Below are 144,179 nucleotides of genomic sequence, written 5' to 3' on the forward strand. Positions count from 1 at the left end.
CAGTAACAGCAGCATGAATACCTAAAAATGAGGTGTTAACCTGATCAAGTTACAAAGAGGACTACTTGTGTGCCAAACAGCATAAGCAGCAAGTGATAGACAGAGTGAAGCAATCCGGGAAACAACAGAACAGATCTAAGATCTGCAGTCCAGCCACATCCAGTTGTGAATGAAGTCAGAGCACAGCTGGAGTTCTGAGGACAGTTCTTTTCAAGATATTAACCAACAAGAATGTCAGACACATGGTGGGGAATCCCAGTCTCATGGAGTGCACATCCTGTTCCATGTGGGAAAACCAGGACACTTCTTGTGTCAGCAACAACCACAAGAACACGGAGGTCAGCAACACTTGTGTGACCACGGCCAATATACTGCACTCAGTTCTGTTCCCCACATTCCAGGGTGATGTGTTCTCACCAGAGAGGATTGATCAGAATGTTTCTCCAATTGGAGAGTTTCTGCTCTGAGAAAGGCTGGATAGGGTGGGGATGATTTCCAAGGAGGATGAGCTGAGATTTTATTGACATGATTAGATGCTGAAGAATCCAGATCGAGTGGATAGGAAGGAGCTATCCATTAACAGATGGATAGACCATAAGACATAGGAGTGGAAGTAAGGCCATTCGGCCCATCGAGTCCACTCCACCATTCAATCATGGCTGATGGGCATTTCAACTCCACTTACCCGCATTCTCCCCGTAGCCCTTAATTCCTTGTGACATCAAGAATTTATCAATCTCTGCCTTGAAGACATTTAGCGTCCCAGCCTCCACTGCACTCCGCGGTAATGAATTCCACAGGACCACCACTCTCTGGCTGAAGAAATGTCTCCGTATTTCTGTTCTGAATTTACCCCCTCTAATTCTAAGGCTGTGTCCACGGGTCCTAGTCTCCTCGCCTAACGGAAACAGTTTCCTAGCGTCCACCCTTTCCAAGCCATGTAGTATCTTGTAAGTTTCTATTAGATCTCCCCTTAATCTTCTATACTCCAATGAATACAATCTCAGGATCCTCAGCCGTTCCTCATATGTTAGACCTACTATTCCAGGGACTATCCGTGTGAATCTCCGCTGGACACGCTCCAGTGCTAGTATGTCCTTCCTGAGGTGTGGGGACCAAAACTGGACACAGTACTCCAAATGGGGCCTCACCAGAGCTTTATAAAGTCTCACTAGCACATCAGTGCTTTCATATTCTAACCCTCTTGAGATAAATCTTCGAGGAGAAAGTGAGGTCTGCAGATGCTGGAGATCAGAGCTGAAAATGTCTTGCTGGAAAAGCGCAGCAGGTCAGGCAGCATCCAAGGAACAGGAGAATCGACGTTTCGGGCATAAGCCCTTCTTCAGGAGAAGAAGCTCCTGAAGAAGGGCTTATGCCCGAAACGTCCATTCTCCTGTTCCTTGGATGCTGCCTGACCTGCTGCGCTTTTCCAGCAACACATTTTCAGCTCTTGAGATAAATGACAACATTGCATTCGCTTTCTTACTCACGGACTCAACCTGCATGTTTACCTTTAGAGAATCCTCGACTAGCACTCCCAGATCCCTTTGTACTTTGGCTTTATGAATTTTCTCACCGTTTAGAAAGTAGTCCATGCTTGTATTCTTTTTTCCAAAGTGCAAGACCTCGCATTTGCTCACATTGAATTCCATCAGCCATTTCCTGGACCACTCTCCCAAACTGTCTAGATCCTTCTGCAGCCTCCCCACTTCCTCAGTACTACCTGCCTGTCCACCTAACTTCGTATCATCGGCAAACTTTGCTAGAATGTCCCCAGTCACTTCATCCAGATCATTAATATATAACGTGAACAGCTGCGGCCCCAACACTGAACCCTGCGGGACACCGCTTGTCACCGGCTGCCATTCCGAAGAAGAACCTTTTATCCCAACTCGCTACCTTCTGCCAGACAGCCAATCCTCAATCCATACCAGTAGCTCACCTCGAACACCATGGACCCTCACCTTACTCAGCAGCCTCCCGTGTGGCACCTTATCAAAGGATTTTTGGAAGTTTAGATAGTGCACATCCTCTGGGTTTCCCTGGTCTAACCTACTTGTCACCTCTTCAAAGAATTCTAACAGGTTTGTCAGGCACGACCTCCCCTTACTAAATCCATGTTGACTTGTTCTAATCTGACCCTGCTCTTCCAAGAATTTAGAAACCTCATCCTTAATGATGGATTCTAGAATTTTACCAACAACTGAGGTTAGGCTAATTGGCCTATAAATTTCCATCTTTTGTCTTGATCCTTTCTTGAACAAAGAGGTTACAACAGCGATCTTCCAATCATCCGGGACTTTCCCTTACTCCAGTGACTTTTGAAAGATCTCAACCAATACCTCTGCTATTTCCTTAGCCACTTCCCTTAGAACTCTAGGGTGTAGCCCATCAGGGCCAGAAGAATTATCAATTTTAAGACCTTTTAGCTTTTCTAGCACTTTCACTTTTGTAATGGCAACCATACTCATCTCAGCCCCCTGACTCCCTTTAATATTTGGGATATTATTGTGAAGACTGACACAAAGTACTTATTAAGTTCTCCAGCTATTTCCTTATCTCCCATCACTAGGCTTCCAGCATCAGTTTGAAGTGGCCCAATGTCTACTCTTGCCTGTCGTTTGTTTCTTATGTATTGAAAGAAACTATTACTATCATTTCTAATATTACTGGCTAGCCTACCTTCATATTTGATCATCTCCTTCCTTATTTCTCTCTTTGTTATCCTCTGTTTGTTTTTGTAGCCTTCCCAATCTTCTGATTTCCCAGGGCTCTTGGCAACTTTATAGGATCTCTCTTTTTCTTTGATACATTTCCTGACTTCCTTTGTCAGCCATGGCTGTCTAATCCCTCCCCGGATAATCTTTCTTGGGGATGAACCTCTGTACAGTGTCCTCAATTATACCCACAAACTCCTGCCATTTTAGCTCTACTGTCTTCCCTGCTAGACTCTGCTTCCAGTCTATTTTCGTCAGTTCCTCTTTCATGCCCTCATAATTAATTTATTTAACTGTAACACCATTACATCTGATTTTGCCTTCTCTCTTTCAAACTGCATACTGAACTCTACCATATTATGATCGCTGCTTCCTAAGTGTTCCCTTACTTTACGATTTTTTATTAAGACTGGTTCATTACATAGCACTAGGTCCAGAATAGCCTGCTCCCTTGTGGCACCATGACAAGCTGTTCCAAAAAGCCATCCTGTAAGCATTCCATGAATTTCCTTTCTTTGGATCCACTGGCAACATTATTTACCCAGTCCACCTGCATATTGAAGTCTCCCATGATCACCGTGACCTTGCCTTTCTGACATGCCTTCTCTATTTCCCAGTACATGTTGCGCCCCTTGTCCTGACCACTGTTAGGAGGTCTGCACACAACTCCAATTATGTTTTTTTTGCCTTTGTGGTTCCTCAATTCCACCCACACAGACTCCACATCATCCGACCCTATGTCATTCAGTGCCATAGATTTAATTTTGTTCTTAACTAACAAGGCCACCCCGCTCCCTCTGCCCACCTCCCTGTCTTTTCGATAAGTTGTAAATCCTTGGATGTTTAACTGCCAGTCCTGAACCCCCTGCAACCACGTCTCTGTGATGCCTACCACATCATAATCATTCACGATGATCTGTGCCGTTAGTTCATCTCCTTTGTTACGAATGCTACAAGCATTCAGGTAAAGTGCCTTAATGCTAACTTTCTTATCATGAGAGATATTGGAAGTCATAAGACGTCCTAAGTTATCCTTCCTTTTTGCTGTATTCCTAGTCTGCCTCAAGCTTAAATCCACCTGCACACACGCTATCCTGCTGCTTATCTTTCCATTTAACTCCATACTCCCTGTCGCTTTAACTTTCCGGTTGCTTTCACTTTCCCTAACCCCCCCAACTCAGAAGTTTAAAGTCCTACTGACCACCCTATTTATCCTCTTCGCTAGAACATTGGTACCAGATCGGTTCAGGTGGAGACCATCCCAATGGTACAGATTATGACGGAGGATGTGCTGACCATATTGAAAAATCATGAGGATAGATAAGTCTCCTCGGCCAGAAAGGATTTAACTAAGATTGTTATGGGAAACGAGGGAAGGGATGACTGTGTTTTGGCGAAAATCTTTGTATCCTCACTGTCCACTGGAGTCATACCAGATGATTGGAGAGTGGCAAACATTATTCCCTTATTCAAGAAAGGCAATCAAGATAATCCTAGGAATCATTGATGAGTCAGTCTTACGTCAGTTGTGGGCAAATTATTGGAGAGGATTCAGAGAGACATGATTTATGATTATTTGGAAAAGCATAGATTGATTAGAGATAGTCAGCATGGCTTTGTGAGCGACAGGTTATGCCTCACAAACCTTACTGAATTATATGAGGATGTGACAAACACATTGGTGAGGACAGAGTAGTGGATGTGGTGTATATGGATTTTAGCAATGTGTTTGATAAGGTTCCCCATGGTAGGCTTATTCAGAAAGTAATGAGGCATGGGATACAGGATTATCCTGATATAATTCAATGTTGAGACATTTGTGTCAGAGACTGCAAGGGGGAAGTGGGAGAGAAATATTTTTTTAAAAAGCAGAAAGGAAAGGAACTGGTGAGCAGAGGAGCTCCAAATAGCTTCTCACCCTGCCAACATCGTATTGGGTGAGCTGGAACGCAGACTAGTCGAGCAAAGGCCTGACAAAGTTACTGTGGTGAAACGGTTAAAAATTATGTCCCAATACATGTGTGAATCTAACCGGAATGGAGGTGTTGCTTAGTCCCGTGTGAATCTTATTACACACCTCCCCGTGTGAATCTTCTTATCTGTATGTAACCAGAATGGAATGTGTTTTTTAGCCTTGCTCTGCTGTTCACATGAATGTTTATATCTGGAAAAGAGTATATCAGCTGGAAAAGTCTCCAGTTCGGTGAGTCTGCTCCGGGGTTGCGTTTAACTGCCGAGCGTGGGTTGTTGGCAACCGCTCTACGAGAACTGACGGCTCCCAGTTCCGGTAACATGTAGAGTGAGTATAAGCCAGACCCGTTGTATGAGACCTGGTTGTGGCGACGCTGCGGGGAATAAAATGCCCATATTCTAGCAGACTCGCCTCTTGGTCGTTTGTTCTGTGTCAGACTACTCTCCTACGAACCTGACCTTGAGAATTTTTTAAAACATTTGGCGTAGTCGAGCAGGGTCAATCGCAATTGAGGAGAGATTTTGATACAGAACAATGTTTTGGAAAAAGACTAAGAAACCAGAAGAACAAACTGTGGAGGTCCCGACCGTCCCGGGATGGCATGGATGTGGGCATGTACGTGGCAGTTTGTTTGAGAGAGGATCCCAGTCCTGCCGAAGAACCCCTTGCCTGGGGTACAGCGGAGGATGTGGGCATGTCCAAAAAGCTGAAGCGGAGTTAACAGAATTGAATGGGATTGAACTGAACTGAACTGAGTGGAACTGAAGTGAATCAAATTGAACGGAACAAAATGGAACTGAGCTAAATTGAATTGAAATGGACGGAACTGAATTGAACACAATTGAATTGAACTGAACAGACCTGAACTGAGCTGAATTGAACTACACTGAATTGACTGAACTGAAATTAACTGAAACGAATTGAACTGAATTAAGCATAATGTAACACATGTATTGGGCCAAGCAGTGGAATGTGGTGTAAAATTATGTCCCAATACATGTGTGAATCATAATGTAACACATGTATTGGGCCAAGCAGTGGAATGTGGTGAAACGGTTAAAAATTATGTCCCAATACATGTGTGAATCTAACCGGAATGGAGGTGTTGCTTAGTCCCGTGTGAATCTTATTACACACCTCCCCGTGTGAATCTTCTTATCTGTATGTAACCAGAATGGAATGTGTTTTTTAGCCTTGCTCTGCTGTTCACATGAATGTTTATATCTGGAAAAGAGTATATCAGCTGGAAAAGTCTCCAGTTCGGTGAGTCTGCTCCGGGGTTGCGTTTAACTGCCGAGCGTGGGTTGTTGGCAACCGCTCTACGAGAACTGATGGCTCCCAGTTCCGGTAACATGTAGAGTGAGTATAAGCCAGACCCGTTGTATGAGACCTGGTTGTGGCGACGCTGCGGGGAATAAAATGCCCATATTCTAGCAGACTCGCCTCTTGGTCGTTTGTTCTGTGTCAGACTACTCTCCTACGAACCTGACCTTGAGAATTTTTTAAAACAGTTACACGGATAGAATCATAGCTTACAATGTCCTAGACATCATTGTCACTATCCCTGTATGTCCTGTCCCACCGGCAGGACATGGGTGCAACTGAAATGCTGGAACATGCAGGGTTATGGACTAAGGTCTGCAGAATGGGATCATTGTGATTTATTTGACATTTCTCCAGAATATTAAACTCCAGTCTAATTTGAAAATTTATCAACATCATCAGACTTGAACTCCAAATGTCAGAAAAAAAATATCAGAGACTTACAGAGCAGGTGAAGGTCACTTGGCCCATCCTGTATGTGTTGCTTATAATATAACTACCTAGTCATTACAACGTTCCGTACTCACCGATGAGAGCAACTATTTCAGACTGTGTACTCTGCCCTCTATGTTGTTATAATCTATTTTGCCAATGTATTTCTTTGACAGGGGCTCACTTTGTTTCCTGGTTTCTTTCCCAGCCCTAAATCCATTCCCCGTGGCCTTGAGGGACTACCATTTCTGCTATTTAATCTCTCCTGCCTTCCCCCGTGTGACAGACTGTCTTTTTGTCCTTGCCTCACCCCCACCTTGCTCACATCCTGTTACATTTCTGATGGTTCCCAGGCCTCTGTGACTTCACTGCACCCCCTAGGTCAGTGGCACGAATTTTGAATTCTCTTCCTCCAGAAATAATTGGAAATCTTTCTGTCTGCAGTTTCCCCCAGATTTTATTTTGAAAATCAGAGCATTTGTGTCAGAGTCAAGTACTTGTGTGCTTTCATCCACAATTCCGAGCATTTGGATGTATTCTGTGACCTGTCCACAGATGTGCAGCTTCACTGGATTGACCATGTTAGTATGGCCTGTAGTGTGCAGGTTCGGCGGGTTGGGTTAGCCATGATAAATGTGGGGTTATGGGGGTAGGGTGGGAGAGCAGGTTATTGCAGACTCGATGGGCCAAATAGCCTCCTTCTGCACCTACGGGATTCTGTGATTCTAACTAGTTGTGATTGTCGTCACGTTTTCCTCATGCCATGGTCATTCAGCTCAGGTACATATGCTGCCTTGGTGTTTCTGTGGGTACTCACTCGCTCCTTTCCTTCTGTTTTATAACAATTTCACACTGTATTTGAGGGCGAGAATGAATTTGTAAATACAAATACTCCAACCGAAACCCGGGCAAGTCAGGACCTGTTTCTGCTGCTGATGTCGCTCACAGGGAACAGGAAAATAAAGGTTCGGTCATACATCTTACAAGGTTACAATCAGCAGGAATGGCTAAACAGCTTAAAACTCTTTTCTCAAGAGGAAGCTGAGAGACAACCTGGTACAAGCAGGAAGCTTTATGTCGGGTTTTCAGAGAGTTCAGGTTGAAATAATTGATTTGGAAGCATGTTTCATTGCCCCAGGACATCAAAGGTGCTATCTAAATGTGCATATTTATTTCTGTCTCTCTGTCTGAGTTAACAATCAGATGGACAGGTCAATGTCTGAGTGTTTTCCCAAATCCCTGAATGAATGTCTCCCCCCACAAACTCAGGTGCCTCACCACTCACTGGGTCATGGAGAAACTCTGCCGTTACAATGAGAACTATCTTTGCTGTCACCTCTCCTCGTGCTTCCGCCTAATCCCCACTTCCCTTCATTAAATCCCAGCTGCCTCTAGTCCACCCACATGGGCATGCTGAAGAGCATGACAGGAGAATGGATTGAAACCGAGAGTTCAATAGCCAGAATGAAAGAGGAAGAAGGAAATAAATGGGGATTTTGAATCCCAGGGGATACAGACTCCAGGATTAGTCCTTGTGGGCATTCCTGCAGTAACACGAGACAGCATTCCATGATGAGAGTTAAACCCGGGTGGCAGGAGAGGGAGCCACTGAACATGGGCAGGTTTAGTTCAAACACAGGAGGTTTGTTCAGTCAGCAACAGTGTGTTAGACATGGAGGTGAAGTGAACAGTGAGGAGAAATGTTGCCACAAGCTGCAGATGGACAACTTTCATTGGAACAGGAGACGACCATTCAGCCCTTCAACCCTGCTCTGCCATTCAATAGATCGTGGCTGATTTGTGGCCGAACTTGCAATTTTCAAAACTCTCCAAACTCATCAATAAACTCCTCTGCAACAGACAAGATCAATATTCAAAAACGAAACATCTGAAAATGCTGGGAAATCAGGAACAAAAACAGAAATTGCTGGAAAAAGTCAGCAGATCTGGCAGCATCTGTGGAGAGTGAACCTTTGGGTCCAGTGATCGGTCAGGTGACCACCTGCAGCTGACCATTCTGCCTTTTCTGTAACACTCTCTGGAACAGGTTCTGGTGCGAGGGGAATGAGACTGTCAATAATTGAGAAAATAGGAGGACGTGCTCAATCAGAATAAAACACATTTTGGTCTTTCACTTTTAATTCAACTATTATTGTTCAATATTATTATTATTATTCAACTACTGCAAAGATTATTCATCATCATTTCAGAAATAAGATAATAGGCCAGAAATCAACTCTTCATGTCATTGGGTCTGGGAAACTGTTAATTCTGACCTGGTCCAGCCTACGTGTGAATCCAGACCCTGAGTAATGGGGTTGACTCTGAATGATCTCTTGGGCAGTTAGAATGGATGACAAATGCTGCCCCGGCAAGTGATGCCGTGATCCCATGAACAAACAAAACAGATCCAATCGCTGTGGATCGTTGTGAACTCGCCGGTGTTATTGGAAGAGGACGAATGGGAAGGTTTATGGGGTAAAGGGAGAAGATTGGCATTCGGTGAGGTGATCCTTTGGAGAGCTGATGAGTCAATCAGCCTCTTTTTGCAAAGTAACAATTCAGTGAATATTTCATTCTGAGCCATCTAAGGAAATATCAGGGCAGGATTTGTAAAGAGGTCAGATTGAATGAGTGTCTCGGTGAACACAAGTGAGACACAGGTACAGAGGGGTTTTGGGATGGATTAAATTAAATTTTATACATTTGCATAGTCATCAACTTTACAGCAGTTAAAAATGGGAGTGATCAAGAGTGTGGAATTAGAGCAGCAAATAAATCTTAAACATTTATGCAGCTAAAGGGAATGCTGGGTAAAGATACCGTAGTTAGTGCTTATTTTATTCCAGGCACACCAGCCTAGGAGCACATCCTTCCTGTATGTGTCCTCTCGAGCTCTTGAAGACTTTTGTTCATTTGAAGTGTTTCATGTTTAGATACTCCAGAGAAGACAGCTTCAAGCTCCTCAATCTCTCCTGCCAGGGCAATGCTGCTGTTAGAATTCAATTCACTGGTGCATGTTACTGGCTGCTTCATGGACTGGAACTGACAATTGAGACTGAAAGGTTACTGTATAAAATATCTTCAATGGTATTGCCAGACGTGAGTGGTTTTAGGAAAATGACCTTGACTACCGGGCATTGAGTGTCAGAGCACTTCCTGTTGTGGGGCATCCTGGTTAGATTCAATCTATTGATAACTATTAGAACTGACTTGCACTGGCTCCGTCAAAGTGGTCAGAGAATTATGGCTGTCATCGAAGCAGGTAACAAACTTCCCATGGGTTAAAAATCGTAAATGATAGAGTAGGTACGAGGTCTGATGGCACTGTTGGAGTATTGATGTTGTTGTTAATCACATTAACTCGGCTGGAGTTGACTGAATTTATATTGCATCTTTCTGAATCTCAGGATGCCTCTCTGGGCAATAAGTCTCCAATAAACAGCAATGTGACAACACACAGGGATCATCTGTTTTGATTTAAATTGGAGTCCAGCCTTGGTCAACAGCCTGTGTGGAGTTTGCACATTCCCCTATGATTGCGTGGGCCCCCTCCAGGTGCTCTGGTTTCCTCCCACAGTTCAAATATTTGTGGGTTAGGTGGATCAGTTGTGCGAAATTGTCCACAGTTCCAGGATTGTGCAGAATAGGTGGATCAGCCATGGGAAATGCAGTGTTACAAGGATGGAGTGCTCCAGGTGGGATGCTCTTTGGATAGTTGGTGGGGTTTGATGGGCCAATTCTCTCATGCCACACTGTTGGGATTCTATTCTATGATTGAGGATAAAGCAGGGTGTCCTTGGAGAAGGAGCATGTGGTATGTATCAATGCTCTCGATGCCTTTAGATAGAGGTGGGCATCGCAGGGGATACAGTGCTTTATCTCCACTGCTGCCCCCTCACCCCTAACTCTACTTTGATTTGGTCCCTTCCCACTCTGTCATTTGTAATGGTTTGCTTTGCCTGTAATGGGCTTTGTTTGTAAATATTCAATTGGTTACACGGGTGATTTACTGCTGGTGATTATATATTAACAAAACCCAAAATGGCGTAATGATGAATGTGGGAATGTTGCTCAGCTTCTCCTACCCAGAAGTGAGATAACACTTCTGGGTAGGAGAAATGGGGGGAAAAAGTACACTTCACAGGTCACAGAAGGAGAACTGAAAAGCAGTTAAATCAAACCAATGGTTCAGACAGGGAGGGAATATTTCCCTGGAGTTTGAGTAACTGGAAAGTGATGGTGTCCAGGAATAGACAGGATTTTGTTTTACAGGGCGTTTGAAATTTTTAAAAACTGTTATATTCAGATAGTTTCATTTCTTTTCTTTTAGTTTTATTTATTGTGGAATAAGTAGTTACAATACTTTAAAACTAAATTCACAAACCTTGTGTTAAAGACAAATGTTAAATAAAATCCATCAAACCGTCCCTCACTGAAAACTGATGTGGAGGTGCAATCTCCTGGAGAATCCCTGCCCTGCCGACTTCTTCCTACCCGGGCTCCATGACTATATACATACCTGGGAGATAGCAGCAGGAGGCCATTCGGCCTTTCAATCCTGCTCCACTATTCAAGGGGTAACAGCTGACCATCCAGCTCAGTCTCCTGTTCCTGCTGTGTTCCAATCCCCTTTCATGACTTTACCTCAAAGAACTATATCTAAGTCCTCCTTTGGTTTCACTGCCTTTTGTTCCAGTGGCGTTGCTGTGTTACTGTGTGGGTGTAGGCAGGGTTAATGTGATGGTGCTGCCTCCTGGAGGATGCACTCAGCGTCCCTCTTCATCCTGCATTAACATCAATTGGGTTTCAGCAACTCGAGATAGAAACCGTTTCCAGGATATGGGCATCACTGGCTCAGCCAGCATTTATTCCCCATCTCTCGTTACCCTTGAGAAGATGGTAGTGAGCTGCTGTCTTGTACCATTCACAGTCCATTTGGTGCAGAGAGACTGACAATGCTGGGAGGGAGAGTGTTGCAGGATTTTGGCCGAGTGATTCTCCATCTTTGGTTCTTCAAACACTGGGTAACTTAATCACGATCGGCACATGATTTTGAGATTTCAGTCCGCAAATCTTCACCATCTAGCACCCTGTATAAAGGAATATGTACAGATTAGAAATTCAGAACAGACAATTCTCGTTTCTCTGGAAAATCTTTTTCCCCTTTCTTCCCCCAAAACTGTAACCCTCCAGCCCACTTACTCTCTCCCATCATTCTGACTCTGCTACCCCCAATGTACACCCTCCACATTCTCATGAATGTTACTGATAAAAAGATCCATGCCACCACTTCCCGTCCCTGGTTAGACTCTGCACCCTTTCTGGGTTCACTTCATTTCCCTTCAGTTGCTGCAAGTCAATAATGTAACAGCAGAATGAAACAAAAGGAAACAGACAGGGAGGTGGCAGATCCTGGACAGAAGAGGAACCTTCAGTCTGGGAGAATGGGTCAGATCCTTCTTTGTTTCCCATTAGTCAATTCCCAGTGTTATGACAAGTTGCGAATGGAACTTGGTCCCATGTGGGCATAGTGACACTTTGACCCCCCCTAACAGATCAATACTACAAGCAGATGCGTCCCTTCTCCAGCCAATCACAGTGTGAAATGCTTTCCGCTAGCTACCCCAAAGAACATGCTCCAAAACCCTCCCACATTCTGTACATGTATAGTGCTGGGTTTTCCCACACACGTGTGGTCCCTGCCTCAGGGATTGTGGGAGTTGTAGTCCCCATGAAGCCCCTGGAGACCTGTCCCTGGAAAGTGAAATAAAGTGTGGGCTGGAGGGTGTTGTGTATAGGATATCTATTCAGACACACAGGACATGTGGGCTGTCACTGGGATTTACTGAGACATCCGCTTAGACACCCCGATTTCTGACGTAAGGAATATACATTTAGCCAATTTCAGGGTGGGGAGGTTAATAATGGGCAGCAGATTTTAAGCAGAGGTGGCTCAGTGGCTAGCACTGCTGCCTCTCAGCGTCAGGGATCCGGGTTTGATTCCAGCGTTAGGCAACTGTGTGGAGTTTACACATTCTCCCCATGTCTGCATGGTTTTGTTCGGTGCTCCAGTTTCCTCCCACAGTCCAAAGATGTGCAGGTTAGGTGGATTGGTTATGCCAAATTGCCCACAGGGTCCATGCATGAGCCAGTTAGGTAATTAGCAACAGGAAATGCAGGGTTACAGGGAATGGGAAGGTCTGAATGAGATGCTCATTATAGGGTTGGTGTGGAATCGATGGATGAATACCCTGTTTCTGCATTATAGACACTCTATTCTATTCTCATGAAGAAGAATGTACCTATCTCAATGTGTTCTGAATCTGTGGAATTTCCTACTCAAAATGCAGTGGATGCCAGGACAATGAACAAATTTAATGAAGAGATACAGATGTTTAATTTGCAATGAGTTGAAGGGTGAGAGACAGCAGGTGGGAAAATCCAGCTGAGACCGAGGTGAGCTCAGTCATCATGGTATTAAATGGTGGAGCTGGTTCGAAGGGCTACATTGCCTCTCCTGTGCCCAGTGATTATCTTCTTACGGTAATAACTGGAAAGCTGAATCCAAAAATCACCAACTTCACCAAAGGAGATTTCTGGAAAATGCAGGATAGTTAGGTGGATTAGCGTTCCAAACTTAGATAGTGAGGAAGCGTGCAGGAGATAATGATTTTGCAGTTTTAAACTGAGGGGAGACAGTGATTTATGGTTCTAGAATGTGTAGGACATTCACAATGTCCAGAATACTCTGTTGTGAATATCTATCTTATATTTTATTACAAAGCCAAGGTCTCTGACAAGGAAGCCCAAAACACCCAGGAAACATTGCCTCCCATCCAATCTGATAAAAAGACTTGTGATAAGTCTGGTTGAATTTAGAACACAGATGGAAAGCAGGAAGATTAAATCCAATCCCAAGATACTGTGCTTAAACAAAGGAGACTACAATAGGATGAGGCAGGAGTTGGCTAATGCAGACTGGAAGCAAAGACTTTACTGTGGGACAGTTGACAGTGGAGGAATATCAAAGCAATTTTTCAAATTTCTCAGCAAAAGTATATATCAGTGAAAAGGAAGGACTGTAGGAAAAGGAGCAATCTGCCATGGGTTGCTAAGGAAATAAAGTAGTCTATCAAATTCAAATAGAAGGCATACAAATTGGCAAAGACCAAGGAGAAATACGGAGATTGGTAAAACTTCAAAGATCAACAGAAAGCATGATGGAATTGGGGATAAAAAGTGATGAGTAGCTATCCCCAGGGACAGAATAGCAGTTTACCCTGCTAGAGGGAAACCTATTGTTTGGGGAACATATGGCCTCTGTAATTGTTGAAGCACTTAACTGTTACCATAGGGACAATCCTGATCAAGTTAAAAATCACAGCACACCCCAAAAGCTTGTACTGCCAAATAAACCTGTTGGACTATAACCTGGTGTTGTGTGGTTTTTAACTTTGTCCACCCCACCCCAACCCCGGCTCCTCCACATCAGAATCCCGATAGAAAGCCCCACTGAAACTGAAGCGCCCTGTCAGATACTTGAGGGAGCCACGGGGGTGTGGGGGGAGGGGTGTGTGGTTTAACCACAAAATGCTGAACTGAACTAGACTTTTGAACTGCTGTTGCCATGGAGATAACATTGAGAGACTGTCTGTATTCAAAGTCACAAACCACAAAAGGTAGAAGAATGGGAGCATACACCAGACAGGCGGGGAGTTACCTGATGCTGCCTGGAGGTGTTTTGCATGTACACTATCCAGGTAACTGCCATGTCTCATTAATAAAGACTCAAAGAAGACCTCTCAGAGTTCTGTGCCTAGTTATTCTTCTCCAGCAGGGTTCAGGAATATGAGGACACAGCAGTCAGTCTTCACAGTGGTGGATACGAAGAACATGCCAGTAATTGATAAGGAGACTGAGGAAGGTGAGGACCAAGAAACAATCATTATCACGAAAGTGTTAGAGCTGGGCAAGTTAATGGAGCTAAATGTACACAAGTCTCATTGCCCTGATGGAATGCATCCCAGGATACCAACAGACTTAGTGGGAGAAATAGCAAATGCACTTCGAGTTGTAGAATCCTACAGCAGAGACAGGCGCTTTGGCCCAAACTGGCCCATACTGACCAGAATGCCCATCCACGCTAACCCCATTTCCCTGCACTGGGCCCATCTGCTTCTGACCCTTTGCTATCCATGTATTTGTCCAAATGCCTTTTACATGTTGTTAATGTACCCACCTCAACCACTTTCACTGGCAGCTCATTCCATATACATACCACCCTCTGTATAAAACATTTACCCCTCAGCTTCCCTTTTATTCTTTCTCCTCTAATCATAAACTGATGCCCTCCAGTCCTTAGTTCCCTGAGAAAAAGACTGAGTGCATTCACCTTACCCATGCCTCTCATGATCTTATACATTTCTGTGAAATATTCCCCCCACGGTTTCCACTGCTCTAAACAAAAAGGTCCTCACTTGTCCAACCTCTCTCTGTAACTCAGACCCCCGAGACCTGGCATCATCCTTGTAAATTTCTTCTGCACCTTTCCAGTTTAATAACTGAAACCTACACTGCACTCATCACATTTCCCGCGTTTCCCCACGGTGCTGGAACCGACGTGACAACGCCAATGGATTACAATCCATGATCGATAATTCACTCCATTACAACAATCCCATTTTCATAGCTTTGTCCATGATGCAGGAATCCCTTTGTCTTTCTGGTTTCATGGTAAATTGCCCTCATACAAAACCAATCTGTGGCTTAACTGTTCCTGGGAAATGTGCCATGATATTTTAGACTTTCAAAAACAAATGAAATCTCTCTCTACAGTCCCCGCTAACATGGACTTTGCTGTCTCAGTACTTTTTTCCAGTCACACTGACATTTGAAATATTCGCCCACAGACAGAATGCACACCTTTCCATCCGGATGGAAAGGCCAATGGTATTCAGATCGGCACGGATCCAGTAACATGAAGTTCAATTTGAATTTCTCAACTACAAATCCCCCCTTTCAGTACTCTACAACAGAGAAAACAAAGTGCTGGAGATCCTCAGCAGGTCCGTCAGCATCTGAAATGGTGACAGATGCAGGAAACATTGCAGCCTTGAAGAAGTGTTTAGATGATCACACCAGGCATGTGTGTTTGATGACCAATATGGAGAAGATGGAAGCATTGTATTCAACAGTTTTATACCAGAGATTCTGACCCCATTTTATTCTGTATTTCTCCGAGATTCCCTCTTCTCAGAAGCAGACAGGAGTGGGAAGCAGTGGAGAATGTAAATGATGTGTGACCTTCCTAGTGAGAGGATTCGAGTACAGGAGCAGGGATCCCTTTCTGGAAGGGTCTTGGTGAGACCACGCCTGGAGTACTGTGTGTACCTTTGTTCCCCTTTCCCAAGGAGAGCTATCCTGGTTATTGAGAGAGAGTAAATGTGAGTCATCAGCCTGATTCCTGGGATGTGAAGATAGTTAAGGGCTGCAGATCCTGGAAGTCAGGGTCTATACAATGTGGATCTGAAAAAGCGCAGCAGGTCAGGCAGCATCAGAGGAGCAGAAAGGTTGATGATTTAGTCAGGACCCTTTGTCAGTCCCAATGAATAGTCCTGACCAGAAACATCAACTTTCCAACCCCATCGTATTCATGCTGATTATGAAGCTCCTATTTATTGTAGTCCCACGTCCTGGCACTCAGCGTGTAACTGATATTGTAGTGCTTGGTGTGACTTCTTCAAGGCTGCAATGTTTCCTGCATCTGTCACCATTTCAGATGCTGCCAGACCTGCTGAGGATCTCCAGCACGTTTTGGTTTTATTACAGATTTCCACCATTTTGCTGAAACACGTGGAGACAGAGAAATATACAGCTCCATATTTTGTTGACTCTGATTCCTGGGATGTCAGGACTGATGGATGAACAGGGACTCAATCTTTGTTTAATCCTCCTTTCCTTTGGCTTTCTGAGCTGATGGCTACATCACTCATATTCTACCTCCCATTCCCTGACCTGAATCTGACCCATCTAAGCCTACACTTTAATTCCCATCCCCCTGTCAGACTAGTTACAACCTCACCAATGGGACTGGCAATAGCCCCCACCAGGAGATTTCTCCCAGCTCTGCCCAGGTGTAACCGCTCAGGCTGGTACAGGTCCCACCCAGAAACAGTCCCAGTGCCTGAAGAATCTAAGGCCTTCTTTGGTACACCATTTCCCCAGCCACATATCCAGCTGATCTGCCCTCTTATTCATGCTCTCACTAGCACATAGCACTGGGTGCAAGTCTCGCGTTATTGCATTTCAGGAGCTACATTTTAATGCATCCCTGATCTCCCTATATCCAGCTTTCAGGCCTTCATCCCTTTGTTTAGCAATGTCATTGGTATCTATGTGTTCCACAACCACTGACTTTACCCTCCAGCTCCAGAATGTCCTGCAGCCGCTCCATGATATCGCAGATCCTAGCTCCAGGAGGTAACGTACCATCCTGGATTCATGTCTGTGGCCACAGCAGTGCCCGCCCTAACCCTGACCATTGAATCCTCTGTCACTATAGCCGTGTTTCCTCTCTTTCCTCCCGCTCTGTGCAGCAGAGCTCTCTGTGGTGTCATGAACCTGGCTGTTGCTGATTTCCCGAGAAGCCACCCCACCCATTCCCACTCTTACAGAATCCCAAGCAGTATACAGTATCTGTTTGAGAAGGGGAACGATGACTGGGAATTCCTGCACTTCCTTCCTGAGCCTTTTACTTGATCTGATGGTCATCCATTCCCTTTCTTCCTGTGTAACTCTCGCCTGCAGTGTGACGGACTCACTAAACGTGCTGTCCATAACATTCTCAGTGTCGCAGATGCTCCACAGTGAGTCTACTCACAACTCCAACTCTGAAAAGCAGTTTCCCAGTAACTGCAGATGGGAACCCTTCCTGCACACATAGCCGTCAGGGACACTGGAAGCTGTCCTTATTTCCCACATTGTACAAGAGGACCATACCACGGCTCTGAGGTGCCCTGTCACAACATCTCTCTATATTCATCTAGTTACTCCCATTAAGAGAATTTAAATGAGTTAGCAACCTTCCTTCACTTTAAACATGTCTATTATAATAAAAAAAATTTACTTAAGCTGATATTTCATACTTTAAAAACTTAAATACTCCGCAGGTATCACTGACAAATTGGCTATTCCCATTGGGACTGTGAACTTCTGAAAGGCCTGAAGCTGAAACTCAGTTTTAGTTCACCTTCTCCATGTCTCACCTCACTATTTACACCCAACTCTAAAACACTCTCATTGAGTCAAACAGCAGTCTTAGTGCAGCCCTGCCATTTTCATTGTCTGCTCACACCTACACTTCCCTCAGCCTCCTGTACTGTTCCAATGCACCTCAATGGGAGCTCAGGACCAGTATTGCATCTTTCAATTCAGCCCTTTGTAACCCCAGAGTTAAAATGGACTTCAGCAGTTTCTGAATGAATAGACAGTTGTCAGAATCTGGAATGTTCCACCTGAAATGGTGCTGGAATTTGAGTCCACAAGGAATTTCAATGAGAAATTTGCAGAGAATTGGAAGTAGGGAGTTTACAGATTAACATTATAAAGTGGATGATTGTGACTAAATCTGACAGATCCTGCAAAAAGATGAGGTGTAATTTGGATAAATCTGTGCTCTCTCTCAGGCCAATATCTCCTTCCACAGCTGCAGGGCCAAGAGTTAAACACATACCCCAAGGGTGATCCAACCATGGACTTGAACATCTTTCTGCTTTTGGCTTGACAAAAATATTGAAGATAATTTCCCACAGACAGAACAGACAAACCTTTCTCGTTCCACAGTTTAATGCCAATGATCTTCAGATCCTGATGACTCCGCTAACTATAGAAACTTGTTTTTTGACATCCCAGTCTCAATTATTCTCAATTAATATCCTATAAAATGAATTCACAAAACAAAGCTCATAGTCAGTGCAAGATGAGTAGTGAAGGCAAACACTTCTCTTGGTATATGTTTGATGTGTAAATGCTCCGCTTCAAATCACCCCGCCCCCACCCAGGAAGAGTACACGTGCATGCTCCTTGTGGTACCTTACCCCAAGTAAAGATGGCAGCCATAACCCAGGTCCTCTCACTGCCTGAAGCCCAAGCCATCTTCCCCTTTGCTGCAAATGTGGGACCAAGAGTTTCTAATTCAGACTAACGACCTGCACAGAGTGTAACTAAACCCTCCCAGTCTACACTGATACATTTCATCCGGTTTCTGCTGCCACTTTCCCCTTTCCGCCTCCTGCACACACCAAGGGTCATCATGGGTCCAGGGACCCTTCCTCAGAACCGATGACAGCTGGGAAAATTAGAATCCCTTCAGGAAACAGGCCCTTCGGCACAACAATTCCACACCCACTCTCCGAAGTTAATCCCACCCAGACCCATTCCCCTATCCTATTACTCTCCATTTGCCCAGACTAATGCACATCCCAGAACACTACGGGAAATTTAGCTGGGCTAATTCACTTGACCTACACATCTTTGGACTGCAGGAGATAGGGGTTAAAGAGTAACTAATAGGTGGAGACAGAGCCCAAAGAGAGACAGGAACATTTGGAAAGACAAAGGAGTGGGAAGTTGGAAAGCTGTTAATGGAGGAGACAGGAACCTTCTAGCATCTCAGTGGCGGTGGTGGAAATGGTGTCTGATGATCTACACTGTGCTGCAAAAAAGACCCTGAGCTTCCAGTTGCCTGCTCTTTAACACACAAGACTGTTCCCTGTCCAACATCTCTGTCTCATGTTACTGCGGTGTTCCAGTGAAGCTTGATGCAAGCTGGAAGAACACTTCAGAACATACCAAATGGCTTCCTATTTCAAGGACTGCAATTTCCCCTCACACGTGGTCAACAATGCCCTCCAGTGTCTCTCCTCTACTTCCCACACCACTGCCCTTGAACCCACCCCTCTAAATGCAACAAAGATGGAATCCCACCATCCTCACCTTCCACCCAGATACAACGCATCATCCTCTGCTATTTGCACCATCAGATCCAACCACCTGAGACATATTTCCCTCCCCACCCCTTTCAGCATTCCACAGAGACCATACCCTCAGTGACTTCCACGTTAGATCACGCTCCCCACCAACCCATCCTCCACTCCAGGCACCTTCGCTTGTCAATGCAAGAGGTGGAAAACCTGTGCCCACACCTTCCTCTCACCTCCATCCAAGGCACCACAGGATCCTCCCATATCCAAACATAGATTTCCCTGCCCACCCAAACACCTCACCGATTGTGTCCTTTGCTCTCAGGACGCCAAATTGTGGAATATTTCAGGGAACATTTCTGGGACACATGCACCAACCAACCCCATCGCCCTGTGGCCGACCACTTCAGCTATCCGCCCCCCACCCCCACCATCACGCTGCCAAGGACATGCAAGTCCTCCACCACAAAATCCGAGCCACCCGACACCTGGAGGAAGAACACCTTGGGAACTTTCAACCACACAGCATCAAGGTTTCCTTATCTCCCCTCCCCCACCTTATCTCAGATTCAACCCTCCAACTCTGCACAACCCTTTTGAACAGTCCCACCTGTCCATCTTCCTTTCCAATTATCCATTCCACCCTCTCACCACTACCCCCATCTACAACTACCTATTGCCTCCCTAGCTCCCTTCCCCCAACCCCGAACACCCCTCCCTATTTATCTCTCAGCCGTATTCCACCACCCACATTTCTGATGAAGTGCTGACATGCCCAATACATCGATTCTCCTGCTCCTTGGATGCTGCCTGACCTGCTGTGCTTTTCCAGCGCCACACTTTAACATAAGCTGGAATAACAACACCTCATCTCCCACTCGGGGACCCTGCAATCCTCTGGCTTTAACATCAAATTCAATAATTTTAGGTCCTGAACTCTCCCACGTCCTAGTGTCTTTGCCCCCTACCCCACATACCAGGCCTTGTTATTACGTAGCCTTCCAATTATGTAGCCTTCCATTACACATTACCTATGGTTAGCTACTAACAGTCCCCATAAACAGCTATTCACCCTCCCCCTCAGATCGTTATCCACTCCTTTGTCCAACTGCACTTATCTCTCTCTTGGGACTCTATCCCCACCTATCATTTACTCCTTAACCCCTACCTTCTGCTTAAAACCGACATTTTTTTCTCAGTAACATCAATTCCTGAGGAAGCGTCACTGGATCGAAAATGCGAACCGATTTCTCTTCACAGATGCTGCCAGATCTGCTGAGCTTTTCCAGTACCTTCTGGTTGTTGTGTGTGATTTACAGCATCCGCAGTTCTTTTGGTTCTAATTTACCCGGAGTATCTAATTCAGGTCCAGCAGACTGAAAGTGTTTATCAACCTTCCCAGTCCACACTAACTCCATCTCTCTCCCAGTCTCTGCTGTCTCTCCCGCTCCCTTCACACTCACTGAGTCTTCCCTCACAGTGACACTGCGCCTGCAAAGCTGATGATCATGTGTTGGCCTGCTGAACCCACCCTTCATTCACTCCCATTGGCTGGAGGATCATACCAACTCTCCTATTGGTCTGAAGCTGTGTCAATCAGCCAGGCCCCATGGTGACCTGAGTGGTGGGATCCTCCCAGGTGCATCAAAGGCTGAGGGGTGACCTCAGAGGTTTATAAAATCATGAGGGGTATGGGTAGGATAAATAGACAAGGTCGTTTCCCTGGGGTGGGGGAGTCCAGAATGAGAGGGCATGGGTTTAAAATGAGAGGGGAAGAATTTAAAATGAATTTGAGGGGCAATTTCTTTTCCCACCGAGGTTGGTGCGTATATGGAATCTTCTGTCAGGAAGTGAAGGATGTTGGTACAATTATACCATTTGGCATCAGGATGGGTATATGAATAGGAAGGGTGCAGAGATATATGTGCCAAGTGTTGGAAAATGGGTCTAGATTTGGTTGGGATATCTGGTCAGCATGGACCAGTTTAACCAAAGGGTTTATTTTCATGCTGTACATCTCTATAGCTCTGCCCTGTGATGAGCTTCATCATTCACAGTGAATGGGTCAGTATCACAGAGCACAGGGGCTGGGGGATATTCCGCCCATTGGGGCTGTACTCTCTCCCACTGGAGATGTTGCCAGTCAGTCCCAACTTACCTCCCATTTGGACATAGCCCTCCAAATCCTTCCTTAAAAATGTTAAATTTCAAATTTGTTTTGACAATAACTACTGAATCTGCATCCAGCTGTCTTTCAAACTGTCCCAGATGCTCAGAACTTAGTGAGTGAAATAATCTTCACATTTTTCTTTGCATTATTTGCCAGTTACCTGAAAATAGTTACTAAAAATTGTGACGTTAAAAATTTCTCACTCTGTCTCTCTGTAAATGAAATACCCTGGAAACAAATCAACTCCTAGACGAAATCACTGCTTAACCTTATCAGCTCCAAGGAGAATTGTTTGACCTTCTGCTAACGCTCCATAAAAGAGAAACCTATCTTAATTTTAATTTATTAGTGCCATAGAGATGTACAGCACAGAAACAGACCCTTCAGTCCAACTTGTCCATGCCGACCAGATATCCTAAATGAATCTCGTCCCGTATGCCAGCACTTGGCCCATAGCCTTCTAAACCTTTCCCAATCACATATCCAATGAGATGCCTTTTAAATGTTGTAACTGTACCAGCCTCCACACTTTCTCTGGCAGCTTATTCCATACACACACCACGTTCAGCTTGAAACTTTGCACCTAATAATCCTTTTCAATCTTTTCCCTCACGCCTGTGCTTTCTAGTTTTGGACTCACCTAAACAGGAATAAGACCCTGGCTGTTTATCCTATCCATGCCCCGAACGATTTTATCAACCTCTATGGTCACCTCTCAGCATCCGAATCTCCAGTGAAAACAGTCTCAGTCTATTCAGCCTCTCCCTATAGCTCAATCCCTCAACCCTGGCAACATCTTAGCATCTTTTCTGAATCCTTTCAAGTTTCACAATATCATTCCAATAGCAGGGAGACCAGGACTGAAAGCAGAATTCCAGAAGTGGCTGAATGAATGTCCTGTACAGCCGCAAAATGTCGTCACAACTCCTGTACTCAATGCACAGACCAATAAAGGCAAGTACACCAAACACTTTCTCCACTACCCTGTCTATCTATGATTCCACTTTCAAGGAACAATGAAACTGCACTCCAAGGTGTCTTTGTTCAGCAACACTCCCCAGGACAGTCCCATTAAGTGTATACGTCCCACCCTAATTTGCTTTTCCAAAATGCAGAAACTCACATATATTGAAATTAAACTTCATCTGCCACTCCTCAGCCCATTTGATCGGAGTCTCATTGTACTCTCAGGTAACTTTGCTGTCCATTGCACCTCCAATTTTGGTGTCTATTGTAAACTTACTCACCATAGCTCCTCTATTCACATAGAAATCATTTATATAATTGGCAAAAAGCAGTGGACACAGCACCCAGCCTGACAGCATATTGCTCATCACAGGCTTCCAGTCCAAAAAGCACCCTCCACTATGACACTGACTGCTCAGCAAGGTTAGAGCTCATGGAATACAGGGAGAACTAACCATTTGGATACAGAACTGGCTCAAAGGCAGAAGACAGAGGGTGGTGATGGAGGGTTGCTTTTCAGACTGGAGGCCTGTGACTAGTGGAGTGTTACAATGATCACTGCTGGATCCACTACCTTTCGTCATTTATATCAATGACTTGGATGTGAACATAGGAGGTATAGTTAGTGAGATGACACCAAAACTGGAGGTGTAGTGGACAGTGAAAAAGATTACCTCAGAGTACAATGGGATCTTGATCAGATGGGTGAATGAGCTGAGGAGTGGCATTTTGGGAAAGCAAATCTTAGCAGGACTTATACACTTAATGGTAAGGTCCTGAGGAGTGTTACTGAACAAAGAAACCTTGGAGTGCAGGTAGATAGGATAGTGAAAGCGGCATGTGGTATGCTTTCCTTTATCGGACAAAGCATTGAGTACAGGAGTTATGAGATCATGTTGCAGTTGTATAGGACATTGGTTAGGCCACTTTTGGAACGCTGCGTACAAATGTGATCTCCCTCCTATTGGAAGGGTGTTGTGACACTTGAAAGGGTTCAGAAAAGATTTACAAGAACGTTGCCAGGGTTGGAGGATTTGAGCTAGGCTGGGGGTTGAATAGAGGTTGAATAGACTGGGGCTGTTTTCCCTGCAGCGTCAGAGACTGAGAGGTGATCTTATCTATGTATATAAAAACATGAGGTGTATGGATAGGATAAATAGACAAAGTATTTTCCCTGTCGTGGAAGATCCCAGCACTAGAGGGCATAGGTTTATGGTACGAGGGGAAAGACTTTAAAGAGACTTGAGAGACAACGTTTTCACACAGAGATTGAGATGTTTTTGATGCAGAGATAGTGGGGTGGTACGTGTATGGAATGAGCTGCCAGAGGAAGTGTTGGAGGCCATTACGATTGCAACATTTAAAAGGCATCTTCATGTGTATATGAATACGAAGGATATGGGCCGGGTGCTGACAGGTGGGACTAGATTGCATTGGGATATCTGATCAGCATGTACTGGTTGGACCGACGGGTCTCTGTTTCTGTGCTGTCCATCTATGACTATTTGACCTTCCAGCCAATTCCGTATCGAAACAGCTAGTTCTGCCAGAATTCTATGGCGTTGAACCTGCTAACCAGTGTGTTATGTGAAACCTTGTGTCTTTCTCAAGTCCAAGTTAATGATTTCAGTGCACAAAGCCATGCTGACTCTCCCTAATCATTTCTTGCTTTTCCAATGACATGTAAATCCTGTCCCTGAGAATCCCTTCCAACAACTTCTCTTCCACTGACTTCAGGCTCACTGGTCTATAGTTCCCTGGCTTTTCCTTACCACCTTTCTCAAATAATGGCAGTCTTCCAGCACCTCACCTGTGGTGATCGATGATACAAATATTGCAGTGAGGGGCCCAGCAAAAGCTTCCCTAATTACCCACAAAGCTCTGGGATACACCTGATCAGATTCCAGGGATTTATCCACCTTTATGCATTATAAGACATCCAGTACCTCCTCCTCTGTAATATGTACACTTGCCAAGTTATCACTATCTATTTCTCCAACTTCTCTAACATCCATATCCCCTTTCAGTAAAAACTGACATGAAATACTTACAGAATCTCTCCCACCTCCTGCTGTTCCATAGACAGTCTTGTTGATCTTTAAGGGTCGCTATTCTCTGCCTAGTTATTCTTTTGTCTTTAGTGTATTTGTAGAATCTCTTTGGATTCTCCTTAAACCTATTTCCCAAAGCTATCTCATGTCCCCTTTTTTGCCTCCTGGTTTCCCGCGAGTATATTCCTACTGCCCTTATAGTCCTCTAGGGATTCACACAGTGGTCTGTACCTGCCATATCCTTCCTTCATTTTCTTGACCAGAGCCTCAATTTCGCAGGTCATGCAGCATTCTCGATGCCTCCCAGCCTTGGCCTTAACAGGAATATACTGTCTGTGTACTCTCATTGTCACAGGCCTATGGAGGCAATGGCAGATGAGGACAGAGAAACAATCATTTATCAGTAAAGAGGTAGTGTTGGGAAAGCTAACAACTCATCCTTATCTCAATAATTCCTCTCTAGCCTCAGAACTATCACTATCTCTGCATCAAAAACATCTCAATCTCTGCAACATCCTCCAATCTCTAATCTCCTCCAGTCTCAACACCCTCTCTATCTTTAATCATGTCCGCCCTCACAAATCTCTGTGATGTGCCTTTCTTTAATTCCAGCCTTCAGGATAACCCATTTTTACTTCAGATTCCTGCACCCAGAGCTCCACAATGTCCCGCTTAACCTCTGTCACATTTTCCTCCAAAAAACATTAATCAATCACGTATCATCTATTCTAATATCACCTTCTCTGACCTGGTTTTTATTGTGGCTTGTCATATTCCTATATTATGCGTCTGTGGTCTACATGACAGAAAACGGTTTTGTGGTCCATTGGGTTTCTGCTGTAAAGAAATCTCCCAGCTAACTATTTTAATCCCATTTTCCAACACAGAGCCCATAGACCTGTCAGCCTTGGCCTTGCAAGTGTGTTCCTAAATAGATTGTAAATGCCATCGAGATTTCTGTCTCTCACTCTCTTCCAGACAGTGAGGTTTAGTGCAACTGTTGCTCTATGCTATCACCCACAGGGTTCAGAGCAGCTGGGTCTGTGCGAACCAGGATGGATCAAGGAATGGGGGATTTTAGTTGCAGAATTTGTGGGGCTTTTTTAACATTAATTGTTCACGTGCAATGTGTGTTGCTAATACATATCAAGAATAACCATCCACAATTAATGGACTCTCCTTTTCAACCTCTCCCCTTGCTTGCGCTGTGGTAATATTCAGGTTAACCACTACCAGACATCTCTCTCTAATGAGAGAGCAGTCCTATGTCGGATGGACAATACTGACTTGATCTTTTACACAGTGATGCCACTGTACCTCGAGGGTGGGGAGAGGGAATGCTGAAGGTGGTGGATGGGAAACCACTCAGGTACAGTGCTTTATCCTGAGGATGTTCACTTTCTTTAATATTATTGGGAGGGGGGGTGCACTGATGCAGGCAAGTGGAGAATGTTCCAACACAATCTGATGTGTACATTATAGAAAGCAAACAGACATTGGGGAATCAGCAGTTTGGAAAAACTGAGATTGTCCTCCTTGTAGCAAAGGAAATTCGGGGAGCTGTGACAGAGCGGTTTACAAAAGTTACACGTTATAATAATAAACCTTACACCCATCAGCTCATTATACAAGGATTACAGGACACATGTTGACGATTTGGGAAGATCTATTGAGAGGATGGTTTGATTCAAAGGAGAACTTTTCTGCAGCAAATGGGATTGATCTGGAACACAATATTCTCACACAATATGAATATCCAGGTCCTGATGAATGGAGTAATTCTGTCAGAGTTTGGTGTTACAATGACTGAGATTACCATCTGAATATCTGCCTGTAATACAAGTTTATAAAATCCGTCACTGTCAGTTCGAGTTTGAAACTCATACAATCCCCTCCTCCTGGCCCAGGATGACTGTACACATTACCCCTGGTGGAGGTTAGCAGGCACTTCAAGGGCAAATCTATGTGGGTTTCTATGAGTTTCCACCTTGGGACTTCATGTGACTGAACATAGGACAGAATGTCCCAAGATTCAGTGAGATATGGAGAGCAGGATTTGCTTCCTTTTCTTTCCTTCCGTTCTGCCGCTGTGCCTCCTCAATAAGACATGGGGTGTGAAAGGCTCATGCAGCTTGATGGGCAAGTTGTCTCCATTCTGACCAATGGGCAGCAAGCTCCTCCCAGTCATGAAACAGAGTATCCCTGAAAGATAGCAACTGCGCATGCTTCCCACTGCCCAGTGCTCACAGTACATGTTTCGAATAATGAGGGGGGAAATCTCAGAGAAAAGGCATAACAGGAAAGTTCCAAAAGGATTATAAACATCTTACAGAGAGATAGTCACAGGAAACGTGGGCAACAAGTTAGCAAATAGAGTATAACTTGGGATAAACTGTAGAAAGCTGCACCACAAAGGGACTGGGGGAAAATGAGCAGGAAACACAGAAAGCTAGCACACAATTACAACATTGGATCAGGAAGGGGAATGGAATGCTGTCCCTTATTTCAAAGAGTTTGCCAAATAAGAGTTTGGAGTATATACCTTAGGACAACTAAACAAATGGCGAGTGAGACCACATCTGGAGTAACATGAACAGATTTGGTCGCTTTAGTTAATAAAATAGAGCAGTTTATTGGAGGCATTTCAGAGAAGATCCATTGGGATGATCACTGTTTTGAAGGGACTATCCTGTAAGCAAAGGCTGAATAAGTTGGGAATCTACTCACTGGACTTTGGAAGAATGAGAGGTGATCTCTTTGAAAAATACAGGATTCTGTCGAGGTTTGACAGGGTAAATATGGAGAGGATGTGTCCCATTACGGGTGAGTCTTGAACCAGATTGTGGGTCAGTCGCGGAATCAAGGGTTCTGTTTCAGATTTGTCAAGTTAAAGGCAACACCGACACAGGTTAGGGTTTCAGTCGCAATGGAGCTGGGGTGAGAAGGAGACAAGCAACGTTTTAGAGATTGGAATTCGTGGTGTTTGTGACTGTGTAGATGTCTGATCAGAAGGTCACCTTGGGGTCAGATATGAAAGCAATATTGTGAAGAATGTAGTTCTGCCTCAGACACTTCCCAGTGAGAGGGAGGGACACAGCAGTAAGGGAAATGAATTTGGAATAGCAACTGAAGGCAATGGGTTTAACAATTACAGTGTTTCATTGGAGTGAATTGCAGCTAATCGATGCGTGGTAAGCAGTTTGATAACTGAGTAATAGTGGAGTAATGGAGACGGATGATGGGGAGGGAGAGCTGGACATTGTCAGTGTACATGTGAAACCTAACACAGTGCTTTTGGGCGATGTTACCTCCTGGCAGTATGTAGGTCAGAAACAGGACGGACCAAGGATAGATCCTGGAGGGACACCAAATACAATGAATTCAGAAAGGAAAGCGAGAGTGGAGATGGAGCAGGATTTTCCAATGATGGTGAGGTCAAATATGAGGTTTTAGCAAAATGGGAGAGAAGGACATAACGAGAAAAGACAGACAGACAGATCATGGGACAATATCTGTGAATTGCAAGGGTGGGGAGGGCGGTGACAAGCAGGAGGATGAGACAGAGATTTGGAATGTCCATGATTTAGCTACACTAGGGTAAATGTTCAAGATGACCTCGAATAAAGCTTGACAAGAGACTCTAGGAAATGCAAGTTTAGGACTAAAATGAGGAGCACCCTTGTGAGGCAGTTTGGCCCGATGGGCTAGTGGAGAGGGAGCGAAGAAGCAGAGGCAGCTGATCGGATTGTGTCAATGTTATTGACAGAGAAACTCCATGTGCTCCTCACTCTTGTTGTTGGAGGGGAGGATGAAGGAGGCAGGATAATGGACATTTATTTATTTCCAAAACAATAAACACAACCTGTGATAGTGATTCTAAAAATAAGTGGACAAACCTGTCGTATTTATCATTTATCAAGAATATTAAAATATATAACTGAAGTTCAGGTTTGAATCCCAAATTGGTTGAGGGTGGCTCTGAAGTCAAGAAAAAAATAACTGGAATGAAGAATCTACTGTTTGCCATGGAACCATTGGGGATGTTTTTCTGCCATTGACAATGTCCTTGAGGGAAAGAAACCCGACAGTGGCCCATCAAATCACTCATTGTATTAATCACTACACAGTCTCAACAAAGGAATGAAACTGGATGGACCACATTACATCTACCAATGAACTAGCAAATACAACCACACAATCAGCCCTCTTGACCCTGCAACTTCCTCACTGTGGGCCAACAGCAGCAGAACTGTACTTCAGTCCAATCGGAAATCTCATGGCCTGATATCCCCCACTCAACCATTAACATCAAGCCAGGGGAATCAACCCTGGTTCAATGGTGAATGTCGGAGGGCATGCCAGCAGTACCAGGCATACCTAAAAATGAGGTGCCAACCTGGTGCAGCTACCAAACCTGCATGCCAAACAGCACAAGCAACACCAAATAGAACTAAGTGATCCCATAACCAATGGATTAGATCAGAGTTCTGCAGTTGTGCCACACCTAGTCAAGAATAGTGATGGACAATTAAACAACTCACTGGAGGAAGTATCACAGATATCCCCAGCCTTACTGATGGAGGGACGTCACACACATTCATGCAACAGATAAGAGGACAGCATTAGCAGCGAGTTTCAGCCAGCAGTGCCAAGTGGATGAGCCTATTCCATTGGTCCCTGACATCACAGATATGAATCGACTTGGTTGAAAACTCATTTCAAATCAGATCAAGAAACGGATAAATAGTATAAAGGCTAGGGGCCCTGCCAATATTCTGGCAATAATACTGTTGGCTGTGCTCCAGAACCTGCTGCCCACCAAGGCAAGTACTGCTCCAGCACTGGCACCTACCGACTTTGTGGAACATTGCTCAGGGATGTTCCAACACAAAAACACAGGGCAGATCCAACTCAACCAATTCCCCTCCATCAGTCGACACTCGCTCAGCAGTGAAGTGATGGAAGGTGTCATCAACAGTGCTGTCACGCAGCTGCTCAGCAGTAACCTGCTCAGCGATGCCCAGTTTGGGTTCTGCCAGGGCCACTCAGCTTCTGAGCTTGTTACAGACTTGATTCACAAACTGACAAACAGCTGAATGAGGGGAGGATGACAGGCCAGACCCCCTCCAAGACCACTATTTCAACTTCAGTGATATCACCTGACCTCACCACAGTCTCAGCTCATTTGCTGAAACTCTCATTCATTCCTTTTGTTAAATCTAGATTTCATTATCTAAACCCACTCCTGGCCAGCATCCCACATTCACCCTCCTGATAATCTCAAGAATATTGAAAACTCTACTGCCGAAGTGCTCACTTGTACCAAAACTTGCTGATCAATCAAAAGACTCCCATTTATAAGCAACAACAATTTACTTTTGCACCATTGTTTTTATTCCTGGCTGTAAGCATTCCTATCTCCCTGCACCACACACCCTTTCATATCTCAATAACTCATTTTAGTTCAGACTCTCAATGATGTGTTTATTTTTGAGTTCACCTGTGTGACTGTTTCTATAGACTCCAAGGGAACATGGTCTGGAATCCCCACTCTAACCCTCTAAGATCTACTTTCTTCCTTTAAGGCATTCTTGAAAAACTGCGTATTTGGCGATGGTTTTGGTCACTGGACACAATATTCTCCATCTGTAGCCTTATGTCAAAAGTTCTCAATAATATTTTTGTGAAATTAAAACCATGATGATTTGTACAGATATCTTCTGCTCTTCGATATCGCTGAGTGAATAATCTGTAATGTCTCTTACCCAACCACGTTGTGGGAGCACCTTCACCATACAAACTGCAGCTGTACGAGGAAGTCAAACATCACCCTCTCCACAGGCAACAAGGCTTTGGTATTGATCACTGGTTTCTGTGGAAGGAGAAATACACAGTTGATGTTTCAGGGAGTGCAATATGAATTACAGGGAATGAAAATGGTGCAGAATTTGACTGTCAGAAATTGAAGGAAAATGCACTCGCTTATTGGAAAAAAGAATTCTTGACTGTCAAAGATATTGTGGAAAAAATAACCTGATAATGGAACAGCATATGGTCAGGAGCCGGGCAGCAGTGGACAATTCATTTACGTTCCTGAAGAAGGGCTTATGCCCGAAACGTCGATTCTCCTGCTCCTCGGATGCTGCCTGGCCTGCTGTGTTTTTCCAGCACTACACATTTCAATTCATTTACAAAACAGCTGTGAAAGTAATAGTAAAATACTATACAGAGCAAAAATACACCCATGAGAGACTGACGAAGCTCGATAACGAACAAGTGGACATCAGAGAACCCAGAGGTGAACCAGAGCAGAGTTCACTTTTATAATCCCACAGTCAAAGATGTCTAGCACAGAAACAGACTTCTTCGGTCCAACCTATGCCAACCAGATATCCTAACCTAATCTATCTAAATTAAATCCTATCTGACACTCCTCAGCCCATTGGCCCATCTGATCAATATCCCATTGTATTCTGAGATTGTCCACAATACCAACTGTTGCCTGGAGCTTGCGCACTGCTTCGTGGCTTTTGCTGCTGTTTCTCAGTTACAAGAGTGAGGGACAAGGTTAAATATCACACAACCACCTGATGGAGGACCAGCTTCCAAATAAACCTGTTGGACTATAACCTGGTGTTCTGTGAATTTTAATTTTGTCCATCCTAATCCAACACCAGCACCTCCAAGTCACGAGTGATGGAGGAATGCATAACATAAGAACAAAAGATCTTGGAAAAGGAGAAGGCCGTCCTGCCCTTCGAGCCGGCTCTACCATTCGATAAGATCATGGCTGATCATTTTGTGGATGCAGAACCATTTACCCATGTTCTCATCGTATTCCTTAATTAATTATTTCTTTTTTAAAAAAACTAACTTAGCTTTAAAAATGTTCATTGAACGAGCATCAACTACTTCCCTGGGAAATGCACTCCATCGAGGTCAAGACGTTCCTTCTCAATTCACTCCTAAATTTGCTGCCTCTAATCTTGTGGTGATGCCCTCTTGTCCTAGATTCACCTGCCAGTGGAAACATCCTCTCTACTTCTATTTTATCCATTCTATTCATTATTTTATATCTTTCCATTCTTCTGAATTCCAATGAATATAATCCCAATCTACTCCGTCTCTGTTAAGCCAAACCCCTCACCTCTGGAATCAACCTCCTCTGCACCGCCCTCTAGTGCCAGTACATCCTTGAGCACGTAAGGAGATCAAAACTGCCTGCAGTACTCCAGGTGTGGCCTCACCAGCACCCACTATAGCTAGAACATAACCTCTGCTTTTAAACACAATCTCTTCAGCAATGAAGGACAAAATTCCATTTGCCTTCTGAACTGATTGTTATACCTGGTGACCAACCCTCCTGCAGAAGGATGTTCAGGTGCCTCGGCATAGCAAATAACGCAACTTTTTAAAAAATCAAGTAATAATCTTTTTATTAATGTTACTCCAACCAAAGAGAATGACTTTACATTTATGAACGCAATATTCCACTTGCCAAACCATTGCCCACTCACTCAATGTATCTATGTTCTTCTGCAAAGTTTCCCAGTCCTCCGCACACTTTGTCCTGCTTAGTGTCATATGCAAACTTTGACACCCTACATGTGGTCCCCAATTTCAAATCATCTGTATCAATTCTAAATAATTGCAGTCCCAACACTGATCCTAGAGGCACACTACTAGTTACTGATTGCCAGCCAGAATAAGGCTTATTTATCCCCACTCTTTGCTTCCTGTTAATCAATCAATCTTCTATCCATGCTAATACTCTATCCCATGCACCCTTATATAATGCAACAGCCACTTGCATGGCACCTTTTTGAAGGCCTTTTGGAAATCCAGGTACACCGCATCCACTGGATCCCCGTTGTCCACCTTGCTCGAAATGTCTTCATAGAATTGGGCGGCACGGTGGCACAGTGGTTAGCACTGCTGCCTCGCAGCGCCATAGACCCGGGTTCAATTCCCACCTCAGGCGACTGACTGTGTGGAGTTTGCACGTTCTCCCCGTGTCTGCATGGGTTTCCTCCGGGTGCTCCGGTTTCCTCCCACGGTCCAAAGATGTGCAAGTCAGGTGAATTGGCCATGCTAAATTGCCCGTAGTGTTAGGTAAGGGATAAATGTAGGGGTAGGGGTATGGGTGGGTTGCGCTTCGGCGGGTCGGTGTGGACTTGTTGGGCCAAAGGGCCTGTTTCCACACTGTAAAGTAATCTAATTCCAAACGATTTGTCAAGCATGACCTGCCCTTCCTGAATCCATGCTCTGTCTGCCCAATAGGACAATTTCTATCGAGATTCCCTGCTATTTCTTCCTTGATAATAGACCCAAGCATCTTTCCAACTACAGAGAATAAACTAACTGGTGTAGAATTCCCTATCTTTTGTCCACCGCCTTTTCTTACAGTCCTTCCTTTTCACTGGAATATGCCTTTGCTGAGCACTTCCTAAAATGTCTTTGAAAATCTTTCACTGCTCATCAACTGTCCCACCATAAAATCTTTGTTTTCAGTCTACTTTATCCAGGTTCTCCCTCATTCTATTTTAGTTCAAGCACAGGACCAAGGTATTAGCTTTTATCTTCACACTGTCCATATGTATTCTAACTTCAACCATACAGTGATCACTTCTTCCAAGAGGATCCCTAACTCTGAGGTCATTAATTATTCCTGTCTCATTGCACAGGGGCCAGATCTTGGATAGCTTGCCCCTTCTCAGTTCCATTTCAAACTGTTCAAAAAAACTATCACAGATACACTTAATGAACTCCTCAAGGCTACACTGACTGAGCTCGTTCGACCAATCTACATGTAGATTAAAATCACCCATGGTAATAGACATACCATTTTTACAGGCATTAGTTATTTCTTTGTTTATTGCCCATCCCAAAGCAATGTTATTATTTGGCCTACACACTGAGCCTATCAGTGACTTTCTTATTATAATTTTGGATGCATCATTCCTGTTTCTCCTAATGTACAGCAATAACAACAACTACTTGTATTGTATGGAATCGTTCACAATGGCAAATCTGCTAAGGTGCTTCATGAATGGTCAAAACGTTGATTAAGGAGAATGATTTAAAAAAATCTTAAAGGGGGATAGAGAAGGTTAGGGAGGCTATTCCACAGACTTCTGCCCTTGACAGCTCCAATTGTGGAGTGATGCAGGTGGGGTGGGTTGAAAAGGGAACGTGCAAAGGGGAAATGGAGGAGCGCAGGCAGTGCATAAGGTCTTAAGGATAGAGGAGGTTCCAGACTGAGTCTGTCTATCATAGACAGTATGGCTGCCTCATGGAATTTGAAGCACCGCAATGGGCCCATGCATGTCATGTTAGTCAAGGATAGTATAACGGTGGCTGAGAGAATATTTGATGAAGACTTGTATACTGAAGTAGTGTGGGCTGAGGTTAGAAACAAGAGAGGGGAGGTCACGCTGCTTGGATTTTTTAATAGGCTGCCACAGAGTTCCAGGAAGGGGGAAAAGAGGATGTGCAAAGTTACTCTGGGTAGGAGTAAAAGTAACATGGTGGTCATTGTGGGGGACTTTAACTTCCCCAACATTGACTGGAAATGCTATAACTCTAGTACGTTGGATGGATCAGTTTTTGTCCAATGTGTACAGGAGGGTTTCCTGACACAGTATGTCGAAGGGCCGACAAGAGGGGAGGCCACATTGGATCTGGTGCTTGGTCATGAACCGGACTAGGTGTTTGATTTAGTTGTAGGTGAGCACTTTGGAGAGATTGATCATAATTCAGTTATGTTTAGTTTAGCGACGGAAAGGAGTAGGTACATGCCACAGGTGAAGACTTATCAATGGGGCAATGGCAATTATAATGCGATTCAGCAAGAATTAGGATGCATAGGATGGGTTAGCGAAATGCAGTAGATGCAGACAATGGAAATGTGGAGCTGGTTTAAGGGACAGATATTGCGTGTCCTTGATAGGTATGTCCCTGTCAGGCAGGGAGGAAGTGATAAGGTAAGGGAACCGTGGTTTGCCACAGAAATTGCATCTCTTGTTAAGAAGTAGGAGGCTTATGTGTTGATGAGACAAATGGTACAGATGAGGCGATGGAGACTTGCAGATCAGCTAGGAATGATTTAAAGAGAGTTAAGAAGAGCAAATGGAGGACACGAGCAGTCTTTAGCGAATAGAATAAAGGAGAACCCTAAAGCTTTTTATAGGTATGTGAGGAATAAAGGATAGGGTAGGAATAGGGCCAATCAAAGACAGGAGTGGGAAGTTGAGTGTGGACACTGTGGAAATCGGAGAGGTGCTAAACAAACATTTCTCATTGGTTTTCACTCAGGAAAATTAGAATATTGTAGACAATAATGAGGTAGAAGATGTTAGACTAGAAAGGATCGAGGTTAGTTATGAACAGGTGCTATCAATTCTAGAAGGATTAAAAGTAGACAAGTCCCCTGGGCTGGATGGGATTTATCCGTAGATTGTCTGGGAAGCTTGGGAGAAGATAGCAAAGACTTCGACTTTGATATTGAGTTGTCATTGCCTACAAGTTCAGTACCAGAGGACTGGATGATTCCAAATGTGATGCCCTTGATCAAGAAGGACAGTAGGGATGACCCAGGTAATTATATACCAGTGAGCCTTACTTCTGTTGTAGGAAAGGTTTTGGAAAGGATTATAAGAGACACTATTTGTAATCATCTGGAAAACAACAATATGATTTCAGATCGTCAATATGGTTTCGTCAAGGGCAGGTCGTGTCTCACAAACCTCATTGAGTTTTTTGAGACGGTGACCAAGCATATAGATGAGGGTAGGGCAGTTGACGTGGTATACATGGACTTCAGTAAAGCCTTTGATACCATGGTAGGCTGTTAGAGAAAATGCAGCAACATGGAATTGAGTGTGATTTAGCTGTTTGGATTAGAAACTGGCTTTCTGAAAGAAGGCAGCGAGTGGTGGATGATGGAAAATAATCAGCCACCAGTGCGGTTATTAGTGGTGTGCCACAAGGATCTGTTTTGGGATCACTGCTGCTTGTCATTTTTATAAAAGTCTTAGATGCAGGCATAGGTGGATGGATTAGTAAATTTGCAGACAACACGAAAGTCAGTGGAGTTGTGGACAGTGTGGCCGAATGTTACAGGTTGCAGGGGGACTTGGATAAACTGCAGAATTGGGCTGAATGGTGGCAAATAGAGTTCAATGCAGCTAAATGTAAGGTGATGCACTTTGTGAAGTATAACAGGAAGGCAGAGTACTGGGTCAATGGAAAGATTCTTGGTAGTGTAGATGTGCAGAAGGATGTTGGAGGCCATGTACATAGATGCCTGAAAGTTGTCACCCAGGTGTACAGTACTGTTAAGGCGGCATACAGTGTGTTAGGTTTCATTCGTAGATGGATTGAGTTCTGGAGCCGCAATATCATGCTGCAACTATACAAACCACTGGTGCGGCTATATTTGGAATATTGTGAGCAGTTCTGGTGCCCATATTTCTGGAAGGATGTGGAAGCATGGGAAAAGGCGCAGAGGATATTTACTAGGATGTTGTGTGGTCTGGAGGGAAGGTCTTATGAGGAAAGGTTGAGAGACTTGAACGTGTTCTCATTGGCAAGAAGAAGGCTAAGAGAGGATTTGATAGAAACATACAAGATGATCAGAGGCTTAGATAGGGTAGACAGTGAAAGTCTTTTTCCTAGGACGATGATGTTAGTGTGTATGAGGGGGCATATCTACAAATTGAGGGGTGATAGATTTAAGACAGATGTCAGAGGCAGGTTCTTTACTCAGAATGGTTAGGGCATGGAATCCACTACCTACTAATGTAGTTAACTCAGCCACATTAGTGAGATTTAAACAATCCTTTAGATAAGCACAGGGTGATTTCAGGATAGTGTAGGGGGACGAGCTGAGAATAGTTCACAGGTTGACACAACAGCAAGGATCGAAGGGACTGTTCTGCGCTGTATTGTTCTCTGACTATTGTGCTACAAGAGATTTTTACTCTCTTAAACAGGGCGATGGATCTTGTATTGTGGGCTTACAAAGTGTCACTGATCTCTACCAAAGATGTACGAGGTAGAGAATGCTGCCTGACCTGCTGCGCTTTTCCAGCAACACATTTTTCAGCTCTGATCTCCAGCATCTGCAGTCCTCACTTTCTCCATGTACAAGGTAGAGTCAAGGCAATAATAAGAGGCTGCAACAGGAGGGGGACAGGTAGCTCCATATAAAACCCGACTCCTTCTCAACTGTTTTCACCACAAAAACCCAGCGCCTTCCAGAAAAGCAACTCTATATCCCACCACAACACTTTGCCCCACAATCGTGGTATCTGGCTGTGCACTAAGAGGAGTGCAACAGTCTGTACTGGGACCACGCTTGGTAAAGAGTCAAATCATCTGAGCATTGAGAGCCCCACCACATTGCATGCATTTTCTCTTGTTTTCACTCTGTTCCTGACTTCCCTTGGTTTTCCTAATGAACCTGCTAAAAATTGTTATTACACATATCTGCACAAGCTGTGAATTGAACCCAGGCCTCTCGGTCCAAGATTCGGGATATTTTCACCGCGTCACAAAACATCGACTCGAACTCCCTTTGTCCCTTGCCTGCGAAGTCACGCCTGAATCAACTCTGCAATTGGGAGGAAGGGGCGGAACAGGAGGACCGAGTAGCGGCCAGTCCTCTAACCAGAGTGAAAGAGGAGAGGGGCCAAAGCATTCTCGGGAGTGAACGCTTCAAGATTGGTCAGAGAGCAAATTGTTTTGCAGGATTGATCATTCTCACTCCATAGTGGAGCATTAAACCTCTCTCATAAATCAATGTGAGATTTTAAAGAATACTGTAGTTGAAATGTAAATCTGATAACGTACATATTTCCAATCGATTTACACTACTCGAGTAAGAAACTTCTTTTCAAACTCCCAGAACGATTGGTAATTTACATACCTGGCCGGTATGGTTGATTTGGACCGGACAATTTGCATGTTAGACATCTCTATAACTATAACTCGACAAAGCAATTGTTAATGACTAATAGTTTACCCATCAGTCTGTGCAGATATGAATATTCTCTATAAACTCACTGATAACCTCAGACACACGCGCAGTTTGGTTTCTATGCAGAACATGCGCAGTACCACATTGTCAGGACACAGAGACATGGAGCTGCTTTCTCCGGCAGCGGCTGCGATCGGCTTCAGAGAGCGGCGCTCAGAGCCGGTGTGTAGGAGCCTCGCTGGGAGAAAGGAGTGGAGAGAATTCACAAGTCCCGGATACAGGTTAAAAATAACTCGGAAAGACCCTCCAGGCCCGTGTAAGGAGGCGGCGGTCTCTGATCAGGGAAGCGGCTCAGGGTCACGGCCGCCATTTGTTTGAGGGAAGAGGGAGAGCGGGCCTGAGGGCCGCCATCTTGAGAAGGTCAAGGTGCAGGAGGGCGGGGCTCTCGGGGTCTGTAGAACAATCAGAGGAAAGGGAAGACCCATTGTTACTGATTAATCCCACGGACACAGCGTCACTGGGCGGTCCCGCAGGAATATCCTCTCTCAGTCCTGCTGGGATGGTTCACCCAGTCAGAACCAGCAGCTTTCCTCCTCTCTCAGCTCCCCTTCTGTCCTTCCTGCAGCATCTGTCCCCTGGGACATTGAGCTGCCTGTCCTGTCCCTCCCTCAGCTGTTGTTTCTGTAATACCTATGATATCCCAGTCCCACCTTAGATTACTTCACTAAAGACAGGAATGCACCCGATGGATTTTTCTTAACATCAGCAATAGTTTAATACTCACTTACAGGTTTTTAATTACATCGTTTTTGAACCACTTAATACACATTCAATCATTTGCAATGGCTGGATTTAAACCTGTGTCCAGAAAACATTTGCTGAGTTTCTGGATAAATTGTCTCACAGTAATGCCACTAGGCCATCACTTCGCCTGCTCACAGGTTGCGCATCCTAGTGCAACCTGAATCAAAACCCTTTCTTCCTGCACAATTATTTGATCCTGAACTTTGGTGATATCACTCAGTATCTCTCCATGTGGGATCCCTCACTGTGTGCATCTAATTGCTGCCTCTGTCAGCGTCTCTCACTCTTGCAGCTACTCCAGATCCTGAGCCAACAGAATTCTCCACTCCAGAGAGATGAGGCAGCACAGGTGAGGAATGGAGACTGGAATTTTCCAGATCTCTGTGGGCTCACTGCCATTCTACATGTGTAACCCTCACAACATCAGTCTAATTTCCCATTCTGCTTATTTATGTGTCTTCTACAGGTACTCAGGGAGTTCCTGACTCAATAGACTTGCCAACTGCTGGTTGGGAAGATGATTGGTCAGCCAGAGAGACAAAGGTCGGGAGCCTTTAATAAATCCTGCTGCTAGGTAAGATCACTCACAGTGCACAGAGCAGAGAGCTCCAAACATCAGCTAACAAGACATGACATAGACATAGTGCTGAAGGGGGAGCATAGTACAGGCACACCCCAGGCTCAGTCACCATCCCTACTTTAAGTTTTGTTGTACTGAGACAGCATCGGGAGTTCCTAGTTTTCAATCCAGATGTGTGCTTTCTTGGTGAGCACCAGGACAACAGAGGGGAATGCAGGCCTCACATGAGAGAGTGGTAATGCTGCCTGGGATCTTTCTGTTCTTCATTCCCTCTCCAACACAGTATCTATGGGTCCTCTTGTGGACCCAGTGTCTTCAATCATTCTAACTCCTATAACAGTTCCTATCTCTGTCATCCCCTCCCCTCTTACCAATTAATTGACATATTTGAAACCTCCAGTCCAGACCATCCATATCGCTGTAACTTGCTTCAGTCTCGACAACATGCCTTGTCTCAATAGTCTCCTCCTCCAATAACTGGAGACATCGGGTCTGTTTCTGTGCTGCATGCTCTTTGTTTTAGATTTCCTAAATGGAATGAGTTGCATTTGCCTGTGTTTGGCCCATACCCCTTCCAATCTTCTCCTCTCCATGTACCTGCCCAAGTATCTTTTCCATATTGTAATTGTACTTGTTTTTAACCATTTCCTCTGGCAGTCCATTCTGTCTATGCACATCCTCTGTGGAAAATGTTGCCCCTCAGCTCCCTCTTTAAATCCTTGCTCTCTCACATCATGTTTATGCCTCTAGCTTTGGACTCACCTACCCTTGGCTTTTCACCTTACTTAGGCCCTACATGGTTTCATAAACCTTTATAAGGCTACCCCGTGGCCTCCTCTGCCCAGGAGAAATATTGACGACAATGTTACAAATATCTCCAACTCATGTACTCAATGCTCTGACCAATGAAGACAAGTGTGCCAAATGCTGCTTTCCTCACCCTGTCCCCCTGTGATTCCATTCCAAAACAGTGTAACTGCACCCCTTGGTCTCTCTCTGTTCGACAACACTGTCCAGGGCCCGACCATTACCTGTGTTACTCCTCCCTGGTTTGTCTTAACTAAATCCAACACCTGAATTAAATTCCATCTTTAATTCCTTGGCCCACTGGCCCAGTTGATTAACATCCCCTTCGATAACTATATTCCCTGCCTACTCTTCCACTAATTTTGGTATCCACAAACATACTAACAGTGACTCCTATATTTTTACCCAGATCCTCTGTATAAATGATGCACATCAGTGGCCCCAGCACCAATCCTTACAGCACACTGCTGGTCAGAGGCCTCCAGTCTGAACAACAACCCTCTACCTCCTCCTATCAAACCCATTGTGTATCCAGTTGGCTCGCTCTCCCTGATCCCATGTGATCTAACCTTACTAACCAGTGTACCCTGCTCAACCCTGTCAAAGGCCTTGCTGAAGCCAGAAACAACGTCTATTGCTCTGCTTCCATCTATTTTCTTGGTCACATCTTCATCAAACTCAGACAAGTTTGTGAGACATGTATTCCCGCGCACAAAGCCACTCTAACTTTCTGTAATCAGTTCTTGTCTTTCCAAATGCATATAAATCCTACGTCTCAGAATGATCTCCAACACCTTACCCATCCTTGATTTCGCTCTCCTCAGTCTGCAGTTCCTTGGCTTCCCCTTGTAGTCTTTCTTAAATAAGGCCACAACATTATTTTCATAGTCAGACAGTCATACAGCATGGAAACTAACTGTTCGGTTGATGCCTGACCATAATCTTAAACAAACCTCATCCCTCCTGCCTGTTCCTGGATCACATCCCTTCAAACCTTTCCTATTCCTGTACTAATATTTCAAGCATTGTAATTGTACACACATTTACCCCTTCCTTGGGAATTTCATTCCACACACAAAACACACTCTGTAACAGTTTGCTCCTTATGTTTTCTGATTTTAAATCTCTCCCTTCTAACCTTAAGAAATGTAGTCCCTCATTCTAAAATGACCTGCTGTTGGGAAAACACAAGTCACGTTAACTCTATCTATACCCCTCATTATTTTATAATTTCTATACGCTCACCTCTCAACCTCCAGGCTCAAGTGAAAAATGTCCCAGACTGTACAACCTTCCTTCATAACTGAAACCTTCTATACCCATCACCATCCCGGTAAATGTGATCCGAACCCTCTCCAGCTTAATATCCTTCCTATAACTGGGCAGAGTATTCCAGAACAGGCCTTACCAATGTCCTGTACAATCTACACATGATTTCCCAAACTCTTAAACTCGAATGACTGAACAATGAAAGCAAGTACCATTTATAACCATCCTGTCTCTCCTTGTGGCAAACTTCAAAGAACTACGTACCTGAACCCCAAGGCGTACAACACTACTGAAGACCCTACCATTAATTGTGAAAGCTCGACCCTTGTTTGTTGTAACCTAAATGCATTACCTCGCATTTCCCCGAATTGAACTCCATCTGCAGTTTTTCAGCCATTCACTCATTTCATCAAGATCCCTTTGAAATCTCAGAAAACCTCCATCACTGCCCAAAATGCCACAAATATCACTGCTCAGGCCTCTACAATTTCTTCCCCAGCTTCCCACAATGTTCTGAGATACACTTGATCAGATCCTCGGGATTTATTTACCTCTATGTTTTAAAACTTCCAACACCGCCTCTTCTATAATGAGGACTCATTTCAAGACATGGAGTCATCGAGATGTACAGCACGGAAACTGACCCTTTGGTCCAACTCCTCCAGGACGTTTTTCATCCCATTTGCCAGAACTTTGCCAATATCCCTCTAAAATCCTGCTATTTATGTACACATCCAGATGCCTGCTAAATATATTTCTGTCAGCCTCCACCATTTCTTCTGGAAGTTTATATCATACATATTCCTCTGCAGGAAACAGCTGTCCCTTTGGTCCCTTCTAAATCTTTTCCTCTCACCTTAAAGCTATGTCTTGTAGGTTTGGACTCACCCCCCACCCCCCCCACGACCGGAGAAAGTCCTTATCTATTGACCCTATCCATGCTCATCATGATTTTAAGAAACCTTTATAAGATAACTCCTCAGCGTCCCATGTTAAAGTGAAAATAATCCCAGTCTATTCAGCTTTTCTCTGTAGCGCAAACACTCCAACCCTGGCAACATCCTTATTCATTTCTTCTGAACCTTTTCAAGTTCCACAACATCCTTCCGATGGCATTGAAACCAGAATTGCACACAATATTCCAATAGTGTTCTGGCCAAACAATGTTTAGGTCCCTGAGCGCCCCAGGCCTTATCCACAGTAAGCTCCAAAGTGAAATATTTGTTTAGGATCTTGTAGTTTCACACATCGTTGGATTTGTTGATCATTAAGAATACTGGTTTTGTCCCTAGCTCCTCTTTTGTTCTTAATACACTTTTATTTCATGTCCCCTTTCTGCATTCTTGATTTCCATCCAAAGAGTATTCCTACAGCCCCTATGCTCCTCAGGGATTCCCTTGATCCAGCTGGCTATACCTGACATGTGCCCCCTTTTCCTTGACCAGAGTCTCAGTCGACAGCCAGTGTTTCTGAAAGCTGTCAGCATTGAGCTGCACACAAACAGGAACATGCTGGTGCTGAACGGTCCTTTTATCTCACATTTAAAATATTCCCAATTGTCAGAATTCGCTTTACCTGAAAATAGACTCTCTAATCAACTTTTTAAAAAGTTCATGTCTAATACTATCAAGATTTGTCTTGCCACATTTTATAACTTTAACTTTTGGACCAGGCCTGTCTTTCAGCAAAGCTATTTTCAAACTAATAGAATTGTGGTCACTTTGCCAAAGTGCTCCCGCACTAACACCTCAGTCCTATTCCCTACCTTGTTTCCCAAGGGGAGGTCAGGTTTCACTCCTTTCTCCAGTTGGGCCTTTACATATTGACTGAGACCTTGTCAAAGGCCTTACCGAACGCCATGATAACCACATCGTCTGCACTGCGCTCATAAATATTTTTTGATAACTTTTCAAAAAAACTCAATTGAATTCATCAGGCAGGATTTTCCTTTACAAAATCTGTCCTGAATCTATTCCTTCCTTTTCAATGTTGATACATCTTGTCCCTGAGAATTGTTCCCAATTTTTACCCAATATCCCTGTGGCCAGCAAAGTATTAAAGAGATCCAAAAGGGCCCCAGCAATCTCCTCCCTTACCTCCCACTGCAGCCTGCAATTCATTTCATTGGGCACTGGGGATTTCTCCCCCTTTATGCCTGTGAAAGCATTTAATACCTCTTTATTGATCTTAACATGTTCTCGAGTCTCACCATCCCGACTGAAATCCCCGGCTACAGTGTCTTTCTCCTGTGTGAATACAGATGGGAAGCATACATTGAAGACCTCCGCTACTTCCTCTGGCTCCATGAGCAGATCGTCCCTTTGGTTTCCAACAGGCCGCACTCTTTAGCTGGGAATCTTCTTACTCTGACTCTCATCATAAAATATCTTGTAGCTTTTCCTTACTAGTGTCTACCAAGGAGGTTTCATGGCCTATTGAGTGCCCCTCATTTTTAAGGACCCCCTTGCACTCTCTATAGTTGTTGAAGGGCTTCACCTGGTTTTATTGCACTGTATTTTCTTTACCAAGCTCCCAATATCACTTGATCAGTATTCGCTGAACTTGGTGCCTTTGTCATTCACTGTTCATGGTACACGCTGGCCCTGAATTCTCACTGTATTACTTGAAAATACTCCCTCTTTCCAATTGTAGGCTCGACTGCAAATAGTTCCTCTGAGTCTATATTTTTCAAATCCTGTCTAATGCTAGTAATAAAGATCAGTGATAGTGATAATGAAATGATAAGTAGCATTCCCCAAACTTCTGCATGATCCTTAGCTCTTTCCATCATGACTTCAAAACGTACAGAATTATGGTCATTATCCCCAAACACTACCTTATCCTTATCTCTGTCAAAATTTCCAGTACTACAGCCCACCCTGTCTGTTTAATATCCTCCAGCCCTTAGCAATCGCCCCATCTGTGTACCTTCCTCAAGCCTTTCCATCATATGATATCACTGCAAACTTCTCCAGTCCCCACAGCACTCCTCCATCCTATCCTACAGCACCTCACTCCCATGAACCTTCTACCATCTCTATAAACCTCCTTATCTGTATAAACCTCTCCAGCTCCCACACCCATTACTGCCCATGCTCCCTTTGTGTAAATTATGAAGCCACGTGACCGTTCCCCAGATCTGTAACCTTGGCCAATCTCTGCAATCTTATCTATCTCTGTGACCTCCTTCCATCACTACTAGCCTTCTTAACTCTGTAACCTCCTGCAGTCACTAAAATCATCCGTGAATGTGTACCATCCTATTGAAGACTGTCACCTCTTCCAGTCCCAACAACTCTCTCTACCTGTAACCTTGGCCAGTCTGAAGAGTCCTTACTAACTCTGCAACCCTCAGTATTGATAACTTCATCCAGTCTCGATAACTGAGAAGAGAGGAATGAGAAGGCTCCAAACCTCTGTTAACAAGACATGACATCGATACAGATCTGGAGGGGGAATACAGTATAGGCCCACCCCACGCACAATCCCCACCCCTACTTTTAAGTTCTGTTGTACTAAAACTTGCTACACCCCAACACTGCACCTATGCCATGTCTTGTGGACCGGTGTCTTCAATAGTTTTTAACTCCGATAACAGTTCATATCTCTGTAACCTCCTCCTATCCCAATAGTCACTTCACGTATTTGAAACGTACTGCATTCCAGATTACTATCCCTATCGCTGTAACTTGCTTCAGTGTCTACAACATGCCTTATCTCGGTTGTCTCCAGTTATTGGAGGAGGAGACTGAGTGATGCAGCACAAAAATAGTTCCTTCGATCCAACTAGTCCATATTGACCAGAGTCCCTGACCGAGTCGCGATTTCCTGCATTTGACCCAAATCCCTTCAAACCTTCTCCTCTCCATGTTTCTGCCCAAATCTTTTTTACATGTTGTTATTGTACTTTTCTCTACCACCTCACCATCCTCTGTGTGAAAAATGTTCTCCTCCAATCCCTTTTAAGTCTTTCCCCTCTCGCCTTATATTTATTCCCTCCAGAACGTAGAACATGGCGGCACAGAACAGGCCATTCGGCTCTCGATGTTGCGCCAACCTGTGGAACCAATGTGAAGCCCAAGTAGCCAACACTATTCCATTCTTGTCCATGTGACTATCCAATGACCGTATAAATGCCCTTAAGGTTAGCAGATCGACTCCTGTTGCAGGCAGTTTGTTCCAAGCCCCTACTACTCTGAGTAAAGAAACTATCTCTGACATCTGTCATATATCTTTCACTCCTCAATTTAAAGCTATCCCCCCTCAAATTGCCATCTGAGGGAAAAGGCTCTCACTGTCCAATCCATTTCACTTTCTGATTATCTTAATGTCTCAATTAATTCATCTCAAACGTCTTCTCACGAATAAAAACAGCTTCAAGTTCCTCATATCACATTCCCTCCATTACCAGGTAACATCCGAGTAAATCTCCACTGAACCCTTTCCAAATCCGACACATCGTTCCTCTAATGGGGTGACCTATCTGCTCTGTAATTTCCTGGCCTATCCCTGCTTCCCTTCTTGAACAAAGGAACCACATTTGCTATCCTCCCGTCATTCGGCATTTCATCCGTGGTCAGCAATGTATTAAATATATCCACCAGGGCCCCAGCAATCTCCTCCCTTACCTCCCAAAGCAGATTGAGATACATTTCATTCAGAGGGAAGGGAGACCTGGAGCCTTCAAGAAATCCTGCAGCAAGATAGGACCACTCACAGTGAACAGAGCAGAGAGCATTTCAGTGATCGATCTTTGGTATGGAGGACATGACATAGATACAGAGTTGAAGGGTGAACACAGAGTGTGATAGTCCCAGGTTCAATCCCCACTCTCTTGTTTACTTTCATCTCTGCTGTATTGAGCCTTCCTATGTCAATATAGGAAGTTAACAGTTATCAATCCAGGCCTGTGCTGTCTTAGTGAGGATCAGTCCAACAGAGGGGAAAGCAGGCTTCCTCCAAGTAGATGATTTCAAATCCTGGGATCTTTCTGTTCTATATTTCCCCCAATCACGCTGACTTTTGTCATGGGATGGAGTCATTCAGCAAGGAAACATACCTTTCGGTCCAACTCATCTGTGCCAGGGCCTTGAGTGCTTGTAATTCCCAGAAAAGTTCTTATTTCTGTAACCTTAACCCCGCCCACAATCCCACTATGAATTTGATCCCTACTCCAATACTGATGATTCTTCCTATTTGTAAATTGCTCCAGTCTTGATAACATGCCAAATCTCAATAATCCCATCCTGCACTCAGTACAATCATCACTATTTCTGTAGGTTTTCACAATAACTACAGTCCACCCTGTCAGTGTCAAATCCTTTTCAGACCCTTTTCCAATCACAACAACCCTCCACATCTCTGTTTGCTCCTCCGAGCACCTCTAACGCTCTCACTTTGTGTGGCCAGTACTGTGTGTGAATAACCCTTGGCATGTGGATGGACAATATGGTATGTGAATAATCCTGTGGCCAGAGGATGGTCAATACTGTGTGAGAATAATCCTGTGGTCTGAGGTTGGTCAGTTCTGTGTGTAAATAATCCTGCGGCTTGAGAATGTTCAATACTGTGTGTGAATAATCCTGTTGCCTGAGAAAGATCAATATTATGTGAGAATAATCCTGTGGCCTGAGGATGATCAATTCTGTGTGTGAATAATCCTTTGGCCTGAGAATGGTCCATACTGTGTGAGAATAATCTTGTGGCCGCATGCTGGTCAATACTGTGTGTGCATAATCGTGTGGGCTCAGAATGTTGAATATTGTGTGTGAATACCTGTGGCTTGAGATTGGTCAACACAGTTTGTGAATGATCCTCTGGCCTGTGAATGGTCAATACTGTGTGTGAATAACCCTTGACCTGAGGATGATCAATACTGTGTGTGAGTAATCCTGTGGACGGAGGATGGTCAATACTGTATGGGAATAATCCTGTGGCCTGATGATGTTCAATACTTTGTGAATACCCCTGTGACCTGAGGATGGATAAAACTGTGTGGTAATAATCCTGTGACCTGTAAATGATCAAGATAGTGTGTGCATTAATCCTGTGGCCGTAGGCTGGTCTATACTTTGTGAATAATCCTGCTGGCTGAGACTATTGAATATTGTGTGTGAATACTCCTGTGGCCTGAGGTTGGTCAATACTATGTGTGAACTAGCCTGTGGCCTGTGTCTGTTCAATGCAGTGTGTGAATAATCCTGTGAATTGAGGATGGTCAATATTGTGTGTGAATAATCCTTTGGAATGTGAATGGTCAATACAGTGTGTCAATAATCCTGTGACCCATGAGTCGTCAATACTGTGTGTGAATAATCCTTTGTCTAAAGATGGGCAATACTGTGTGTGAATAATCCTGTGGCTGTATGCTGGTCAGTACTATGTGTGAGTAATCCCGTGGACTGAGGGTGGTCAGTAGTGTGTGTGAATAATTCCGTGCACTGTGAATGCTCAATACATCGTGTGAATAATCCCGAGGCTTGAACGTGGCCATTACTGTGTGGGAATAATCCTGTGGCCTGAGGTTGGTCAATACAGTTTGTGTATAATCCTGTGGGTTAGGGTGATCAATACGGTGTGTGGTAAATCCTGTGGACTGAGAATGATCAACGCTGTGGCTGAGTAATCCTGTGGAATGAGGGTGGTCAGTATTGTGTGAGAATAATCCTTTGGAATGTGAATGGTCAATACAGTGTGTGAATAATCCTGTGCACTGTGAATGCTGAATACTGTGTGTGATTGAGCATTTGTCTAAAGATTGTCAATACTGTGTGTGAATGATAATGTGGCCTGTGGATGGTAAATGCTGTGTGTTAATAATCCAGTGGCCTGTGGATGGTCAATACTGTTTGTTAATAATCTGTGGCCTGCGGATGGTCAATTCTGTGTGGGAGTAATCCTGTGGCCTGAAGATGATCAATGATGTGTGTGAAAACTCGTGTGGTCTGAGGATGGTCAATACTGTGTGTGAAAAATGCTGTGGACTGTGAACGGTCAATACTGTGTGAGAGTAATCCTGTGGATGGAGGATTGTCAATACTGTGTGTGAATGATCCTGTGGCCTGCGAATTGTCAATACAGTGTGTGAATAACCCTTGGCCAAAGAATGGTCAATACTGTGTGTGAATAATCCTTTGAATTGTGAATGGCAAATACACTGTATGAATAATCCTGCGGCCTGAGGATGGTAAATACTGTGTCTGAATAGTCCTTTGCCGAAGGATGGGCAGTACTGTGTGTGAATAATAATATGGCCTGTGGATATTCAATGCTGTGTGATAATAAACCTGTGGGCTGTGGATGGTCAATACTGTGTGTTAATAATCTCTGCAATACTGATTGCAAATAATACTGTGGCCTATGGATGGACAATACTGTGTGTGAATAATGCTGTGGCCTGAGGATGGTCAATGCTGGGTGTGAATAATCCTGTGACCTGCAAATGGTCAATACAGTTTGTTCATTAATCCTGTGTCCGTATGCTAGGCAATACTGTGTGGGAATAATCCTGTCGGCTGAGAATGTTGAATATTGTGTGTGAGTACTCGTGTGGCCTGAGGATGTTTAATACTGTGTAGGAATAATCCTGTGGCTTGAGGATTTTCAATACTGTGTGTGAATAATCCATGGCCTGAGGATGGTCAATACTGTGTGTGAATTAACCTGTGGCCTGAGAATTGCGAATACAGTGTGGGAATAATCCTGTGCACTGTGAATGCTTAATACTGTGTGTGAATAATCCTGTGTACTGAGGGCAGTCAATACTGTGTCGGAATAATCCAATGGCCCGTGAATCGTAAATACTGTATGTGAATAACCCTTGGCCTAAGGATGGTCAATTCTGTGTGTGAATAATCCTTTGGACTGTGAATGGTCAATACACTGTGTGCATAATCCCGCAGCCTGAGGATGGTCAATAATGTGTTTGAATAATCCTGTGGCCTGTGAATTGTCAATACTGTGTGTCAATAGCCCCTTGTCTAAGGATAGTTGATACTGTGTGAATAATAATGTGGCCTATGGATGGTCAATGCTGTGTGATAATAATCCTGTGGGCTGTGGATGGTCAATACTATGTGTTAATAATCTGTGACGTGTGCAATGCCAATATTGTTTGCAAATATTACTGTGGCCTGTGAATGGTCAAGACTGTGTGTGAATAATCCTGCGGCCTGTGAATCATCAATACAGTGTGTGAATAATCCTGTGGCCTGAGAATGGTCAATAATGTGTGAAATTAATCCTGTTGCCTGAGGATGATCAGTACTGTGTAGGAATAATCCTGTGGCTTGAGGGTTATCAATACTGAGTATGAATAATCCATGGCCTGAGGATGGTCAATCCTGTGTGGGAATAATCCTGTGACCTGTAAATGGTCAAGACAAAGTGTTCATTAATCCTGTGCCATGTGCTAGTCAATACCGTGTGTGAATAATCCTGTGCCCTGTGAATGATCAATACTGTGTGTGAATAATCCTGTGGACTGAGAATGGACAATACTGTGTGGGAATAACCGTTGGGCCGAAGGATAGTCAATACTGTGTGTGTTAAATATCCTGCTGCCCGAGGGATGTTCAATACTGTGTGTGTGTGTGAATAATCCTGTGGCCTGAGAATGGTCATTCATGTATGGGAATAATCCTGTCGCCTGAGAATGGTCAATGCTGTGTGGGAATAATCCTGTGGCCTGAGGATGGTAAATACTGTGTGTGAATAGTCCTCTGGCCTGAGAATGGTCAATACCATGTGTGAATTAACCTGTGGCCTGAGAATTGTGAATACAGTGTGTGAATAATCCTGTGCACTGTGAATGCTCAATAAAGTATGTGAATAATCCTATGGCCCGTGAATCGTAAATACTGTGTGTGAATAACCCTTGGCCTAAGGATGGTCAATACTGTGTGTGAATAATCCTTTGGACTGTGAGTGGTCAGTACACTGTGTGAATAATGCTGTGGCCTATGAATCATCAATATTGTGTGTGAATAATCCTGTGGCCTGAGGATGGTCAATACTATGTGGAAATAATCCTGTTCCTTGAGGATGGTCAATACTGTGTGGGAATAATCCTGCGACCTGTAAATGGTCAAGACAGTGTGTTCATTAATTCTATGGCCGTAGGCTGGTCAATACTATGTGGAAATAATCCTGTTCCTTGAGGATGGTCAATACTGTGTGGGAATAATCCTGCGACCTGTAAATGGTCAAGACAGTGTGTTCATTAATCCTGTGGCTGTGTGCTAGTCAATGCTGTGCGTGAATAATCCTGTGCTCTTTGAATGGTCAATACTGTGTGAGAATATTACTGTGGCCTGAGACGCGTCAATCCTGTGTGGAAATAATCCTGTGACGTGTAAATGACCAAGACAGTGCGTTCATTAATGCTGTAGCCGTATGGTGGTCAATACTGTGTGTGAATAATCCTGTGGACTGAGAATGGTCAATACTGTGTGTGTTAAATATGCTGCTGCCTGAGGATGTTCAACACAGCGAGTGAATAATCCTGTGGCCTGAGGATGGTCAATACAGTGTGTGAAAACTTTTGTTGCCTGAGGACGGTCCATACTATGTGCTGAAAAGCCTGTGGAATGTGACTGGTCAATACTGTGTATCAATAATCTGTGGCCTGTGCATGTTGAATATTGTTTGTTAATAAAACTGTGGCCTGTGGATGGTCAATACTGGGTGTTAATAAACTATGGCCTGTGCATGTTCAGTACTGTTTATACTGAATGGTCAAGGCAATGTGTTTATTAATCCTGTGGCCGTATGTTCGTCAATACTGTGTGTGAATAATCCTGTGGGCTGAGAATGTTGAATATTGTGTGTGAATACTCATATGGCCTCTGTCCTGTCAACACAGTGTGTAATTAATCCTGTGGCCTGAGGCTGGTCAATAATGTGTGGGAATAATTTTGCTACCCGAAGATTGTCAATACTGTGTGTGAATAATCCTGTGGCCTGAGGACGGTCAATACTGTGTGTGAATAATCCTATGGCCTGAGGACGGTCAATACTGTGTGTGAGTAATCCTGTGGTCAAAAATTGGTCAATATTGTGTGAAAATAATCCTGTGGCCTGAGAATGGTCAATACTGTGTGTGAATAATACTGTGGCCTGAGGTTGGTCAATAATGTGTGTGAAAAATGCTGTGGACTGTGAATGGTCAATACTGTGTGTGAGTAATCCTGTGGCCTGAGGATGTTCAATACTGTGTGTGAAAATAATCCTGTGGCCTGAGAATGGTCAATACTGTGTGTGAATTAACTTGTGGCCTGAAAATTGTGAATACAATGTGTGAATAATCCTGTGCACTGTGAATGCTCAATCCTGTGGACTGAGGGCAGTCAATACTGTGTGTGAATAATCCTATGGCCCGTGAATCGTAAATACTGTGTGTGAATAACCCTTGGCCTAAGGAAGGTCAATACTGTGTGCGAATAGCCCTTTGCCTAAGGATGAGCAATACTGTGTGTGAGTAATGATGTGGCCTGTGGATGGTCAATGCTGTGTGATAATAATCATGTGGGCTGTGGATGGTCAATACTACGTGTTAAAAATCTGTGGCCTGTGCATGATCAATATTGTTTGCAAATAATACTGTGGCCTGAGGATGGTCAATACTGCGCATGAGTAACCCTTGACCTGAGGATGGTCAATACAGTGTGTGAACAATCGTGTTGCCTGAGATGGTTCAATACCATTTATTAATAATCCTGTGGCCTGAGAATGGTCAATACAGTGTGAGAATAATCCTGTTGCCTGAGAATCGTCAGTATAATGTGAGAATAATCCTGTTGTTTAAGGATGATCAATACTGTGTAGGAATAATCCTGTTCCTTGAGGATTGTCAATAAGTTGTGTGGATAACTCATGGCCTGAGGATGGTCAATACTGTGTGTAAATAATCCTGTGACCTGTAAATGTTGAAGACAGAGTATTCATTAATCCTGTGGCGATGTGCTAGTCAATGCTGTGTGTGAATAAACCTGTGCCCTGTGAATGGTTAATACTGTGTGGGAATATTGCTGTGGCCTGAGAATCAACAATACTGTGTGGGAATAATCCTGTGACGTGTAAATGAACAAGATAGTGTGTGCATTAATCCTGTGGCCGTATGCTGGTCAATACTGTATCTGAATAATCCTGTTGGCTGAGAATATTGACCATTGTGTCCGAATACTCCTGTGGCTTGTGAATCATCAATACTGTGTGTGAATAAACCTGTGGCCTGAGGTTAGTCAATACTGTGTGTGAATAATCCTCTGGCCTGTGAATCATCAATACTGTGTTTGACTAATCCTTAGACTGAGTATGAACAATACGATATGTGAACAATCCTGTGGACTGTGAATGGTCAATAGTGTGTCAGAGTAATCCTGAATTTGAGGATGTTCAATACTGTGTGTGAATAATCCTGTGCCCTGTGGATTGTCAGTACTGTGTGGGAATATTCCTGTGACCTGTTAATTGGTAAAGAGAATGTGTTCATTAAACCTGTGGCCTCAGGTTGGTCAATACTGTGTGTGAATGATCTTATGGTCTTAGGATGGTCAATACTGTGTATGAATAACCCTTGACCTGAGGATGATCAATACTGTGTGTGAGTAATCCTGTGGACAGAGGATGGTCAATACTGTGCGTGAATAATAATGTGGCCTGAGGGCAGTCAATATTGTGTGAATAATGCTATGGGCTGTGAATCGTCAGTACTGTGTATGTATAACCCTTTGCCTAAGGATGGTCAATATTGTGAGTGAATCATAATGTGGGCTGTGGATGGTCAATGCTGTATGAGAATAATCCTTTGTGATGTGGATGGTCAATACTGTGCATCAATAATCTGTGGCCTGTGAATGTTCAATACTGTTTGTACTGAATGGTCATGGCAATGTGTTTATTAATCCTGTGGCCGTATGTTCGTCAATACTGTGTGGGGGAAAACCCTGTGGGCTGGGAATGTTGAATATTGTGTGTGAATACTTCTGTGGCCTCTGTACTGTCAACACAGTGTGTAAATAATCCTGTGGCCTGAGGCTGGTCAATAATGCGTGTGAATAAATTTGCTACCCGAGGATTTTCAATGCTGTGTGTAAATACTCCTGTGCGCTGTGAATGGACAATACTGTGTGTGAATAATCCTGTAGACGTAGAATTGTCAATTCTGTGTGTGAATTAACCTGTGGCCTGAGAATTGTGAATTCAGTGTGGGAATAATCCTGTGCACTGTGAATGCTCAATACCGTGTGTGAATAATCCTGTGGCCTGAGAATGGTCAATACAGTGTGAGAATAATCCTGGTACCTGTGGATGGTCAATACTGTGTAGGAAAAGTCCTGTGGCTTGAGGATTGTCAATACTATGTGTGAATGATCCATGGCCTGAGGATGGTGATATTTTGTGTAAATATTCCTCTTCCATGAGGATGGTCAATACTGTGTGGGAATAATCCTGTGACCTGTAAATGATCAAGACAGTGTGTTCATTACTCCTGTGGCCGTAGGCTGGTCAATACTGTGTGTGAATAATCATGTAGCCTGAGGATTGTGAATTCTATGTTGGAATAATCCTGTGACCTGCAAAAGTTGAAGACTGAGTGTTCATTAATCCTGTGGCCGTGTGCTAGTCAATACTGTGTGTGAATAATCCTGTGCCCTGTGAATGGTCAATACTGTGTGTGAACATTGCTTTGGCCTGAGAATCATCAATACTGCGTGGAAATAATCCTGTGATGTGTAAATGATCAAGACAGTGCATCCATTAATCCTGTGGCCGTATGGTGGTCAAGACTCTGTGTGAATAACCGTTGGGCCGAAGGATAGTCAATACTCTGTGTGTTAAATATCCTGCTGCCTGAGGATGTTCAATACAGTGAGTGAATAATCCTGTGGCCTGAGGATTGTCAATACTTTGTGTGAAAAATTATGTTGCCTGAGGACAGCCATACTGTGTGTGAATAATCCTGTGGCCTTAGAATAGTCAATACTGTGTGTGAATAATCTTTGGCCTGAGGATGGTCAATACTGTGTGTGAATAATCCTTTTGACAATGAATGATCAATACCATGTATGCATAATGCTCTGGCCTGTGAATCGCCAATACTGTGTGTGAACAATCCTGTAATTTGAGAATTGTGAATAATGTGAGTGAATATTCCTGTAGCCTGAAGATGGTCAATACTGTGTGAGAATAATCCTGTGTTCTGAGGACAGTCAATACTGAGCGTGAAAAATCCTGTGGCTTGTGGATGGTCAATACTGGGTACGAATATTTCTGTGACCTGTAAATGGTCAAGACAGTGTGTTAATTAATCCTGTGGCCGTATGCTGGTCAATACTATGTGTGAATAATCCTGTGGCCTGAGGATGTTCAATACTGTGTGTGAATAATCCTGCGGTCTGAGAATGGTCAATACAGTGTGTGAATACTCCTGTGGTCTCAGGATGTCCAATACTGTGTGTGAACAATCCTGTGGCTTGAAGATAGTCAGTATTGTGTGGAAGTAATTCTGTGACCATGTAAATGGTTGAGACAGTGTGTTCATTAATCCTGTGGCCGTGTTCCAATCAATACTGTGTGTGAATAATGCTGTGGGTTGGGAATATTGAATATTGTGTGTGAATACTAGTGTGTCCTGAGGATGGTCAGTACTGTGTGTGGATAATCCAGTGGCCTGAGGATTGTGAATACAGTGTGAGAGTAATCCTGGGGCCTGTGAATTGTGAATACTGTGTGTGAGTAATCCTGCGGTCTGTATACTGGCAATACTGTGTGTAAATAATCCTATGGTCTGAGGATGATTAATACAGTGTGAATAATCCTGTTGCCTGAGGATTGTCAATATTGTGTGAATAATCCTGTTCCTTGAGGATGGTCAATACTGTGTGGGTATAATCCTGTGACCTGTAAATGGTCAAGACAGTATGTTCATTAATCCTGTGGCCGTAGGCTGGTCAATACTGTGTGTGAATAATGATGTGGTCTGAGAATTGTCAATACTATGTGGGAATAATCCTGTGACCTGTAAATGTTGAAGACAGAGTGTTCATTAATCCTGTGGCCATGTGCTAGTCAATGCTGTGTGTGAATAAAGCTGTGCCCTGAGGATGGTCAATACTGTGTGGGAATAATCCTGTGACGTGTAAATGACCAAGACAGTGTGTTCATTAATACTGTGGCCGTATGGTGGTCAATACTGTGCGCAAATAATCCTGTGAACTGAGAATGTTCAATACAGTGTGTGAATAATCTAGTGGCCTGAGGATTGTCAATACTTTGTGTGAATAATCCTGTGGCTTTAGAATGGTCAATAATGTATGGGAATAATCCTGTTGGCCTGAGAATGGTCAATGCTGTGTGGGAATAATCATATGGCCTGTGACTGCTCAATGCTGTGAGTTGATAATCATGTGCCCTGAGAGTAGTCAATAAAGTGTGGGAATAATCCAGTGTCCTAAGAATAGTCAATACTGTGTGTGAATAAGGCTGTAGCCAGTGAATGGTCAATACTGTGTGTGAATAAGGCTGTGGCCTGTGAATGGTCAATACTGTGTGTTAATAATCTTGTGGCCGGAGGATGGTTAATACAGTGTGTGAATAATCCTGTGGCCTGTGATGGTCAATACTGTGTGTGAATTATCCTTAGACAGTGAATGGTCAATACCATGTGTGAATAATCCTCTGGCCCGTGAATGGTCAATACTGTGTGTGAATAACCCTTGGCCTGAGGATGGTCAATACTGTGTGTGAGCAATCCTGTGACCTGAGAATGGTCAAAACTATGTGCGATTAATCCTGTTGACTGGGGCTGTTCAATGCTCTGTGTGAATAATCCTGTGGTCTGTTAACAGTCTATGCTGTGTGTGAATAATGCTGTGAACTGTGAATGGTGAATACTGTGTGCGAATAATCCTGCAGCGCGAGGCTGGTCAATATTATTTGTGAACAATCCTGTGGCCTGAGGATGGCCAACACTATGTGGGAATTATCCCGTGGCCTGAAGATGGTCGGTTCTGTATGGGAATAATCCTTTGGTCTGAGGAAGGTCAAAACTGTGTGTGAATAATCCTGTGTGCGGTGAATGCTGAATACTGTGTGTGAAGAACCCTTGGATGGTCATTGCTGTGAACAATCCTGTGACCTGAGGGTAGTGAATACTGTCTGTGAATAATCCTGCAGCCTGAGGGTGATCAATACACTGTGTGAACAATCCTGTAGCCTGAGAATGGTTAAAACTGTGTATGAATGAAACTGAGACCTGTAAATGGTCAAGACAGTGTGTTCATTAATCCTGTGGCCTAATGGTGGTCAATACTGTGTTTGAGTAATCCTGTGACCTGAGAATGTTTAATTTTTTTTTTGAGTATCCCTGTGTACTGAGGATGGTCAATACTGTGTGTAAATAATCCTGGGAACTATGAATGCTCAATACTGTGTGGGAATAATCTTGTGGCCTGAGAATGGTCAATGCGGTGTGTGAATAATCATGTGGCCTGATGATGGTCAATACTTTGTGAATAATTATGTTGCGTGAGGATGGTCAGTACAGTGTGTGAGTAATCCTGTGGCCTGATGATGGTCAATACCTTGTGAAAATAATCCTGTCGCCTGAGGATCGTCAATACTGTGTGTGAAAAATCCTGTGGCCTGAGGATCGTCAATACTGTGTGTGGAAAAATCCTGTGGCTTGAGGTAAGTCAATACTGTATATGAATAATCCTGTGTCCTGATAATGGTCAATACCGTGTGTGAATAATCCTGGTACCTGAGGATGGTCAATAATGTGTGTCACTAATCCTGTGGCCTGTGAATCGTCAATTCTGTGTGTGAATAATCCTCCAGCCTGTGAAGTGTCAATATGGTGTGCGAATAATCCTGTAGCATGAGGATGGTCATAACAGTGTGTTCATTACTCCTGGGTCTGTAGGCTGGTCAATACTGTGTGAATTACGCTTGGCCTGAGGATGGTCAATACTTTGTGTGAATAATCCTGTGACCTGTAAACTGACAAGGCAGTAGGTTCAAAAATCCTGTGGAAGTAGGCTGGTCAATACAGTGTGTGAATAATCCTGAGGCCTGAGGATGGAGAATACTTGTATGAATAATTCTGTGGACTGTGGATTGTCAATACTGTGTTTAAATAATCCTGGGAACTATGAATGCTCAATACTGTTTATGAATACTCCTGTGGCCTGAGGTTGGTCAATACTGTGAGTGAATAATCTTGTGGCTGGAGGCTGGTCAATAATGTGTGAAAATAATCCTGTGGCCTGTGGAATGTCAATACTGTGTGTGAATAATCCTGTGGCATTAGGGTGGTCTATACTGTGTGTGAATAATTATTTGTGTGAGGATGGTCAATATTGCGTGTGAATAATCCTGTTGCCTGAGTTGATGAATACTCTGTGAACTTCTCCTGTTGCCTGAGGATGGTCGATACTGTGTGAGAATAATCCTTTGCACAGTGATTGGTCAATATCATGTGTGATTAATCATGTGGCCCGATGATTGTCAATACCATGTGAAAATAATCCTGTGGCTTGAGGATGGTCAATACTGTGTGTGAATAATTGTGTTGCATCAGGATGGTCAGTACTGTGTGAGAATAATCCTGTTGCCTGATGATGGTCAATACTGTGTGTCACTAAACCTGTAGAATACTGTGTGCAAATAATGCTGCGGTCTGAGGATGGGGAATACTTGTGTGAATAATTCTGTGGACTGTGGATTGTCAATACTGTGTTTAAATAATCCTGGTACCTGAGGATACTGTTTATGAATACACCTGTGGCCTGCGGAATGTCAATACTGTGTGTGAATAATCCTGTGACATTAGGGTGGTCTATACTGTGTGTGAATAATTCTTTGCGTGAGGATGGTCAATATTCCGTGTGAATAATCCTGTTGCCTGAGGATGTTCAATAATGTGTGGGAATAATCCTGTGGCCTGTGAACGGTCAATGCTGTGTGTGAATTACCCTTGGACAGTGAATGGTCAATACCACATGTGAATAATCCTCTGGCCTGTGAATCATCAATACTGTGTGTGAATACTGTGAATACTGTGTGTGAATAACTCTTGGCCTGAAGATGGTCAATACTGTGTGTGAACAATCCTGTGGCCTGAGGATGGTAAAAACTATGTGATTAATCCTGTTGCCTGTGGTTGTTCAATACTGTGGATGATAAATCCTGTGGCCTGTGAATGGTCATTTCTGTTTGTTAATAATACTGTGGCCTGAGGATGGTCAATACTGTGTGTGAATAATCCTGTGCACTGTGACTGCTCAATACTCTGTATGAATAAACCTGTGGCCTGAGAGTAGTCAATAAAGTGTGGGAATAATCCAGTGGCCTAAGGATGGTCAATACTGTGTGTGAATAAGGCTGTGGCCTGTGAATGGTCAATACTGTTGTGAATAATCTGTGGCCTGTGGATGGTCAATACTGTTGTGAATAATCTTGTGGCCAGAGGCTGGTTAATACAGTGTGTGAATAATCTTGAGGTCTGATAATGGTCAATACCGTGAATAATCCTGTGCCCTGAGGATATTCAATATTGTGTGTGAATAAACCTGTGGCCTGTGATGGTCAATGCTGTGTGTGAATTATCCTTGGACAGTGAATGGTCAATACCATGTGTGAATAATCCTCTGGCCTGTGAATCGTCAATACTGTGTGTGAATAACCCTTGGCCTGAGGATGGTCAATACTGTGTGTGAACAATCCTGTGGCCTGAGGGTGCTCAAACTGTGAAAACTGTGTGCGAATAATCCTGTGGCCTGTGAACCGTCAATACTGTTTGTTAATAATAGTGTGGCCTGTGGATGGACTATACAAAGTGTTGAATAATCCTGTGCACTGTGAATGCTCAATACTGTGTGTGAATAGACCTGTGGCCTGAACATGGTCAATACTATGTGTGAATAATCCTGTGGCCTGTGAATGCTCAATAATGTGTGTGAATAATACTGTGGACTATGGATGGACAATACTGTGTGTGAATAATCCTGTTGCCTGAGGATAGTGAGTCCTGTCTGTGAATAATCCTGTGACCTGTAAGTGGTCAAAAAGTGTGTCCATTAATCCTCTGGCCGGAGGATGATCAATACTATGTGTGATTAATCCTGTGTCCTAAGAATGTTGAATATTGTTTGTGAATATTCCTGTGGCCGGAGGTTGGTCAATACTGTGTGTGACTAATCTTGTGGCATGTGAATCATTAGTACTGTGTGTGAATAACCCTTGGCCTGAGGATGATCAAAACTGTGAGTGAGTAATCCTGTGGCCTAAGAATGATCAATACGATGTGTGATTAATCCTGTTGCCTGAGGTTGTTCAATCCTGCGTGAGAATAATCCTGTTACCTGTGAATGGTCAATGCTTGTGTGAATAATTTTGTGGGCTGTGAATGGTCATTACTGTGAGTGAATAATCCTGTGGTCTTCGGATGGTCAATACTGTATGTGAGTAATCCTATGGACTGAGGATGGTCAACACGGTGTGCAATTAATCCTTTGGACTGTCAATGGTCAATACTTTGTGTGAATAATCCTGTGGCCTGAGGATGGTCAATATTGTCTGTGAATAATCGTCTGGACTGATGATGGTCAATGATGTGTATGAATAATCCTGTAGCCTGTGAATCGTCAATACTATGTGGGAATAAACCTTTGCCTAAGGATAGTCAATACTGAGTGTGAATAATTCTGTGCACTGTGACCGCTCAATACTCTGCGTGAATAAACATGTGGCCTGAGTGTAGTCAATACTGTGTGGGAATAATCCAGTGGCCTGAGGATAGTCAATTCTGTGCGGGAATAAGGCTGTGGCCATTGAATGGTCACTACTGTGTGTTAATAATCTGTGGTGTGCATAGTCAATACTGTTTGTTAATAAAACTGCGTCCTGTGAATGGTCAATACTGTGTGTGGGTAATCCTGTGACCTGTAAATGTTCAAGACAGTGTGTTCAAAAATCCTGTGGCCATACGCTGGTCAATACAGTGTGTGAGAAATCCTGTGACCCGAGGATGGTTAATACTGTGTGTGCGTAATCCTGTGGCCTGATAATGATCAATACTGTGTGTGGATAATCCTGTTGCTTGAGGATTTTCAATAATGTGTGTGACTAATTCGGTGGCCTGATGATGGTCAATGCTGTGTGATAATAAGCCTGTGGCCTGAAAATAGTCAAATACTGTGTGGGAATAATCCTGTGCCTTGAGGATATTCAATACTGTGTGTGAATAATCCTGTGGTCTGTGGATGGTCAATGCAGTGTGTGAATAATCCTGTTGCCTGAGGTTGTTCAATACAGTGTGTTAATAATTATGAGACCTATGAATGGGCAATACTGTGTGTGAATAATCCTGCAGCCTGAGAATGGTCAATACTGTGTGTTAATAAACGTGTGGCCTGTGAATCGTCAATACTGTGTGTGAGTAATAATGTGGCCTGTGGATGGTCAATGCTGTGTGTTAATAATCTGTGGCCTGTGCATGGTCAATAGAGTATGAATAATCCTGTGTGCTGAGAATGCTGAAAACTGTGTGAATAATCCTGTGGCCTGAGGATGGTCAATACTATCTGTGAATAATCCTGTGTCCTGAGGACGGTCAATACAGTGTGTGAATTATCCTCTGGCCTGTAATTCGTAAATACTTTATAAAAATGCTCCTATGGCCTGAGGATGGTCAATAGTGAAAAATCCTGTGGCCACTAATGTGGTGGTTTTGGATGAGCAGCTGGTTGATCCTTTCTCTCCAATGTCCCTCCCTATCTCTGCAAACCCCTCCAGCTGCAGCAATCCGTACTGGCTTTGTAACACCGTTCAGATCCTGGCCACTCCCTGTAACATTCTCACCACCTCCAGCACCTTCATCTCTCCCTGTTCCTGTCATGTCATTAAACCCTGACAATGATTCCCATTCCACCTGCCCTCCTGCTGCGAGCAGACCCTTTGCGATCCCTTTACAACTTACTCTTAAAGCACACTCACACTTCTGGATTTTAAGCACGTTTTGCTGATCTTGTTTGCCTCATAATCTAATATGATCCATTTTGTCCTGAGTGAGGGACAGGAGTGAGTTTCTTGTTGAGGTTTTGTCTGTTTCGATGGAATGTACTTTTTTTGAGTGATTTACACTGTTCCTTCAAATGTTTTCCACTGTTTATTTACAGACACATGTTCCAGTCTGTTTAGCCTGTTTACCTTGTTCATTTCTCCTGTCAAATGTACACAATTGGCTATTTTTGTTTTTCATTGTAATTTGTCCTTTCTGTGATTCACTCTAAAACTTTATATTTCTTTAAACTGCACTTTATCACAATTTCCCGGAAGATCTCTCCAGGTGACATTACTCATTCACTAAGTTTCATCACACAACCATCGATCTGACATAGTTATGTCCCTAGCTAGTTGCACAATGTGTTATTCAAAGAAACACTGAAAAAAATTATCTGTACTCCCCTTCCACTATCACTGTTGTCAGTGTGATTGTCCCAGATTATGCGAATATTGAAGTTTCCAAAATTATCACAATACCTTTGTTAAAAAATTCCAATTAATTCCTGTTTAATGCAGTGATGTGCAATGAAATGCTGTTCGGCGGCTAAAACTGTTCTACTTTTTCTGTCCTTGGCAAGTAGTAGCCAGAATTTACATTCCGACTCTACTTCATAATCTGCAGCCAAATGCTTTCTCTGTAATGCCTTTGTTATCCATTATAGTTCTCATTGCGCATTTTGCCTGAGTTTCTGCAAGGTTGTGAGCTATTGAATATTTATGTCCCACCTTTTGTTCGCCCTGTAACCATGTCTCCCTGGTGTCTAAATCTCTTTTATCTCTGTGTCACAAATCCATCTACGTTATTGCAGAGACCTTGTCCATGCGAAAAAAAAAGACATAATTTACTCTTTCCCACAATGTCTTGTCACAAACCTATTCGCTGATGTACAGGTTTAGTTAAACTCTGTCCCTTTCGGTTCCTTTCTGCTTGTCTTCAGCCACATCCCCATGCTGTTCTGATGCTTCACCTTTTCTCTTTGGATTTGGAAAGCTCCTTTCACCTGAACCCTGTCCCTGCGTCCTCTCTGTCAGTTTAAAGCCCCGTCCACAAACCTACCGACATGATTTGCCAGGACACTCTTCCCAGCACGGTTCCAGTGGGTCCATTCTAATGGATTATTTTTTTATAAATCAGCTATGGGATTTGGGTGTCTCTGGCTGACTAGCCTTTCTTGTCCAGCCCTAGCTGCCAGTGAGCTGAGTAACTTGCTCAGCCATTTCAGAGGGTAATTGAGAGGCAAACACTTTGCTGTGGTTATGTAGTGCAGACCATGTTAGGATGGGCAGATGTCTATCTCGGAAGGACAACTGTTTGGGTTTTTTGTACATCAGCAATGGTCTCATACTTACATGTGGATTGTTAATTACTATTTTTAAAATTATTGATTTCAAATTCTACCATTTCTGATGGTGGGATTCAAACCTTTCTCCCCTGTACATTAGCTGAGGTTTTCGATTCGTGCTCTAGCAGTTATACCACTCGGCCATCACTTCACCTGCTCAATGGTTGCCCATCCCTGAACACTGACACCAGTGCATCATTAAGCTAAACCCGTTCTTCCAACACAATTGTTTGATCTTGATAACTTGCTGTACTCTAGTGATATCACTCAGTCTCTCTCCATGTGGTATCCCTCACTGTGTGGGTCTAATTGCTGCCTCTGTCAGTGTCTCTCGCTCTTGCAGCTACTCCAGATCCTGAGTCAACAGAATTCTCCACTCCAGAGAGACGCAGCAGCACAGGCCAGGGATGGAAACTGAGATTTTCCAGATCTCTGTGGGACACAGTGCCATTTTCCATGTGTAATCCTCACAGCATCAGTCTATTCCCTCCTCAGGCGACTCTCTGTGTGGAGTTTAGCACATTCTCCCCATGTCTGCGTGGGTTTCCTCCGGGTGCTCCGGTTTCCTCCCACAATCCAAAAATGTGTAGGTTTGGTGAATTGGCCATGCTGAAAATGGCCCGTAGTGTTAGGTGAAGGGGTAAATATAGAAGTATGGGTCTGGGTGGTATACGCTTTGGCGGGTCGGTGTGGACTTGTTAGGCCGAAGGACCCGTTTCCACACTGTAAGTAATCTAATCTAATCTAATCTAATCTAATTTCCCATTCTGTCTATCTCTCTGTCTCCTACACATACTCAGGAAAGTCCTGACTCAATCGACTTCCCAACTGCTGGGTGTCTCGTCAATCATCACATTGAAGATGGTTGGTCAGCCAGAGAGACAAAGGGCAGGGAGATCTGGAGCCTTCAATAAATCCTGGAGTGAGGTAAGATCACTCACAGTGCACAGGGCAGAGAGCAATGAGAGGGCTCCAAACATCGGCCAACAGTACATGACATAGATACTGTGCTTCTGGATTAGTGGTGCTGGAAGAGCACAGCAATTCAGGCAGCATCCGAGGACAGGCAAAATCGACGTTTCGGGCAAAAGCCCTTCATCAGGAATAAAGGCAGAGAGCCTGAAGCGTGGAGAGATAAGCTAGAGGAGGGTGGGGGTGGGGAGAGAGTAGCATAGAGTACAATAGGTAGGTGGGGAAGGAGATGAAGGTGATAGGTCAGGGAAGAGAGGGTGGAGTGGATAGGTGGAAAAGGAGCTGGGCAGGTCGGACAAGTCCGGACAGGTCGAGTTACTGGAGGTTAGAAACTAGGATGAGGTGGGGGAAGGGGAAATGAGGAAACTGTTGAAATCCACATTGATGCCCTGGGGTTGAAGTGTTCCGAGGCGGAAGATGAGGCGTTCTTCCTCCAGGCGTCTGGTGGTGAGGGAGCGGCGGTGGAGGAGGCCCAGCACCTCCATATCCTCGGCAGAGTGGGAGGGGGAGTTGAAATGTTGAGCCACTTGGCGATTTGGTTGATTGATGCGGGTGTCTCTGAGATGTTCCCTAAAGCGCTCTGCTAGGAGGCGTCCAGTCTCCCCAATGGAGAGGAGACCGCATCGGGAGCAACGGATACAATAGATGATATTAGTGGATGTGCAAGTCCGGAGCCTTCCACATCCATCAAAGTTTTACCTGCACATCCACTAATATCATCTATTGTATCCGTTGCTCCCGATGCGGTCTCCTCTACATTGGGGAGACTGGACGCCTCCTAGCAGAGCCCTTTAGGGAACATCTCAGAGACACCCGCATCAATCAACCAAATCGCCCAGTGGCTCAACATTTCAACTCCCCCTCCCACTCTGCCGAGGATATGGAGGTGCTGGGCCTCCTCCACCGCCGCTCCCTCACCACCAGACGCCTGGAGGAAGAACGCCTCATCTTCCGCCTCGGAACACTTCAACCCCAGGGCATCAATGTGGATTTCAACAGTTTCCTCATTTCCCCTTCCCCCACCTCATCCTAGTTTCTAACCTCCAGTAACTCGACCTGTCCGGACTTGTCCGACATGCCCAGCTCCTTTTCCACCTATCCACTCCACCCTCTCTTCCCTGACCTATCACCTTCATCTCCTTCCCCACCTACCTATTGTACTCTATGCTACTCTCTCCCCACCCCCACCCTCCTCTAGCTTATCTCTCCATGCTTCAGGCTCTCTGCCTTTATTCCTGATGAAGGGCTTTTGCCCGAAACGTCGATTTTGCCTGTCCTCGGATTGCTGTGCCTGAATTGCTGTGCTCTTCCAGCACCACTAATCCAGAATCTGGTTTCCAGCATCTGCAGTCATTGTTTTTACCTCATAGATACTGTGCTGGAGGGGGAGCACAATACAGACATACCCCAGGCTCAATCCCTGCCCATAATGTAAGGTCTGTTGTACTAAGACTAACCACACTGCAACACTGAATCTATGTCATATCTTGGTGAGCAATGTCTTCAATAATTTTTTAAATCCTATAACAGTTGCTATCTTTGTAGCCTCCTCCCTCCCTTATAATCACTTCACTAATTTGAAACGTACTGCATTCCAGCCTACCAGCCCTATCGCTGTAGCTTGCTTCAGTGTCTACAACATGCCTTATCTCAGTAGTCTCCTCCTCTTTAACTGGAGACAGAGTCATGTAGCACGGAAACAGAACCTTCACTCCAACTCATCAATGCTGACCATGATTCTGATACTAAATGTGTCGCATATGCCTGTGTTTGGCCCTTATCTCTTCAAACCTTCTCCTCTCCATGTATCTCCCCAAATGTCTTTTCCATGTTGTAATTGTACACGTTTCTCCCATTTCCTCTGGCGATCCGTTCCGTCTATGCACCATCCTCTGTGGCTAATGTTGCTGCTCAGCTCCCTCTTTAAATCCTTGCTCTCACCTCACGTTTATACCCTCTAGCTTTGGACTCACCTACCCTTGGCTTTTCACCTTACTGAGGTCCCGCATGGAGGAGAAAGTGAGGTCTGCAGATGCTGGAGATCAGAGCTGAAAATGTGTTGCTGGAAAAGCGCAGCAGGTCAGGCAGCATCCAGGGAACAGGAGAATCGATGTTTCGGGCATAAGCCCTTCTTGAGGCCCCGCATCGTTTTATAAACCTTTATAAGGTCAATCCGTAGCCTCCCCTGCCTAAGGCAAATATTTAGGACAATGTTACAAATGTCTCCAATTCATATCACAGCTCTGGACAATGAAGGAAAGTGCGTCAAATACTGCTTTCACCACCCTGTCCAACACCAATGTCACTTCCAGGGAACAATGTAACTGCACCCCTTCGTCTCTCTCTGTTCGACAACACTGTCCAGGGCCAAACCATTAACTGTGTTAGTCCTCCTTGGTTTGTCTCAACAAAACCCAACACCATATGTCAACTGCATCTTTCATTCCTTGGTCCACTGACCCCGTTGTTGAAGAGCCCCTTTGATAACCATATTCACTGCACACGACGCTATTAATTTGATCATCTGCAAACTTACTAACAATGACTCCTATATTCTCAATCAATTTGTTTATGTCGATGATACATATCAGTGGACCCAGCCCCGATCCTTATAGCACACCGCTGGTCACAGGCCTCCAGACTGAACAACAATCCCCTTCCACCACCCTCTGTCTCCAACTGTCAAGCCAATTTTGTATCCAGTTGGCTAGCTCTCCCTGATCCCATGTGATCTAACCTTCTGAACCAGTATATCATGCTGAACCCTGTCAAAGGTCCTGCTGACTTTAGTGTAGACAATGTATGGTCACCACTTCAACAAAAGCAATCAAGTTAGTGAGACCTGACTTTGTGCTGACGAGCTTTCATCAATCCTTGCCTTTGCAAATGCATGTAACTCCTGCCTGGCAGAATCACTTCCACAACCTACCCATCACTGACATCTGGCTAATTGGTCTTTAGTTCAATAGCATTCCATCATAACATTTCTCAAAAAATGGACCAAAACTATATTCTTGTCATAGTTGTACAGCATGGAAACAGACCCTACAGTTGGTAGAAAAGATAATCTCAAACTAAACCCATCCCAGCTGCCTGTTGCTGGCCCATATCCTTCCAAACATTTCCTATTCACGTACTTATCAAAATGTCTGAAAAACGTTGTTATTGTACCCACATTCACCCCTTCCTCAAGAACTTCATTCCACACTCAAACTGCCCTTTGTGTAACAATTTGACCCTCAAGTCATTCTTTTGAAGATCTCTCTCCTCTAACCGTAAAAATGTGGCCCCTTCTCATGAGACTCCCCCATCCTGGGGAAAATGCAGCTACCGATAACTCTATGTAAATCTCTCATTATCTTATAAACTTCTACAAGGTCACCTCTCAATCTCCAGGCTCCTGTGAAAAAAGACTCAGCGTATCCTGCCATTTTTCAGAACTCAAGCCTTCCATACCCAGCAATATCCTGGTAAATCTCTTCTGAACCCCCTGCAGTGGAATAAAATCCTCCCTATAACTGGGCGACCAGAACTAGGCAGAGGATTGCAGAAGAAGCCTCACTAATATCGGTACAATCTCAACATGACGTCCCAAATCTTCCACTCAGTTGACTGAGCAATAGTCAATCATGTCAAGCACTGCCTTATCCATCCTGTGATGCAAACTTCAAGAATTATGTACCCAGAGGTCGCTCTGCTCTGAAACACTAACCGAGGCACTAACATTAATTGTATAAGCTCGACCCTTGTTTGTTTTACCAAATTTATAACGTTGCATTTATTCAAATTGAATTCCCTCTACAGTTTTTCAGCCCATTCACTCATCAAGATCCCTTTGTAATCTTAAAAACTTCCTACACTGTCAACTATTCCACTCTCCAAACTTCCAGCCCATCTCACGTGGCTGTCAATTGTACAAATACCTTTGCTCGGGGCTCCACAATTTCTTCCCTAGCATCGCCTGTCTTACAGTTAATCAGGCCCTGAGGCTTTCCATACCTTTGTGTTATAAAGCTTCCAGCACTACCTCTTCTACAACATGGACTCTTTTCAAGTCATAGAGATGTACAGCATGGAAACAGACCCTTTGGTCCCACTCGTCCATGCTGACCAGAAGATCTAAATACATCCATCCCATTTACCAGCATTTGGCCCATGTACCACTAAACTATTACAATTCATATTCCCAACCAGATACCTTTTAAATGTTGTCATAGTATCAGTATCTGTTACATTCTCTCTCAGTTCATTTCATACACGCATCACCTTATGCATGACAAAACTGTTCCTTCGGTCCCTTTTAAATCTTTCCCCTCTAAACCTAAACTTATGCCCTCTAGGTTTGGACTACCTAATCCCTGGGAAAAGGCCTTGAATGTTTACCCTATCCATACCCCTCATGTTTATATAAACGTCTGTCAGGTCACCCCTCAGTCTCCGATGCTCCAGGGAAAATAACCCCAGCTTATTCAGCAACAGCCCTGGCAACATCTTGTCAATCTTTTCTGAGCACTTTCCAGTTTCACAACGTCATTCCTAGAGCAGGGAGGCTGGAATTGCAGAGAACTCCAATTGTGGTCTAACGTATTACTCTTGTTCCCTGAGTTCCCCAGTCTTTGTCCACGGTAAGTCCTGGAGTGAAAAAGTTGTTTAGGGTCTTAGCAAATATCCTACAGTTCCACACATCAATTGCCTCATTGATCTTTAAGGGCCATTATTTTGTCTCGAGTTACTCTTTTACTCAATATATTTATACAATCACTTTTGGATTCTCCTTATCCTTCTCTGCCGAGGCTATTTCATGTACCCTTTCTGCATTCCTGATTTCCACCCACAGTGTATTCCTCCAGCCCCTGTGATCCTCGTGGATTCCCTTGACCCAGCTGGCTATACCTGACATGTGCCCCCTTTTCCTTGACCAGACCCTCAATAGACAGCCAGTGTTTCCGAATGCTGTCAGCAGTGAGCTGCACACAAACAGGAACATGCTGGTGGTGATCGCTCAATTTATAATACTTTTAAAATATTCTCACTTGCCAGACTTCCCTTTCCCTGCAAATAGACTCCCCAATCACCTTTTGAAAGGTCCTGGCTAATACGATCAAGATTGATCTGGCCCCATTTTATAATTTGAACTTGTGGACCAGGCCTGTACTTTTCCAAAGCTATTTTCAAACTAATAGAACTGTGGTCACTTTGGCTAAATGCTTTCCCACTAAGCCTCCGTCCCTTTCCCTACCTTATTTCCCAAGGGGAGGTCAGGTTTTGCTGTTTCTCTTTTCAGGCCACTTACATATTGATTGGGAGTTTCTGGAACACAGTTACCAAATTCCTCCCTTGCAAACGCTGAACACTGGCAGTCCCAGTCTAGGTTTGGAAAGTTCAAAACCCCCTACCATAACAGCCCTATTATGATGATTGGTATTTAAGATCTCCCGAGATATTTAGAACATAGAACATAGAACAGTACAGCACAGATGTTGTGCCGACCACTGATCCTCATGTATGCGCCCTCAAGTTTCTGTGACCATATGCATGTCCAGTAGTCTCTTAAATGTCCCCAATGATCTTGCTTCCACAACTGCTGCTGGCAACGCATTCCATGCTCTCACAACTCTCTGTGTAAAGAACCCGCCTCTGACAGCCCCTCTATACTTGCCTCCAACCAGCTTAAAACTATGACCCCTCGTGTTAGTCATTTCTGCCCTGGGATATAGTCTCTGTCTATTGACTCTATCTATGCCTCTCATTATCTTGTATACCTCAATTAGGTCCCCTCTCCTCCTCCTTTTCTCCAATGAAAGGAGTCCGAGCTCAGTCAACCTCTCTTCATAAGATAAGCCCTCCAGTCCAGGCAGCATCCTGGTAAACCTCATCTGAACCCTCTCCAAAGCATCCACATCATTCCTATAATAGAGCGACCACAACTGGACGCAGTATTCTAACCAAAGTTTTATAGAGCTGCAGCAAGATCTCACGACTCTTACACTCAGTTCCCCTGTTAATGAAAGCCAAAACACCATATGCTTTCTTAACAACTCTGTCCACATGGGTGGCCATTTTAAGGGATCTATGTACCTGCACCCCAAGATCCCTCTGTTCCTCCACACTGCCAAGAATCGTATCCTTAATCCTGTACTCAGCTTTCAAATTCGACCTTCCAAAATGCATCACCTCACATTTATCTAGGTTGAACTTCATCTGCCACCTCTCAGCCCATCTCTGCATCCTGTCAATGTCCCGCTGCAGCCTACAACAGCCCTCTGTACTGTCAATGACACCTCCAACTTTTGTGTCGACTGCAAACTTGCTGACCCATCTTTCAATCCCCTCATCTAAGTCATTAATAAAAACTACAAACAGTAGAGGCCCATGGACAGATCTCTGTGGAACACCACTCACCACAGACTTCCAGGCAGAATATTTTCCTTCTACTACCACTCGCTGTCTTCTGTTGGCCAGCCAATTCTGTATCCAGACAGCTAAGTTCTCCTGTATCCCATTCCTCCTGACCTTCTGAATGAGCCTGCCATGGGGAACCTTATCAAATGCCTTGCTGAAGTCCATATACACCACATCCACAGCTCGACCCTCATCAACTTTTCTAGTCACATCCTCAAAAAACTCGATAAGGTTTGTGAGGCATGACCTTCCCCTCACAAAGCCGTGTTGACTGCATTTAATCAAGCCATGCTCTTCCAGATGGTCATAAATCCTATCCCTCAGAATCCTTTCTAACACCTTGCAGACGACAGACGTGAGACTGACTGGTCTGTAATTGTCGGGGATTTCCCTATTTCCTTTCTTGAAGAGAGGAATTACATTTGCCTCTCTCCAGTCCTCAGGTACGACTCCAGTGGAGAGCGAGGATGCAAAGATCTTCGCAAGTGGCGAAGCAATTGCATTTCTCATTTCCCAAAGCAGCCGAGGACAAATCTGATCTGGTCCGGGCCTGGCAACTTGTCAATCTTAATGTTTGACAAAATTTTCAGCACATCAGCTTCCTCTATCTCTATCCATTCCAGCATGCACACCTGCTCTTCAAAGGTTTCATTCACTACAAAGTTTGTTTCTTTTGTAAAGACAGAAGCAAAAAACTCATTTAGGGCTTCCCCCTACCTCCTCAGACTCCACACACAAATTCCCTATTCCTGATCGACCCTACTCTTTCTTTGACCATTCTTTTATTCCTCACATAAGTGTAAATTGCCTTTGTGTTCTCTCTAATCCGTTCTGCCAAGCCTTTCTCGTGCCCCCTCCTGGCTCTCCTCAAACCATTTTTGAGCTCCTCAGTTTCTCATGTTTGTTCCTCAGTCTCCCACTCATTATTAGACGTCAGCAGTACCGTCATGTCAAAGTGATGACCCATTCTTATTTCTCAGCTCCACTAACGTAGCTTCACTGGGCGATCCCACAGGAATATCCTCTCTAAGTACTGCTGTGATGATTCATGCAATCAAAACCCACCACCACGCATCCTCTCTTGCCTCCCCTTCGATGCTTCCTGCAGTCTCTCTACCTTGAAACAATGAGTTGCCAGTCCTGCTTCTCCCTCAGCTGTGTTTCTGTGATAACTATAAACTCCCAGTCTGATGTTCCAGTCCATGCCCTGAGTTCATCTTCCTTAGCTGTCAGGCCCCTTGCATTGAAATACATGTAGTTTAATAACCAGTTTTCCCCCATTCCCTGCTATGTTCTTGCCTGCCTTGCCTTTTGAAATCACTGTCTTTAACTTGTGTACCAGCCTCAATCTTCTTTCTGGCCTTACGACTGTTTAAGGTCCAACACCCTGCCAGACTAGGCTATATCCTCTCGAGCAGCTCTAGCAATTTACCCCACCAGGATGTGGGTCCCTCTCCTGCTCCCAGTTCAGGTGCCTTTCCCACCGTGTCTCCCTGTGCTGACACCTTGGGCGGCACGGTGGCACAGTGGTTAGCACTGCTGCCTCATAGCGTCAGAGACCCGGGTTCAATTCCCGCCTCAGGCGACTGACTGTGTGGAGTTTGCACGTTCTCCCCGTGTCTGCGTGGGTTTCCTCCGGGTGCTCCGGTTTCCTCCCACCATCCAAAAGATGTGCAGGGTCAGGTGAATTGGCCATGCTAAATTGCCCGTAGTGTTAGGTAAGGGGTAAATGTAGGGGTATGGGTGGGTTTCGCTTCGGCGGGTCGGTGTGGACTTGTTGGGCCGAAGGGCCTGTTTCCACATTCTAATCTAATCTAATCTAATCACCTTCAGGGATCTGTGGACTAGTCCACCAAGGTCCCTGTATTCCTCAGTACTCCGCAAGGTCCTACCATTAATTATGTCTGTCCTTCGCTTATCGTACCTCCCACAGAGTATTACCTCGCCTCGATCAGAACTAAACTGTGGGTGGCACGGTGGCACAGTGGTTAGCACTGCTGCCTCACAGCGCCAGAGACCCGGGTTCAATTCCCGACTCAGGCGACTGACTGTGTGGAGTTTGCACGTTCTCCCCGTGTCTGCGTGGGTTTCCTGCGGGTGCTCCGGTTTCCTCCCACAGTCGCAAAGATGTGCGGGTCAGGTGAATTGGCCATGGTAAATTGCCTGTATTGTTAGGTTAAAGGGGTAAATGTAGGGGTATGGGTGGGTTGCGCTTCGGCGGGTCGGTGTGGACTTGTTGGGCCGAAGGGCCTGTTTCCACACTGTAAGTAATCTAATCTAATCTAAACTCTGCTGAGATTATCATCCAATTGACATCAGACTGCAGACGGAGACTATCCTCCTCACTGTGAACAACACCCTCACCTTTCATGTCATCTGCAAACCTACTCTTGATACCTTCTGCTTTCACTTCAAAGTTACTATTTGACAGAATAAGCAGCAATGGTTCCTGCACAGATCCCTGTGGTACATCCAATGGTGAAAGTATTCTGTCCACCAGTTTTGCATCCAATTTGCCAACTTGCCTTGGAACCCAGTCCTTTTGGACCAGCCTTCCATGATGGATCTTGTTAAATGATTTATTCAAGTCCGTGTAAACCACATCATCTGCACAGCCCTCATCAATATACTTAAGCACCATTTCAAAAAAACTGAACTGAATTCCTCAGACAGTATCTTCCTCTGCCAAATCCGTGATGACTAAACCGAGTTGATCCTTACCTTTGCAAGTGTTGATTCATCCTCACAATTGTTCCCAATAATTTCCCTCCCCCTGCTATCAGACTATCTGCTCTGTAATTACCTGGCCTATCCCTGCTGCCCTTCTTGAACAAAGGAACCACATTAGCGATCCTCCAGTCATTCAGCACTTCACCTGTGGCCAGCAAAGTATTATATTTATCCACCAGGGCCCCAGCAATCTCTGGGTAATTAGCATGGGGTCAAAGAATGCTGGTCCAGGCAGTGACACCCACATCCCATGAAAGAATAAATAAAAATACATATGTCCCTCCTTACCTCTGACACACCTCACAGCTGCAGCAATCCTTACTGGCTTTGTAACACCATTCAGGTCCTGACCACTCTCTGTAACACTCTCACCACCTCCAGCACCTTCACCTCTCCCTGTTCCTATCGTGTCATTAAACCCTGACAATGATTTCCCCTTCCCACTGCCCTCCCCCTGCTAGCAGACCCTTTACAATCCCTTCAAAATTTACTCCTAAAACACCCTCTCATTTCAGGATGTTAAGTACTTTGTAGTGATCTTCTCAGCCTGATAATTTAATATGATCCATTTTGTCCTGAGTGAGGGACCAGTGGGGATTTCTTGCTGAGTTTTTGTCTGTTTCAGTGGAATGACCTTTTGAGTGTTTTACACTGTTCCTTCAAATGTTTTCCACTGTTCATTTACAGACACATATTTCAGTCTGTTTAGCCTGTTTACCTTGGTCAGTTCTCCTCTCCAACTCATGTAGTTGTCTATTTTTGTTTCTAGTTGTAGCTTGTCCTTTCTGTGATTTACTTTAAAACTTTATATTTCTTTAAACTGCACTTTATCACAATTTCACAGAGGATCTCTCCAGGTGACATTACTCATTCACTACGTTTCATCACACAACGGTCGCTCTGAGATAGTTATGTCCCTAGCCAGTCGCACAATTTGTTATTCAAAGAAACACTGAAAACTAATTCTCTGAACTCCTCTTCCAATATCACTCTTGCCAGTGTGACTGTCCCACATTTTGTGAATATTGATGTTTCCCAAAATTATCACAATGTGTTTGTTAAAAAAATTCCAATGAGTTCCTATGTAATGCAGTGATGAGCAACGGAATGCTGTTTGGTGGCTAAAACTGTTCTACTGCTTGTGTACTTGGCAAGTAGTAGCCAGAATTTACATTCAGACTGACTATACTTCATAACCTGAGACCAAATGCTTTCTCTGTGATGCCTTGTTTTTCCATTATTGTTAGTGTTACCCATTTTGCCTGAGTTTCCACAAGGTTGTGATCCATTGAATATCTATGTCCACCTTTTGTTCACCCTGTAACCATGTCTCTCTGGTGTCTAAATCTCTTTTATATCAGTGTCACAAATCTATCTGCCTTATTGATAAGACTTCGTCCACTCAAAAAAAAGACATAATTTACTCTTTCCCACAATGTCCTGTCAGATACCTATTCACTGATGTACAGGTTAAGTTAAACTCTGTCCCTTTCGGTTCCTTTCTGCTTGTCTTCAGCCACATTCCCATGCTGTTCCGATGCTTCACGTTTTCTCTTTGGATTTGGAAAGCTCCTTTCACCTGGACCCTGTCCCTGCATCCTCTCTGTCAGTTTAAAGCCCTGCCCATAAACCTACTGACGTGATTGGCCAGGACACTGGTCCCAGCACTGTCGCAGTGGGACCATCCTATTGGATTTTTTTATAAATCAGGTAGGGGATGGGGGTGTCTCTGGCTGACCAGCCTTTACTGCCCAGCCCTAGCTGCCCTTGAGCTGAGTAGCTTGCTTGGCCATTTCAGAGGGCAATTGAGAGGCAAACACTTTGCTGTGGGGATGTTGTGCAGACCACGTGAGGATGATCAGATCTCGTTGTCGAAAGGACAAGTGGGCGGCACAGTGGCTCAGTGATTACCACTCCTACCTCACAGCACCAGGGTCCCAGGTTCAATTCCAGCCGCGGGCGAATGTGTGGAGTTTGCACATTCTCCCCGTGTCTGCGTGAATTGCCTCCGGATGCTCCGGTTTCCTCCCACAGTGCAAAGACTTGCAGGTCAGGTGAATTGGCCATGCTAAATTGCCCGTAATGTAAGGTGTATTAGGTCGAGGGAGATGGGCCTGAGTGGGTTACTCTATGGAGGGATGGCGTGGACTGGTTGGGTCGAAAAGCCTGTTTCCACACTGTATGGAATCTAATCTAAGGGATTGTAATTTTTGTACATCAGCAATGGTTTCATATTTGTTTATGGATTGTTAATTGCTATTTTTAAAATTATTGATTTTAAATTCCACCATATCTTATGATGGGATTCAAACCTGCCTCCCCTGAACATTAGCTGAGGTTTTGGACAAATGCCCTAACAATAAAGTTACTAGGCCATCACTTCATCTGCTCACTGGTTGCTCATCTCTGAGCACTGATACATGAAGCTAAACCCATTCTTCCAACATGATTGTGTGATCCTGAAGTCTTCCAGCACTCCGGTGATATCACACAGTCTCTCTCCATGTGGTATCCCTCACTGTGTGGGTCTAATTGCTGCCTCTGTCTGTGTCTCTCACTCTTGCAGTTACTCCAGATCCTGAGCCAACAGAATTCTCCACTCCAGAGAGACGCAACAGCACAGGCCAGGGATGGAGTTTGGGATTTTCCAGATCTCTGTGGGGCTCATTTCCATTCTCCTTGTGTAACCCTCACTGAATCAGTCTAATTTCCCATTCTGTCTATCTCTCTGTCTCCTGTAGGTTCTCAGGAAGTTACTGACTCAATAGACTTCCCAACTGCTGTGTGTCTCATCCATCACCTCAATGAAGATGGTTGGTCAGCCAGAGAGACAAAGGGCAGGGAGATCTGGAGCCTTCAATAAATCCTGCAGTGAGGTAAGATCACTCACAGTGCATAGAGCAGGGAGCAATGAGAGGGCTCCAAACATTGGCTAACAATACATGATATAGATACAGTGCTGGATGGGGAGCACAGTTTAGACACACCCCATGCTCAATCACCACGTCTACTTTAACTTATGTTGCACTGAGACAGCATCGGGAGTTCATAGTTATCAATCCAGCCCTGCGCTGTCTTAGTGAGCATCAGGACAACAGAGGTTAAAGCAGGCCTCCGATGAGAGGTTGGGAATGTTGCCTGGGATCTTTCTGTTCTGTGTTCTCCCTCCAATACTGTACTAAGACTCACTACTTTGCAGCACTCTATCTATGCATGGCTTGTGCACTAGTGTCTTCAGTCATTTTTAACTCCTACAATAGTCCCTGTCCCTGTAACCTGCTCCATTCGTGATTAGTCCCTCCACATATTTGAGATGTACTGCACTCCAGACTACCATCCGCATCGCTGTAACTTGCTTCAGTGTCTACACCATGCCTTATTTTGATACACTAATCCTCTTTAACTGGATACAGAGTGATACAGCACGGAAACAGAACCTGTGGTCCAACTCCTCAATGCTGTCCATGTGTCCTAAACTGAATGAGTCTCATTTCCCTGCATTTGGCCCTTATCTCTTCAAACCTTCTCGTCTCAATGTACCTGCCCAAATGTCTTTTCCGTGTTGTAATTGTTCTTGTTTCTCCCATGTGCCTGAGGCTGTCTGTTCCATCTATGCACCATCCTCTCGAGATAATGTTCCCCCTCAGCTCCCTCTTAAAATCCTTGCTCTCTCACATCCCGTTTATATCCTCCAGTTTTGGACTCACCTACCCTTGGATATTCACCATTCTTAGGCCCCGCATGGTTTTGTAAAACTTTATAAGGTCACCCCGTGGCCTCCTCTGCCCAAGGGAAATATGTAGGACAATGTTACAAATATCTCTAACCTATGTAACAAAGTGCTGGCCAATGTTGGCAAGTGTGCCAAATGCCACTTTCCCCACCCTGTCCACCTGTGATGCCATTTCCAAGGAACAATGTAACGGCACCCCTTGCTCTCTGTCTCTCTCTCTCTGTCTCTCTCTGTTCGACAATACTGCCCAGAGCCTTCCATTAACTGTGTTCATCCTCCATGGTTTGTCTTAACAAACTCCAACAGCTGAATTAAACTCTATCTTTACTGCCCACGACACCATTAATTTGATCATCAACAAACTTTCGCACAATCACTCCTATATTTTCAACCAAATCGTTTCTGTAGATGATGCACATCAGTGGACCCAGCCCTAATCCTTTCTTTAAATAATGGAATAAAACCATATTCTTGTCATAGAGCCATACAGCATGGAAACTGACCCTTCAGTTGACACCCAACATAATCTAAAACTAAACTCTTCCCAGCTGCCTTTTGCTGGCCCATATCACTCCAACCCTTTCCTATTCACCTGTTTATCCAAATATCTTTTAAATGTTGTAATTGTACCCACATTAACCCCTTTCTCAGGAAGTTCATTCCACACTCAAACCACCCTCTGTGTAGCAAATTGCCACATATCCTTTTTTGAACATCTCTCTCCTCTAACCTTAAAAATGTGACCCCTCCTCTTGAGACTCCCCCATCCTGGGGAAAAGGCAACTAGCATGAAATCGATCTATATACCTCATTTTTTCATAAACCTTTATAGCATCATGTCTCAACCTCCAGGCTCCAGTGAAAAAAGACTCAGTCGATCCAGCCATTTTTCAGAACTCAAGCCTTCCATACCCAGCAATATCCTGGTAAATCTCTTCTGAATGCCCTGCAGCTTAATAATATCTTCCCTGTTAACTGGGCGACCAGAACTGGACAGAGTATTACAGAACAGGCATCGCAAATGTCTGTCCAATCTCAACATGACGTCCCAAATCCTCCACTCAATGGACTGAGCAATAGTCAGGCATACCAAGCACCGTCTTATCCATCCTGTGATGCAAGCTTCAAGAATTATGTACCTGAACCCGGAGGTCCCTCTGCTCTAAAACACTAACCGAGGCCGGAACATTAATTATATAAGCTCTACCCTTGTTTGTTTTACAAAATGCATTGCCTCGCATTTATTCAGATTGAATTCCATCTCTAGTTTTTCAGCCCATTCACTCCCTTCATCAAGATCCCTTTGTAATCTCAGAAAACATCCTTCACTGTCCATGATGCCACCCTCCAGCCTGCCAACCCATCACACATGGCTGTCAGTAGTACACATACCTTTGCTAGGGCTCCACAATTTCTTCCCTAACATCCCACAGTGTCCTGTGATACACTTAATCAGGTTCTGGGACTTGCCATACCTGTGTGTTTTAAAATCTCCAGCACCACCTCTTCAATAACATGCACTCTTTTCAACTCATAGAGATATACAGCATAGAAACAGACCCTTCGGTCCCCAACTCATCCAGGCTGACCAGAAGATCTAAATAAATCCATTCCCTTTTCCAGCATTTGGCCCATATACGTCTATACCCTTACTATTCAGATGCCCATCCAGATACCTTTTAAATGTTGTAATTGTATAAGTCTCCATTACTTTCTCTATCAGCTCATTCCATACACACATCACCATGTGTGTGAAGAAGCTGTCCCTTCAGTCCCTCTGTAAACCATTCACCTCTAACCTTAAACCTATGCCCTCTAGTTTTGGACTCCCCAACTTCTGGGAAAAGGCCTTGAATGCTTACCCTATCCATACCGCTCATGTTCATATAAACCTCTATAAGGTCATCCCTCCGTCTCCGATTCTCCAGTGACAGTAACCTCAGCTTATTCAGCAACAACCCGGGCAATATCTTGTTAATCTTTTCTGAGCCCTTTCAAGTTTCACAACATCCTTCCTGTAGCAGAGAGACTGGAATTGCAGAGAACTCCAATTGTGGTCTAACGTATTACTCTTGTTCCCTGAGTTCCCCAGTCTTTCTCCACAGAAGTTCTGGAGTGAAAAAATAGTTTAGGGTCTTAGCAAATATCCTGCAGTTCCAAACAATGATGGCCTCATTGATCTTTAATGGACACTATTTGTCCTGAGTTACTTGTGCACTCTTAGTATACTGATACAATCACTTTTGGATTCCCCTTTCCTTCTCTGCTGAGGCTATTTCATTTAGCCTTTCTCCATTCCTGTTTTCTACTCAAAGTGTATTCCTGTAGCCCCTGTATATCCTCAGGGATTCCCTTGATCCAGCAGGCTATACCTGACATGTGCCCCCTTTTCCTTGACCAAACCCTCAATAGACAGCCAGTGTTTCCGAACGCTGTCAGCATTGACCTGCACAAAAACAGGAACATGCTGGCGCTGATCGCACAATTTAACTCACTTTTAAAATATTCTCACTTGCCAAACTTTCCTTTCCCTGTAAATAATTCCCTTCCCTAATCACATTTTGAAAGTTCCTGGCTAATACGATCAAGATTGGTCCGGCCCCATTTTATAACTTGCACTTGTGGACCAGGCCTGTCCTTTTCCAAAGCTGTTTTCAAACTACTAGAACTGTGGTCCCTTTGGCAAAATGCTTTCCCACTCACATCTCAGTCCCTTTCCCTACCTTAATTCTTAAGTGGAGGTCAGGTTTTGCCCCTTTCTCTTTTCAGGCCATTTACATATTTATTGGCAGTTTTCTGGAACACAATTACCAAATTCCTCCCTTACAAACCCTGAACACTGGCTGTCCCAGTCTAGGTTTGGAAAGTTCAAAAACCCTACCATAACAGCCCTATTATTATGGTTGATATTTAAGATGTCCCGACATATTTGTTCCTCAGTCTGCCACAGATTATTCGGGGTCAGCTGTCCGATCGTATCAAATTGATGTCCCATTCTTATTTCTCTGTTCCACTAACATAGCTTCACTGGGCGATCCTACAGGAATATCCTCTCTAAGTACTGCTGTGATGATTCATGCAATCAAATCCCACCACCACACGTCCTCTCTTGCCTCCCCTTCCTGTAGCATCTCTACCTTGAAACAATGAGCTGCCAGTCCTGCCCCTCCCTCAGCTGTGTTTCTGTAATAACTATAATATCCCAGTCCCATGTTCTAATCCATGCCTTGAGTTCATCTTCCTTAGCTGTCTGGCCCCTTGCATTGAAATAAATTCACTTTAATCATCAGTTTTCCCCCATTCCCTGCTATGTTCTTGCCTGCCTTGTCTGCTGAAATTGCTGTCTTTAACTCGTGTACCAGCCTCAATCTTCTTTCAAGCCTTATGACTGTTTAAGGTCCAACACCCTGCCAGACCAGGTTACATCCTCTCAAGCAGCTCTAGCAATTCACTCACCAGGATGTGGGTCCCTCTCCCGCTCCCAGTTGAGGTGCCTTTCCCACCCTGTCTCCCTGTGCTGACACTTTCAGGGATCTATGGACTTGTCCACCAAGGTCCCTGTATTCCTCAGTACTCCGCAAGGACCTACCATTCATTATGTCTGTACTTCGCTTATCGTACCTCCCACAGAGTGTTACCCCACTTCGATCAGACCTAAACTTTGCTTAGATTATCATCTGATCGACATTGGACTGCAGACGGAGACCATCCTCCTCACTGTGAACAACACCCTCACCTTTCATGTCATCTGCAAACCTACTCTTGATAACTTCTGCTTTCACATCTGAGTTAATAATGTTCAATGGTTCCTGCACAGATCCCTGTGGTGAAAATATTCTATCCACCAATTTTGCATCCAATTTGCCAACTTGCCTTGGAGCCCAGTCCTTTTGGACCAGCCTTCCATGTTGGATCTTGTTTAAGGACTTAGTCAAGTCCATGTAAACCACATCATCTGCACAGCCCTCATCAATATGCTTAAGCACCATTTTAAAAAAAACTGAACTGAATTCCTTGGACAGTATCTTCCTCTGCCAAATCCGTGATGGCTAAACCGAGTTGATCCTTACCTTTAAGTATCGATTCATCCTCAAAATTGTTCCCAATAATTTCCCTCCCCTTGCTGTCAGACTATCTGCTCTGTAATTACCTGGCCTATCCCTGCTGCCCTTCCTGAACAAAGGAACCACATTAGCGATCCTCCAGTCATTCAGCACTTCACCTGTGGCCAGCAAAGTATTAAATATATCCACCAGGGCCCAAGAAATCTCTGGGTAATTAGCATGGGGTCAAAGAATGCTTAAACTTTATTGCTGGAACAGCACAGCAGGTCAGGCAGCATCTAGGGAACAGAAGATTCGACGTTTCGGGCACATGCCCTTCTTCAGGAATGCTTGTCCAGGCAGTGACACTCACATCCCATGAATGAATAAATAAAAATACATATGTCTCTCCCTACCTCTGCAAACCCCTCCAGCTGCAGCAATTCATACTGGCTTTGTAACACCATTCAGACCCTGACCCCTCTCTGTAACTCTCTCACTACCTCCAGCACCTTCACGTCTCCATGTTCGTATCGTGTCAATAAACCTTGACAACGTTTCCCCTTCCCATTGCCCTCCTCCTGCTAGCAGACCCATTGCAATCCCTTTAAAACTTACTGTCAAACTCTCTCTCACGTCAGGATTTTAAGTACTTTGTGGTGATCTTCTCAGCCTCATAATCTAATATGATCCATTTTGTCCTGAGTGAGGGACCGGTGGGGATTTCTTGCTGAGTTTTTGTCTGTTTCAGTGGAATGTCCTTTTGTTGAGTATTTTACACTGTTCCTTCAAATGTTTTCCACTGTTCATTTACAGACACATATTTCAGTCTGTTCAGCCTGTTTACCTTGGTCAGTTCTCCTCTCCAACTCATGTAATTGGCTACTTTTGTTTCTAGTTGTAGCTGTACTTTTCTGTGTTTCACTTTAAAACTTTATATTTCTTTAAACCTTTATATTTCTTTAAACTGCACTTTATCACAATTTCCCAGAGGATCTCTCCAGGTGACATTACTCATTCACTAAGTTTTATTGCTCTGAGACAGTTACGTCCCTCGCCAGTTGCACAATGTGTTATTCTAAGAAACACTGAAAAAATTCTCTAAATTCCTCTTCCAATATCAATGTTGTCAGTGTGATTGTCCCAGACTTTGCGAATTTTGACGTTTCACTAAATGTTCACCGTGCCTTTATTAAAAATTCCAATGAATTCTTATTTATTGCAGTGATGAGCCATGAAATGCTGTTCGGTGTCTAAAACTGTTCTGCTGCTTGTGTCCTTGGCAAGTAGTAGCCAGAATTTACATTCAGACTGACTCTACTTCATGATCTGATGCCAAATGCTTTCTCTGTAATGCCTTTCTTACCCATTATTGTTAGTGTTACCCATTTTGCCAGAGTTTGCACAAGGTTGTGAACCATTGAATATTTATGTCCCCCTTTTGTTCGCCCTGTAACCACATCTCTCTGGTGTCTAAATCCCTTTTATCTCTGTGTCACAAATCCATCTACCTTGTTGCAGAGACTTTGTCCATTAATAAAAAACATAATTTACTCGTTCCCACAATTTCCTGTCACAAATGGATTTGCTGATCTACAGTTTTAATTAAACTTTGTCCAATCCTGTTCCTTTCTGTTGTCTTCAGTCACATTTCCATGCTGCTCTGATGCTTCACATTTTCTCTCTGGATTTGGAAAGCTCCTTTCACCTGAAGCCTGTCCCTGCATCCTCTCTGTCAGTTTAAAGCCCTGTCCATAAATCTACCAACGTGATTGGGCAGGATATTGTTCCACTGGAACTGTGCTGGGACCAATCTGAATGGTTTTTAATAAAAAACCAGGTATGGGATGTGGGTGTCTCTGGCTGACTAGCCTTTATTGCCCATCCCTTGCTGCCCTTGAGCTAAGCAGTGGGCTTGCCCATTTCACAGGGTAATTGAGAGGCAAACACTTTGCTGTGGGTATGTCCTGCAGACCACATGAGAGTGAACTGTTGTCTTTCTCTGAAGATCAAATGTTTGGATTTTTATCAATTCTTATTTATGGATTGTTAATTCCAATTTTTAAAACATATATTCATTTAAAATTGCACATGGTTAGAAGTTAGAAAGAAGAAGAGGGGTGGTCACTTTGTTGGGATTGTATTGTAGACTGTTGTAGACCCAACAGATACCAGAGGAGCAGCTGTGTAGAGAGATTGCAGATAACTATAGGAATAATAGAGGAGTGCAGGCTGAAGATTTTAATATTCCCTGTATTGACTGGGCCACCTAGAGTATAAAAAAAAACTGGACGGAGGGCAATTTTTCAAATGTGTCCAAGGAAGGTTCCTAAATCAATATGCAGAGGGCCCTACTCTCCTCAGGCAGGTGCAACACTGGACCTCCCCTCAGAAAATGAGGTCGGGCAAGTGACTGAAGTGTCATTCAGAGAGCACTTTGGGTCCAGTGCCCACAACTGTCTTCGTTTTAACATAGTTATGGAAATAGATCAGCAGGTCCACAGATTGACGAGGAAAACTGAAACAGGGCCAGGTTTGGGGCCATTCTGCAGGATTTGGCAGGCGTCAATGCTGTGAATTTAAAATTGCACAACGCCCAGTTATAATCCAACTCGCTTTGAAGCACTGGTGATCACTGTAACAGATGAAAGGCTTAAACTAAATTTGTTTGATATTATATTCCATGACACTGCCATCCTGTTGCTATAAATTCTGTACCTTAGGATTGTGCTCCATAACTACCTGATGAAGAAGCAGTGCTCTGACAGCTAGTGCTTTCAAATAAACCGGTTGGACTGGAACCGAGTGTTGGGTGATTTTTAACTGTGTACACCCCCAGTCCGACACCGGCACCTCCATATTATGATTCTAATCGATCGGGTGAGTCTGTTTGAAGGAAAAGGAACAACTGGCAAATGGGAGGCTTTTCAAAGTGTGATCTCAAGAATCCAGGACCCGAATGGCCCCAGTGGGGTAAAGGGAAAAGCTGGCAGGGTTAGGGATCGTTGGCTGATGTGGGATAATAAGGCTCTGGTCTTGAAATGAAGACTGCATGCATTGGGTTTAAGCTATCCGTATCTACATAAACTCTTCCATTCTTAAAGACACGATCAATCTATGGAGACCCCACAATCCTCTCAGTCCCTGTAACACTCCCAATCTGCAGAAGTCATTCCAATGCCTGTGACTCTTCCGATCCAGTTCCTACAAGACCCTCTATCTATGTGATATCTTCCCATTGCCAGCACCCACCCTGTCAATGTAAGCTCCTCCAGTGTCTCCATCCATCTACTCATTTCCGTAATCTTCTCCAGCTCTTACATGTGTAACATCACCCTCCCCTACAACTCTTCCCACTCTGACCAATCTGGAGGAAGTTACTAATGCTCCCTAATCTGTGAAACTGTCTCCAACCAAAATTGCTGTGAAACCACCACCAGTCCCCACAACCCTCTGTCTCTGTTACCTCATACAACCTTAGCAACGCCTCCTCTTTGTGTCTCTTCATTCAGACCCATCCTCTCCTGCTTCCCCAAACCTCTTCCTGCCATCATAACCCTCGCTATTTAGAACAAAGAATAGGACAGCCCAGTACAAGCCCTTCAGCCCTTGATATTGTGCTGACCTTTTATCCTACTCTGAAGACTAAACTAACCTACATACCCTACATTTTGCTAAAATCGCTGTGCCTATGCAAGAGTTGCTTAGATGCCCTTAATGTGTCTGAATCTACTATCACGGCTGGCAGTCCATTCCACGCACCCACCACACTCTGTGTAAATAACTTACCTCTGATATCCAAGCTAAATCTTCTGCCAATTACCTTAAAAATATGTCCCCTTATGATAGCCATTTTGCCATGGGAAGTTGTCTCTGGTTATCCACGCGATCGATACCTCTCATTACCGTGTACACTCTATCATGTCACCATTCTTCCTTGTTCACTCCGATCTGAAAAGCCCGAGGTTCCACAACCTACCTTCAATGGGCATGCCCTCCAGTCCAGGCAACATCTTGCTAAGTATCGTCTGTCCTGTCTTTAAAGCTTCCACATCCTTTCTCTAATGGGGTGAACAGAACTGTTCACAGTATTCCAAATGTGGTGTAACTGTGGCTCTATAGAGCTGCAGCAAAACCCTGGATCTCTTAAACTCAAACCCCGCTAATGAAAGCCAACACACCATATGCCTGCTTAACACCCTCTCAACTTGAGTAGTATCTTCAGGGACACACTGTTCGTGCACACTGCTAAGTATCCTGCCTTTAACCATGTAAAGTTTTTTTTTCTGCAGAATCCTCCAATCTGAAACCATCCCTATCTTTGTAACTTCCTCCAGTCCCTACAACACTCATAAACTGTGAAACCTCCTCAAGTCCCTATATTCCTAATGCCTGCAAAATCCTCCAGTCGCGATATCCCTCCCTAATTCTGTAAATGCCACCGGCCTCCAGTGCCTTTCTGGGGAACATTGCAGAGGAAGGAAGAGTTGTAGAGTCCGGGCCATGTGACAGAGGTAGGAAGGGCTGCAGAACCTGGAGGATGGTACAAACATGGGAAGGGACGTGGGTCCTGTGGAAGTGTAGAGGGAGCGGGATTCATAGAGCCTGCAGGCTGGAACCAAGAATGGATTACGGAAACTGAAGGATGTTATGATTTGAACCACAGATCATTTTTGATTGGACCATTCAGCCCCTCTAAGAGTCAAAGAGATGTACAGCATGGAAACAGACCCTTCGGTCCAACCCGTCCATGCCGACCAGATATCACGCACCCAATCTAGTCCCACCTACCAGCATCTGGCCCATATTCTTGCAAACTCTTCCTATTCAAATATCCATCCAGATGCTTTTGTATCAGCCTCCATCACTTACTCTGGCAGCTCATTCCATACACGTAGCAACCTCTGCAGGAAAAAAGAATGCTCCTTAAGTCTTTTTTATATCTTTCCCCTATAACCATAAACCGATGGCCTCCAGTTCTGGACTGCCAAACCGAAGGATAAAGACTTTGTCTCTTTACCCTCTCCATGCCCCTCATGATTTTATAAACCTCTATAAGGTCACCCCTCATAGTTTTGTAAACCTCTATAAGGTCACCCCTCAGCCTCGATGCTCCAGGGAAAACAGCCCCAGCCTGTTCAACCTCTCTCTATAGCTCAACCCCTCCAATCCTGGCAACATCCTTGTAAATCTTTTCTGAACCCTTTCAAGTTTCACAACATCCTTCCGATAGGAAGGTCACCAGAATTGCACATAATATTCCAAAAGTGACCTAACCAATGTCCTGTACAGCCGCAACATGACCTCCCAACTCCTGTACTCAATACTCTGACCAATCAAAGAAAGCATACCAAATGCCGCCTTCACTATCCTACCTATCTGCGACTCTGCTTTCAAGGAGCTATGAACCTGCACTCCAATTTCCCTATGTTCAGCAACACTTCGTCAGACCTTACCATTAAGTGTATAAGTCCAGCAAAGATTTGCTTTTGCAAAATGCAGCACCTCGCATTTATCTGAATTAATCTCCACCTGCCATTTCTCAGCCCATTGGCCCATCTGATCCCATTGTAGTCGGATGTAGTCGGAGTTATTGTCTGAGCGTGGCTGTTGGTTTGTGTGCCTGGATGGACTGACAGAAGAGACACAACAAACAGTGAGACAAACGGTCGTACCTCCGATAACAAGGAAAAGACAAACACATAACCTCAACACCAAGGAGAGGGAAGCACTGAAATCACTAAGAAACGATAAGAACATAATCATTACTACCAGCAGATAAAGGCAGAATGACGGTCATCCTAGATAAATCTGATTACATCCAAAAAGCACAACAACTACTTGCAGATATCAACACCTACCAAATGAAGGAATTTGACTCCACACCACAACTCACCAATAGGATAAATAACACACTAAGGAATCTACAAAAAAACGGACAGATAACCAGGTCTGACCTATAAAGAATGAAACCGGAAAGCAACAACACCCCCAGATTCTATGGATTACCTAAAGTACACAAACCAGACATCCCACTCAGACCCATAGTATCACTGCCAGGGACACCATCATACAAACTGGCCAAAGAGCTACAACAGAAACTGAAATACCTGGTCAGCGGATCCAAACACTCTATACAATCAACACAGGAATTCTTGGACATCATCAGAAATATACACATAGACAAAGAAGAAACCATGATATCATTCGACGTGACGGCACTGTTCACTTCGATTGACAAAACCCGAGCCAGAGAAACAATAGTTAACCTACTGGACATACAGAACAGAAAACAGGACGCTGAACCTATCAACAAAGATGGCATACTTATACTACTGGACTTGTGCCTCACAACACACTTCACTTTCAACAACCAGATATACGAACAAATCAACGGAACACCCATGGGATCACCAATCTCGGGACTCATAGCAGAGGCAGTTATGCAAAGGTTAGAACAAACAGTCCTACCACAAATTCAACCCAAACTCTGGGTCAGATATGTCGATGACACGTTTGTAATCATTAAAAACACGGAAATAGAAAAAACACACCGGATCATCAACGCCACACTCACAGGAATCCGATTCACGGGAGAAGAAGAAAAGGATAGCCAACTCCCCATTCCTAGACGTGATGGTACAGAGAACACCAAATGGAGAATTCACTACAAGGGTATACAGGAAAGCCACACACCCAGACCAAGTCCTAAACTATGAAAGTAACCACCCCAACACACACAAACGAAGCTGCATCAGGACACTATTCAGAAGGGCCACAACACACTGCAGTACACCAGAACTGCAAAAAGAAGAAGAGGAACACCTATACAAGGTATTCGCCAAAAACGGATACCAGCGCAACTTCATCAACAGATGCCTAAGAGAAAGACCACAGAACGAGAACATACCACAACCAAAAGGACTAGCCACACTACCATACATCAGGAGCATCTCGGAACTGACAGCCAGACTACTGCGACCCCTAGGACTCATAACGGCACACAAACCAACAGCCACGCTCAGACAACAACTCACCAGAACGAAGGACCCGATACCCAACATGAGCAAAACGAATGTAGTGTACAAAATACCATGCAAGAACTGCACAAAACACTATATAGGACAAACAGGAAGACAGCTAACAATCCGCATACATGAACATCAACTAGCCACGAAACGACACGACCAGCTATCCTTAGTAGCCACACACGCAGACAACAAACAACATGAATTTACATTTCTCCATGCATCTGTAAACCCCTCCAGCTCCTCCAAATCTACCTATCTTTCTAAAGTCCAACAGTTCCAAAAACCATCCCTCTACATGGAACTTCCACCAGAGACCACTGGCCACCATATCTCTGTAATCCCCTGCGCGTCTCTCTATCTCTGTTCCCAGCTTCAGTCCCTATAACTCTACTTCCATGTACAACATCATCAAGTCCCTGCAATCCTCCTGAACTGTGCAACCTCCAAAAGACCTTACAATTCTATCTCGGTCTCTAACTGCCTGGAGTGATTTGAAACTTCGGCAATTAAAGTCAGAGAATCATAGAGACGGTACAGCATGGAAACAAACCCTTTGGTCCAACTTGTCCATGACAATCCAGTCGCACCAAACAGCACCCAGCCCATCTCCCTTTAAACCCTTCCTATTGATGTACCCATTCAGATCCCTTTTAAGTTTTGCAATTGTACTAGACTCCACCACTTCTTCTGGCAGTTCATTCCAAACACGTACCACCCCCTGTGTGAAAAGGTTGCCCCTTAGGTCTTTTTTATATATTTCCCCTCTCAGCCTAAACCTATGCGCTCTTGTTCTGGACACTTGACCCCAGGGAAAAGACTTTGCTTATTTATCCTATACATGCCCCTCATGATTTTATAAACCTCTATAAGGTCAACCCTCAACCTCTGACGCTCCAGGGAAAACAGCCCTAGCCCATTCAGCCTCTCCCTGTAGCTAAAATACTTCAACCCTGGCAACATCCTTATAAATCTTTTCTGAACCCTTTCAAGTTTCACAACATCCTTCTGATAGGAAGGAGACCAGAATTGCACACGGTATTCCAAAAGTGGCCTAACCATGTCCTGTACAGCCGCAACATGACCTCCCAACTCCTGTGCTCAATACTCTGACCAATAAAGGAATGCATACCAAGTGCCTTCTTTGCTATCCTATCGACCTGTGACTACTTTCAAGGAGCTCTGTACTTCATTTGAAAAATTGGATAGACAGATGGAGTGGCCTGAGGTCTTGTGGGTAAAGCTAGTTCAGTCTAAGCTGTTAGGCAGAGCCAGTGAGGTATTTGCAGCGCTGTCTCATGAGTGGCCAGGAGATTATGCACATGTCAAACAGGCACATTGTAAGTGCTTATGGATTAGTACCAGAAGCGTATCGACAGCGGTTCAGAAACATAAAGACAGAACCAGGACAGACTTATGTGGAGTTCTATACAATTAAACAAAGTAATCTTTCTGCAACATCTCCAGTCTCCATGAGTCTCTCTGTCATGGTGAGCTGCTCCAACCCCCATAACATTTCCTGCCTGTGTACACCATCAAGTTGATACAACCCTTCTGATTTCTGTCCTGTCCTGCAGACCCATTTTTGTGAATTCTGCCGACCACTAATACTCTCCCTATCTGTGTAAATGCCCCCAGCCACTGCAATCCCCATTACTTTGCAGCCCCCACCAGACCCGAAAGCCATCGCTATCTGTGAAAGCTCCTTCAGGTTTGTATCCTCCACCGTGCTGAATCCCGCTCTCAGCATTGCAACCCCCATTATTTCCTAACGTTGTTGAGTCTCTAAAACCATCCCTATCAGTTTAATCTCCTCCACTACATACAACACTCCTAGTCTGTGTAATCTCTTCACATCCTTCAGTTCCTATATACCTATGTATAGGTGTGACTGCTTTGTGGCCATTGTATCCTCGTTTATATCTGCAAAATGATCCACTCACTGTAGCACATCCTATGCCCATAAGTGAATCTGGTCTCTCACAAGCCTCTCTACGACTCTCTCCTCCCATCTCTACAAGCTTCCTTATCCCTGTCGTATCTTGCAGCATGCACACCACTCTCTGACATACCTTTCAGTGCATAAAATCATCTCTCCTTCTAACTTTATCCAGTCTGCAACTTTTCCCTATCCGTACAACATTCTCCAGTCTATATCATCTTCCATGTGCTTGCAACATTCTCCAGTCCATACCACCCTCCCTTTCCCTGTAATATTCTCCAGTCTATACCATTCTCCCTATCACTGTGATATTCTCCAGATCCCACAACTGTTGTTAAATGTACGACGTCCTGGAATCATGTGAATGTTTCTACACCCTGATCAACATTGACCATGTTATGATCCACAACCCTACACACATCCCTATCTCTGGAATCTAATCAAAGACGCTTTATCTCTCCAACTTCCTCCAAACAATAAAAACTTTTCTCCTGTGAACATTCTGTAGCAACTGTAACTATGTTTAACCCTGCAACATTGTCGCGCCCCCAAACATCTCTCCCAATCTGTGACCTCTATCCATCCCTCCAAGGCCCTCTCTCGGTGACACGCGCCATGCATTTGCAACAAGGCAGATGGAATGACAGCATTAACTGAAGGGAACAGATATGATCAAACTGTTATTGTGGAGGTGTGGCTGCAGAATGATCATGACAGCAATGTGATTATTGAGGGGTTGTAGGGATTTAGGCAGGATCAGCAAACACCCAAACAAGGCCCTGTTTAGTTGTGAAGATAGGATGCAGTCAGTGCATTAGTGAGACAGCCAATTTAATCTGGGAATCAAAATATCGATTCATTTTGAATGGACAGCTTCCAAATAGCAAGGGGGACCTGGAAGATCAAATCACAATCCATGCCCGTTGGTAAGTTGGATACAATATTTTCTTGGTGATAGTAGACAGAGGCATGTGGAGTGGTGAATTCTGATTGGACGTCTGTGGGCAATGCTGTTTCACAAGGATCAGTGCTGCGGTGTCTGTGTGTAATTTATATCTGTGATTCAGATGGAAAGGTCAGCAGTTTGATTAGTATTTTGCAGTCGACATTTGGAAAGGCATGTAATGATTAGGGATAGCTAGGGGAATTGTGGATAGTGAGGAAGAGTGTTAAAGGTTGCAGCACTACGTAGATCAGCTGGAACACTGTGCAGAGAAATCGCAAATCGAATTTCATCCGGACAAATGTGAAGTGATGCATTTATGAAGTCAAATAGAAGAGAGAAGCGCACTAATTGACTATATGGAAACATTGATAAACAGATGGCCTTGGATGCAAATCCGTAGCTCCCTCAAAATAACAACACAATAGGATGTGGTGGTAAAGGAGGAGTGTGGTATGCTGACCTTCATTGGTCACGGTATTGAGTACAGGTGTTTGCATGTCATGTTGTGACTGAATGAAACTTCATTCGGCCATGTTTGGAAGGTTGCGTGTCGTTCTCATCGCCACACTACAGGAAGGAGGTTGCAACAGAGGATTGGCAGAATGTTGCCTGGTCAAGAATGTGTTTACTGTAAGGAGGTTGGACGCAGTTGGATTGTTTTGCGAGAATATCGGAGACTGAGGGGTGACCGGGTACAGGTATATAGCATTAGGAGAGGCGTGAATAGTGTGGATAGTTGGAATTCTTCTTCCAATGTAGAAATATCAAATACTAGTGCACCTCGGTTTAAGGTGAGTGTGAGAAGTTTTAAGTGAGATGAATGAGGCCAGTTTTCTTTACCGAGAGGATGGAAGCTGCTTAGGAGGAGGGAGAGGTGGCAACGAGAGCAAAGTTTTGAAGTGGCATTTAGACAGAAAGATGAACAGGCAGAGAAAGACGGATATAAACCATGTGCAGGCAGATGGGATTAGTTTAGAATAGCATCATGGTCAGCACAGCCATGGTGGGCCGAAGGGCCTATTACTCTGCTGTACTGTTCTAGTTTCTAACTTAACGACATCTAACCTGCCAAAGCCCCTCCGAATCCTGGATGTTTCATTCAATTTCTCTCCCATTCTTCAAAACCCCAATGGGTTCAAGGTCAATCTACTCCACCTCTTCTCATTGGAATATCCCGCCATCTCCAGGATCAGCCGAGTGAAGCTTCCCTGGTCTGCCTCCAATAAAAGAATGTCTTTCCTTAGGGCATGCATACTGTTCATTATAATCTAGGTGTGGTCTGACTTGTACCTGACATCGTTTTAGCAAGACCTCCTTATTTTTAAACTCCATTCCCTTTGTAATAAATGCCAGCATTTGCTTTGCCTTCTCTATTACCTGCTGACCCTGTGAGCTACCTTTTTTCAGATTGATAAACAAGAATTCCCTCAACCCTTTCTGCTGTCAGTCTGAAACCAAATAGTGTTAGCCTGACAGTAAGTCGGGAACGTGCTGGAATGTGTTATAAAGGATATGACAATAAATGATAACTGGATGCTTAGAAACAATGGGAGACGCATGATTTTATAAAAGAGGAATATTTTTCAATCTGTTGGATTCTATATTTTGGTGTGACCTTAAATGGCAGAATAGATAAGGGTGGGGGAGTCTAGTTGCGGCAGAGGGATATTTGACATTTCAGAAGCATTTTGACAAGTTTCAACAAGGGCTAAAAATTAGCTCGGGAGAGAATAGGGCCCCTGAAAGGTCAATGAGGCTGTCTGTGTGGAATCATTGCTGATGGGGGAGATACTGAACATATATTTTGTGTTCGGATTTACTACGGAGAAAGACATGGAAGCTCTGGAACTTGGGAAAATATATAGGGATGTCTTGAAAAGAGAGCACATTGGAGAACAGGAGATGCTGGATATCTTAAAATGCAAGAAGTTAGATAAAACCTTGCGACATGATCAGATGTATCCCAGCGCCTTGTGAGAAGCAAGGGAGAAAATTGCAGGGCCCCTCCCAGAGATATTTGCATCATCAACAGCCACTACAGACCAGTGAGACTGATGCAGGGGTGGGAAGTTGTTGGCGGAGATTCTGAGAGAAACGATCATCATGCCTTTGGAAAGGTAAGGACAGATTAACAATTGTCAGCATGCCTTTGTGCATGGGAAATCATGCCTCAAATGTGAGTGTGGAGATAGACAAGTGAGAGGTCAAAGCAGAGCAGGACATGATGTCCACATGAACTTTATCAAGGCCTTTGACAAAGTTCTGCATGGCAGACTGGATAGTAAGTTTAGATCATACATAACCAGGGAGCGCTCATTAACTAGATACAAAACAGATTGACGGTAGGAGACCGAGCGTGTTCATAGAGGGTTGCTGCTCAAACTGCAGGCCTGTGACCAATGGTGTGCCATGGGGTTCGGTGCCGGGTCACTGTTGTGCATCCTTTATATAAACAGTTTGGATGATAATACAGGAGTCATGGTTAGCAAGTTTGTGAGTGAGACTGAAATTGGTGATAATGTGGACAGTGAAGAGGGTTATTGAAGAGTACAATGGAATCAACACTACTGCTGGACCAGTGAGGTTAGGAATAGCAGATGGAGAAATGCAAGATGTTGTATTGTGGTAAGGCAGACCAGGCTAGACTTGTACAATTAATGTTTGGGCCCTGAGTAGTGTTGTCAATCAATGACCCAGGGACGCAGGTACACAGTTTTTTGAAAGTAGCGTCACTGCTAGACAGGCTGGTGAAGCAGGCGTTTGAGATGGTTACCCTTCATTGGGCAGAGCATTGAGAGTAGGAGTTGGGATGTCATGGTGTACCTGTACAGGATATTAGTGAGGCCACCATATAAGCATTGTTGATTATCTTGTAAAAACTAACTTGTTCACGTATGTCCATTAGAGAGGCACATCTGGCATTCTTGCCTGGTCTGGCTTATATGTGACTCCAGACCCACAGCAATATGGCTGACTCTGAGCTGCCTCTGGGCAATTAGCACTGGGGTAAAGTATGCTGGTCCATCTGGTGACATCCTCAGGCCATGAATGAATCAATGAAAATACAGATGCCCATCCCTACCTCTGCAAACAGCTCTAGCTGCAGCAATTCGTACTGGCTTTGTAACATTGTTCAGGACTTTGCTCCTCGCTGTGACACCCTCACCACCTCCAGCACCTTCAATTCTCCCTGTTCTGATCATCTGATTAAACGCTGACGTTTCCTCTTCCTACTGCACTTCTCCTGCTCGGAGACTACCTAGCGATTTCTTTAACAAATGTGTCCACATTTCTAAATGTTGGCTTCTTCAGAATTGATAGTTTTTTTTTTCATCTTTTAATCAAATCCGTTAAGTCCTGGGCCAAGACTGTCTGAAGTGGGGAAGGAACATTGGGAAGGTGTTGAGCACCTCGAGACTTGCTGTAGGGAAAAATAGGAATCCAGGAGAAAACAGCAAAGGAGCGTGCTGCCACACCAACGCCCCACCCACCCCTTTCCCATGGCCACCTTCTGCCCCAAGTTTAACAGAATCTGTGAAAGGTAACATCGGTCTGTACAGCCAACTCAGGACCCGCACCGCCCAAGAGTGGGAGAGAGTCAGCCTCGTCTGTGACCCACGGCCAAAGAGATGATGAGATAGGAAGGTTGAATCCCCTCACAATTATCCCAGTGCCTTTCTTACAAATTCAAACAATTCCCTGTTAATGCAGTGTCTAATAATGTGCTATCACTCAGTATCTCTCCATGTGGTATCCCTCGCTGTGTCGGTGTATTTACTGCCTCTGTCAGCATTTCTCCCTCTTACAGATGGTCTGAGATCCTGAGTCAACATAATTCTCCACTCCAGAGAGATGCAGCAGCACAGGCAAGGGATGGAGACTGGGATTTCCGAGATCTCTGCTGGACTCAGTGCCGCTCTGTATGGGTTATCCTTATTGCATCAGTCTAATTTCCCATTCTGTCTCGTGCAGGTAATCAGGATGTTCCTAACTCCTGTCTCATCCATCACCTCATTGAAGCTGGTTAGTCAGCCAGAGAGAGGGAGATCAGGAGCCTTCAGTAAATCCTTCAGCCGGTAAGATCGCTCACAGTAAACAGCACAGGGTGGAGGTAGTAGACTTCTATATTCAGACCTGGAAGACCGGACATAGATACAGAGCTGAGCAAGGAACAGCAACATTCTAGGTTTCATTCCCACCATCTTGTGAGGGTCCTGCCTTCACCTCTGCTGTACTGGTCCTCAATTCGACAGCACAGGGGATCGCAGGCATCAATCCTGACCCATGCTGTGTTAGTGATCTCTGTAATATCTTCCAGTCCCGATAATCCTACCTGTGTCTGGAATCTCCTCTAGTCCACACCATTCTCCCTGTCTCTGTCTCTGTCAAGTTCTCCAGTCCCTAACACACTTAATTCCTAAGCTTCTCCAGTAGATACTAAATTCCTTCATCCCTGTAAACCCTGACAGTCCTGTCTATCCTTGTAAGTTCCTCCCACCAATATCCCCCTCCATGTCAATGTATTTGCCTTTAACCTTCCATCCGTCCCTACCTATGTAATCTTCTCCAGCTCCTACAACCCTTCCTTAGCTGTGAAAAATTTCTAATCTCCTTATCCTTCTCCAATTCTTTGATCTTTGTCTTGTTAAATTTCACACTCATCCCGACACCATACCCCTCGTGACCACAGGAACCTCCTTCAGTTTGTGCAACCCTCCCCATTTGTGTAACTGTCTCCAACTCGCCAACCTGGCATTCTCCAATGCCGTCCTATCTATGTAGCCTCCAGAGCCTAGATGCCTTCTTATATCTGTAAATGTCTTCAGTCACGATAACCTTCCATATCTCTGTTAGTATACACAATACTCTCCTAGATGAAACAGCCCCCTCTCTATGCCTCTTCCTTTCTCCATCCCTATCCCTATCTCTAGAATCTAATCCAGCTCCCTCTATCTCTGTAAATTCCTCCAATCCCTCAAACCCCTTTGTCCCTCTGACATTCTTGACCAGATGTAACTCTGTTTAAATCTAACATCCTCGAGCCCGTGTAAGCCACCCTATCTCTGTAACCTGTACCCATCTGGTCAACCCCCCACTACTGAGGAATGACTCCCTGCATTCACCATAAGGCAGATAGAATGACAGTGAACAGATATGATGGAACTTTTATTCCGGAGATGTAGCTGCTGAATGAACATCGCTGGGAAGTGAATACTGAAGGCTTGTTGGGACAGAGTCATAGAGTCAGAGAGATGTACAGCATGGAAACTGACCCTTCGGTCCAACTCATCCATGCTGAGCAGATATCCCAACCCAATCTAGTCCCAATAGGCAGACTAGGCAAAAAGCCAGCAAGTTGTGAAGGAAGGATGAGGTGAATGCATTAATGAGACAGTCATGTGGATCTGAATATCAAAAGTGGAGCTGAGAATAAGCAAGCAGCAGCAACCGTTAGCAGGAATTCTTTTGTGAGCACCAGACAGTGATGGGAATGTCAATATGGTTACAGTCAGGACACTGAATATACTTATGGCAAGGGCAGTACAGTAACTGTGTGTGACAGTGGTCTCCATGCCAGGAGGCTTTGGAGAGGGTGCAACAGGGATTTATCAGCACGTTGCCTGTGTTAGGGTTTTTAAGGGTGTGTTAGGTGTAAGAGGAAATTAAACAAAGTTGGATTGTTTTGTGAGATTATCAGAGGCTGACAGGTGACCAGGCACAGGAATATAACATTTGGAACAAGGATAAATCATGTAGATAGTCAGAATCTCTTTACCAATGTGTAAGTTTCAAATACTGGAGTGCATAGGTTTAAGGTGAGAAAGAGGAAGTTTAAATGAGATGTGTGAGAGAAGTTTTTTTTTTACGTAGAGTGGATGTTACAGAGGGAGGTCATAGAAGCAGAAATGTGAGTAAAGTTTAGAAGTGGGATTTAGACAGAAACATGAACAGGCAGAGAATAGAGGGATATGGACCATGTGCAAGCAGATGGTATGAGTTAGAATAGTATCTTGGACAGCATAGACGTGATGGGCCGAAGGGCCTGTTGCTGTGCTCTTCTGTTCTATTTTCTAACTTCCCAGCATCTGCCCGATCAGATCCCCTCAGAAACTTGGATGTTTCATTCCATTTCTCTCTCATTTTCTAAACTTCAATGGCTTCAACCTCAACCTACTCCACCTCTTCTCATTAGAAAATCCCTGCATTCCCAGGATCAGCCGAATGACCCTTCTCTGGACTGCCTCCAATGCGACAATATCTTTCTTTTAACATTCACACTGTTCATAGTATTCTAGATGTGGTCTGACTTGTACCTTGCATAGTTTTAGCTAGACCTGCCTATTTCTAGACTCCATTCCCTCTGTAATAAATGTCAGTATTTGATTTGCCTTCTCTATTACCTGCTGACCCTGTGAGCTACCTTTTTCAGATTGATAAACAAGAATTCCCTCAACCCTTTCTGCTGTCAGTCTGAAACCAAATAGTGTTAGCCTGACAGTAAGTCGGGAACGTGCTGGAATGTGTTATAAAGGATATGACAATAAATGATAACTGGATGCTTAGAAACAATGGGAGACGCATGATTTTATAAAAGAGGAATATTTTTCAATCTGTTGGATTCTATATTTTGGTGTGACCTTAAATGGCAGAATAGATAAGGGTGGGGGAGTCTAGTTGCGGCAGAGGGATATTTGACATTTCAGAAGCATTTTGACAAGTTTCAACAAGGGCTAAAAATTAGCTCGGGAGAGAATAGGGCCCCTGAAAGGTCAATGAGGCTGTCTGTGTGGAATCATTGCTGATGGGGGAGATACTGAACATATATTTTGTGTTCGGATTTACTACGGAGAAAGACATGGAAGCTCTGGAACTTGGGAAAATATATAGGGATGTCTTGAAAAGAGAGCACATTGGAGAACAGGAGATGCTGGATATCTTAAAATGCAAGAAGTTAGATAAAACCTTGCGACATGATCAGATGTATCCCAGCGCCTTGTGAGAAGCAAGGGAGAAAATTGCAGGGCCCCTCCCAGAGATATTTGCATCATCAACAGCCACTACAGACCAGTGAGACTGATGCAGGGGTGGGAAGTTGTTGGCGGAGATTCTGAGAGAAACGATCATCATGCCTTTGGAAAGGTAAGGACAGATTAACAATTGTCAGCATGCCTTTGTGCATGGGAAATCATGCCTCAAATGTGAGTGTGGAGATAGACAAGTGAGAGGTCAAAGCAGAGCAGGACATGATGTCCACATGAACTTTATCAAGGCCTTTGACAAAGTTCTGCATGGCAGACTGGATAGTAAGTTTAGATCATACATAACCAGGGAGCGCTCATTAACTAGATACAAAACAGATTGACGGTAGGAGACCGAGCGTGTTCATAGAGGGTTGCTGCTCAAACTGCAGGCCTGTGACCAATGGTGTGCCATGGGGTTCGGTGCCGGGTCACTGTTGTGCATCCTTTATATAAACAGTTTGGATGATAATACAGGAGTCATGGTTAGCAAGTTTGTGAGTGAGACTGAAATTGGTGATAATGTGGACAGTGAAGAGGGTTATTGAAGAGTACAATGGAATCAACACTACTGCTGGACCAGTGAGGTTAGGAATAGCAGATGGAGAAATGCAAGATGTTGTATTGTGGTAAGGCAGACCAGGCTAGACTTGTACAATTAATGTTTGGGCCCTGAGTAGTGTTGTCAATCAATGACCCAGGGACGCAGGTACACAGTTTTTTGAAAGTAGCGTCACTGCTAGACAGGCTGGTGAAGCAGGCGTTTGAGATGGTTACCCTTCATTGGGCAGAGCATTGAGAGTAGGAGTTGGGATGTCATGGTGTACCTGTACAGGATATTAGTGAGGCCACCATATAAGCATTGTTGATTATCTTGTAAAAACTAACTTGTTCACGTATGTCCATTAGAGAGGCACATCTGGCATTCTTGCCTGGTCTGGCTTATATGTGACTCCAGACCCACAGCAATATGGCTGACTCTGAGCTGCCTCTGGGCAATTAGCACTGGGGTAAAGTATGCTGGTCCATCTGGTGACATCCTCAGGCCATGAATGAATCAATGAAAATACAGATGCCCATCCCTACCTCTGCAAACAGCTCTAGCTGCAGCAATTCGTACTGGCTTTGTAACATTGTTCAGGACTTTGCTCCTCGCTGTGACACCCTCACCACCTCCAGCACCTTCAATTCTCCCTGTTCTGATCATCTGATTAAACGCTGACGTTTCCTCTTCCTACTGCACTTCTCCTGCTCGGAGACTACCTAGCGATTTCTTTAACAAATGTGTCCACATTTCTAAATGTTGGCTTCTTCAGAATTGATAGTTTTTTTTTTCATCTTTTAATCAAATCCGTTAAGTCCTGGGCCAAGACTGTCTGAAGTGGGGAAGGAACATTGGGAAGGTGTTGAGCACCTCGAGACTTGCTGTAGGGAAAAATAGGAATCCAGGAGAAAACAGCAAAGGAGCGTGCTGCCACACCAACGCCCCACCCACCCCTTTCCCATGGCCACCTTCTGCCCCAAGTTTAACAGAATCTGTGAAAGGTAACATCGGTCTGTACAGCCAACTCAGGACCCGCACCGCCCAAGAGTGGGAGAGAGTCAGCCTCGTCTGTGACCCACGGCCAAAGAGATGATGAGATAGGAAGGTTGAATCCCCTCACAATTATCCCAGTGCCTTTCTTACAAATTCAAACAATTCCCTGTTAATGCAGTGTCTAATAATGTGCTATCACTCAGTATCTCTCCATGTGGTATCCCTCGCTGTGTCGGTGTATTTACTGCCTCTGTCAGCATTTCTCCCTCTTACAGATGGTCTGAGATCCTGAGTCAACATAATTCTCCACTCCAGAGAGATGCAGCAGCACAGGCAAGGGATGGAGACTGGGATTTCCGAGATCTCTGCTGGACTCAGTGCCGCTCTGTATGGGTTATCCTTATTGCATCAGTCTAATTTCCCATTCTGTCTCGTGCAGGTAATCAGGATGTTCCTAACTCCTGTCTCATCCATCACCTCATTGAAGCTGGTTAGTCAGCCAGAGAGAGGGAGATCAGGAGCCTTCAGTAAATCCTTCAGCCGGTAAGATCGCTCACAGTAAACAGCACAGGGTGGAGGTAGTAGACTTCTATATTCAGACCTGGAAGACCGGACATAGATACAGAGCTGAGCAAGGAACAGCAACATTCTAGGTTTCATTCCCACCATCTTGTGAGGGTCCTGCCTTCACCTCTGCTGTACTGGTCCTCAATTCGACAGCACAGGGGATCGCAGGCATCAATCCTGACCCATGCTGTGTTAGTGATCTCTGTAATATCTTCCAGTCCCGATAATCCTACCTGTGTCTGGAATCTCCTCTAGTCCACACCATTCTCCCTGTCTCTGTCTCTGTCAAGTTCTCCAGTCCCTAACACACTTAATTCCTAAGCTTCTCCAGTAGATACTAAATTCCTTCATCCCTGTAAACCCTGACAGTCCTGTCTATCCTTGTAAGTTCCTCCCACCAATATCCCCCTCCATGTCAATGTATTTGCCTTTAACCTTCCATCCGTCCCTACCTATGTAATCTTCTCCAGCTCCTACAACCCTTCCTTAGCTGTGAAAAATTTCTAATCTCCTTATCCTTCTCCAATTCTTTGATCTTTGTCTTGTTAAATTTCACACTCATCCCGACACCATACCCCTCGTGACCACAGGAACCTCCTTCAGTTTGTGCAACCCTCCCCATTTGTGTAACTGTCTCCAACTCGCCAACCTGGCATTCTCCAATGCCGTCCTATCTATGTAGCCTCCAGAGCCTAGATGCCTTCTTATATCTGTAAATGTCTTCAGTCACGATAACCTTCCATATCTCTGTTAGTATACACAATACTCTCCTAGATGAAACAGCCCCCTCTCTATGCCTCTTCCTTTCTCCATCCCTATCCCTATCTCTAGAATCTAATCCAGCTCCCTCTATCTCTGTAAATTCCTCCAATCCCTCAAACCCCTTTGTCCCTCTGACATTCTTGACCAGATGTAACTCTGTTTAAATCTAACATCCTCGAGCCCGTGTAAGCCACCCTATCTCTGTAACCTGTACCCATCTGGTCAACCCCCCACTACTGAGGAATGACTCCCTGCATTCACCATAAGGCAGATAGAATGACAGTGAACAGATATGATGGAACTTTTATTCCGGAGATGTAGCTGCTGAATGAACATCGCTGGGAAGTGAATACTGAAGGCTTGTTGGGACAGAGTCATAGAGTCAGAGAGATGTACAGCATGGAAACTGACCCTTCGGTCCAACTCATCCATGCTGAGCAGATATCCCAACCCAATCTAGTCCCAATAGGCAGACTAGGCAAAAAGCCAGCAAGTTGTGAAGGAAGGATGAGGTGAATGCATTAATGAGACAGTCATGTGGATCTGAATATCAAAAGTGGAGCTGAGAATAAGCAAGCAGCAGCAACCGTTAGCAGGAATTCTTTTGTGAGCACCAGACAGTGATGGGAATGTCAATATGGTTACAGTCAGGACACTGAATATACTTATGGCAAGGGCAGTACAGTAACTGTGTGTGACAGTGGTCTCCATGCCAGGAGGCTTTGGAGAGGGTGCAACAGGGATTTATCAGCACGTTGCCTGTGTTAGGGTTTTTAAGGGTGTGTTAGGTGTAAGAGGAAATTAAACAAAGTTGGATTGTTTTGTGAGATTATCAGAGGCTGACAGGTGACCAGGCACAGGAATATAACATTTGGAACAAGGATAAATCATGTAGATAGTCAGAATCTCTTTACCAATGTGTAAGTTTCAAATACTGGAGTGCATAGGTTTAAGGTGAGAAAGAGGAAGTTTAAATGAGATGTGTGAGAGAAGTTTTTTTTTTACGTAGAGTGGATGTTACAGAGGGAGGTCATAGAAGCAGAAATGTGAGTAAAGTTTAGAAGTGGGATTTAGACAGAAACATGAACAGGCAGAGAATAGAGGGATATGGACCATGTGCAAGCAGATGGTATGAGTTAGAATAGTATCTTGGACAGCATAGACGTGATGGGCCGAAGGGCCTGTTGCTGTGCTCTTCTGTTCTATTTTCTAACTTCCCAGCATCTGCCCGATCAGATCCCCTCAGAAACTTGGATGTTTCATTCCATTTCTCTCTCATTTTCTAAACTTCAATGGCTTCAACCTCAACCTACTCCACCTCTTCTCATTAGAAAATCCCTGCATTCCCAGGATCAGCCGAATGACCCTTCTCTGGACTGCCTCCAATGCGACAATATCTTTCTTTTAACATTCACACTGTTCATAGTATTCTAGATGTGGTCTGACTTGTACCTTGCATAGTTTTAGCTAGACCTGCCTATTTCTAGACTCCATTCCCTCTGTAATAAATGTCAGTATTTGATTTGCCTTCTCTATTACCTGCTGACCCTGTGAGCTACCTTTTTCAGATTGATAAACAAGAATTCCCTCAACCCTTTCTGCTGTCAGTCTGAAACCAAATAGTGTTAGCCTGACAGTAAGTCGGGAACATACTGAAATTGTTAGAAAGGCTATGTCAATATACAATAACTGACCACTTAGAAACACATGTGATAAAAGAGAATTTGTTTTTGAGCCTGTTGGATTTAATTTGTTGGTGTGAATATAAATGGCCGAATTGTAAGGGTGTAGGAGGGGTGGAGTGGTAGAGGGGATATGGTGTATTTGAATTATCAGAAGCCTTTACGCAAGTTTCAATAAAGGCTAAAGAGTAATTTGGTAGAGAATAGGGCCCCTTAAATATCAATAAGGTCACCCATGTGTGGCACCAGAGGAGATGGGTGAGATATTACACAAAATAGTCTTGTCAGTATTTACTGTGGCGAAAGACATGGAAGCTCGGGAACTTGGGGAAATAAATAGTGATGTCTTGGAAGGTATCCTCAACAAAGAAGAGAAAGTGCTGGAATCTGAAAACAAATAAAGGTAGATCAATTCTCAGTAGCTCATTAGGTCAATCCTAGAATATTGTGGGAAGCTAGGGAAGAGATTGCAGTATCCCTTACAGAGATATTTATATTTTCAACAGACACAGTGAGATGTTGGAAGACTGGAGGGCAGCTAATGCTGTTCCATCACTTAAGGGCTGCAGGGAAAAGGCAGGAAATTACAGCCCCGTGAGCCCAATGATGGGGAAGTTGTTGGAGGAGATTCTGAGAGAAAGGAGCTACGTATATTTCAAAAGGCAAGGGCTGATTCGAGATGGTCAGCATGGCTTTGTGAGTGGGAAACTGTGTTTCACAAACTGGATTGACTCTTTGAGGAGGTGGCCAAAGATAGATGAAGGCAGAGCAGTCAATGTTGTCCACATGGACTTTACCATCTAGTCAAGAGGAAGAAGGAAGCTTACTTAAGGTTGAGGAAGCAAGGATCAGACAGGGCTCCAGAGGAGGAACAAGAGGATGTTCAGAGTGAGGATAAGGCCAATCTGGGATAGTGGAGGGAGCTTGTGCCTGGAGTCCCAGGAGGTAGGAGAGGCCCTTAATGAATACTATGCCTCAGGATTCCCGGCTGAGAAGGGTCTTGTCGTTTGTGAGGACAGTGTGAAACAGGCTGATGTACGTGAACAGGCGCATGTTATGAAGGAGGATGTGCTGCAAATTTTGTAAAAGATAAGGATAGATAAGTCGCTGAACCAGACTGGATGTGTCCAAAATTACTACAGGAACCGAGGGAATGGATTGCTGAGCACCTGGTGATGACCTTTGCATCCTCACTGTCCACTGGAGTCGGACCAGATGATTGGAGGCAGGAAAATATTATTCCCTTGTTCAGGAAAGGGAATAGGGATAATCCTGGGAATTGCACACCTGTCAGTCTTATGTCTGTGGTGTGCAGATTATTGGAGAGGACTCTGGGAGACAGGATTTATTATTCATTGGGAAACCATAGTTTGATTAGAGATAGTCAGCATGGCTTTGTAAGGGGCAGGTCATGCCTCACAAATCTTATGGCTCATTCAGAAAGTATGGAGGCATGGGGTACAGGGAAACCTGTCTGTCTGGATACACGATTACTGGCCCACAGAAGATAGTGGGTGATGATAGATGGAAATAATTCATCCTGGCGCTTAGTGACCAGTGGTTTTCTGCAGGGAGAGGTTCCAGGACCTCTGCTCTTTGTGAGTTTATGAATGACTTGGATGTGTGAGTGGAAGAGTCGGTTAGTAAGTTTCCCAATGACACAAAGGTTGGTGGAGTGGCTGATAGTGTGGAGGGCTGTTGTAGGCTGCAACAGGACATTGAGAGGATGCAGAGCTGGGCTGAGAAATGGCAGATGGAGTTCAATCTGGGAAAAGTGTGAAGTCATTCATTTTGAAGATTGAATTTGAATACAGAATTCAGGGTTAAAGGTAGGATCCTTGGCAGTGTGGAGGAACAGAAGGATCTTGGGTTCCAAGTCCCTAGATCCCTCAAAGTTGCCACCCAAGCTGATAGGCTTGTTAAGAAGGAATATATTGTGTGGGATGTCATGAGTTTGGGGATTGAATTTTAAAGCCGTGAGGTTATGCTGCAGCTCTATAGAGCCCTGGTTAGACCCCACTTGGAATATTGTGTTCAGTTCTGGTCCCTTCATTACAGGAAGGATGTGGAAGCTTTAGAGAGGGTAAAGAGGAGATTTACCAGGATGCTACCTGTACTGGATAGCATGTCTTATGAAGAAAGGTTGAGGGAGCTAAGGCTTTTCTCATTGGAATGAAGAAGGGTGAGGGGCGACTTGGCAGAGGTGAACAAGGTGATGACAGTCATAGATAGAGTGAATAGAGAGATTTTTTTTTACCCTGACATAAATAGCTATTACAAGGGGTTATAATTTTTGGATGATTAGCGGATAGTTAAGGGGAGATTTCAGAGGTAGATTCGTTACATACAGAGTGGTGGCTGAGTGGAATGCACTGCCAGTGGTGGCAGTAAAATTAGATGCATTAGGCACATGGATGATAATAAAATGAAGGGAATGGAAGTTAGAGTCATAAAGATGTACAACATGGAAACAGACCCTTCGGTCCAACCTGTCCATGCCGACCAGATATCCCAACCCAATCTAGTCTCACCTGCCAGCACCTGGACCATATCCCTTCAAACCCTTCCTATTCATATATCCATCCAAATACCTCTAAATGTTGCAATTGTACCAGCCTCCACCACCTCCTCTGGCAGCTCATTCCATACACGTTCCATCCTCTGCGTGATAAAGTTGCCCCTTAGGTCTCTTTCATATCTTTCCCCTCTCATCCTAAACCTATGCCCTCTAGTTCTGGACTTACAAACCCCAGGGAAAAGACTTTGTCTATTTACCCTATCCTTGCCCCTCATAATTTTGCAAACCTCTATAAGGTCACCCTTCAGTCTCTGATGTTCCAGGTAAAACAGCCCCAGGCTGTTCAGCCTCTCCCTGTAGCTCAAATTCTCCAACCCTGGCAACATCCTTGTAAACTTTTTCTGAACCCTTTCAAGTTTCCCAACATCTTTCCGATAGTAAGGAGACCAAAATTGCATGCAGAATTACAACATTGGCCTAACCAATATGCTGTACAGTCGCAACATGACCTCCCAACTCCTGTACTCAATACTCAGACCAATAAAGGAAAACATACCAAACGCCACCTTCACTATCCTATCTACCTGCGACTCCACTTTCAAGGTGCTATGAACCTGCACGCCAAGGTCTCTTGGTTCAGCAACACTCCCTAGGACCTTACCATTAAGTGTATAAGTCCTGCTAAGATTTACTTTCCCAAAATGCAGCACCTCGCATTTATCTGAATTAAACTCTATTTGCCACTTTTTTTTATTGTACGGTCGGATAAAAGATTGGCATATCATCACGGCCGAAGGGTCTTGTGCTGTACTGTTCTGTGTTTTACGTTCTGTATGGTAAACTGGGTAATAAGCTCAGATCTGTGTAAAAGGATATGGAGGAGCGAATCAACTGGACAGAAAATTGGGCTTGATGGGAGGAGACAGAGGGTGATGGGAGACATGTTGTTTTTCTGACTGGAGGCATGTGACCACCAGTGCAGTGGGCCCACTGTTGTTTGTCATTTGGATAAATGGTTTGGATGGGAATATTGGTTTCCTGATAAGTAAGTTTTTTGGGTGACACTGAAATTGTTGGTAATGTGGACAGTGAAAAAGGTTATATAAGATACAACAAGATGAACGTACTGCTGGGATAGTGGGCTGAAGAATAGCAGATGGAGTTTAATTAGATAAATGTGAAGTGTGCCATTTTGGTGATACAAACCAGGGTGGGATTTGTACAGTTAATATTCAGGCCCTGGGTAGTGTTGTCAGTCAGTGACCCAGGGATACAGGTCCACAGTTCTTTGAAAGTGGTGTCACAGGTAGACAGGCTGGTGAAGCAGGCGTTTGGGATGGTTACCTTCATTGGTTAGAACACTGAGAGTAGGAGTTGGGATGTCATGTTGTGGCTGTAAAAGACATCGGTGAGGCCACCATAAAAGCATTGTTGATCAGTGGGAAGAACTCATCTGGTTTACTGACCTCCTTTTGTGTAGAACATCTGACATTCTAACCTGGCCTGGCTAACATGTGACTCCAGACCCATTGCAATATGGCTGACTCTGAGCTGTCCTCTGGGTAATTAGCAGTGACACCCACATCCCATGAATGAATAAATAAAAGTACATATGTCCCTCCCTACCTCTGCAAACCCCTCCAGCTGCAGCAATTCATACTGACTTTGTAACATCGTTCAGGCCCTGACCACTCTCTATAACATTCTTACCACCTCCGGCACCTTCACCTCTCCCTGTTCCTATTGTGACATTAAACCCTGACACTGATTCCCCTTCCCACTGCCCAACTCCTGCTAGCAGACCCTTTGCAATCCCTTTAACACTTACTCCTAAAACACTCTCTCACTTCAGGATTTTAAGTACTTTTTGGTGATCTTCTAAGCCTCATAATCTAGTATGATACATTTTATTCTGAATGAGGGGCCAGTGGGAATTTCTTGCTGAGGTTTGGTCTGTTTCAATAGAATATCCTTTTGTTGAGTGTTTTACACTGTTCCTTCAAATGTTTTCCACTGTTCATTTACAGGCACATATTTCAGTCTGTTTAGCCTGTTTACCATGGTCAGTTCTCATCTCAAACCCATGTAATTGGCTGTTTTTCTTTCTAGTTGTAGCTTGTCCTCTCTATAATTCACTTTAAAACTTTATATTTCTTTAAACTGCACTTGATCACAATTTCCCGGAGGATCTCTCCAGGTGACATTACTCATTCACTAAGTTTCATCACACAACGGTCGCTCTGAGATAGTTATGTCCCGAGCCAGTTGCACAATCTGTTATTCAAAAAAAAACCGAAAGAAATTCTCTGAACTCCTCTTCCAATATCGCTCTTGCCAGTATGATTGTCCCACATTTTGTGAATATTGATGTTTCCCAAAATTATCACAGTATTTGTTAAAAAATTCCAATGAGTTCCTGTTTAATGCAGTGATGAGCAATGAAGTGTTGTTCGGTGGCTAAAATTGTTCTGCTGCTTGTGTCCTTGGCAAGTAGTAGCCAGAATTTACATTCAGACTGACTCTACTTCATGATCTGAGGTCAAATGCTTTCTCTGTAATGCCTTTGTTATCCATTATTGTTAGTGTTACCCATTTTACCTGAGTTTCTGCAAGGTTGTGATCCATTGAATATTTCTGTCTACCTTTTTATCGCCCTGTAGCCACGTCTCTCTGGTGTCTAAATCTTTTATCTCTTTGTCACAAATCCATCTATCTTATTGAAGAGACATTATCCATTCCTTAAAAAAACCATAATATACTCTTTACCACAATTTCCTGTCACAAGCCGATTTCCTGATGTATAGTTTTAATTAAACTCTGTCCCATCCTGTTCCTTTCTGCATGTCTTCAGTCACATTCCCATGCTGCTCCCATACTTCACCTTTTCTCTTTGCATTTGGAAAGCTCCTTTCACCTGAACCCTATCCCTGCATCCTCTCTGTCAGTTTAAAACCCTGTCCATAAACCTACCGACATGATTGGCCAGGATACTGCTCCCAGCAGGGTTCCAGTGGGACCATCCTAATGGATTAATTTTTAAATCAGGTATGGGATGTGGGTGTTTCTGGCTGACCAGCCTTTCTTGCCCAGCCGTAGCTGCCTTCGAGCTGAGTAACTTGCTCGGCCATTTCAGAGGGTAATTGAGAGGCAAAAACTTTGCTTGTGGGTATGTCGTGCAGACCACATGAGGATGAGCAGATGTCGTTTTCTAAAGGACAAGTGTTTGCGTTTTTTATACATCAACAATGGTTTTCATATTTATTTATGGATTGTAATTTACTATTTTTTAAATTATTGATTTCAAATTCCACCATTTCTGATGTTGGGATTCAAACTCACTTCCCCTGAACATTAGCTGAGTTTTTGGACACATGCTCTAGCAGTAATACCACTCGGCCATCACTTCGCCTGCTCAGTGGTTGCTCATCCCTGAGCACTGATACCAGGGCATCATGAAGCTAAACCCATTCTTCCAACATGACTGTATGATCCTGACATCTCCCTGCACGCTGCTGATGTCACTGTGTCTCTCCACGTGGTATCCCCCACTGCGTGGGTATAATTGCTGCCTCTGTCAGTGCCTCCCACTCTTGCAGTTACTCCAGATCCTGAGCCAACAGAATTCTCAACCCCAGAGAGACGCAACAGCACAGGCCAGGGATGGAATGGGATTTTCCAGATATCTGTGGGGCTCATTTCCATTCTCCATGTGTAACCCTCACTGCATCAGTCTAATGTTCCATTCTGTCTATTTCTCTGTCTCCTGTAGGTACTCAGGAAGTTCCTGATTCAATAGACTTCCCAATTGCTGAGTCTCATCCAACACCACTGAAGTCTCACCACCTCAATGTGCAAATGGTGTATGACCCTGCACTGAGCGTCACATTGTTCACAACTCTGTTAGCAGCTACAATGCCTTACTTCTGAAAGATTTAGCCATTCCCAATAGCTTCTGCCCTCCATAGAGAACACCAGTCTACCTTCTCAGAGATGAAAGATGCTTCCTTGAGACTTCACATGAAACATTTGTCTTCTCTCGTCACCGTCACCAAATGTATCAATTGTGTACTATTAGCAATGGAGCCAGGAGGAACAACATGGAGCAGTGTATCCATGTAGTCTTTCCTCTTCATTGGTTTATCATGTTGGGGCGTCTATAACATCCTCCTATTTCTGTACAAGCGGCTTGAGGGGCAGAATGGCCACCTCCTGGTATCAGTGTAGAAGCTCAATGGCCTGATTAGGCAATCCCTTGTTCCTGTTTAACAGCTCAATGTGTTTGACTGGGCTCCTTCTCTTCCTATGTAATAGGCAGGAGGGATTAAATGGGCTATTCTTATCCAGTAGTATTCATGGACTGAATGAGCTTCTCACATTTCTGTGAAGCGAGCTTGAGGTGCTGAATGAGCTCTTCCCTCTAATGTCGTAATGCATAGTGTCCAGCAGTACTGTTACATGAATGTTACCGACTTTTTAACAGCACAAGCCTGAATAATGCCCGGGTCTTGCTGAATATGGACACAGGTGCTGAGGGAGGACACATAATTCTGAACATTGTGTGATCTCCATTGACTTTCCCCACTTCTGAGCTTATGATGAGGCAGGGGGGGGGAGGAAGACATTGAGGAGAAACTGAGAAAGCTTGGGCTGTGGATTTCCCGCAGAGATGTCCCAGGACTGAGGTGGTGGATGTCCAAGAACCACAGCCATCTTCTTTGTGCTGAATCACTCCAACTGGTGGGGAGATTCTTCCTAATATCCATTAAGTTCCATTTTCTTCAGGTTCCTTGATACCATCATCAGTCAAATACTGCCTTGTTATCAGGGCCAGTCATTCTTTCCTAGTGTTCATATATTTAGTTGATGTCAAAAGGTCACGCTGTATGTGTGCGATGTGTTTCCTTCTCACAGAGGGGAGTGACCGTCGGCACGTCTCTATTCCAGAGAGGTTGGGGAGATAGATTACTGAGATATTTGAAAGACAGGGATGGATGGATGTTTGACACGTTAGGCCCTGCGTGATTTGGGGCCGAGAGCAGATCAGCCATGACCCTATTAAAGGGAAAGGCAGGCTGTAGGAGCTGAATGACCTATCGTGCTACTAATGTTCTTGCATTCTGTTATTGGAAGTTTCATCGTTGTTATTTTTCTGGAGGGGCTGTGAAGGATTGTTGAAGTCAAAGAGACCAGAGGATTTTGTGATCACTATCTGGATACGGTTTGGGGGCATTATTCACTTTGAATCTAGGTCTACAACATGACCAATAAATGGAACCAGGGGAACATCTGTAAAGAGAGAGGAGGGGACTGTTCCACAGTAACACCCACTCTTTTCGCAAGAACGTTTTCCAATGCACACCAAATCATGTCTGACTGTATTCAGGGGCTGAATGGTCACCTCGGTTTCTGTGCACCAGGTAGTAGGAGCAAGTGGTCTCCAACTGCTCTTGAGTAGCAGATTGAGGGATTGAATGGAATGGGGCAAAGTAGAACTGAGAAACAGGTGTGGGTCCCTGCCCCAGCAGGAACTAAGATTGTGACTGATCAGGTTGCGGTTCCAATCCCACGTTCCCAACTGCAGATCATTATCTTTGAGTCACTTTTCTGTCAAATATTTAACTAACACATCTTTGAGTAAATGCAAACACACAGGTACCACAAACCTGTGGGACCGAGAATTCCCACTCAAATGGCCTTTTGAGTATTCGTCCTTATCCCTGTAACTACCAAGGTTAGAGAGTCATTGTTTCTGTTTCTAGTCCCACTCCTCCAGAGATCACGACAAATTATCAGTGTAACTAAGTGTGTGATATTGAAAATGATATCCATCTCAGACTGGGTCAGGTTCAGCGTTAGGAACAAGTCAGATAGGTTTCCTCAATTTTTAAAAAATGTCTAATCTAAAACCAAAGCATCGTTACTCGGATTGCGATGGATACATAAATGATATACAATTTTGACATTGACAATATGTACATCAACATTTATTTTCTATAAATCTGAGACATAGAAACACACACACACACACACACACACACACACACACACACACACGTCTGAAGGCAGAAGAGAAAAAATTGCAACTGTACAGAATATTAGTTCGGAAGAGCTTTGTCCAAACAACACTTAATTTCATGACAAAAGCAAAACTGAAAATGTTTCAATTGTTATTCTGCGTCTGAAGTTATTCTGCCTTACAGAAGCTGCTAGCACTGGGGTTTCTTCCTGGAACAGTTGGATTTGGCTGAATTCCCTTTGCTGCAGTCAGTGGAGAGATTCCAATGAATCCTCAGCAGGAACACTCAAAGAGCGTAGAAGATGGCTGATTGGTTTTCAGCTCTCATATGTTGCTGTAGAGAAGTACAAGTAGAGATGGAGCAATGGCTGTTTGCTTCTTCGACAGGTTACATTTTCTCTCTCTCTGATCTGGAACATGCAATAATGTGACCCGAACACCAACCTGGTCTATATCAGGTCTGGTTGAACATTTTCGAGGAGAAAGTGAGGTCTGCAGATGCTGGAGATCAAAGTTGAAACTTTATTGCTGGAACAGCACAGCAGGTCAGGCAGCATCCAGGGAACAGGAGATTCGACGTTTCGGGCACAGGCCCTTCTTCAGGAAGGGCCTGTGCCCGAAACGTCGAATCTCCTGTTCCCTGGATGCTGCCTGACCTGCTGTGCTGTTCCAGCAATAAAGTTTCAACTGGTTGAACATTTCCCTGATTGCATGACTCCATCCCTGTTATCTGCTCCATTTTGAAATGATTTGTAATTTATAATTTGAAGGCATGTTTATATGTGTCTGCCTAATTTCTGTATAAGGCAATGCTCAGACTACATCGGATATCTTGTGTGTGGTAATGAAACCCTAAACGGAAAGAAAAAACATGCAACTGGTTTAGAAGCTTTTTACAGATGTTTCACTTTACTCTTTGCTAGAATGAAGGCCAGATGGAATCATGGCTTCATACAGCACGGAAACAGACCTTTCAGTCCAGCTAATCTGCACCGACTAGATATTCAATCTGATGTAGTACCATCCATACAGTAAAACATACCGATGATCATACCCAATTGCCTTTGCATGAAACAGCATCATTCGCTACACTTTCCTAATCACTTGCTGAATCTGCTGACTAGCTTTATGTGGCTCATGCACCAGGACGTCCAAATCTCTCTATACCAATGAGTTCATTGATGTTTCTCCATTTAAGTAGGTTACTGTTATTTTATCTTTTCAACACAACACTGACTTCCCTTTACCCACATTATACTGTTTTCTGCCAAAGATTTGCTCACTAACGTCCCGTGTCTATATCCCATTGCAGAGTCTCCATGTCCAGTTAAATGACTATCTTGGTGAATGAGCTAATTGAGCTCCAAGCCAATCAGTCCTTTCATCCAAGTCATTGGTTTAGATTGTAAATAGTTGATAATCTCACTCTGATCCCTGAGACACTCCACCAAGTTACAACTTTACAACCTGAAAATAATCATCTATCCCGAATGTTTATTCCCAGATAGTTAACTGGGTTTCCCCTGTTGCTGGGCAGAAGGCTGGAAAGGTTGGATGGCCTCATCTTACACTGTGTAATGTACTTAGCGGGCTGAATGACTTCAATCTATTCCTGCATAAATCCTTAGAGGGCAGAATGGTCTCCTCCTGTCTCATTATAATTATGCTGACTGGCTGAATGAGATCTTTCTTTACCCCTGTAAGATTACGGAGCGCTTGAGAGAACAACAGATGGGTTAGAAGCAACAGCTGGCCATTCAGCCCCTCGCACCTGCTGCACTATTCAGAATGTGTATTATTGATGTGATTGTAACTAAACATCCCCTTCCTGTCTGTTCCTAATAAATACGGATTATCTTGTTCATCAAAGATCTATGGAACTCGACCTTGAGTTTTTTCAGTAACCCAGTCTTCACTGCTCCTTGGGCACGAGAACACTACAGATCACACAACCCGAAAGAGAAACAAACATCTCTGTCTCAGTCAGAAATGGGAATGCCCTTATTCTAAACATGTGTTCCCCTCAAACCAATCACCACCCTTTTGATATATGAGGAGTCGACAATTAGGAACAGATATCAACCACACAGCCCCTCAAACCTGTCCACATTCCTATTAACTCTCCTAAATCAAATACGTAGCCAATTCAGCCTCCACTGGCCTCGTGGAAAGACAATCCCAGGCACCACAAGATCAAATGAGCAATGAATCCTGCAGCAGAATTAGACCATTCAGCCCATCTTGTCGGCCACGGCATTTGATCGCTGCTAAATTATTTCTGAATCCCATTCCCCTACCTTCTCGGACTGACCATTGATAACTTATTAATTTAAAAAAAAACATGTCTCTGTATTAAAGACAGTGTGTGCCTGTATGTAGGGTCATGTCCATCTGTTTGTATGTAAATGTCCATATCTACGTGCGTATCTCTGTGTGCATGTGTTATGTGTGTTAGCGTCAGTATCTCAGTTTGTGTGTCTGTCTGTCTGCATCGCTATGCAATGTTGTTTTTGTAGTAAATAGATTGAAATTGGAATCAAAGCCTCCCTCCCCCTCCCCCTCTGTCTCTGTCTGTCCCTGTTGTTCATAGAGTTCACAGAATCGCTACAGTGTGGAAACAGGCCCTTTGGCCCAGCGCATCCACACTGACCCGTCGAAGAGTAACCCACCCAGACCCAATTCCCTACTATCCTACGTTTACCCCTGATTAACGCCCCTAACTAACACATCCCTGGGCACTATGGACAATTTAGCATGGACAATTCACCTAATATCCACATCGTTGGACTGTGGGTGGAAACCAGAGCACCCGGTGGAAACCCAGACAAACACGGCGAGAATGTGAAACTCCACACAGACAGTCGCCCGAGGGTGGAATCGAGCCCGATTGCCTGGCCCCGCGAGGCACCAGTGCAAACCACTGAGTTTTATGATTAGATTCTTATAATACCTCCCTCTGCTGGCCTGTCCACACCACTGCATCAGTGACACAGTTTTTAACTCTCTGAGAAGATAAAATTCCTTTGCTGTGAATCTCTCAAATTGCACGGCCGTTTGATTTTTCAAATAATATCTTTGGAAGCACAGAACAGTTTTGTCTAATACTAAGCAATGTTGTTTCTGCGTCATTACCAACACCACTGGGCCTTTTTCAGGACTTTTCAATAATTTCTCGCGTAAATTTTAAGCATTGCAAGTCACAGAATGAGAAATAAATTCACCTCATCTCCTGACAAAATGGTTCACTCAGGGGTGAGCATTTCCATTCTAACAGGCCCAAGCATATTTGCAACCCTCCAGCTACCAGCATTGTTTGTGTGTGTTGGGGTGGGGGGGGGGGTGGGGAGGGGGAAGTGGGGGGAGGTGTATGTGTTGAAGGTGCTGTCAGTTTGGATGGTGATGTGAGCTGCTGCCCTCTCTCCCACCCAGACTGAATCTTCGAAGGTTATCACCCTCTGCCACTGTCACTGAAGTAGGATGGGGAGGCTAGCTGAGGGAGAGATTGTGTCATTTTAAACACCGCAGACACTGTCAGACCTGCACCTATGTATAGATACTCACAGAGTCAAATGCAGACACACAGGTAAATTGGGCGTGGGGGTGGGGTGTGGAGATGGATATCGGGCACTCCACCACCCGGCTTCGCTCTTTCAATCCTATTCCGAGCTGTTTCTCCTGGAATAGGAGACAATGTAGGTGGGGGCGGCGTGGAAGATGGTGACGTGTCCAGAGGGAGTCAGTCAACAGTGTTGTATCCATGTGGCTCTAATAGTTAAGGAGCTATAGTAGAGGGGAAAGAGAGTGAGAGAGAGAGAGGGGGGAAGGTGCTGTGTGCTGGGTGGTGGTTCCCCTCTGTACTAGACTATCCAGCAGGACCCCCGTGCCCCTCTCGTCAAACCGTGGTATAATTGCCCCTTATCTGCCATGCTCAGGGTAAATTGTGCAGGGCAGCTCTAACCTGAGAAAGCTCCACCATGTGCTATTGGCCTTTTAAAGATGGCACCAGTGTCAAGAATCACGGAATACCAAGGGGCATGCGGATGATGGTGAGTCCCTTCAACCTTGATGGGTGGGAGAATCGGGCTGGTATTGAAGGAGAGGGATACCATGGGGTTGGGTGGGTAGCGAATGAGGTGAGTCCGATAAGATAGCACCAGAAAACTAGCTCAGCCTTGTGCAGACAATCCCTCCGTCACACTCAATGAAAATGGCACTGAGACAAATTATTGTTAGATTCAACCCAATGAGTTGAAGACTCTGCTGACCCCAGTCCCAGTTACAACGCTGCAGCTGCTTGACCAATGCTCTCCATCACAGGGAAGGAGCTAAACGTCACCTTACCTTGGGACATAAGGCAGTGGGGAGGCGGTGGTTGAGGTATCAGTGGGGGAACACTTTATGGCAAGTCATCATAATTCTATCAGTTTTAAAATAGAGATGGGAAGGGGTGAAGCAGGTCTAAAATTTAAAGTTCTACATTGTTGAAAACCAATTTTGATGATATTAACTAAGAATTTTCCAAATACGATTGGGACAGATATTCGCAGAGAAAGGGGGTCAGTTGAGAAGTGAGAAGCCTTCAAAAATAAGATGTCAGGAGTACAGAGACATTATGTCCCTGTTAAGGTGAAGGGTAAGGCTGGTACGTGTAAGGAATGCTGGAGGGTTGGAGAAGTTGAGGTTCTGGTCACAGATAAAAGGGAAGTATGTGTCAGGTATAGACAGCAGGAATTGAGGGTTTTTTCTTAATTCATTCACACGTCCCTGGCTAGGCAAGCATCTATTACCCATCCCTAATTTCCCAGAGGGCAGTTAGCAGTTAACCACATTGCTGTGGGTCTGGAGTCACTTGTAGGCCAGACCAGGTAAGAATGGCAGTTTGTTTCCTTAAAGGGTGTCAGTGAACTAGATGGATTTTTCCAACAATCGGAATGGTCATCATTAGCCTCTTAATTCCTGATTTAAAGTGAATCACTAGAAGATTCTGAAGGCAACAAGAGTATACTTAAGAGAGAAATTGGGAGCATAAAAAGGGGACATGTGATAACTTTGGTAAATAGAGTTAAGGAGAATCCAAAGAATTTCTACAGATACGTCAAGGACAAAAGAGTAACTGTGGAGAGAATAGGACATCCTTAAAGATCAGCAAGACTGCCCATGTGCAGAACCACAGGAAATGGGGGAGATACTGGACAAATATACAGGAGGATATGGAAGCTAGAGAACTTGGGAAATAAGTAGTGACATCTAGGAAAGTGTCTGCATTACAGCGGAGCTGCTGGAGGTCTTAAAACATGCAAAGGGAGGAAAATGTCCTGGCTTTTATTGGATGTACGCCAGAACTCTGTGGGAAGATATGGAAGTGATTGCTGGGCCCCTTGCTATCATCAATAGCCACAGGTAAAGTGCTGGAAGACTGGAGGTTGGGTAACGTGGTGCCACTACTTAAAGGATTTATTAAGGGTAATAAGGAAAAGCTAGTGACCCTGACGTCAGTGGTGGGTAAGTTGTTGGAAGGGCTTATGAGTCATCGGATTTTCACGCATTTTGAAAGGTAACGACTGATTAGGGATAGCCAACATAACTTTGTACAAGGAATATTGTGTATCACTGTCTTGACAGATTTCTTTCAAGAAGCGATTAAAAAGATTAATTAAGATAGAGTGGTGTACATTGTCGATATGGACTTCAGTAAGGCGCTGAATAACATTGTGCATGGTCATCTGTTTAACAAGGTTGGTTCATTTGGATGCAAAACTAGTTCAAAGGTAGGAGGCAGAGGGTGGTGGTAGAGAATAGCAATATCCTGGAAAAGGTTTGCATTACTCCCCATGTTGTGCAGATAGGCCAGTTTATGGAATATTCCTCTAGCACGGCCTGTACAGCTCTCCATCCCAGCCGTTACCTTACCACAGTTTATGGTGTCTGGGCTGGTTCTCTGAAGCAGATTCAGGATTTGAGGCAATGGACCATTCCAGCAGATCTGGCAATGTCTTTATTCTTTGTTTGCATTCTTGTGAATTGACCAACTGTTGTCTCATTTATCCAATTATTCCAATCCCTCCATCTCCTTATCCATATTTTCAGCAAGTTATCAGTTAATTAATTATTTGTTCTTTTTTTCTGTACCTTTCCCTGGCCTTAGTTTTTGACTCCCTCCTGTATCGATTTCTGGCATTGTGAAGCTCAGAAACAGTGAAAAGGTGTGTTTCAGGCTGTTCTCTTCCCGATGTGTCCCTTGTGGTTCTCCATGGACGGGGTGTTCCAGCAGCTTTGACTCGCGTGTTTGAAACTTGATATGCGCCTGGTCACGGAACACCTGTTTGTCTCTCTCAGTTGATCGTGCAGTCAGTAACACGAGGAAAATTCTGGAGAATAATTGTAAAGAAACAGGCATCTAACTTGGAGCTGAGGGGCTTCTGATTGACTCCTGTTATTGAAAAGCTAGTGGGGTGGCTGGGGATGGTTTGCTGGAGGTTGTGCTATGAGCTGCATCAGACATTCAGGGAGACCTTAGGATTTGCTGACCCAATGCTGGATGGAGCATGGGGACTGTAGTTACTGCATCTGGGTGTGTAACATGAACAACAAATGGAGCAGAGGCTGCAGAGAAGTGAAGCTCTGAAACCACGCAGTGAGTGTGTGTGGAGAAAGGGATTTGCTGTATCTGTCTGTGTTTTCGCCTGGACAAGCACATACTCTCACTCTCCCCGTTACATATACTGATGCACACTCTCCCTATCTGCTCCACACACACTCTCCCTCTCCCTCTCTCACATGCACACACGTGCACTCCATTCTGTCACACGCAAGCACTCTCTCCCTCCCACACTCTCACACCACACACTCCTCCTCACTCTCTCTCACGTACATAGAGTGTCTCTCACACCCCTCTCTCCTACATACGCACACACACATGTATGCACATATTAATCTGCGGGGTGAATTTGCATTTGTCATTTGTATTTGCAGATGCATTTTATTTTATTCCAAAAACATACAATTTGTAGACAGTCAGTCAATGTGATATTTTACAAACTCCTACTTTGTAAATAAAACCAGTCTGACTCCAGATGAAGACACAGACAGCGTCCAAACAAGGTCTCATGCTTAGAATACATTCTCTGACCGCAAGTGTTACTTCATTTACTTGAAGGTATTTTCAGGAGTAACTTGAAATAAATTCTGCGATTTGCATATTGATTAATCAAATTTGGATCTCTATTCTAACTGATTAAGTATTTAAGAGCCATCTTAGGTGTGTACAATTCATGTACATAAGTTGTACAACCCTTTGATATTCTCTTATAACTTCTGTGTTTAAGGTCTTCCTCTCTCTTACACCTGATGAAGGAGCAGCGCAAGGAAACCTTGTGTTTCCAAATAAACCCATTGGACTCTAACCTGGTGTCATTTGATTTTTGACCTTGTCCAAACCAGTCCAAAACCAGCGACTCCATATCATGGTTTTTACTGGTCAGCTAATCCTCTCCCCTGGCAAGTAAATTGTTCCTAACCCCATGTGGCCTTGTCTTCCATATTAATATTTTGCGAGGCTCGTTATGCTCTAATGTCTGGAAGTCCAGATATAATACATCTATATGATCCCCATTATCCAACTAGCTTGTTACGTTTTATTTAAAGAAAGTTAGTCAAATCATTCAAGCATGATTTCTCCTTCGTATAACTATGTTGACTCTGCTGGATTGTGTCTTGATTTTGGAAATCTCCTGTTATTAATTCCTTCATAACGGTTTCTAAAAATTTGTCTTCAATCCCAATAGTTTTCTCACTACTTTTCATTCCCCAGTGAAGCGGATTATTCGAAGTCCTTCCCTTTTTATAACCTCTATGTTCACTTTCACAATTCCTGTGTAACAGGCATAAGGCTGTAAAAGATCTGCTCGAATTGCTGTGTAAGAGGCCTGAGTGGCTGATTGGACTCATTCTGTTTCTGCTTTACACACCCGCTTTGCTGAATGTCCTCCTGCTGTTCCGACATTATAGTCTCAATGGACTTGCATGTCCTGCTCCTGTTTCTGATCAAGCCGCTCAAGATCTCAATGTCCACCTCCTGTTGATCAATGACAGGTTTAGGGTCTTATGGAATCTCCCTGGTCAAGTGTCACTTTTCAAGGGCTGAAATATTTAGGAAAGTTGTGTTGCCCACACTGGCTAGCTCAGTGGTTAGCACTGCTGCCTCACTGTACCAGAGATCTCAGTTCAATTTCAGTCTCCAGTTTCCTCCCACTGCTCCCAAGATGCGCATGTTAGGTGGATTGGCCAAGCTAAATTACCCATAATGTCGGGGGATGTGGAGGCTAGGGGCATCAGTCTTGGAAAATGCCAGATTATAAAGACTGGGTGGGGATTGGATGGGATGGTCTTCGGAGAATCAGTGTGGAGTCGATGGGCCAAATGGCCTGCTTCCACACTGCAGGAATTTTATGATTAACACCTTTGTTGCAGAAATCAGTTGTGGGAACAATCTTTGATTTTAATTCAATTATCCTTTCCTCAGTGAGGAGATTAAATCTGTGTGCACTACTCCAGATGTGATCTCATTAAGACACTGTACAGCAGCAACAACACTTCACCAGCCTGCTGTAAGATTCCCACAAAGGTTAGAGCAGTCTCAGCTCTCTGGGAATTACACAGCATTGTTGAAAGGTCGTTGTCCTTCTCTACTCCACCAGCATAACGGCAGATCTGGTGATAACGTCACAATGACACTTGAGAAGAACAGGTAAGGTGTGGCGAGATGATATCAATGTTAAGATATGCCTCACCAAACATCTCGCCTGAATCTACCAAGAACCTCGCCAGAGCCCATGTCACGCAGATTCCACAGAATCTGGTACGGGGAGCTCAGAAACAGCAAGGAGAAGCAAACATTTATTATAGTTATATATCAAAGTCAAAATTGTGGTGCAAATGTTGTGTAGGGTCCAAAACCGGAAATTAGACATATAACTTTGTGGGTACGGCAGTAATAATGGGCAGCTTCAAGTTACATCTAAAGAGTGTTAACTCAAGTGAATGTTAATGCTGGGAAAATGGATTTCAAAAGAGTCTATGAGATGGGTTGCTTTAACGATATATTGTACACCGAGCTAGAGATCAGGTTGTTCTGGAATTGATGATGTGTGATCAGAACAGCTAATTGAAGACTTTGTTGTAAAAGAGATTTTTGGAATAGTGACCTTAATATTTTGAATTTAAGTGACATCTTAATAAAAAGCGGTTTTTTTTTCTTATATTAATGGTACATGCCTGAGTCATGCAAGCCATTAAGTTGCGAGGATAAAGTTGGCTTCAGTGAATTTGAAAAGTACATTAAAATGATTTAATGAAAGACAGGCAATGTATTTTATTTATACAAACACTGTAAGGTCTGTAAGGACATTCTCGAGATTAATGCCTCAGATGGCAAGATTGTCTGATCAGGGAACACTGCCTGTGTCTCAGAGAGGTTCAGAGAATGAGAGGTGATCGGAATTAAACTTAAAAAAACTCACACAAAGTGGAGTGACGAACATGGGCATTGACAAGGGAGAGCAATATTAGCGAGAATCCCAAGATATTCCACAAGGACATCAGCAGTGTAGAATAACCTGGGAATAATTAGGGCCCATTATACACTGAGGGAGCAATCTGTGTTTGAAGCTGGAGAAGATTGCAAGATTGTGACATGAGAGCTTCACATCTGTTTTAATTGGGAGAAGAAGGAGACAGATACATATTTCAAGAAGACTGGACTAGGAAGCTCTTGAGCAGATTGATATAAGATGCGAGCAGCAAATGATGGTTTTGGCTGGTATAAAATTGGACAAGTCGCCAGGTCTGGAAGAGTTGTATCACAGCTGCAGTGGGAGACAAGGGAGGAAATGCCCTGACTCAAATGTTTAAGTAGAACCTAGTAACAGGGGAGTTGGCAGAGTAATAGAGAGCACCCTTTACAGGAAAGGTTGGTGCAGGTAGACCAGGGAACTATAGATCAGTGCGTATCAGATCAGTGTCAGGGAAACTATTGAGGAAAACAGGGAAGGAGACAATTGATCTTCATTGAGAGAGGTAATGTTTGATCAGGGATCGGCAGCATGAAGTTATGCCGAACGAATTTTATTGATTTTTTTCGAGGAGGTCGTTTATATGTTTTCTTTTTGAGCAACACCTTTGACAAAGCCTAACGTGCAAAACTGATAAAGAAAGTACAATATCATGGTATCAAGGGTAACTAGACAAATGATATTCAAATTGTCTTAGAGGCAGGAGAAAGAGGGTGGTGGGAGAAGGATGTTTGTGTGACTGGAGACCAGTGACCACTGATGTACCCCAGGGATCAATGCTGTAACCCTTATTATTTATGTTATTCATAAATGATGCAGATGTGAATGTGGAGACAGTGTATCTTTCACACAAAGATTGGCCGGGTAGTTGGCAGTGAGGTGGAAGGCCTTATGTTACAGGAAGATAGAGATGGAATGGTCAGGTGAGCAGATCAATGCAGATGGAATGCAACCCTGATAAATATGAGGTGATGCGTTTTGGGAGAAGGAATCAGACAGGGGAGTACTCAATGAATGTCAGCACACTAGGAAGCTCAGAGGGTGCTTCTCCACACATCCCTGAATGTGACTGGACAGGGTAATAGTTGAGTTAAGAAGGCATTGGGAATAGTAAATAGACTTTACTCATCGGAACATCAATTATGAGAGCTATACAGGACTTTAGTTCGGCCAAGGTAGAATACTGTTTGGAGTTCTGGGAGCCACATTACAGGGAGGATGTGTTTCCACTGGACGGGGTGCAGAGGAGAGTCACAAGTATGTTCCCTGGGTTGGAGCATGTCACCTGTGGAGAGAAGCTGGAAAAGCTTGGTTTGTTTACTTTGGAGCAGAGAAGACTGAGGGGTGTGTGATTCAGAAGGATAAGATTACGAGGGGCATGGACAGAGTGGATAGACAGCAGCTGTTCCTTTTAGTCAAAGGGGCAAAACCAGGGAAAAACACTTTTCAAGTGAAGGGTCTCAGGATTTGAGGATTGTTTTTCATCCAGAGGGTGTTGGGTTCTGGAATATACTTCCTGAGAGGGGAGCTGTTATGGTAACCACATAACAGCTAAATAGTACTTGGACGAGCTCTTGAAGTTTCATAACATTCCCAGCTACAGCCTCATGTAGAGAGCGTGGGATGAGTGTAGACCGTGCTGTATGTCTGACGGTACAAAGACTATGCTCCTCTGATTGTATGGTGTGGACTTGAATTGATGGGTTTCTGAAGAGAATATTAACAAGAATTATAAGGGTGAACTGTCAATGGAAAAGGTTAGAGAAAACAAATGCAGCTTCGTTACAGCCTGAACCCAGAGGAAGGAGAATAGAGAGCAGGGCAATAGCAGAACTATGAAGCAATTACTTCAGTTCTGTCTTCACAGAAGGAAACAAACCAAATAAATCAAATCTTCCCAGGAAGACTGGAAAGCGTAAGTCTCGAGAGAAAAAGAATGAAATTAGAAATGAATGCTTTGGGAGAAATTATTGGGACTGAAAGTATGTTTGAATTTAGAATACAGATGGAAGGTGAGAAGATAAAGTCTAAGACCAGGGTCCTGAGCTGAAACAGAGGAGACACCAATAGGATGAGGGAGAAGTTGGCTAAGGTTGGCTGGAAGCAAAGACTTTAACGTGGAACCATTGATGAACAGTAGCTGGCTTTCAAAGCAGTTTTTGTTTTGCAAATGGGCAGCAACAGCATATAACAGTGAAATGGAAGGACTGTAGGAAAAGCGATCTGCCATGGATGTCTCATGAAATGCGGGAGGCTATCAAAATAAATAAATGTCATAAATAATGGCAAAGACCAGTGGGAAACTAGACGATTGGGAAAGTTATAAAGGTTAAAAGAAAGCAACAAAAAAACCTGTCAAGAAACATATAAGTACGTGTATCTATGAGTTGCCAGAGGATGTGGTGGAGGCTGTTACAATTGAAACATTTAAGAGACATTTGGATGGGTATATGAATATGGGTATATGAATAGAAAGGGTTTGGAGGGATATGGGCCCGGGTGCTGGCAGGTGAGACTAGATTGGGTTGGGATATCTGGTCGGCATGAACTGGTTGGACCGAAGGGTCTGTTTCCATGCTGTACATCTCTATGACTCTATGACTCTATAAGATAGATAGATTACGAGAGCAAACTACCTCAGAATATACAGACAGATATCAAAAGATTCTAAAAATAAATGAAGTGAAAAGAATGGCTAAGGTAAGAATTGGTCCTTTAGAGGGCGAGAAGGGTTATTTAGTGAGGAAATGGCCGAGGAATTGAATAGATATTTAATCAGTCTCACAGTGAAGGACACTAATAAGATGCCAGAATTGTCAAAGAGAGGAAGACCGGTGAGGACCTGGAAACAGCCATTCCCATGAGAGAGCTAGTGTTGGGCAAGTTCATGGATCTAAAGTTAGATAAGTCGCCTGGCCCTGATGGAATGCATCCCAGGGTACAAACAGAGGTGGTGGAAGAAATAGCAAATGCATTTGTTTTCTAAATTCACTGGACTCTGTTACAGTTCCAGCAGGGTAGAAAACAGGAAATCAGACGCCACTGTTTAAAAAGGATAGAAAAAAAGTGGGAATTACAGACCAGTTAGCCTAACATGTATATTGGGGAAAATACGTAAAGCTGTAATCAAGGAAAAAATAGCAATGCATCTAGATAGAAATTGTCCCATTTGACAGACACAGCATCAGTTCATGAAAGGAAGGTCATAATTAACCAATTTACTGGAAAGCTATGAAGACATTATGACCACGGGGACCCAGTAGAATTGGTGTAAGGAGATTTTAAAAAGTCACTCGATACAGAGCCGCCATAAAAGCTGCTGCATAAGGTAAAGATGTGTGGCATTATGGGTAATGTATTCACATGGGTAGAGGATTGGTTAACTAACAGGAAGCAGAGATTGGGAATAAATGAGTGAGTTTCTGGTTGCTGATCAGTGACTAGTGGTGTGTCTGGGATCAGTGCTGGAACCACAATTATTCACAGCTGAGACGGACGATTTGGAGTTGGTGACCACGTGTAATATCTCAAAGATTGTAGATGATCCGGAAATGAGTGGCAGAGCAAATGTGCAGAGGACTGATAAACTTTACAAAGCGACAAAAATAGTTTAAGTGAGTGGGCAAAGGTCCGGCAGAAGGAGTGCAATTATAATAAATGTGATTTCATCCATTTTGGTGGGAATAACAGTAAAAAAAAGGCTATCAATTGCATGGTAAAAATGCAGCATGCGTCTGTGCAGAGGGAGCTGGGTGTCCTTGTGCATGAATCACAGAGGTTATTCTACAGGTGCAGCAGGTAATTAACAAGGCAAATGGAATTGTGTTCTTCATTGAAAATAGGATTGAGTTTAAACACAGGGACGTTATGTTCTGCTGTACAGGGTGCTGGGAGGTCACACCTGCAATACTGTGTGCAGTTTTGGTCTCCCTACTTGAGAAAGTATGTCATGGCACTACAGTGGATGCAGAGGAGTTCGCTAGGTTGGTTCCAGAGTTGAGGAAGTTGGCTTATGAGGAGAGACTAAGTAGACTATAATTATATGTTGATTGGAATTTTAAAGAATGAGGGATAATCTGGTAGAAACAGGTATAACTATGAGGGGAATAGATAAGATAAAAATAGAGAGGATGTTTCCAGTAAAAGATGAGAATAGGACAAGAGGACAAAATCTCAAAATTATTTGGAGCAGATTTAGGACTGAATTGAGAAGGAACTTCTTGACCAAGACGGTTGTGAATCTGTGGAATTCCGGCCCACTGAAATAGTTGAAGCTTTATCATTGAATGCCTTTCAATGTCAGATAGATTTTTTTTTAGCAGTAAAGGAACAAAGGGATATGGTGAATGTGCGGGTAAGTGGAGCTGAGGCTATGGAATGATCAGCCATGATCTTATTGATGCTCCTAGTTCTTATGTAATGGTTCAACATGAAATGGAAATCATATTTAAGAAACTGACTGGTTGATACATACGGAGAAGCAATGGATGCAGTGCATTTGGATTTTCAGAAGGATCTTGGTAAAGACGCTGGCAAAGTCAAATGTGACAGGATTGTGGTTAAAATATGAACATGGTTTTAGAATAGGAGAGCTGACAGGAAACAATTAACAGGAATAAAACATTCTGTTTTGAAGTACAAGGATGATTGAGTGTCGCAGGGATTGAGTCTTGGGCCCCAGCGATTCCCAATGCATGTCAAACGTTTACTTAAGGTACTCAAATTCAATATTTCACAACCTGCCGACAGCACTAAACGAGGCTGGATTATGAGTGGGTGAGGAGGATGTAAAAAAAACTCCAAGGTGGTTGAGACAAGTGGAGTGAATGGGCAAATGCATGGCACATGGAGGGCAATGGGGTGGGTGTGACGATAGGTACTTTTGTGGGAACAGTAGAACAGCAAACTATCATTTGAAAAGAGATTAGTAGAAACATGTTGATCTTTAAAGGGATTAATGTTCTTTCTTTGTTTCTTCTCTGCAGACCTCCAATGCAGGGCAGTGAGTTCTGAACCTAGAAGTCAGTACTGGGAATGGCATTGGCACGCGCCCACTGTACACAGACCCACCAAGTGGGTAGCTGTAACATTGAAAAAGATTTAGATCTCCTTGTACACCAGTCACTGAAAGCAATATTGTAGGAGCAGTAAGCAGTTAGGAAGATAAATGATGTGTCAACCTTTATTTCAGGGAATTTTGAGTACAGGAGTAAGGGTATCTTACAGCAGTTGTACAGGGCCTTGGTGAGATCCCATCTTGAGCATTGTGCTGTATTGTGAGCAGTTTTGGTTTCCTTACTTAATAAAAGACAAACCTGACATTGAGGAATTACAGTGAAGGATGACCAGACTGATCTCTGGGATGACAGGCTTGTTTTGGGAGCAGAGTTTTGGGTGATTGGACCTGTATTCCATGGGCTTAAGGAAAATGAGTGAAGATCTCAGTGACATATATAAAACTCTGACAGGGCGAGACAGGTTGGAAGCAGGGATGGTAATTCCCCTGGCTGGGACGTCTAAAATAATGGGCCACAGTATTCGGTATGGGCAGTTCACTCTGCATTGAGATAAGAATAAATGTCTGTACTCCGAGACTGGTGAATGTGGGGCTTTCTCTCCCACATAAGGGAGAACGTCCTGAGGATGCCAGGACATTAAATATAAAAAGGATTTCCGGACACTAAAGGGATCAGGAGACAGTTGGAGTACACTATCACATGCTCTCAGATGTTAGGAAGGAGATCTCTGCAGTGTCAACAGGACTGTTGACAAACAGTCATATTTACAAATGAGAGGGACCGTATTGTTGAAGAGGAGTTTGTGAAACGGACTAGCTAGAAGAGATACTTGTTAGGAAGGAAGATGTGTTGGACATTTTGAACAATGTGAGGATAGATAGGTCCCCCGTCCTGACGGGATATATCCCAGGATTATGTAGGAAGCAAGAGAGGAAATTGCAGAACCGTTGGCAATAATCTTTTCGTCTTCACTGTCAACGAGGGTGGTACCAGGGGACTGGAGAGTGGCGAATGTTGTGCCCCTGTTCAAAAAAGGGAATAGGGATAACCCCGGGAATTACAGGCCAGTTAGTCTTACTTCGGTGGTGGGCAAAGTAATGGAAAGGGTACTGAGGGATAGAATTTATGAGTATCTGGAAAAACATTGCTTGATTAGGGACAGCCAGCACGGATTTGTGAAGGGTAGGTCTTGCCTTACAAGTCTTATTGAATTCTTTGAGGACGTGACCAAGCATGTGGATGAGAGTAGAGCAGTGGATGTAGTATACATGGATTTTAGTAAGGCATTTGATAAGGTTTCCCATGGTTGGCTTATGCGGAAAGTCAGGAGGCATGGGATAGAGGGAAATTTGGCCAGTTGGATAGAAAACTGGCTAACCGGTTGAAGTCAGAGAGTGGTTGTAGATGGAAAATATTCAGCCTGGAGCCCAGTAACAAGTGGAGTTCAGCAGGGATCATTTCTGGTCCTCTGCTGTTTGTAATTTTTATTAATGACTTGGAAGTGGGAGTCGAAGGGTGGGTCAGTAAATTTGCAGATGATACGAAGATTGATGGAGTTGTGGATAGTTAGGAGGGCTGTTGTCGGCTGCAAAGGGACTTAGATATGATGCAGAGCTGGGCTGAGGAGTGGCACATAGAGTTCAACCCTGTCAAGTGTGAGATTGTCCATTTTGGAAGGACAAATAAGAATGCGGAATACAGGGTTAACGATAGGGTTCTTAGTAAGGTGGAGGACCAGAGGGATCTTGGGGTCTATGTTCATAGATCTTTGAAAGTTGCCACTCAGGTGGATAGAGCTTGTAAGAAGGCCTATGGTGTATTAACGTTCATTAGCAGAGGGATTGAATTCAAGAGTCGTGAAGTGATGTTGCAGCTGTACAGGACCTTGGTTCGGCCACATTTGGAGTACTGTGTGCAGTTCTGGTCGCCTCACTTTAGGAAAGATGTGGAAGCTTTGGAGAGAGTGCAGAGAAGATTTACCAGGATGTTGCCTGGAATGGAGAATAGGTCGTACGAGAATAGGTTGAGAGTGCTAGGCCTTTTCTCATTGGAATGGCGAAGGATGAGGGGTGACTTGATCAGAGGAATAGATGAGTAGACAGTCAGAAACTTTTTCCCCGGGTGCAACAGAGTGTTACAAGGGGACATAAATTTAAGGTGAAGGGTGGAAGGTATAGGGGAGATGTCAGGGGTAAGTTATTTACCCAGAGAGTGGTGGGGGCATGGAATGCGCTGCCTGTGGGAGTGGCAGAGTCAGAATCATTGGCGACCTTTAAGCGGCAATTGGATAGGTACATGGATGGGTGCTTAAGCTAGGACAAATGTTCAGCACAACATCGTGGGCCGAAGGACCTGTTCTGTTCTGTATTGTTCTATGTTCTATGACTGTGTTACCCGTTCCCTTTTCCAATATCGAGTTTTCTGTCGGTTTTATGCTTCCAAACCTCGGAGTAATTTGATATATTTGAGTGCCTTGCTTGACCGTTTTCGAGATCATTGAAGAGTTTATCACATGTCTGTGTATCTGGAGTCACTTTTAGGACAGACCAGGAAAACACGGGAGATTCACTTTCTGAAAGTACATTGGGGAAGAAAATTGATGTTTACAAGCAACGTTTGCTTCAATGTGAATATTACTGGCCCCAGATTTCACAGCTCGATATTTTTAAAAAATATTTTTTAACTTCCACCAACTGCCAGTGCATTAACCTGTTCTGGATTAATAATCCAGTGCCATTTCCACAACAACATCATCTCCACATGGGGACCTATCGGAAACCACACTGAGCAGTTTCGTTCTGTGCTGCTTGACAGCTCTGTCAGAAAAACGACCACTAATTTGTCTTTTGTGATGGCACTGAGGGAGTGGTAATTGGTCAGATTGCAACTATTCCTCTCTTTGGGAACTGGAGATAGCTGAGTAATTTTTCGCATTGCCAGGGAGATGTCAGAGTTGTCAGCTTAGTGGTAGTAATGGACTGGGGGATTATCCCATTCAAAAAGTTACAGATTGTGCTTGAATATAATGCTGCTTCTGCTGATGTTGCTGCTGTGATCTACAGCACCACATCAATGTTAGGAATTCTGTATTTAAGAAAGTTCAGAGATTTATATCACTGCAAGTATTTACAGAGGACTTTTGACTTGGAAATTAATTGAGGGCAATGAAGAATTAATAGATTCTTACCCTCATACAATATGAAAACAGAGCCTTTGACCCAACTCCTCCATGCTCACCAGTTTTCCTAAATTAAATGAGTTCTATTTTTCTGTTTTTGGCACATACCCCTCCAAAATGTTCCTGTTCATGAACACATCAAATTGCCTTTCAATTGTTGTAATTACACTCACCAATACCACTTCCTCCGACAGCTCGCTACATGTCCACACCACTCTCTGTGAGAAACAGCTGCCGTTAGATCTCATTAAAATCTCGTCCCTCTCACCTTAAACCTATCCTCTATGGCTTTGAGAACCTCCACCCTGGGGAAAAGACTTTGGCTATTCATCCTATCAATGGCCCTCATGATTTTATAAACCCCAATAAATTCACCCCTCAGCCTCCTACGCAAAAAGAACAAAATCACAGCCTATCTTTATACCTCAAAACCTCCAATCTCCCTCACACCATTTAAAATATTTTGTCCCCTTTCCAGTTTATAACATGCTTCCTTTAGCACGGCGACAAGAATTGTACTCAGTACTCCAAATGTGGCCTTACCATTCTCTTGTACAGTCATAACATGATATCCCAATTCCTCTAATCAATGCTCTAACTGATGAAGGTAAGTGTGCCTAATGCCTTCTTCACCACCATGTCTACCTGTGACTCTACTTTCAAGGAACTATGTACCTGCACCCTGGATCTCTCTGTTTGACAGCACTCCCCAGTGCTCTACCGTTAACTGTATAAAACCTGTCCTGGCTTGTCTTACAAAATGCAACACCTCACATTTATCTGCATGAAGCTCTATCTGACAATCACCAGCCCACTTTCCCAGTTGATCAAGATCTTATTGTTCTCCAAGATACCCTTCTTCACTGTCCACTATTAACACAAATTTTGGGGTTTCATCTACGAACTTACTATCTATGGTTCCTATATTATGATCCGAATCATTTACAAAAACAATGAACAGCAGCAGCCTGGTCCTTGTGGCAACCACTGGTCACAGGCCTCCAATTGGAACAACAAATCTCTCCCAGCAACATCTACCTCCTACTGTCAAGCCAATTTTGTGTCTAATTCGATAGCTCTTCCTGATCCCCTGTGATGTAACCTTATTAAACAGGCTACCATGTGGAACCTGTTGGTCCTCACTATATTCACGTAGACAAAGTATGCTGCTTTACCTTAATCTATTTTCTTCGTCAACTCTTCAAAACTGCAATCTAGTTTGTGAGACGTGGATTCCCAGACACGAAGTCATGCTGAATATCCCTAATCAGTCCTTGCCTTTCCAAATGTATGTAAAACCTTCCCCTCAGAATCTCCTACAAAAACTTACTGACGCTTGACATCAAACTCACTGGTCTGCAGTTCCCTAGCTTTTCCTTGCAGCCTTGTTACAAATAATGACATTAGCTGTCTCCCTGTCCTCCAGCACCTCAACCGTGGCTGTCAATGATACAAATAAGAAAGTCAAGAGAATTTCAGATTTCGTAAACCAGAAACAAAGACAAAACATCCTGGAAAAGCTCAAAGGTCTGGCAGCATCTGTGCAGAGAATTCAGACTTAATGTGTTACAACACGGGTTAATCACCCACCCACCCCCGCTAATTTAAACCTGCAACACAGAAAAGGTTTAACCTGTGCTGTAATATGTTAAAATTCGAGAAGCCAAGAACTATCCTAAAGGTCACTATTTAAAATAAAAATTAACAACTCTTTTTTAAAAAAAAAAGTCTAACAGAGAATAATTAACTAACAACTATTTGCAACTTCTTTCTCTGACAAATCTTTTATTTTCCCTTCTACAATACTGCTCCGATAATAAAAAAACAATTAAGATTTACTAAAACATTCAAATTTCTGAAGCAAACCGCTGTCAAATTTTCTCTTTGTATTTTCCTCTGTCATCTTTTCTTCTCCTTCGGATTTCTGTTTCACAGGACATTGACAAATAAAGGTACATTTAGGAGAGCTATTCTCCGGGCAGTCTACAGATGTTGGTGGCTTGGTAGTTCTCCACCAACTGTTCATTTTATTTTGTTTTTCTACCCCAAAGCATCGGGTCATTTCATTTTTTTTAACATTGTCAAAATGCAAAATTCAAACTTGATTGGAGTTTAGAATCTTGGGGCATAATGTAAACTGATTGATCGAATTTCATTTTATTTTTGTCTCAGAGCTATCCAGGTACTGCCAACTTCTGGACCAAATGTTCCATTATAAATTTTCCAGAACTCGCTGTGCTTGTAAATCCTTCAACTCTCTTAAAGATACAATACCCTTTACACCTTCATAACACCTTCCCTCTCAAAAAAGAACCATCATAATTAAAACATGGTCTTATTTCTTTTTGTATTCTTTAAACAGATTACTATAACATACTGACAACTTAAATCTAAGTTCACCTTAACTTCTTCCCATATACCTATATTTAACATTGGATAAATACAAATCTCATCTAAACTTTATCAGTTAAATCCGTGAGAACGCCTCTGCAATTGCATTTTTATGACAAACTGCATGTACAATTTTAAAATTAAAAGTCTGTAACATAGTCTCCAATGAAATATTCTTTAAAGCATTCTAATAATGTAAGCAGATTGGGATCCGTGTACACAATTGTCTCCAATGCATTATTCATGACATACATGTTAAAATGCCATAAGGCTAGTACCAAACTCAATAGTTCTGTCTCAATCATGGAATGTTTCCTCTCGTGACTGTTGAGTTTCTTTGAAAAGTACAATTGCATGTCATCGTCCTGCAGCAATTCAGCTCCAACTCCTATGTCACTAGCATCGATTGCAGCTTTGAAAAGTTTTGTAATGTTTGGTGTATCTAAAACTGGGTTGGTGGTCAATATTTCTTTTTAATGGTCGAGGACCTCCTGGCATTGTTTTGTACACCAAAATTTTGTGTTCTTTTTCAGCAAATCGGTTAACGGTGCCACAACACTGCTGAAGTTTGGAACAAACCCCTGAATGATTCCGCTGAGTCCGAAGAAATGAAGCACTTTTTTCTTTGAGGTTGGTCGTGGAAATTCCTCGGTAGCTTTTGTCTTTGCATTCCATGGAGTCAAGAACATGTCCCAAGAGCATCACGTCTGCTTTCACAAATTCAGTTTTCTTTAATTTTACCACCAGTTTTGTTTCTTGTATTCGTTCAAAGAGCTCTGCCATCTGTACCAAGTGATCTTTCCAGAACTTACTAAGGATCACTACGTCATCCAAATGGACTGCACAGTTTGTTAACCCAGCCATACATCTGTTCTTGAGTGTTTGGAATGTGTTGGGTGCGTTCTTCATTCCAAAGGGCATTAGTTTTAATTGATACAGCTGATTTGGCGTTACAATTCAGAAATTTATTTTACCCTCTCTGATAAAGGTACCTACCAGTAACCACGCATTAAATCCAACTTGGTGATGTAACTGGCTTGTCCAACTTTCTCGACACAGTCCTCCAATGTTGTTATTGGATATTTCTGAATTTGTAACAGTGTTGACCTTCCAAGAAAAATTATTGATTCCTGTCCGGTTTGGGACAATTGGAGAGCTCCACTTGCTCTGGCTTGGTTTGATGATGTCGTCATTGAGCATGGCCTCCACCTCTTTCTGGACCTGTCTGGCTTTGACAGGATTAAGCCAATATAGATGTTGTTTTATCGGAACAGTATTCCCTACGTCTACTTCATGTACAATAGCATTAGTTCTCCCAATATGATTCTTACATATGTCCTCATACTGCAATAACAAACCTTTCAACTTTGTTCAATGTTCCTGAGACAGACAGTTTACGAACTTTTCCGACTGCTCAAGGACTTCTGCATTTTTAACATATTTTGAGGCACATCAAAATCCACAAGATTTGGATTTGATTCCTCACTCTGTGCGGCAGTAGCTGACACCTGTTTCTCCATTCTTCCTCTCCTCTACTTTTCAGGAGCGGATCTACATACCCATTTATAAGCCACATGAAAGGGAATTGGCAACAGAGGTGCTAATTTCATTACTGCCTGTGGCCTACCTACCATTTGGCAAAAATGACACGTATGTCAAAAGTTAACCACGTACTTGTGCATTCCAGGTCTTTAAAAATGTCTTTGTCCCTTAGCCGGAGTCTTTTGTACCCCTAGGTGACCTCCTAAAGGTAGTTCATGTGCTACCCATAACATTTCCTGTCTGTATGCTATCGGCAACACAATCTGGTGCACTTCGGCACATTTCTCCTCTGCACTAACTTGACGTGGTCTCCATTTTCATCTTAAAATTCGATCTCTCAGATAATAACCCTCACGAATATCCTCTGCCTCCCTTTCAGAATATGCAACTACATATAAATCTTTTATCATCTTGTCTGACTGTTGCACGTCCCTTTGTCTTTCAGAACTAAAAGATTCTGTCTGATCCACTGCCTGTTCAGGTTTTCCTTGCAACATTATGGCAAACAGGGTGTCCGGTAACTGAACCTCAACTCCTTCATCTTTGTCTTTAGTTTGTGCTTCGTGCTGTCACTTGTGATAGTGGGATCTGGTTACTGTACAGCCTGGGAAAATAACAGAATGCTTCTGATTTAACTCCTCAGTTTCTTAGTCTTCCTTGCACTTCTCCACAACAAGGGGTGTCACTCCCAACTTGGACCCTGCTAAATCATTCTCAAGAACAAACTGGATTCCTGGAACTGACTCTCTGTCAATCATTCCCACTGTAACTTTCCCAGTCTTGGGTTGGTACTCCAACCTGATCTTCTATAGGGGAATGCTAAATTTCTGTCTATCTATTCCACAAATCACCACAGGCTCGGGTAACAGATCAGAAATATTGCAAATTTGCTAATCTCTTACTATTAAAGACTGGTTAGATCCTGTATCTCTCAAAGTTATAACTTCTTACCCTTCTACCCCTGTTATTTCCGAGTAAACTTTACTCACAGAGGCAAATTCTTCATAGAGATCAGGTACTAACTCCATACCCAGCCCCTGCCTAGGCTGTGCACTTTTCTGCAGCTCCTCGGCTCGTATTGGAGTCTCCTTTAAAACTTTCACTCATGCCACTGGCTTAGCTTCTTTTACCACATCTTTTCCCACAGTGCCTTTTTTAACGACCAGCACTGTGACCATACGTATCCATCCTTATGGCAGTGAAAACATCATTTTCCTCATGCCCTTCTGAAACCAACGACACTGTAATTTTACGTGTCCCACTCCATTACAGTGAAATCACTGAGGCCTTTCACCTCCTTTCCACTCTCTTGGGCATCTTCTTTAACCTGTGGTAAACTCTTATTCTCCACTCTTTCTTTTCTAGTGTAGTATGTATCCTTCTCCCAAATTCTATCCCTCACAGGACGAAATTCTGGCTGGAAGCTTATCTTATGCAGCAACAAGTATTCTTCTGCTAATTCTCCTGCCCTTCTCAATTCCTGAACTTTCTGTTCCTCCACGTGAATTCTTATCATTTCTGGAAGTTAATTTTTAAACTCCTCCAGCATAATAATCTCCCTTAGATCCTCATAGATCTTTAAAGACCGCACTCATCTGTCAAAATGCCTTTGTTTAATTCTTTCGAACTCAACATAAGGCTGACCTGGTTACTTCCTTAATTTTCGGAACCGCTATCTACACGCTTCCAGTACCAATCCTAAGCAGTTAAAAATAGCTTGTTTGCTGTCTTCATAATCTCCTGAACCCTCATCTGACAACTCAGAAAATACCTCACTAGCCTTTCCCAAAAACTTAGTCCGAACTAGCATTACCCATAGATCATTGGACCACTCCACCTGCCGAGCCAAATTTTCAAATGAAATAAAGAAGACTTCAACACCTTTCTCATCAGCACGTGGGCAGACATTTGACACAGTTGTATATATCACTAACGCCCCTTTTAATCTCCATCCTGTTAACTTGACTTTACTGACTAAATCGCAATTTCTCAAGTTCAAATTCTCTCTCTTTTTTGCTCAGTTAAGAAATTTATTTATCTTTTTCTCCCTCTGCTCTCTTTGATCAGCTAAGAACATTCTCCTCTCTTTCTTCTCACTCTTACTCTCTCCCTTTGTTTAACTTTAAACTACATTTTCTTCAATTGTAATTTAAGTTTTTTTTTCTAAATCTCCTGTACTTTGTTTCTCTGACGCACTTTAGTGTTTGAGTAATTTCCTGACAATTTCTGCTTTACTATTGTTCTTGGTTAGATCCAAATCTAAGTTATTTGCTAATTCTAAAAGTTTGGCCTTTATCTTTCCTTCTAAACGCCCTCGGCAAATGTGAGAATCATCTTCAAATCTCAGAACCTCTTTAACATTTTAAAGAGCCATTTCTCTCACTTTTAATTTAACCAATCTCAGGTCACTGAAATTAAACAAACTGTCTCACCGACGTTTTATTTAAAGCTCTCAGACAATAATGTGCAAATAATTAAATCTACTGTGTGTTTTTCACAGTTCAAACCTCTTTTAATCTGCCCAAATCTCAGACTGGATCTGACTAAACCTGTTCAAATCGCAAACGAAAGCCCGCAAACTGGTACAACACAGGATAGACCACTCTCCTAATTTAAATCAGACACAGAGAAAAGGTTCACCTCATGCTGGAATCCGTTAAATTTCGAGAGGCAAAGATCTTTTTACAGAGGTCACTATTTAAGGTAAAACTAGCAATCTTTTTAGCAAGGTCCAACAGAGAATATTAAAATGAACAACTATTTAGAACTCCTTTCGTTAAACCTATCTTATACCTACCACACTATAATACTGGTCCGATAAAACAAAACACCACGATTAAAATTTACAAAAAATATAATCGCATTTCAAAACCAGTCAGATTTTTCAATTTTCCTTTGTAGATTTTGCTATGTAGATTTTTTTTCTCTAGGTTGGCTTCGATGTTCTGCTGTAGAAACCTCTTATAGACAGGTACCTTTTAGAAAGCTCTTCAGCTAGCAGTTTATCTTTGTGGCTGTCCTTGGCAGTTCTCCCCCTAAATGTTCTAAATGAGTGGTTTTATACTCAAAACATTAGATTATTTCATCGATTTTGAAGTCATAAAATACCTTATATTTCAAACTCGATTGGATTTCAGTGTATTTGGACATAATTTAAACTGACTGGCCGAATTTGAATTTGTTTGTGTTCCATGGCAACTCATTCTCACTGTTGATTTCGCAGTCAAATTTTACATTTTAACTTCTTTCAGAACAATGTACACCTCTACATCTTCATAACAATATCTTTTTTTTCTGTAAATTTGATTATCTTAGTAAGTTCACATAATTGCATATTCTGTTCCATAAAAAGACCCGTTTACTGTCATCCTTCCTTTATCTCAATCCTTCTTTCCAGTTATGAAACCAATTACTAACAATGTTACTGGTATTCTTCAACAAAGTAACTATGTGTGTGTGTGTGTTTTGATTAATCCACTATAATTAAACTGTTAAACTGACATGAAAGAATGAGATGCAATCACATTCCCATATGAATAAGTAAATGTGCAACGTTTCCGAGCTTTCTGATATTAAAAGGGTGCAAAAATCTCCTTTATTCAGGATTGGAAAGTGAGCACATGACGTTCATGTACAGAACAGAAGTTATTTACTGAACATTTATTGGGATTATTGAATAACCAAATATTTAGTTTTCTCCTGAGAGTTTAAATTCAGCATTTTTTCAAGTCTGAGTTGAACATATTTTTATCAATATGCAATCGTCATCAGTGACAAAAGCAGAAGTTGCTGGAAATGCTCGGTAATTCTGGCCGTATCTGTTGTGAGAAAGCAGATTCAACATAGGTTAGCGGAATAGGTCTGGGATGTTTACTTTTTGCCAATAGTGTTCAGCAATGTGCTGGTTAGATTCATTAGTCAGGGTAAATGCAGAGTAACAGCGTAGGGGGATGGGTCTGGATACGTTAGTCTTTGGAGGGTCAGTGTGGACATGTTGTGTGAAACGGCCTGCTTCCCCACTGTAAAGATTCTGTGATTCTATGAATTCTTCATACAAAGGTTGGTTAGTGCCAGGATCAAGAATGTCTCAAAGCATGTTCAGGGCATAGTGAACAGCCAGTGGTCGTGGTACACATTGGTAACAATGACAGAGGTAAGAAGAGTGAAAGGTCCTGCAAAAAAATCTCAGGGAGCTCGGAGTGAGTTTAAAAGCAGGATCTCCAGGATTGAAATCTTAGAATTGCGCCCAGTGCCACCTGGAAGTGAGACAAGGAAGAGGAAAATAGTCGAGTTGAATATGTGGCGAAAGATCTGGTTTGGAAGGAGGCTTTCTGATTTTTGGACGATTCGGATAGCTCCGGGGCAGGTGGGAACTGTACAAAGAGTACAGGGTTCACCTTAACTGGAGGGGCCCCAACATCCTGTAAGTCGAGTAGATTTAAGTTAATAATACAGGAGGCTGGGAACCAAAGCAACAGGTCAGAAACTGAGCAGAAAGTAGAGTTTAGTCGAATAAACAGACAGAGCCAGTTTAATGATCATGCTGAAGGAAGGAACCATAACAATTTAAAAATATGGATCGAAAGTTGGAGTAAATGATAGGCTCGTTATTGTTGGGGATCAATAAATAAAGATGGAGAGCCTGTGCACAAAAATATTAAAAGAGAAAAACAAATCAATGGTGGTTGGTGCCAGGATCAAGATGTCTCAGGACAAACTGAAGGGGGAGGGTGAACAGCCAGTGGTCGTGGTACACATTGGTACCAATGACAGAGGTAAGAAGAGTGAAAGGTCCTACAAAGAAAATTCAGGGATTTCAGAGTGAGTTTAAAAGCAATGTCTACAGGATCTTAATCTTGGGATTGCTCCCTGTGCCACCTGGAAGTGAGACAAGAAAGAGGAAGATAGTCAAGTTGAATACGTGGAAAACCTTTCAAGTAAATGCGTGCAGCATTTGGAGTAAAATTAATGAGCGGTCAGCTCAAACAGAGATAAATAAGTATGGCCTTTGTGCGGATTACTGAAACGTGGTTACAGGAATGTCAGGACTGGGGTGTTAAATGTCCAAGGGGACTCTATTCAGGCAAGAAGGAACAGCAGGTGGAGTGTCTATAGTGGTTAAGGATAATGTCAAGGCTGTATTAAGAAATGATATTAGCCCATGGGACGATAATGATTAATCAATCTGGTTGGAAATAATACACATGGAAAGAAACCCATTGGTAGGATCATTTCCAGCCCACAAGCTCCCACCCCGACAATTTACATTCAAAGTAGCGAATAGCATGAAGCAGGGAATATTGATTGCTTGAGACAAGGGCACAAGAGTAATCATGGGTAATTTGAACATTGATATTTACTGGACTAAAAAATTTGGCAAGGGGAGCCTCAGAGAACGATTCACCAAATGTATGAAGGATTATGTCTTCGAGTAACATGTCATGGCTTTGGTATTACGTAATGAGGAAGGAGTGATCAATCATATTGTAGTAGTGGACTATTTTGAAAGAGTGACAACAGCATGCTGGGGTTTCACATTCAGATTGAAACAGGAAAGACAGAATCACATATGAGAGGTTTAGTGTTGGACAATGATACTTTTACTAGCCTGAGGAAGGGGTTGGCTCGTGTGGACTTGGAAAAACATTAAAGGTCAGGACAGTTGAAGAACAGTGGCAACTACTTAGGGAGATAATCAAAACCTCTCAATCAAAGTGTAACCCTGAGTGGAAGAGTAATTGTAAAAAGGTGAAAAGTGATCCATCTCTTAACAAGGAAATCAATAATAACATGAAGGTGATAGCCTGGTTGTATTATCGCCGACTACTAATCCATATCTGGTGACATGGCTTCAAATGCCACCATGGTAGATGGTGCAAGATAAATTCAACACAAACTTGGAATCAAGAGTCTATTAATGATAATGAATCCACTGCTCATTGTTTGATACAGCCATCTGTTTCATGACTCTCCTTTCGGGACAGAAACCACCATCCTTACCTGGTCTGACCTACATGTGACTTCAAACCCATACAAATTTGGTTGACGTTTAACTGCCCTCTGGGCAATTAGGGACGGACAATGAGTGCTGTCTAACCAGCGACGTGTTCATCCTGTGAATGAATTAAAGAAAAACGCTTACATTGTCAGCAAATGGTTACTAAAAACAAAATCAAAATGGCTACGAAGGAAAACAAGCAGAAATCATAAGAATTGATAAAGAACACTTCTCCGAGTAGAGAAAAAGGAAAAGAATGCTGTACCGAAATGTTGGTCTTTTAGAGGATGAAAACCGCAAGGTAATAATGGGAAACTCAGAAGTGGCAGAGGGAAAAACAACATTTCCTTTTTTTCACTGTGGAAGATAATTTCTTCCCAAAATGTACAACAATTGCAAAGGATCTTGATGGAAGTACGATGATGAGGAAGAAGATATTAAATACATTGATGGGATTAAAGTCAGGTCAGGCTCTCGGCCTGCACTTTATCATTTTAAAGGAGGTAACAGCAGAGGTACTGGATGCGTTAGTTACGATATTCAAAACATTTCTGGATTCTAGAACAGTGCCGTGGGTATTGGAAAATTAATAATGTGGCACTAGCATTCAAAACAGGAGATAGGCAAAAAAATGACAAACTACAGACAAATCAGTTTAACCTCTGTCGTGGGGAAATGTCTTCAACAACTATAAAGTAGGAAATAACTGAACACTTGGAAAAACAAAAATCAATTCACCAGTGTCAGCAAGGTTTCATGACTGACAGGTTGTACTTGACAAACCTGTTGGAGTTCTTTAAGAAAGTAACCAACAATGTGGATTATTGGGATGCAGTAACTGCTGTACATCTAAACTTCAGAAGGCATTGAGTGTCCTTGATTAGTATGTACCTGTCAGGGAGGGATTAAAGGGTCGTCTGAGGGAGCCGTGGTTTAATAAGGAATTGGAATCCCTTGTTAAACAGAAGAGGGCGGCCTATGGTAAGATGAGGCGTGAGGGTTCAATTGGGGCAATTGAGAGTTATAAGGTAGCCAGGAGGGATCTGAAGAGAGAGCTAAGAGCAGCAAGGAGGGGACATGAAAAGTCCTTAGTTGGTAGGATTAGGGAAAACCCAAAGGCTTTCTATAGGTATGTCAGGAATAAAAGAATGACTAGGGGAGGAATAGGTCCAGTCAAGGATAGTAGTGGGAAGTTGCGTGTGGAGGCTGAAGAGATTGGGGAGATACTGAATGAATAATTTTCGTCAGTATTCACTCAGGAACAGGACATTGTTGCAGATGTGAATACTGAGTCACAATTAATTAGAATGGACGGCTTTGAGGTATGTAGGGAAGAGGTGTTGGAAATTCTGGAAAGGATGAAAATAGATAAGTCCCCTGGGCCTGATGGCATTTATCCTAGGATTCTCTGGGAAGCAAGGGAGGAGATTGCAGAGCCATTGGCCTTGATTTTTATGTCCTCTTTGTCTACAGGAGTAGTGCCAGAAGACTGGAGGCTAGTAAATGTGGTTCCCTTGTTCAAGAAGGGGAGTAGGGATAACCCTAGTAATTATAGGCTGGTGAGTCTCACTTCTGTTGTGGGCAAAGTCTTAGAGAGAATTGTAAGGGATAGGATTTATGAACATCTGGATAGGAATAATGTGATCAAGGATAGTCAGCATGGTTTTGTGAAGGGCAGGTCGTGCCTCACAAACCTTATTGAATTCTTCGAGAAGGTGACTAAGGAGGTGGACGAGGGTAAAGCGGTAGATGTGGTGTATGTGGATTTTAGTAAGGCGTTTGATAAGGTTCCCCATGGTAGGCTACTGCAAAGAATACGGACATTGAGGGGGCGTTGGAGGTTTGGATTAGGAATTGGTTGGCTGGAAGAAGACAGAGGATAGTAGTTGATGGTAAAAGTTCATCTTGGAGTGCCGTTACTAGCGGTGTTCCGCAAGGATCTGTTTTGGGTCCATTGCTGTTTGTCATTTTTATAAATGACCTGGAGGAGGGTCTAGAAGGATGGGTGAGCAAGTTTGCGGATGATAAGAAAGTCGGTGGAGTTGTTGACAGTGAGGAAGGATGTGTCAGGTTACAGCGGGATATAGATAGGCTGCAGAGCTGGTCGGATACTTGGTAGTGTGGATGAGGGATCTTGGTGTCCATGTACACAGATCTTTGAAAGTTGCCACCCAGGTAAATGGTGCTGCGAAGAAGGCATATGGCGTACTGGCTTTTATTGGTAGAGGAATTGAGTTCCGGAGTCCTGAGGTCATGTTGCAGTTGTATAAGACTCTGGTGCGCCGCATCTGGAGTATTGTGTGCAGTTTTGGTCACCATACTATAGGAAGGATGTGGAGGCACTGGAATGGGTGCAGAGGAGGTTTACCAGGATGTTGCCTGGTATGGTAGGAAGATCGTATGAGGAAAGGCTGAGGCACTTGGGGCTGTTTTCATTGGAGAAAAGAAGCTTTAGGGGTGACTTGATAGAGGTGTACAAGATGATTAGGGGTTTAGATAGGGTTGACCATGAGAACCTTTTGCCACGTATGGAGTCAGCTATTACAAGGGGGCATAGCTTTAAATTAAGGGGTGGTAGGTATAGGACAGATGTTAGGGGTAGATTCTTTACTCAGCGAGTCGTGAGTTCATGGAATGCCCTGCCAGTAGCAGTGGTGGACTCTCCCTCTTTATGGGCATTTAAACGGGCATTGGATAGGCATATGGAGGATAGTGGGCTAGTGTAGGTTAGGTGGGCTTGGATCGGCGCAACATCGAGGGCCAAAGGGCCTGTACTGCGCTGTATTCTTCTATTTGACAAGATGGTGCATAAAGGACTGAAATGGAAGGTTCGATCCCAGGGCTTAAGTGTAGCGTATTGAATTTGATAGAGAACTGGCTGAATAACAGAAAGCAAAGCATTGGGTTCAATGGTATTTCTCTGGCCAAGTGAAACTAGTGAGGTGCGGCAGCGTTCAGTTTTCAGACCTCAATTGTTTGCAATCTCTCAAATGAGCTGGAAGGAAAGGCTGACTGCAGTAACTAAATTCACAGATGGTATTAAACTAAGTGGTAAAACAGGCTACAACGAGGATCTAAAGAGTTTACAGATGAATATTGATAGGTTTGGAAAATGGGGCAGATTGCTATATCTGGTCGATGATGTTTAATGTGGATAAGTGCGTACTTGAATTTCCTACAACCAGTCTTAATATCTATGTTCTTGTGTTGCTCCAGTTCTTCGGATTTTATTCATCGTTGGTGGCTGGGTTAACAGGAATCGAGTGGTTAGGTTGAGGGAGATGCAGGTTGCTCTTTGTGTGGGGAACATGACATTAATGTGGAGAAAATATCGCAGTCAGGCCTTGTTATTTACCACAGCAGGCCTGCCAACCAGATGGCCTATCCCTGTTCTTAATAAACCAAATCACACTGTTGCAGTCAGACAGACAATCCATAATTAATATGCCCATTTCAAAATGGCCAATTAGATCGGAAATAAAGATTTGCCAAATCTTTTTAGATTTAATGGCTATTTGAAACTACAGTCCGAGAAGTGGGTGACGGGACAAGAAAACACTTTAGCATTGTTGCAACTTTATAGTTTAGATATTGAGTAAAATATTACATTATCAACATTGTTGGAAAGTGTCCATTATCTACGTCTTATGAACAATATTTTGAATGTTTCATGGGAGAATACACGCATTGAAATGGTTAGAAAAGGAAAATGTGAAGAGTATATAAGTATTTAAAGAGGTCTGGGCATTTTAAGGGAACGGGTAAATTATGGTCTTTGGATCGTAGTTGGGAAAATGTACCTGTGTTTGTGAACGTTGGCGAGTTGAATGGAAAAACAGTGCACTTTTCGGGAGGCAATATAAATCTTGAAATATTTTAAAACCAAACACATTTAGAAATAGGAAAGTTTTTTTCTACAGTTGACACATTAATGATGAGACCACTTTCACTTTATAAGTGTGTCTCCTTATTATTGAGTCTTCGGGTAAGGGGAAAAGCTGCTCTCTGTTCACCCTGTCCATACCCCTTATGCTGTTAAACACCTCCATCATTTTACTTTGGTTAAAAGTAAAATGCAGTAAATTGAGACTCCCATCAGTTTGAGCACTCTTTTGTCTTGTTACTTCTGAAATGTATCACATTTATCAGTGTAAAATTTCATCAGCGATTGATCTGACCATCTGGACAACAGGTTTATACCCTCCTGCACCCTCACACGTTCTTCCTGACTGTGAATCACCATCTCATCTTTGTGTCATCCACAACATTATTTATCATTTCCCCCAAACTCCATACCTCCCATTCTTATCATCATCTTTTATGAAGTTCACTATTTTGCCTTGATTTTCTTCGTGTTCTTCAGATGTAGTTCACAGGAAAAGAATTGAGAATTCCATTCTCTTGTTGTTTTCCTATTTCGATGATTTTTTTATGGTGATGCAGTTGAGGTTTTTTCTTATGAAAGAGCTACAAATTTTATTTTGGAGCTGAATTCTCCTTTTAGACTATACGCCTCTGTATGTTTTATTCATAAGGCTTATACGTAATTAATACTGGATTAGATTTAGGTGGTTGTCACTGCAGCATTTGTGTTTTACGTGGACCTGGATAATGTTCTTTGTATCGTTCCCTGCAATAGTCAGAGCTGAAGGAACTTTCTGCCTGTATGATGGTCACAGATGCATAATTTTGTTTGAAAGAGATAGAGAAATGATGATAAAGATTCAATTAAATTCTACATAAATAGACTCACGGCAGGAGATCAAATTATATCGCCAAGTCACTTTGAATTGGAAGCAAATTATTAAAACACACGCCCACTTTTCTTCATATTGTAAAAACAGGTCCAAAAAATGTTCTTAGAGCAACATGGATCTTACAGCTGCTTCTGGGATTGCAGGCAATCAAATATTTAATGTAGTCTTTTTTTACAGTTGATATAGTTATTACAGTTTATTAATTTAACTTTTTTTTCTATTTTGTTTTATTAACATTCAAAAGCAAACAAATAAAACAAAACAACTCACGAGTTTCTTTCAAACGAATATTTTAAAAATATCTTTTTAAGGATGGTTTACCAAAAAGGAAATGTCTATTTATGTTTTAATTTTTTTATTTTATTACACAGCAATAGTTGTTTTAGTTTCGAAACGTTAATCAGTTTTTTTTTAAACAAAGGAGTTGTACCTTCAATCCAGAGAGTCCTACACATGCTCAGGTTCAGAGAAGACTTTTCTTCTCGGAATTTCTTGAAGAGGAATATTTTTATTGATTTTAATTAGCTGAATGGTTGATTTTATTTAATTTTTATATGTTTGGAACATATACGTATATATTTTTCCATTGCCTGCAGGTAATGAAAGGTAACATAATGTGTAGTACAAATAAATCCTGCTTTTCAGGTCACATATAAGGGACAGAGGGGATGGCTGGTAAATTTAGAAAAAAAATCCAGCAAATCAGTCAGATAGATGGATGTCAGTCAGAAAAGATAGGATTACAGTTCAAAATCCTCTTGTGCCTATTCATCTATCAAAATGATTTTCAGTTTTTAGAACTGCTGAAGGGAATTGTGTCTCTGAGGAAAATGGAAGGGTCATCAGTTATTGGACACTTAGAATGATTCTCATGTTCGGCAGCGTTTGAGAAGATTTAGTAGAATTATTGCTACAGTGAGTTCTTCTGTCAGGGGCATCACAGGAGATTCTATGCAGTGACCATAGATTTAGGATGGTTTGTTGCTTTTCCTATGCTAGGATTAAGAACGTCTCTAAACTTTTCAAGCACGTTGTTAAAGGTGAAATTGAGTAGCCAGAAATTATTGTACTTAGTGGTAGGAATGCTATTTTAGGGAACGGTTAAAGCAGTCCATAATGAATTTAAGAGGGGAGGTCGAAGATTAAAAATAAAACCTTAAAAGTAGTTATTTCTGATTTACTCCCAATGCCAACCCCAACCGGCAAGGAACAAAAGATTAAAGGAGAAAATTCAATGGCTGAAGAACTACTATGTCGTTGAGGGATTTCGATTTTTGGGAAATAGGAATCTATTTTAGATTAGAAAAGACCAGTTCAGAAAGGAATGGTCCATGTAGGGAGATCTCGGACATATGTAAGCTTAATA

At 43.5% G+C, this 144,179-nt stretch overlaps 1 long non-coding RNA gene across 1 annotated transcript; it reads left to right on the plus strand.

Moving 5' to 3' along the window:
- The first annotated feature begins 38,243 nt into the window (after nucleotides 1-38,243).
- LOC148149537 (uncharacterized) lies at nucleotides 38,244-94,336 on the plus strand. The gene is made up of 5 exons (XR_015757804.1): nucleotides 38,244-38,746; nucleotides 38,864-38,971; nucleotides 63,264-63,390; nucleotides 75,309-75,443; nucleotides 94,232-94,336. It is a non-coding gene; the product is annotated as an uncharacterized LOC148149537 (long non-coding RNA).
- The last annotated feature ends 49,843 nt before the right edge of the window (nucleotides 94,337-144,179 follow it).

Source organism: Chiloscyllium plagiosum, unplaced genomic scaffold (assembly GCF_037043375.1).
Source record: "Chiloscyllium plagiosum isolate Xiang-an unplaced genomic scaffold, Cpla_swu_hap1 HiC_scaffold_8, whole genome shotgun sequence".
Classification (NCBI taxonomy): domain Eukaryota; kingdom Metazoa; phylum Chordata; class Chondrichthyes; order Orectolobiformes; family Hemiscylliidae; genus Chiloscyllium; species Chiloscyllium plagiosum.